General features: G+C 47.8%; 6 protein-coding genes across 8 annotated transcripts; 4 read left to right on the top strand and 2 right to left on the bottom strand.

Annotated features, from left to right (window-relative positions):
* Positions 1–9,323: 9,323 nt before the first annotated feature.
* LOC143833029 (transmembrane emp24 domain-containing protein 10-like) lies at positions 9,324–14,466 on the top strand. The gene is made up of 5 exons (XM_077328337.1): positions 9,324–9,890; positions 10,017–10,137; positions 10,657–10,730; positions 12,397–12,523; positions 13,954–14,466. The coding sequence occupies exons 1-5, from the start codon at positions 9,339–9,341 to the stop codon at positions 14,073–14,075; spliced, it is 996 nt and encodes a 331-aa protein (XP_077184452.1). The 5' UTR covers positions 9,324–9,338; the 3' UTR covers positions 14,076–14,466.
* A 3,180-nt stretch (positions 14,467–17,646) lies between these two features.
* LOC143833038 (uncharacterized) lies at positions 17,647–32,551 on the bottom strand. Its single transcript, XM_077328349.1, has 5 exons — positions 32,362–32,551; positions 26,676–26,839; positions 25,060–25,134; positions 19,878–20,044; positions 17,647–18,691 (listed from the first exon to the last, which is right to left on the bottom strand). The coding sequence occupies exons 1-5, from the start codon at positions 32,487–32,489 to the stop codon at positions 18,578–18,580; spliced, it is 648 nt and encodes a 215-aa protein (XP_077184464.1). The 5' UTR covers positions 32,490–32,551; the 3' UTR covers positions 17,647–18,577.
* Positions 32,552–34,799: 2,248 nt separating this feature from the next.
* On the top strand, positions 34,800–62,672 carry CTSW (cathepsin W). 3 transcript variants are annotated; one of them, XM_077328298.1, is made up of 11 exons: positions 34,800–34,858; positions 43,717–43,783; positions 44,619–44,732; positions 47,115–47,254; positions 50,428–50,524; positions 50,737–50,817; positions 55,258–55,377; positions 58,748–58,812; positions 59,154–59,241; positions 62,074–62,150; positions 62,460–62,672. In XM_077328298.1, the coding sequence occupies exons 1-11, from the start codon at positions 34,808–34,810 to the stop codon at positions 62,568–62,570; spliced, it is 1,011 nt and encodes a 336-aa protein (XP_077184413.1). In that variant the 5' UTR covers positions 34,800–34,807; the 3' UTR covers positions 62,571–62,672. The 3 variants fall into 3 exon arrangements, with proteins under 3 accessions (XP_077184413.1, XP_077184406.1, XP_077184422.1); XM_077328291.1 differs by lacking the exon at positions 34,800–34,858 and adding an exon at positions 42,904–43,322; XM_077328307.1 differs by lacking the exon at positions 34,800–34,858 and adding an exon at positions 43,477–43,565.
* A 704-nt stretch (positions 62,673–63,376) lies between these two features.
* BBS1 (Bardet-Biedl syndrome 1) lies at positions 63,377–85,949 on the bottom strand. Its single transcript, XM_077328278.1, has 17 exons — positions 85,801–85,949; positions 84,315–84,391; positions 83,113–83,147; positions 82,092–82,364; positions 79,161–79,207; positions 77,398–77,436; positions 77,189–77,261; positions 75,861–75,992; positions 74,758–74,864; positions 71,920–72,040; positions 70,606–70,764; positions 69,847–69,916; positions 68,973–69,131; positions 67,575–67,708; positions 66,456–66,590; positions 66,081–66,167; positions 63,377–65,797 (listed from the first exon to the last, which is right to left on the bottom strand). Exons 1-17 carry the CDS (start codon positions 85,836–85,838, stop codon positions 65,711–65,713), a joined length of 1,773 nt encoding a protein of 590 aa, XP_077184393.1. The 5' UTR covers positions 85,839–85,949; the 3' UTR covers positions 63,377–65,710.
* Positions 85,950–89,358: 3,409 nt separating this feature from the next.
* Positions 89,359–92,778, top strand: ZNRD2 (zinc ribbon domain containing 2). Its single transcript, XM_077328322.1, has 4 exons — positions 89,359–89,506; positions 89,730–89,881; positions 91,683–91,767; positions 92,254–92,778. The coding sequence occupies exons 1-4, from the start codon at positions 89,377–89,379 to the stop codon at positions 92,640–92,642; spliced, it is 756 nt and encodes a 251-aa protein (XP_077184437.1). The 5' UTR covers positions 89,359–89,376; the 3' UTR covers positions 92,643–92,778.
* A 4,088-nt stretch (positions 92,779–96,866) lies between these two features.
* On the top strand, positions 96,867–110,061 carry FAM89B (family with sequence similarity 89 member B). The gene is made up of 2 exons (XM_077328266.1): positions 96,867–97,635; positions 108,342–110,061. Exons 1-2 carry the CDS (start codon positions 97,378–97,380, stop codon positions 108,624–108,626), a joined length of 543 nt encoding a protein of 180 aa, XP_077184381.1. The 5' UTR covers positions 96,867–97,377; the 3' UTR covers positions 108,627–110,061.
* Positions 110,062–116,842: the final 6,781 nt, after the last annotated feature.

The raw sequence follows: 116,842 nt of genomic DNA, 5'->3' as shown, positions 1-116,842 counted from the left end.
CCCTTCAAAGCAGTTGTTTGCTTCAGGGGAATTGATCTCTGTCGCCTGGAGATGAGCTGTACAACCAGGGGATTCCCTGATCCTACCTGAGGACTGGCATTCCAAAGAACGAAGTCTGAATTCAGTAGAAGAAGCAGTGTTGGTCCTTATATGCCTCTTTACTCAACCAGAAGGAGTCTCAAAGTGGCTTACAATTGCCTTCCCTTTCCTCTCCCCACAACAGACACCCTGTGAGGGAGGTGAGGCTGAGAGCCCTGGTATTACTGCTCAGTCAGAACAGCACTATCAGAGCTGTGACTAGCTCAAGGTCACCCAGCTGGCTGCATGTGGAGGAGCAGGGAATCTAACCCCGTTCGGCACTCCTAACCACTACACCAAGCTGGCACTTCAAAGCCCAACAATGTCTTAAGAGTTGGTCTAAAGGTGCCTCTGGGCTCCAACTTTGTCCTATTACCAGATCTATTAGCAACAGAGTAACTGGTCATCCATAATTAATAGAACATGTGCAATGAAATATCCAGAATTATACATAACAGATGATTCACATTTAACAGGAACAGGATCGTTTGGTGAGAGTTTAAAAAGTTCATTAAAAGCATTGTATTGTCAACTCACAGGGCCTTTTCGCACGGGGATCTTTGTTGCAAATTGTTTGCGGAATGAAAAATCACCATTTAAAATAGTGGAATTCGTCGTTATGCATACCTGCCTTTGTAGTGGAATCAGTTGTGTTTTTTAGCGTTTCCCACAGGCTTCCGGTCTCGGCAGAAATCGCTAGAAAGGAAGCGCTATTGCCAAGCTCGTCCCGCCCCTGGCCGTCAAGCAGCCAATGGGCAGCCGTTAGCATGCTCCCAAACAGCCCCTTTCCCTTTAAGAAAGGTTTTAAAAAAAAAAAACAGACCCATAGCAACGAATCTAGGTAGATTCGTTGCAACGGAGAGACCCATCCAGCTGCCTAATGTGAGCTGTCGTTTGATTGTATGATCGTTGGCACGCTGCCCCGAGTGATAAAAAAAAAATCCCCCCCCCTCTCACGGGCCCGATTTTCGGCTGAATTAATGTGTAAAAAATAAAGGGACTTTATTTCAGCAAACGGGCTTTTATGTGGTTTGTGCTTAGTGACTAAAGGTGAAGGACTGAAGCCAGGGAAGCCTCTAAACAGAAAGAGGCTCGCTGGTGCGTTTATCCCCGCTCGCTCGGAGAAAAAAAAATGGCGATCGCTTCGCCGGAAGTTTGGAGGACAGGCTCAGGAGGAGGGACTTTGAAGAACCCGCAACAATGGTAACGCACAGGTCTTTAGCGCTAGTGTTGCAGATTGGTTGCAGGAGTGTATCGCTATCCGGAGGGTGAATCCACTTTTCTGGATTCCCCTGAAAGCGCTACAACGAAGCGCTTTTTGCGGGTCGGTTTCAGGATTGTTGCAGATTGTCTACGACGTCGTGGGTTATGGCAAATTAGTAGCGTTTCCAATTAGCAACCATTGTGCTATTTTGAAGCCGTGCGAAATGGCCCACAGCATTTCCTCTGAGTAAAAAGTGAAATCTGAATCTTGGATCCACTGCAAAAGCTTGCCACTTTCCCAAGCAAGGCTTACGTGCTCTTTGGAAGAAGTGTGCAAGTCATGACTTGGAGCACATGGGGCTTCTTTGCCCTGAGTCAGTTGCTTGGTCTGTCAAGGTGAGCATTGCCTGCTTTTGACTGGCAGCACTGTCCCAGACCAAGGCCTTTCAAGTCATACCTGATCTTTTGAAGTTGCTGGGGACTGAACCTAGGACCTTCTGCATGCCAAGGAGAGCCTCTACCACTGAACTATGGCCCCATAAAATAAATACGGTATAATGCAGACTTCTGCCAGAGATTCTTCCCAAGTAATTAGCTTTGTAGAAGCTTGAAACTCAGTAAACTTGTGGCACCTGAAAGACTAACAAATATTTACTCTAGCATCAGTTTCCAGGAACTGGCTTGGTCAGATTCATGTAAGAGGCCCTCGCTCGGTAGATGCTGGTAACTATCTCCATCTCACCAAGTGGGCTCATGAAAACTTGTGCCAGAATGAAATCTTTAGGAGGCACAAAATTCCTGTTTATTTTGGCTGCAACCATCAGCCTGACTGCCTTTCTTGAAGATGTTCCCAAGAGACTCACCAAAGTCCTAGGCTGACCATCTTCCGACACCTTTTGTTCTAAAAATCCCCAATCTTTTTGACCCTGCATGTCATGGCATGATGGACACAGCAACAAAATGGCCGCCACAAAATGGTGGTTGCAGGAGGCGGAGCTAGCTGCAGCTTAACTTCAGTAACACAGTGTAGATCTTTGTGTGTGATGGCAAATGCCAAAGCAATATTTAAAAATTATCTGCACCACCAATCAGATCTCCAAGAGCCAATCAGAAGCCTTGCTAGCCCTGGCCCCACCCACTTCCTAAAAACATTTGGTGGGAGCTAGAAAAGGTGTCAGTAGGTGCCATGGTGCCCCTGATCTAACCATGCACAAATATTTTAAAACCTTCCTTTCATGAGAGCTGACGAAAAGCTATCTGGAATTTTCATGTACAGGTATATTACTTGGTAGAACTGGAAGCGCATGGGAGCACATGCACTTCAGCTGAAATATAACATTTTATGTTGACATCACCTTTAAGCCCTCAGCTTTGCCTTTGGATAGGCCTTTTGCTTTCTAGATTTTTGCCTTGTAAGAGTTGGCAAACCTATTCCAAATTGATCCCAGCAGAAAGGCGGGGGGAGGACATTAAAGGAGCATGTAGAAATGTTGAATGAATTAGACAGGAAAAGAACATGGAGCAGAACAATTCAGCAGAGAGAGAGAGAGACTCTGACTGATTGTCAGCCAGCTTGGTATAAGAAGTGCAGACTTCTAATCTGGCGAACCAGGTTTGATTCCCTACTCCTCCTCCACATGCGCCCAGCTGGGTGACCTTGGGCTCATTACAACACTGAAAAAGCTGTAGTAATATCAGGGCTCTCTCAGCCTCACCCACCTCAAAGGATGTCTGTTGTGGGGAGAGGAAAGGGAATGCAATTGTAAGCTGCTTTGAATCTCCTTCTGGTAGAGAAAAGTGGCATAGAAGAATCAACTCATCTTCTTCTTCAGTAATATCAGGGCTCTCTCAGCCTCACCCACCTCACGGGGTGTCTGTTGTGGGGAGAGGAAAGCTGCTTTGAGCCTCCTTCGGGTAGAGAAAAGCGGCATAGAAGAACCAACTCATCTTCTCCATACAGTTGTTTTTTAAAATAAATATATTATTTCCTTCCCTTTGGCTCCTTGAGATGGAGATGCACATAGCAGAGGGGGAGGGAACTGTCAAAAAAGAGCACTTTGAAGGGAGGCCGAGTCCTTGAGGGAAAAGCGGCAGGCCTCACTCACGGAGTTCATCCTCGCCCTCTGCCAGGCGTCAGGAGACACACGTGGAAACCAGCTGGCTTCCTATGGCTGCAGCCCGAGAGCCAAGTCTCTGAGAGGCACTGTCATGAGAAGTGAGGCCTCCCTATAGTTTTCAGGTTAGTCATCCTTCCTCTTCCTCCCAGAGTTTAACTCACGTTTCAAAGATGTCGCTTGGATCTCAGCCTGTTCCCTCAAGTGCATGTCTGTGGCGTGCTACAGCTGAAAGAGCAGGAAGAGAGATCTGGGTGGGGAAGTTACAGGGAGGGAAAGGCACTTGAAACAGAGGATCTTCAACAGAGCCTCAATTCCACACACACACACAGCCCCCCCCCCTTCTTCTGCACTGTGCAATGAAGACTAAGCCTTGCATCAAGAGGGATGGGGCACAGGCTAACCCTGCTCAGCTCAGGATATAAGCCCAATTGTTGGTCTTATACAGAGACAGCCCGTTTGGTGTAGTGGTTAGGAGTGCGGACTTCTAAACTGGCAAGCCGGGTTCGATTCTGCACTCCCCCTCATGCAGCCAGCTGGGTAACCTGATAAAGCTGTTCTGACCAAGCAGTAATCTCAGGGCTCTCTCAGCCTCACCCATCTCACAGGGGGTCTGTTGTGGGGAGAGGAAAGGAAAGGTGACTGCAAGGCGCTTTGAGCCTCCTTCGGGTAGAGAAAAGCGCCTATAAGAACCAACTCTTCTTCTTCTGGAAATAGCTTGCCCCATGCCCAGAACTATCTGAGTAAATCATCTAGCCTAGCATGGTGGCTACAGAAGAAATCAGCCAGATGGGCTTGGGAAGGTCAGCAGCAGGGCATGAAAATGATGGTCTTCCTCTTGGGTTCTCATTGTTAGTCCAAGATAGACTGTCTCTAAACATGGAAGTTTCACGTAACAACTGGCTTTTGGCAGACTCTTCTCCAGGAATGTGCACCATCCCCTTAAAAAAAAAGTTTCAGCTGCTGTCTATCACAGACTGAGATGGGTAGTCACACTGGTTTGACTATCCTGAACTCACCAGAGATTTAGTAGCATTGGGGGATTAACAATGCAAGCCCATTCATTCCAATGATTTTCGACTGGAGTAACTTTGACCAGGATTGTTCTAATGTTATGAGCAGGGAACAATTAAGCTCCTAAAAATGAGACAGGCTGAAATGGAAGTGATAAATGAAATTGTTTTTGTTTGAGGAAAAGCAACTCTGCATATGCTTAGAGGCACTTACACTTACTGGATCAGGGCTGAGCTTTAGGGAGAGAAAGAAAGAAAGTTTGAGAGCTAAAATCTTCTTTGAATTAAGAGAAAGACCAGACTCCTTGGTAGAAGAGTGTTCTGTCCTCCACCCACCTTGCCAACCGGTAGCTAACAAGAAATTTACCTGTCACTTTTCTGAAAATCATCCATGTACCAGTTCGGTGCCCCTCTTTTATTATTATTTTGGAATTAACCCTCGCAAGGACAGTCCTTGAGAATCCAAGCAAGCAAGTAACTTTGGGCTGGAGCAGTAGATGCAGCGCTGGGTGTGGGAAACACAGTTCTTAATCCTCCCCCACAGCTCACAGTTGTGGACACATTGCTTTCTAAACCGCGTCTACCTCTCCAGCTTCCTGTGAGGACACAAGGCCACTGCCTGTTTCCCAACTGAATCCCTGGCCTTTAGCAGCTGCCATGCAGCATCTCCCCATGCAGCATCTTGGCAGCATCTCCCCATGCAGTGGCAGAAATCGGGAATGCTGCACCTGTCAGGTCTCTGCCACCCAGGCAGCCAATAAAGGAGCCGGAGCCCTGCCAGGGTATCGGGACAATCCCCAAAGTTGCTTCACCGGCTTGATAATTCCCTCTTTCAACTGGTCCCTTGGGGGCCCTCAGGCTGCGGCTGCTATGAGTCACCCCCCAGTTGCCGCTCATCCTCTTGGCACCTGAGCCCCGTCATTCCCTTTAGGTGAGTCACTCTCTTGGTGTGAGGACAGTCAATTCCTTCATTTCTTCCTCCTCCCCCCTCCGCCCACCCACTACACCATTGGGGGGGGGAATGGGGCAAGGAGGACTGAGTCATAGAGCCCCACAGGCATGAAACGGTTCCCTTTTCTCTTTCCCTCCCACTTCCCCCCTCCCAGTTTCTTCTTCTTTTCCAAACCTTTCTTCTTCACCATTACCTTTATTCTAAACACGGCCTTTCCTGGACAGCTAGAGTAAACCAAAACTAAAGCCACTTTTTCAGGTGATTGATATGGTTGACAACTCTGGCCTGGGAAATTCCTGGAGATTTGGGAGTGGGTACTGTGGAGGGTTGAATGGGAGGAGGGATTTCACCTATAGATATGCAAGCTGTCATTTTCTCAAGGGGAAACTGAGGTCTGAAGCTGGGTTGTTATTCTGGTGAAACTCCGGGAGCCACCTGGAGGTTGGCAAGCCTAATTCTCAGCGAGATCCGGTCACCTTTTCCTCCCTTTCTCCTTACTTTAGCAAGAGAACCCCCCGCCCCAAAGAATAGGTGTATCTGTGCATCCACATAAAGGCACCTGGCCAGAAGAGAGAGCGGACCATGGTTCGTTGTTCCTGCCCGCTCAAAATCTGCATCCTTGCCTGCTCAGGACACAGGCTTAGCTGTCTCATAGCATGATGCACTGTTCCTCATACCCAGGGGGCGCTCAAGAGCTGTAGTAGAACTCAGGCAGGGAGCCGTGTGGCTCAGACTCATGAAGAACTCCTTTGTCCCCCCACCTCATCCTGGGTGTGTCCCGTGCCAACATTTCCCACGCCCACGTGCTTCTGCATGCAGTTGTGCTGTGCCTTAGGCTCAGGACTCAAGGCAGGTGCTTTCTCTTCCCAGTGTCCCAAATCGATCTTGCTTGCAAGCTCCCTCCCTCCATCACTTTGAGGGTCCAGGACTCCAGGGAGTCAAAGATCTACAACTGAACGCTGGTTTGCCAGCTGGTCACCAACACTGTCCTGAAAGGTAATGGTGACCTGGGAGGGACTTTTGGCAGGTGCAGCTTCTCAGGGATGAGATGAATTTGACTGGGGAAATCCCTTCCTTAGCACAGCTATTGAGATTTGTTTTTTAATTTAATCAGTCTCTAATTTTGCAATCCAGTGTTACTGCACTGTTTGTCCTATCTGCAGTGCTTGGCCTAGATGGCAGTTTTCAAGTTCTGTAATCAGGGCTGGATTTTCCTATAGGCTAACTAGGCTTCAGCCTAGGGCCTCAAGATCAAGAGAGGCCTATATTCAAATTGTTAGCAAAATTAAAATTACACTATTACACTATCCCCTGGGCCGGATGAAATGCACCCGAGAGTGCTTAAAGAACTTTCCAGAGAACTTGCACAGCCCTTGTCCATCATCTTCGGAACCTCTTTAAGGACTGGAGATGTCCTGGAGGACTGGAAGAGAGCAAATGTTATTCCGATCTTCAAAAAAGGGAGGAAGGATGACCCAGGAAACTACAGACCAGTGAGTCTGACCTCTGTTGTGGAGAAGATAATGGACTGACCCAGATACTGTTGCAGATACTTTGAGACAGATCCTGCAGCAGATTTGCATGTTCAGCCTAACCATATCTTAATTTTGTCCTTCCTCTTGGGTGTGGCATATGTGATTCAGCCCCCCACCCCATCTCTAAAACAAAGAGCCTCTTGTGACACAGAGTTGTAAGGCAGCAGACGTGCAGTCTGAAGCACTGCCCATGAGGCTGGGAGTTCGATCCCAGCAGCCGGCTCAAGGTTGACTCAGCCTTCCATCCTTCCGAGGTCGGTGAAATGAGGACCCAGCTTGCTGGGGGGTAAACGGTAATGACTGGGGAAGGCACTGGCAAACCACCCCGTATTGAGTCTGCCATGAAAACGCTAGAGGGCGTCACCCCAAGGGTCAGACATGACTCGGTGCTTGCACAGGGGATACCTTTACCTTTACCTTTTTAAAAGGTCACAGACTATAGTTTCATGACTGAGTGGGGATTTGAGCCCATGTCCTATTCTGGCATTTTTGCCACTATACCACGTGGGCACAGGATCCCAAATATGACACTTAACATGATTATCTCCAGTTGAAGGATATCAGGTAGGAGGAGCTGGAAAAGGCCTTTTTTTTGGGTGGGGGGGCTGAGATGCTGGACAGCTTTTGTCCATAAGAGTAGCAGACAATAACAAGCCAAGTTGGAACCATGAACTAATTCAGTTGAAGGCAAGTAATAGAGCCAGGGAACCAGTGTAGGAAACCTGGATTCAAACCCTTCTTCGTTATCTGGTTCAATTGATACCCTTCAGTTTCTTGTTTTCTTTTACACAAAACTATTTTATAGGATTATCTAATAAAGTTTGAGTCCAGTGGCACTTTTAAGACCAACAACGCTAATTTTGGATATAAGCAGAACAAATATGAAGAAATGTGCATGCACACAAAAGGTCATGCTTTGGGCTGATCCTGCATTGAGCAGGGGGTTGGACTAGATGGCCTGTATGGCCCCTTCCAACTCTATGATTCTATGATTCATACCTGGAATAAAAATGTGTTGGTTTTAAAGGTGCCACTGACCTCTAAATTTGTTCCGGACAGCTTTTATGTGCATATACACTTCTTCAGATATATCTCTGAATAAAAATATACATGCACATAAAAGCTTGTACCCAGAATAAAACTTTGTTGGTCTTAAAATTACCACTAGACTCAGACCAACACGGCTACCCACCTGAATCTAGGGTTATTGCAAGGGGGAAATAGAAGGAAAGTGTGCAAACACCGCTCTGAAATCCTTTGAAGGGCAAATAGGGTAAAATTGCACCAAATGAACGACTGTATGAAACTTTACGTTCATACAACTTAAGACCAGTCTGAATCCCCAAGCCTTTCCCATATCATGAACCCGTGGGTATACTTTCCTTCCGCCCTGGCAGCCAGGCAAGCAAGATGCTCGTGCTCCCATCTGCCACCTTACCGGAAGTCCTGACGATCGCGAAATATTTTTGAGTAGCTGAGCGTCTTCCCAAGGAATCCTGGGAATTGTAGTTTTGCTGCTTTGCTGGGGGAAAACCTGCTCCTCGTTTGTATTGATCTTTTTTCACTATTATCAGTCCCTCTCCGCTGCCCCTTAGGTTGGGTCGTCGGTGGCCAGCGCCGCCAGCGCCCAGTGTGAACAGCAGAATTAACCCCGGAGTAAGTGGCACACTCGCGACAGTAATGCGGACGAGAGAATCCTCCTGGTGCTTTCCCCCGCAACAATTTGCATCCTCATTTTCCTACTTTCACGTACAGATGTTAGTGGGTGTTCAAGGGGGAGGGAAATTTGGTACATATGGCCCTCTGGTACCTCGCTCCCCCTTCCCCCCAATCCAATGCAGCCCCCAAACACAGAATTCAGTAAAACTTTCTCCCTAAAAAGAGCGTGGTAGAAAATCCGTGGCAATTATTCCACCTCACTTCAACCGAATGGGGTAAGCACTCGGCATTAACCCGGAACCGTGCATCCCTTGCAAGGATCTCGTAAGATTCATGGGGGTAGCCGTGTTGGTCTGAAGCAGCAGGGATCTTGTGACAATATTACAACACTTCGAAGCGTGATTATACCAACGGGGAAGGGCTGCGGTCGAGGGGCAGAGCATCTGCGTGGCGCGCCGAAAGTCCCAGGTTCAGCCCTTGCCATCTCCCGTCCGGAGGATCAGGAGGCGAAAGATCCCCGCCTGAGACCCCGGGGAACCCCCGCCAGGGAACCCCCAGCAGGGAATGCTGATCTTGATGGACAGAGAGCCTGACTCAGGACAAGGCGGCTCCGCGTGCCTGGGTTGCAAGCATTGCTTACATGTCTACGAAGAAACCCCAAATTCCACAGCATAAATAACCTTCTTCGAATCCTAGAGTTGGAAGGGGTCGCGCAGGCCGCCTAATCCAGCCCCCTGCTCAATGCGGGACCAGCCTCAAGCACCCAGGAGAAGGATCTTCTTTGATGCGGCTTCCCCCAACCCCCCCTCCCCCTTCGAAGCAGACCCCTCTCGCCCCGCCAAGGCTTGGGGGCGTGGCTTCCTCCCCACCTGGCTCCGCCCCCGGCCGAGCGCCCGCGTCGGAGAGCGCCACGTCGGATGTGAACGAAGCGAGCGGGGCGGGCGGCAGGCGCCGGGGAGGAACCGCAGCAGGCAGCCCGGAGCTGGGCATCGTCCGCCGCCGCCGCTCTGCTCTGCTCTGCTCCGCGAGGGGTGCGGGGAGAGGATTGAAGGGGGAAAGGCGCGCTCTCGGTGGAAGCCGGCCGGGGTTCCCCTTCGGGCTCTGCCAGCACCAGGGACTCTTCCGACGGCCCCGGTCAGCCATGCGGCTCCCCGGACTGCTGGGTCCCCTGGCGCTGCTGCTGGCGCTGGCGGTCGGCGGCGGCCACGGGCTCTCTTTCCACCTGCCCCCGCAGAGCCGCAAGTGCCTGAAGGAGGAGCTCCACCGGGACGTGATGGTCACCGGAGAGTACGAGGTCTCGGAAGCCGCGGCCCCGGGGGTCAGGGCAGATCTCCGGGTGAGCGAGCCGGCCTCTTCTTTGCTGCTTGAAGCCCCTTCCCCGCCCGCCCCCCAATGTGGGCTTGTGCCAACCCTTGGCAGCCAACCAGTTAGTTCACGCTTCTGCCCCCTTGTCTTTCCACAGGTCACCGACTCCTCTGGACACACGCTGTACTCCAAGGACGATGCCAAAAAGGGGAAATTTGCCTTCACTACTGACAACTATGAAATCTATGAAATCTGCTTTGAGAGCCACGGACAGCCAGGTAAGGAGCTCCCAGGTGCTCTGGACGCTTCCAGACCACCCACCCCTCCCTGTCCAGGCCCTGGCCTGAGTCTTGAGAAACATGCCTAAGTGTTTCTTTGTAACCCTGGTCCCTAATCCCAGATGTGGGGGAGCTTGGTGGGAGAGGAAACACTCGGCGCATGCCTAGAGGCCCACGTTGTCTTTTGTTCAGGACAGACCCTGGATCTGAACAGGGGCTTCTCTCTTCTCCCAGTCTGCATGCAACTCCGCTTCCCTTTGCCATCCTGCAGAAATCCGAAGCCAGTTTTAATTGAATCTCACTGCCTTCTAATTTCATGGTTGGCCGTGGCCACTTAGCGATAAGAGAAAAGGCTTTTCCCTGCGGTGTTTGTTATGGCTACAAAACCCAAGAGCCCTGTGTCTCAATCAACTATTATTTTATATAATCTTGTGTGCAGTTCCCGCTCTTTCTATCCCTTCCAGCTCTTTCTCGCCTCGAAGCTCACTCTCTCTTTCTCTTTGTCTCTCTGTCTCCTAGGGAACTTCCGGATTCCAGACCAGTTGGTCTCCCTTAATATAAAGCATGGTGTGGAGGCACGGAATTACGACGATGTAAGCAAAGCATCTAGTTGTCTAAGGCAGTGGTCCCCAACCCCAGGGCTACAGCCCGGTGCTGGGCCGCAAAGGCATCGGTGCCGGGCCACGGCTCCCTCTTCCCGCCCGCCCCCCCCCCCCCCGCAGCAAGAAGCTCGCCAGGCCGCGAGCAAACCGGTCGATTAGCTTGCAGCCCGGCAAGCTTCTTACTTCGGGGGGGGGGGGGAAGAGAAGCTTGCCGGGCCGCAAACTAATCGGCCGCTTTGGCGGCCATTTGCTGGTGGCCTGGAGGGGTGGGGAGAGGGAGCCGTGGCCGCCTATATCTGGGGAAATATATCTGTATTTATTAATTAAAACACTTATACCCTGCTTTTCCTTATGGTTCAAGGCAGCTTACAATGCTAGTTAAGAAACATTTTCAGCTAAATAAATTGACCCTGATCGAGGTCCATTTCACTGCTTTTGTGCCGGGGGTCCTAAGCAGATCTTGTTTTGATTGATTGATTGATTATATTTATATGCCACCCTCCCCGGGGGCTCAGGTGATTTTAATGTCCTCTGGAGCAGGGGGAGTCAACCTGTGGTCCTCCAGATGTCCATGGACTACAATTCCCATGAGCCCCTGCCAGCATTTGCTGGACATCTGGAGGACCACAGGTTGACTACTCCTGGGGGATATAAGGGAAAAGGTGGCTCTGTAGATACACCGATCTTGGACCATTTAGGGATTTGGAGGGTCACACAAAAAGCTTGAATCTGATCCAGTCTCTAATCTGGAGCCAATGCAGCTGGGAGAGCACTGGGGTCACATGTGCCCTCCATTGAGTGCCTGTAAGGACCCACACTGCTGAACCAGTTGGAGTTTCTGGAGCAGTCTAAAGGGAAGCTCTGTGTAGTCTGAGTTGCAGATGTCTAATCTAGAGGTGACTGTCTCAGGGATCACCCTGGCTAGGTCTGACGCCAAGAGATAGATTGCAAGCTGCCGTGCCTGGCACAGGTAGAAAAACATGATTTGGGCCTCCAAAATAAAACATATTCTCTCCAGATGCCTGCCATTCAAATCCCTTCAAAAACCCTGGTGAACAGGGCTCCCTCACCCCTTCCAGAGCCAGTTCCACAGAGCTGGAGCCACCAGCAGAAAGTCCTGAGCCAGACAGGCCCCACGAAGTAGCAGGATAGCCAGTAGATGGCTGCCAGTGGGCACTCAGGGATGCATGGAAAGAGGCTGTTCTTCAGATCTGTGGGTCCCAGGCATTAGTGCTCGTATCAGGAACGGGGGCAGTTTATGCCAATCATCCTCAGTGAGAAAGAAGAATGGAGTGGTTCTAGCAGGAACATTTATGGCACTCCACCCCAGAGGCAGTTGTATTTTGGGAGGAAGAGGTTGTGAGTTTCCAAAGATAGGGTGGAATAGGAATCCCTAAATAAATACATATTAAAGTCACACACACCCCCAAAGCGATTGCATTGGCCCCTCGCAGAAGTAACCTCTGTTGATTCAGCCCTAGTTAGGATGTGAGCAACTTGTATTCCCCCAGTCCTCAACCCTGGGAAGGCTCAAGGGGGTGGCAGGTTACAGTGGATGAGCGATAGGGTTATGAGTGTCCTGTGCAGAGCAGGGGGTTGGACTAGATGACCCAGGAGGTCCCTTCTAACTCTGTGATTCTATGAACCCACCTTGCAGATTGCTAAGGCAGAAAAACTCAAGCCCTTAGAGGTGGACCTGCGTCGACTTGAAGACCTTTCCGAATCCATTGTGAAGGATTTCGCCTTCATGAAGCAGCGTGAGGAAGAGATGCGAGACACTAATGGTGAGTGGTGGCCAAGCACTGAGGGTGAAGGTAGAACTGCTGTGAGAACAGTTCTAACAGGACTGTGACTACCCCAGGGTCACCCAGCTAGCTGTGTATGGAGGAGGAGTGGGGAATCAAACCTGGTTCTTCAGAGAATAGGCTGCTGTTCTGAGACTCATCTTGGTGCAGTAGTTAAGAGCAGTGGCTTCTAATCTGGTGAGCCAGATTTGATTCCCCACTTCTCCACATGCAGCCAGCTGGGTGACCTTGGGCCAGTCACAGCCCTGATAGTACTGTTTTCACAGAGCTGTATTATTAGGGCTCTCTCAGCCCCACCTACCTCACAGGGTGTCTGTAGTGGGGAGAGGAGGGGTAAGTGATAGTAAGCCGCTTTGAGACTCCTTAGGGTAATGAAAAGTGGGGTATAAAACCAAACTCTGTTTCTTTTTCTTAACCACTGCACCACACTGGCCCCATGGTGAGAAGATGCTTTCGGTCCCCATTGGGTAGAAAAGCAGGATATAAATATAAATAAATAAATTATCCAAGTTAAAAATATATTCTTGCGCCAGAGCTCTGGTTACAGTGAAGCCCATTTCTTTTCCTTGGTTGAACTGAATTCAGCTCTCCACTTTCTTGGGTTGTTTCCAAATGGGAGAGGAGGCAGGCTGAGCTAAATATATTTATGTATTTATTTTATGTTTCTATTTATATACCGCCACTCATGACTACATTCAGTCGGCACTCTTATCTCGTGTGGGGAATGCTGGATGTAAGCAGGGAGTTCCTGAGGGCCTTCTTCAAAATCAGCTGTTGAGCATCACCGTCCCATGAGAGAGGAGGTCGGGGAGTTTTCCAGGGGGGCCAGTTAGGTGCTTCCAAGAATCCCATACGTTTCCTCCCCTTCCTCTTTTCTAATGATCTAGTTAAGTACCATGGCTGAAAGATCTGTCCTCCTTCACTTTCCCTCTAGTAACCAAGTCTTGTGCTACACCACACTGGCACACAATTCCAGGGCCAAGGACGCAGCTCTGAGCAGGAGCAAAGAGCATCTCTTTACCATTGACTAAACTCCACCACCCCCCACCCCAGTCTCAGACAGTCAGCGAGTTGTAGTGGTTAAGAGCAGCGGCTTCTAATCTGGCGAGCCGGGTTTGATTTCCTGCTCCTCCACATGCACCCAGCTGGGTGATGTTGGGCTAGTCACAGTCCTGATAAGGGCTGTTCTCACAGAGCAGTTCCAATAGCTCTCGTTCTCAGTCTCACCTACCTCGTAGGAGAGGTAGGAAGAGGAAGGGAATTGTAAGCCGCTTTGAGAGTTATTCAGGCAGCGAAAAGTGGAGTATAAAAACCAATTTTTCTTCAGATTCACTGAAAGTAGTTTTTGGGCAAGAGCTGTGATTTCTAAGTCCTGACGCTTCACTGCTGTTTATCTTTGCTCTTTGCAGAGTCCACCAGTGCTCGTGTCTTCTGCTTCAGCATCTTCTCCATGTTATGTCTCGTGGGTCTGGCCACCTGGCAGGTCTTCTACCTCCGGCGTTTCTTCAAAGCCAAGAAACTTATTGAGTGAAGGCGCTGCAGCCTGGGAGGCTGACCAGTGGGGGATGCAAAGAACAGATGCCCCACTTGGTTTCTTGCTGGCCTGTGAACCACAACTCATCAGAGCTCTTCCATCCACCAATTTTGACCAGCTCCCGAGCCGACTGGATTCTTTTATACAGGATTTTCCCCAGCTAGGGCTTTTGGTGGGACATCATGACCCCTGGATTGGATCTCTGCTGGCTGGGAAGGGAATCTGTCATCAGAAAGGCATAGAAAAACAATTTGCCCCCTTTTTCTGGTTTGGACTGTGCCATTCTTATTCCCATGGGGGTGAGGGACCTCTAATAAGAATGTAATTTAAGTCCTGATGGCTGAATGCACGAAGGACATTTTGGAAATAATAAATTTTGGTTCCTAGATTTCTCTGCTGTTTGGCGAGCACAACACAGGATGCTTGGTCTTCCTCTTGGGACAGGATCATAGTGATCTACCGCTGCAGTCCTAAGCACTCTTGCTGAACTCAGTGGGACTTGCTTCTGAGTATACATATTTAGGGGCCTAGGACAGGTGGAGTCAATATGGTGTTGGGGTTAGGACATTCCACTAGGATCTGGGAGGCTCAGATTCCCACTCTTGCTGGGTGACCGTGGGCCCCTCACTCAGGCTGGCCTACCTCACAGGGTTGTTGTGAGGATAAAACGGAGTGGTGGGAGAATGGGACACAGTGCTCTGAACTCCTTGGAGGAAAGATAGGATGAGATGTACTAAATAAATGAGAAAAGAGCCACAGTTCTGGCTGCTGAATCCCATCAACTTTCTGCCTTGAAGAGTGCCAGCATGCCTAGAACAATATCCTGCCCCTTCATTTCAGAGGGTTGCTGTGTGAAAATGGAGTTTTTCGTGGCAGGGAGGAAAGTCACATCCCATTAAACATCTGTGAAAGGGACAGGATGTTTCTCCATACTGGTTGGTGATGCGATAGGCATTTAATGAAGATCCTTTGGGATACTATGCAATGTTAATTTGGGAGGTAAGGAATGGGAGTGATCAAATCTGTTAGGGCTGCCAACATTTGGGGGGTCCTCTCTTGCTGTGCTTCTAAGCAGTCTTCTTTTTTAAAAAGCACAGTAATTTCCAAAATTTTGTTGGAAAATTCCTGCTTTTGCAGGAAAGAAAAATGCAAACACATGAAACAGTCTTCAGCCATGCAGGAAGAACTTGTTGGAGGGGAATATGATCCTTTTGGGTAATTTCTCTGTGTCTGGTTGCTATGGAAGACAAAGCAGTAGGGGCATTTAAAAAAAATGTTAGCAGCTATTGCATTTCCTGGCTTTCCCTGGCAACTGCAGCATTCAAGGTAATGCTAAAATTCTCTTTCAAAAGAAGGGGTTGGAGTTCAGACTTCTTAAAATAATCTCTTCCTGCTTATACCACCTTGGTGTCGTGATTAAGAGCACCGAGCCCAGGTTCATCCCCCCAGGTTCATCCCCCGCTCCTCCACATGCAGCCAGCCGGGTGACCTTGGGCTAGCTACAGTCTTCTCAGAGCTGTTCTCACAGAGCTGTTCTGTCAGTGCTTTCTCAACCCCACCTACCACACAGGGTGTCTGTTTTGGGGAGAGGAAGAGAAAGTGCTTTGAGACTCCTTTAGGTAGTGAAAAGTGGTATAAAAATAAATTCTTCTTAGAGGAGCTGAACTCTAACCCTGAGTAAAAACTCCTTGTGGATCCTCAGCTCTGGGTTGGAAAATACCTGGATATTTTGGGTGTGGAGCCCAAAGTGGTGTTTGGGAGGGAAGAACTTCAACAGGGTGTAATGCCAGAGATCAACTTCCAGAGCCGCTGCTTTTCCCAGTTGAACTGATCTTTGTTGCCTCAGATCAGTTCTAAGAGGCCAAGATTTCCACTTGGAAGTTGACAGACATACTCAGTAGTGAGAAAAATAAACCAACCTGGAGGCACCTCCTGTTCCTTCAACCATTTCAGGTCATGCTACACCCTGCAAATGCCCTGTGCAAACACAGCATGAGGGATATTGGATGTCGGCCACACAAGGTCAGTGCAAGCCATTATCTCTTTAGATTACTTACGTATAAATGCTCATGTGCATGCTTAATTGGTGCATGCTTAACGTCTAAACCAAGAGGGATTTGCTACAGCAGATGCCTGCCTTGAAGCTTTGCCCTGTAATCCTAGCTGGCTGAGCTTTTTGAAGGGGGTGGGGGCAGGGCAAAGGGAGAGAGGTCTTCAGGATTTCTTTTGAGTGTTATAGGAAAAGAACTCCCTCATCTCATGAGATTTGAGATCACTCCATGAAGTTGGTTTGCTTCAAGTTCAGGAATGAGGGACAGAAATACTTTATACAATGGAGTGCTGCTGCTAGGTGGGAGGACTCTGTGTGTCAGATCGCAGCTGACCTATGGTGACCCCACTTGGTTTTCAAGCCCAGTGCTTAAGCAGGGGTGGTTTTGCCAGTCTGCTTCTACAAAGCCTTCCTTAGTGGTCTTCCATTCTCCTGCTTAGCTTCTGAGATCTGATGAGATCGAGCTAAATTAGACCATTCCACAGCCCCTTGAGCTGACTCGTTTTTTTTAAAGCCATTGGTCTTCTTCAAAGTATCTGTCAGCCATGATAGTTAAATAGAACTTCTATATTCAAAGGACTGTGCCCTTAAGTGTGCCCTGTGTGTGCCCTTAAGATCAGTGGTTCTCAACCTGGGGGTTGGGACCCCTTTGGGGGTCAAACAACCCTTTCACAGGGGTTGCGGCAGGGCAAGCAGCTTGGCTGGGGGGGGGGCATCCACAAAACAGTCTTGCAGGGTAGACTGAGAGAGCGTTAATCTGTCTGGACCAGTGGAAAAGTGGGAGATCGGCATGTTGGGACAAGAGGCAGAAGTGAACTGAGAAATCCTGGATGAAACCCAATGTATATACAATCATGAACAATGGATCTTCACGCCATTGGTCAGTTTTGGTTTAATTTCTGTGAATACTTGCTTAATTTTATGGTTGGGGGTCACTTCAACATGAGGAACTGTATTAAAGGGTCGTGGCATTAGGAAGGTTGAGAACCACTGGTCTAGATGCTTGGGAGATACAGCAGGGAAGAGCTGTTTCTTTCACATACTGCTCTCTCAGACGCGTACAACCAGCTATTGTTTAGAAGAGAACAATGGAATAGGGGGACTTTTGGTCTGACCCAGCAACGCGACTAGGTCAGGATCTGACCAAAGCTAAGCACTTTTGAGTCCCATTGGTTTAACAGAGTATTTTAAGCATGCGAAAAGGGGACATGTAACATGCTCAAAAGCATGTCCTATTGTGTTCAGTAGAGATTATTCCCATGTTGTGTATGCATCACACCGCAGTCTTAAAATCTTTTGACTGGGTTGCAATTGAAGAAAAGTACTTTGCACATGCTCAGACCACCTCAATTGTACGACCCAGGGCTGAGGAGTACTTGCCCAACTATTCATCTTTCAATGCGAAGAACAAAATCCATCTCTTTCTCCTTCTCACCCCCACCTCTCACCCCTGCCATATGCAATTTCCCCATGTTTATAAAAGACCAAACTGCTGGAACAAAAGGACAAACATCTCCAGTTGTATTAAAATAGTTGGTGTGTTTTAATGTAAATCTGGGTGTGTTTCTTCATGGTGATAGCATTTATAAAAAGTGTCCTTCGGCAGCCTGCTCTTCTGACATGCTTGGGATGGGGGGGGGAATGAGAGGGAGGGATATTGTGGGGAGGCCTACACTGGAACCAGTCACTATATATGAGACACCAGTGACCTTTTATCTGATGTGCACCAAGAATACAGAACAAGGTTGCCAACTGATGAGGAAAAACAACCTCAAATACTCCTGCGCCTTTAACAACAGCTTGATCGACAGAAACCAGGTGGTGAAGCTTTTCAAGGTAGGGTGCTAAGCATAATTTCTTGCTGTTTGTAGTGGATCAAACCATGAAAGGAGCAGTGATTATTATTGTTGTTTTTGAAATATCGGCATTCTGGAATTATCCCTTCTCAAATCTTATCTCATAATTTACAAGCAAATTACTGAGGCCTGCAGTCCAGCGATAGGGTGAAGGATCTCAGCTGAAAGCTACCCCACCTCCTTGGTAAGGCTGCAATTCCTAAGGTTCTTTGGGCAGCTTAATTAGTTTCAACCTGATTTAAATTTTCTTGGATGCTTTAGGATGCTTTGGGCTGATCCTGCGTTGAGCAGGGGGTTGGTCTAGATGGCCTGTATGGCCCCTTCCAACTCTATGATTCTATGATTCTATAAATGCTCTGTCAGACAGCTGGGCCTTTCTTCAAAGCACTGACTGCAGCAGAGGGCTCATAGGTGCCCCTACGTGTTCCTTAGTGTGTGTATATGTGGGGGTGGGGCAGCGGTGGAGCAGGTTTCCCCGTGGCTGATCTCCAGGATCAGAAAATGCCAGTTCGGGGGCATTCCTCCCAGGAGAAGATCTGTGATGGTCGCCCATCCTCTGCGTGTGGCTTCTTCTGTGCCAAGGGCAGTGTTTCTCAGGGTTGGCAGTGGCAGTCACGATCTAAGCGAGGCGCCCGTACAACTATTGCGCCGTCTTCTTGGAGGAACACAAAAGAGAGCGGAGTCCGGCGGGGCCGACAGCAGCGTGCCTGGAGAAAAGCAAGGGGTTGCAATCGAGGAGAGGGGCGTAGAAGATGTACGGTTTCTGCATGACATTCTCAAGCCAACAGTCACAACTGTGTATAGAGCTATTGTATTCATGTATTTTAACCGAACACAACGCCTAAAACTTGGAATAGGCACCTGAGTCCCCCAATACCCTTGTAGCTTGAGGGCTTGCACACACCCCTGGCTGGTAGCTTGTATGTGTCCAGGAGGGTGAAGATGATTGGTGTAAACATTTCCAGTCTGTGTTCTATGCTGTGGCTCAGCAAAGGAGCCTCTCCTTGGCTTGCAGAAGATTTGAGGTTCAATCCCTGGCATCTCCAGTTAAAAAAGACCAGGCAGGAGGAGAAGTGGAAAACTTCAGCCTCAGACCCTGGAGAGCAGCTGAGGGGACAGTTATGGCCTTGCTGGGCTGAAACTCCTGAAACATACTTCAGGTTTCAAGAAACCCAGAAGTGGTGCAATCATGCAGAATATGATTGGGAAGCATAGCTGTGGACACGCCCATCCTGGGTCCCTCCCCTTTCTACCCCCTCCAGGCCCATCATTTTTCAGGGGGGCGGTGGGCAGGTTGACATGAATGTATATGGTCATATCACCCAATAAATGGGCAACAAATGTTTAAATTTTATTAAAAAATTAACTCCTATCAATTGGGGAAACCCTTCTAGAGCCATCAAGAAAACCCAGGGTTTCATGAATCCCTGGTTGAGAAAGCCTAAAATAGAAGAAAAGGCAACATTTCCTATTGACTTTAATGGCCACATAGGCTATAATGGAGCCAAAATGATTCAACCAAATCCGAATAAACTACATCCGTATACCGAACCTGGGATTTGGATATACCTGAATAAATTTGGGCCGAATCCCCAAAATACCAAATTCCTGTGTGTGCACATCCCTAGACTGCGTTCTGGTGCATAGCTCAGGATAGAGCTGCTAATAACTTTTTACAGTTATTGCTCCTGTCTAACCTGGAAGGGAAGCCAGGAAAATGTCACCTGCCTTCATGGCTCTGTGTCAGGTTGCACAAGGGCAGCAAAAGAAGTTGGCACCCCTAACCCAAGGAGCGGGCCCCGGGCCCCTGGGACTCCTCCCATCCCCTCAAAAGTGCAGGAAGCTCCAAGTGAACTGGTCCGGGGAGGGTCTGAGGAGGACCACAGCCTGTACCTGCTTTGAGTCGACTATTGGCTGATGGCTCGGCTGCCCAAGGAGTCCACACTCTTGCATCCAAACAGGGGTCGTCTGCCCCTCTTCCTTTTTGTGGCATCGGCAGCCCAAGCATTCCGTGAAGATGAAGGAAGCAGGGTGCAGCATCCAGGTTTGCCAGCTGAGATCTAAGGGAGCGGGGAGCATAGAGAGAAAGGCAAAAGGTGGTGGGCGGAAGACTCTTTTTGCAAGCCATGCCTAGAATCAGTGTTTGCTTTTCCTTTAAAATGGTGAGACTGGAAGTTCCCATGTAGAAACAAGTAGAATGCACCAAAAAAGGGACCCTTATGTAACTATCCACAAAGAAGGTTGCACAATGCATCTCTGTATGATCGATTGCTCTACTATTGCTGCCTTCCCATCAGCCTGTGATGATGCACCTTTGCACATGTGTGATTGGGGAGAGGAAAGGGAAGGGGATTGTAAGCCACATTGAGACTCCTTCTGGTAGAGAAAAGCAGCATATAAGAACCAGCTCTTCCTCTTCAGATTAGAGACAACTGCCCATGAACACTACATACAAGAAAACTCTTTCAACATCCAATATATAATAAAGGCCAGGCTGGTAGTGTTTGAGTCATAAAAGGTGAAGCCCCAAACTATCTGTTCCACATAATATATTTCTGGTAAGGCCTTGGAGGAGGAGCATGCCTCATGGCTTAAGTGCCACTCAGTGCTTAACACCCACTCAGGGCAGCTGTCCCACCCCTGAGTGACTCCTCCTCCAAACCACCTTGCCTGTCTGTCCAGCAGCTAGCCAATTGCCTTCCATCCCCCACCCCTGACCAGCCCCTCCTCCTTCCATTTCCCTCTGAGGCTCAGAGGCTGCAGAACGCCGCTGCGTGAGAGGTGCTCCTGCCAGTGAGTTCCCTGTCCAGGGGCCTGTAGCCTTTCCAGGACCTGGGGGGAGGGGGAGGCCATCTACAGAGTTCTTCCACCCCCCCAATCTAGTGCCCTTGTACTCCTGAATGCAACGGGCTTGGCCACTAGTCCTTACCATAGTTCTCCCTAATATTTGGGAAAGCACCCTGTGGGTGGAGCACTGTCCAGACAGATCCAGAGTCCGGACTGCACTTCTGGGCCAATCCAGATTTGGCCTGCCCCTGGAGTGCCCGCCTCCAGAAGCCAGCTGTGAGTGGTGCGGTCACCCTCACCAACAGACGCTGCCTGGCCGCCACTGCTGCTCCACTCCTCCACTTCACTCACTTCACCGCTGGCACGACTCGCCGTGCCTGCCTGCCCAGCACTGTGCGGCTTCACCCGGGCCCTATGGAGCCTGCCCCCTCAAGACGAATGCAAGGTGCGCTTGCTGCCTTGCGCCCACATGCTCCCTGCCCTCTGAGGGCAGAAGATGCGGTGGAGAACCACTGACACAAGCCCAGCTGCAGCCTCGGCCGCAGCCGCAAACCCTGCTCCACAGCCAGAGTGCCCAGCCACCTACGCACAAGCCGCAACGCTGCCAGCCAGCCACCGCTGGAGCCCCGCTGATGCTGAGGGCCGGGGAAGCCAGGAGCACTGAGTTGAGTGATGTGGCCGCATCTTTCCCCCGCCGTGGACCGTGCCTCCGACCCCGCCAGCCGCTGACTGCTCGCCCCACCGCCTTCCCTGGGGAGACGTTCGCTGCAGCCTGGTAAGTCCACCACGTGCCTCTCCTGCCCTGCCACTGCGCCCACACACCAACTACCCACCCCACCATGCTACCTTGCTTGCGCCTGCTGTATTTCTAACTGCATCGGGCTTATTTGCTAGTTTATATATAATTTCAATTCTCAGAGAATACGGAGCTCCGAATCAGAAATCTTAGTGGCCAAGAACCACCATTCTTTCCCAGGCCAAAGTTATATTTTCAGTGTGTGTTTTCATGTGTCTCTTTTGGGGCTCCACCTTTCATGACTCAAACACTTGAATGCTACTGGCCTGCCCTTAGCGTTTATTGGATGTTGAAAGAGTTTGGTCACTGGTCAAAACAAGTTATTCTTGGGAATCGCACGTGCAACATTTCACAGGCTGTTGTAAATGGTGATTTCTTTTTTTAAGGATGTTTTTGTTGGTAGTTTTTAATGTTATTTATATGCACTAGACCAGGGGTAGTCAACCTGTGGTCCTCCAGATGTTCATGGATTACAATTCCCACGAGCCCCTGCCAGCATTTTCTGGGAGGGGCTCATGGGAATTGTAGTCCATGAACATCTGGAGGACCACAGGTTGACTACCCCTGCACTAGACAATACAGCTCCCTGCCATGGCAGGGCCAGTTTGTCTCCCGGGATCTCTATAATGATAACAGGATGCTGACTGTGGAGGGGTTTGTCGGAACCATACCACTTCCATCCTAGCCCATCTGTACTGGGCACCAATATGTTTCTAGGGCACAATTCAGGGTGATGGTCTTTAACGCTCCAGCGGCCTTGAGAAGCCTGCTAACTCCCTACCTTTGGCCGACCCTCGCCACGCACTTCGCCACCCCCACCGCCACAGACTTCCTTCGGCCGGCGGCCTCACGCGGCGAGAGGCGTGAAGCGCCTCCCGCCGCGTCAGCCCGCCGCCAAGGGAGCCCCTGGCAGCCACGCGGAGCGCGGCTGCCGGGGGCTCCCTCTCCGGCGGCCTGATGCGGCCAGAGGCGCGAAGTGCCTCTTGCCGCGTCAGGCCGCTGCTCGAGGGAGCCCCCAGCAGTCGCGCACAGCGCAGCCGGGGGCTCCCTGCCGGGGGCTCCCTGCCCGGCGGCCTGATGCGCTGAGAGGCGCAAAGCGCCTCTCGCCGCGTCAGGCTGCCACCCGACGACAAAATGGCCCCACGCTGCCGGCTCCGGGAAAAAAAAACGCTGCACGATCCACTGCTCTCCTTCAAGCTGCCGCCGCCACCAACCAACACTTGCGAGGAGCCTTCACACGGTGAGTTTGCCCCCACTACGCTGCCCCACCAGCCCGGTCCGTCCCCGTCTTCTGCCTGCCTCCCCGCCCACACAGACAACCGCACAGGAGCCTTTGCGGGTTGGGGGGGGGGTCCCGATATGCCTGCTAGCGCCCATTTCATTTTAAGGTGAAATGGCTTTAAATCTAGTTAATGAATAAAACTAATAGAATTATGGAGCTGGAAGGGACCTCCATGATCATCTAGTCCAACCCCCTTCACAATGCAGGAAACTCACAACTACCTGGCCACCCACAGCGGCCTAAATTCCAGCGGCCCAGATGTTGACTCCCCAAAAAAATTCAGAATCCCTGGTTAGTGAGGCCTGGAAGAGATTTGCCTCCCCATCCCAAAGCGGAGATGGGCATTTCCCTGAGCATGTAATAAAGGGCCATAGAAACCAAGCATGGACACAGACCCTTCTGCCCACCCACTCGCTATCAGCCTAAATTCACAGAATCAGCCTCTCCATCAGATAGCTACCCAGCCTCTGTTTAAAAATGTCCAAAGGTGGAGAACCCACCACCTCCTGAGGAAGCCTGTTCCACTGAGAAACCCCTCTCACTATCAGGAACTTCTGGATGTTTAGCCAAAAAGTCTGTTGATTTTCTCTACTAGAAGGAGTCTCAAAGCATCTTACAATTTCCTCTTCCCACAACAGACACCCTGTGAGGTAAGAGAGCTCTGATATCACTGCTCAGTCAGAACAGCACTATCAGGGCTGTGACTAGCCCAAGGTCACCTAGCTGGCTGCATGTGGAGGAGCGGGGAATCAAACCCGGCTCGCCAGATTAGAAGCTGCCACTCAACCACTACACCACGTTGGCTCTCAACCAGCACAATAAGGCCCTGAGACCTGTATCTGTGCATAGCATGTACTGAATCCTGCTAGATGGCTATAGACTCTTGAGCCCAGCAACAAACCCTGGGGGAATCGTGGCAGAGCCCATGTTTCACAGCACATGCATGCCAGGATTTAATAGTGCAGCCTTATTCTTACTTATTTACTTTATTTACAGACGACCTGTCTCACTGAGACCCAAGGCAGATTATGTGACGTAAGTCGATGCAAGTAGTGGGATGAGGCATCTAAAGCAGGGGTTGTCAAACTGTGGCCCTCCAGATGTTCATGGACTACAATTCCCATGAGCCCCTGCCAGCAAATGCTGGTGGGGCTCATGGGAATTGTAGTTCATGAACATCTGGAGGGCCACAGGTTGACTACCCCTGATCTAAAGCAATGCTATAGGACTAGGATTATGAAAATTTGAAACAAAGCCAAAAAGTGTAGATGCTAAGTCTGCCAATGAAATTACAATAGAGATCCAATTCTCCTGGAGAAGATGGTTGCTTTGGCAGGTAGGCTGTATGGCATTATACCTGCTGAAGTCCCTCTCCTCAAGTTCCATTCCCAAATCTCTAGGAGTTTTTCCTCCCAGAGCTGACAACCCTAGTTGTTGATCCATTCAAAGACACAATAAATGGTATTACAGAAGTAGACACCAATCTAATAAGAGAAGGATAATACATACAACTGACAGATAATGCATACCATATACAGTGTACAGTCTTGTTCCCTTTGTAAAATGTCTCCCCGAATCAGTTATATTTCCTATTATCTTTATAAGAATTCCCACCCGAACAGTTTTGTCTTATATAGTTCACAGTCATTCCACTCCGTAATCAAGTTTAGAAGAAGAAGAAGAAGAGTTGGTTCTTATATACCACTTTTCTCTACCCAAAGAAAGCTCAAAGCGGCTTCCAATTGCCTTCCCTTCCTCTCCGCACAACAGACACCCTGTGAGGTGAGTGAAACTGAGAGAGCCCTGAGATTACTGAAGAAGATGAGTTGGTTCTTACATGCCGCTTTTCTCTACCAGAAGGAGGCTCAAAGCGGCTTACAGTCGCCCTCCCATTCCTCTCCCCACAACAGACACCCTGTGAGGTGGGTGAGGCTGAGAGAGCCCTGATATCACTGCTCGGTCAGAACAGTTTTATCATTGTTGTGGTGAGCCCAAGGTCACCCAGCTGGCTGCATGTGAGGGAGTGGGGAATCGAACCCGACGTGCCAGATTAGAAGTCCTCACTCCTAACCACTTCACCAAACTGGCTCTCTGTTTAGTATCAACTCACAGGACACGTATAACCACAGCAGGCTGGTCTGTGTCTGCCCATGTCTGTCAGCCTGGTGAGGCACCAGGGGTTTTAATTCAACCAGAATGGAAGCATTTACCATCCAACGTGATGCGATAGGAGACCTGAACACAGCTCCCTCGTTGGATCAGCAGCGTTTGATTGGAGAAGAGATCTGTTTAAGGAGGAAGGAACACTGATTAGTGTTTAGGTCCTTATGGCAGATACAAGGCCCCCCTGCATCTATAACAGTTAACCAGGAGGGAGAATTTCTGCAGTTTCTGATTCTCCCTGCAGCACAACATTACGATGGGAAAAGTTGGGGCTGCCAGATTTGACTCTTTTGTTGAGCAGGATCCTGACCGGCTGCTCCTAAAGGGTTCAGCACAACACAGACTGAAAGAAGGAAGAAACTGAAACCCGTTAATAGTCCTGTTTGTTTTACATAACATTGCTGATTATTTTCTGTGACTCTCTCCCTGACTGACCAAGGGCATTGGCTGTGCTGCTGTGATGTCATAGCAGGAGGCCTCTGGAGATTTGGAACTGGAACCTAGGGAGGACAGAGACCTCAGTGGGGTATAATGCCATAGTGTCCAGCCTCCAAAGCAGTAACTTTGTAATCTGAAGACCAACTGTAGCTCCAGGCCTACCTGGAGGTTGGCAACCACAGAGCAGAGACAGATGGGAACAGGAAAATGAAGCAAGCTGCGGTGAGGGAGGCATATTGATTTGATTCTAATAGCCCGGCAGGGCTACAAGTCTCAACAACCACCCTGTAGTTCTGGCTTTACGGATGGGAGAGCTGAGGCTGAGAATGGAGAACTTGTCAAGGCTGGACAGGGAATCCTCTCAGTTAGCATTGTCAACAAGCCTAGAAGGGGGAAATGCCTAGTTCTTTTCAACAGTCTTAATGTGATCTTATTTTAAGGTGACCAGATTGTCCCACCTTTGGAGGGACATCTGGGGGCACCTGGCAAATTATACTTATGTTGAAATTTATATATATATATATATATATATATATATATATATATATATATATAACAATACTATTTTTGCATTCTATGCATCCTATAAAACTTTTTGTTGCTCCATATAGACCAGATTTTTAGTCAAGAACCCCCCCCCCCTTCAATGGGGTCCTGCTTTACCAATGTTAAAATCTGGTCCCCTTGTGTTATTTACCTCCATGCCATGAAAACTTTCAAGTGTTTATTTCCACAAGTTAAACTTCTTAAAAAAGAAGACAGGACATTTCTCAGCAATCCTATTTTTAGTTTAGGTGGGATTTGGACCCCAGTTTTTCAGGTTCAAGGCCAACGAACTTAAAACTAGGGTCTGCTTGATGCTTACAAAAAACTGAAAAAGTGAAGTTTTCCTAATCATCCCGGAAAAAAAGCTTGTTAAACATAGGAGAGATAGGGTGGGGGGGGGGGCGGGGGGGAGGCTAGCCTTTATCTCAGCAATACCAAGGGGGGAGAACTGAAGAGAGGATCATGGTTAATTTCTAAAAAGAGAAGTGCTTTGCTAGAATCTGGTTCCAGAGACACTAAGCACCAAGCAGTGGTTCATGGTTCATGGTGAGGCAGGAGGTACTCTGCACATGCCTAGAGGTATTCCCATCACTTCACATTCTGCTACTGAGCCTTAAAATTAAAATCCTGCTGTACAAGTCTAGGGCAGATCCAGAGGTGGGGGATCAGGGGAACTCACCGAGGTGCTGCGCCTGACTGGATGGGGTCGGGAGCTCCCTCGCCACCGTTGCCCAGGCTTCGTGCGCTCGGTCTGCCACCTCGGCTGCAAGCCTAGGAGGCCGGTCCAACCGAAGCTGCCGGAGCATTGCCGAAGCTGTTCGCCAGAGGACTTGCGCCCGGCAGCTGTCAAGGGAGAGAGAACAAAGCAAGAAGCTGTGGGAGCCGAGAGCCAGGCTGCTTGGCAGCTCCCTGATGCTGCCGTGATTACAGTGGCTGTTCTGTTTGGGTTTCGAGGACAGTCGAGTAGCCAAAAAGGACAGCTGGGCTCCTGTGTCTCTGAGAGCGCGCTTGAAGGAGGCCTCTCAGCCTGGGCCTTGGCAGGAGATAGAATCATAGAATAATAGAGTTGGAAAGGACCTCATAGGTCATCTAGTGCAGCCCCCTGCACTATGCAGGACACTCACATCTCAATCGCTCATCCACTGTAACCTACCACCCCTTTGCCTTCACAGAAGCAGCCTTTCCATCAGATGGCTATCCAGCCTCTGTTTAAAAATTTCCAAAAATGGAGAATCCACCACCTCCCGAGGAAGCCTGTTCCACTGAGAAATAGCTCTAACTGTCAGGAACTTTTTCCGGATGTTTAGATGGAATTTCTTTTGAATTAATTTCATCCCTTTCATTCTGGTCTCTCCCTCTGGGACAAGAGAGAACAATTCTGCTCCAACCTCCATATGGCACCCTTTTAAATACTTGAAGATGGTTATCAGATCCCCTCTAAGTCGTCTCCTCTCCAGGCTAAGTAGACCAAGCTCCCCCAACCTTTCTTCATATGGGTCTCCAAACCCATCACCATCTTTGTTGCCCTCCTCTGGACACGTTCCAGTTTGTCAACATCCCTTTTCAACTGGGGTGCCCAAAACTAAACACAGTACTCCAAGTGAGGCTGAACCAGAGCAAAGTGGTGCCATCACCTCCTGTGATCTGGACACAATACTCGGTTTGATACAGCCCAAAATCCCATTTGCCTTTTTAGCCACTGAGTCACACTGCTGACTCATGTTCAACGTATGGTCTAAAAGACTCTTAAATCCTTTTCGCACATGCTACTGCCAAGACAAGTCTCCCCCATCTTATATTGTTGTATTTGGTTTTTCCTACCTAAATGCAGAACTTTACATTTGTCCCTATTGAACTTCATTTTATTCAGTTTAGCCCACTTCTCGAGCCTATCAAGATCATCCTGTATTCTGTTGCTTTCTTTCAGTTGTGTTTGTTACTCCTCCCAGTTTAGTATCATCTGCACATTTAATAAGTATCCCCTCTAATCCCTCATCCAAATCATTGATAAATATGTTGAACAACACAGGCCCCAGGACAGGCCTCAGATGCTTCCACCTGCACAAATTCCTCCCCCCTATCTGTTCAAACCACAAGAATACCACTGCCTCCTTTTCTCCTAAGCTGCCCACTGACCTCCTGCCAGCTCCTGATCTTTTCACAGCAGCTAGGAGCGGAGGAACCAGCAGGCGAAGCATTTTGCTGCCAGTTGGTCACCTGTGGAAAGCTCAGGAGCAGCGGGATGGCTGAGAAGATGGCTATTCTCTTCACAATGGGGCTGCCTTTTAATACGCTATGTTATTATGCTCTCGAGAAGTTTATCTGCCTCCCGTTCCCTGCCCACGCTGATTCTCCCTGTAGACACCTCTCCTGCAGATTAAATATTTCCCTGCTCAAAACAATGCCACCAAAATATTCACACTTCAACATCCTTGACCAGAGCATCCAGCAAAAACAACTTTTCGGTCCCCTCCAGAGAAGGGGGTCAGAGGCAACACTGGATCGTCTGATCTCATCAGAACTTGGAAACCAAGCAGAGCTGTCGATTGGAAGAGAAGATTCTGCAGAGGAAAAAGAGCTGTTTTTTTGTATCCTGCTTTTTACTACCCGAAGGAGTCTCAACGCCGCTCACAATCACCTTCCCTCTCCCCACAGCAGGCACCTTGTGAAGTAGGTGAGACTGAGAGAGCTCTGAGAGAACTCTGACTGGCCCAAGGCCACCCTGCTGGCTGTAAGTGGAGGAGGATTGGGGAATCAAACTGCTGCTCTTAAGCACAACACCAAAAGGCCACTGCTCTTAACCACATCCGCTTCTCCCTTGCCTTGAAAGTCCCTTACCGGGGTTTGCCAAGCGTTAGCTACAACCCAACAGGCCCCAAACCTAAAATGTGCCCCCCTGTTCTACCAAATACATCATACCCTAACAAACAAGTCCAATCCTCTTTCTAGACATGACACAGTACAAAATCACAGCTTTCATTTGACTGGGCCAGGCCCATTTAACAGGTGCACAATGGACAGCAATTCAACAGGCAAGATGTGTCAGAGGGACTCTGCACCAAGGGTTGTGCATTGCCATCAGTGATCAAAAAATAGGCCCAAAATATTCCCACACACGTATGAAAAAGACAGGAATCTTGACTTCCTAGATCACCTTACTCTAAGGTGATCAGATTGTCCCACTTTTGGAGGGACATCTGGGGGCACCTGGCAAATTGTACTTATGTTGAAATTAAAAAATGTATATATTTCAATACTATTTTTGCATTCTATGCATTCTATGAAATTTTTTGTTGCTTCATGTAGACCAAATTTTTAATCAACAACCCTCGCAGTCAATGGTGTCCCGATTTACCAATGTTAAAATCTGGTCCCCTTACTTTACTCGCCCTGCCCTGAAGCATCCTTTGCAAAAATGGCACAGGAAGTGCAACCCTTCTGTAACTCTTAAACCCCACCGCAGTTAAGGATCATAAATGTGCTAAGGAGTCATTCAGACAAAGCGATCTGTCAGATGCTGGTTTCAAATATGTAGAGGAAGTTAAAGCTCCTTTGCCCACCAGCCCTGCCCGGAACAACTTTCCTCACAGGCCGCAAGGCAAAGCTGCAGAAACAAAAGCCCATGCAAAAAGAAGAAGGCAGAGTTGCCAACTTCCTGGCTGAAGCCCCTCCCCAGCCTTTGCAGGCATCTTCCTCAGAAGGTGATCATGTTCATTATGAAGGCCTGGAAGCAATTCACTGGCAGGCCAACAGCGAGATGTAAAAAGGCCCCCAAAGCAGATGAAATAATCTTTTCAGGTCTGCTGGTCCTGTCCACAAAATTAACACCTGCAAGGGAGTGAAGCTGTAGGGAGCAGCCTGTGGCTTGGTGACAGCACATCTGCTTTACACCCAAAGGCCTTAAGGCTCAATCTTTGGCATCCCCAGTTAGACAGATGATATGAAAGATCCTGGGAAGCTGCTGCTGCTGCTGCCACCACCACCACCAATCTCAGTAGACAGGTTTGACCTCGACGGACCAAAGAGACTTAGTAGTATTGGGCAACTTTGCCTGTCTGTTCATTTGGTAGAAGAAAAGAAACGCCACCCACTCCCCAGAGTCGTTAGACAGATGCCTTGCAATCTAAACTACAACAGATACATTCTGAACAGCAGACAAACTCTCCCTGGAAGTCAGGTACAAAGGAACGCCTAATTCTGAATGTCGTTCTGCATCACCCATCCTGCATCTTCAGTTATCCCCAGCACCTTGGAGGATGGTCAGGCAACTCAGCTATCAGGTGGGGAAATAAAACCCATCTTGTCTTGGTTCTGATCTACTGCCTGAGATGCTGGAAAAGGAAAGTAAATGGATCTGTGTTGTAATTGTACAGAGGTTTATTGGGGGCCAATCCAGTTTTTTGTAATGATAAGTTTAAAATTATAAACTACTACTATTACTATTTATATTTCTTACCCACCATTCTTGGCATACCGGCTCGTGGGGGGTGCAATACAAAAAGTCCCATAATACCCCCCCATTAAAACCACAACAATAGTACGCAACCCCCCCCCCCCAATATGGCAGAAAAAATAATCCTATTCCCCAAGGGACGCTTGCCATCCACTCAGCAGGATGTGTCAAAAAAACATCACTCAAGATAGTCAAGGGTAGCATACATCTCAATGATATACTTTCTGGGGGGGGGGGGCAACCAGATCTTCCTCCTACACTGGCCTCAACCGTAAACCTGGCAGAAGAGCTCTATCTTACAGGCCCTGCCACCTAGGACAGTTAAATTCAAGCACAGTAACACCTTAGAGACCAATGAGAATTGGGGGGTTGATGCTTCTGAGAGTTAAAGCTCCCTTCATCAGATATGAATAGGAATGGAGATATGTCTTTATATCCCAGTCAAGAGATGGTGTGGGGTATTGTAAAGTAGCGATCCCTAACCTGTGGGCTGCTGACCACATGTGGTCCGTTGACTAATTGGAGGTGGGCCACTAAGGATGCCTCCCCCCCCCGGCCATTTATTTCATCCCTCCCGGCCCTTTACAACACACCTTGGGTGTCATTGTCTCCCATCACTCCCAGATGGGACTATCTCGTTGCAGAGAAACAAGCTCAGGGTTTCCATTGATTTGTCATTGTCATGAGTTAAAATTTTCATGAAAATAAAATGTTCCTTATGTTCATTGTTGTGGCGTATCTGTATCTTATTTTGAAGGGATGTTTAAACATTACCATAGTGACCAGAGTTAGTGCAGTGGTTGAGAGTAGAGGAGTAAATTACCCCCCCCACCGGGCCTTAGTAAAATTGTCAAGCGTTGAGTGGTCCCCGGTGATAAAAAGGTTGGGGACCATTGTTGTAAAGGACCTTTGTAAAACATGCAAACACATGTTATAGACAGCTTGGTTAGAATAGAGAGGAAATGAAGGTTTATATCCTGAAACTTTGTCTCTAAGATGCTACTGGAGCTGAATCTAACTGTTTTACTGCAGACCAATATGGTCACCCTCAGAAATCTCTGCCACTGAGAGGGCACAGAGATCAGGTGGAAATGTATGGCGATGGAGGACCTTGAAGACACAAAGGAGGCATTGCAGGAAAGAAAAAATGCGGATCATTTTCACAAATAAATATTTCCATTTCTATACTTGATTCCATTTTCCTAGATCAACTGGGAAACTATCATAGCTGTAGGGTGACCCCCACAAATTTGCATAACCCTTTTCCCCAATCACATCTAAGTTAATGGCTGGCATCACGTCTTTTGGCTTGAAATAACACATGTGAATTCTGCACTGTGGGATAAAGAACTTCCCTTTCTTTGTTCCTAATCAACTGTTCATCAGCCGCGTCTGGTGATCCCACGCTACAGATAATTCTTCTTCCCCAGGCCCATGCACAACTGTGTAAACTTTTCACGCCTCTCTGCAGTAGCCTTTTTCTAAAAAAACAAAACGGCCCAGATGTTCTAGCTTTTCCTACTAGGGAAGCTGCTCAAAATTTTTTGCAAGTTTGGGCTGCCCTTTTCCCACCCGTGCTCCAGTTGTACAATATCCTTTTTGAGAGGGACCGGCCAGAACTTGGCATGTCCCCACAGCCTTCTTGATCAACCCTTTTATTCTGTGGCTGGACAGAACACCTTTGTTCCTCAGCATTTCCACCTTTCAAGAGGATGACCAAATGCAAAAGAGGACAGCAGCTTTGGAGGAATTTCAAAAGGAGCACCTCTTCTCTCCCGTTCCAGAAATCCCTACTTCTGAGTCGCTATTAAAGGCAGGTGCCTTTTAAAAAGATCCTTCTTGGAGTCTGGCTACCCCAATCTGCAAACCACAACTGCCCAGGAGGAGCACAGGTATCTGTGCAGCTGCTTACCTGTCATTGAGAGTCACTACAGCAGATCCCAGTGGCCGCTCATCATCGGGGTTTGTCTCCCAGGGGGCACAGGTGCCCCAGCGTGACACCCCTGCCAGCAACCCACTCAGTAGCAGCATGTGCCACATGGCCAAGCCGAATGTATATGGGCAAAGGCGGAGGGGTGTGGGTTTTGCTGCCAGGTAGGCAGGATGGCGGGTGAAGCTGGGGGGGGGGGTAGACTGAGTCGAGATGTGAGCGGAGAGACTGTGGGAACCCACTTTTATCTGCCTCTCCTCCAGCCCTCTGGTGACCTTGGCATTCTTCACAGGCAGGCTTGTGTCTTCCCTACGAGAACTGGGGAAGGAGTATCAGATGCCAGCTTTCTGCCCTCTGGGGTATGGCCAGACACTCCCCCCCCCCATCAAACCCACCCCTTTTGAAAATCGCAAAAGCAAGATGAATGCAAAGAGGGACCCTGCTGGATCAAGCCAACGCATGCGTCCAGCATATGGATTTATGTCAGGGGCCAACAAATGGAGCATAGGAGTCAAGGCTTTCCTCCTAGCATTGATGTCTATAAGTTTGCTGCCTCTGGATATGGGGGCTCCTTTTGGCTGGTAGCCACTGATGGACTGATCCTTCCTGTCTCTGTCTAATCTCCTTTCAAAGCCATCTGTTCTCATGCCCATGTTTGCTGGTTCAATTCAGACTAAAGCCGAGAGTCTGTCCAAGGTGTAACTGTCTTCGACTTTGTATCAAGTTGAATAAAGAAGAGCAAGAGCCTCTGAGCATGAGCAGAGTGCATTTCAATAATCAGCACTGAGTAGGGTTGCCAAGCTCTGGTTTGGGAAATGCCTGGAGGCTTTGGGCGGGATTTAGGGCAGTGGAGTCTAATGCTATAGAGTCCACCCTCCAAAGTATGATAATATAAACAATGTAGGATCCTGTTTTGGGAAGACTATTCTGCAATATGGGTGGCACTTTGGATTGCCCACTGCCTGCAGGAATAATGGTCTGCTCTTTTAACCAAGGCTATTATTTACATTATTTGCATTGAAAAGCATCAGTGGCCCATTTCCTCGGGTTGCTAAATCCAGGCTGAGAAATTAGTGGAGATTTGGGGGTGAAGCCCGAGGAAGACAGGCACTTCAGTGGGTACAATGCAATAGAGTCTATCCTCCGGAGCAGTGGTCCCCAACCTTTTTATCACCGGGGACCACTCAACGCTTGACAATTTTACTGAGGCCCGTGGGGGAAGAGGTAGTTTACTCCTCTCCTCTCAACCACTGCCCTAACGCTCTCTGGTCGCTATGGTAATGTTTAAACATCCCTTCAAAATAAGATACAGACACGCCACAACAATGAACGTAAGGAATATTTTATTTTCATGGAAATTTTAACTCATGACAATGACAAATCAATGGGAACCCTGAGCTTGTTTCTCGGCAACCAGATAGTCCCATGTGCGCCTGCCGGATCGTGGATGAAGTAAAGGGCCGGGGAGGGGGGGGGAGAAGGCGTCCTTCGGGGCCCACCTCCAATTAGTCGACGGACCACATGTGGTCCACGGCCCACAGGTTGGGGATCGCTAATCCAGAGCATCCATTTTCCCCCCAGGGAACTGTCATCTGGAGATAAGCTGTAATTCCAGGGGATCCTCAGGTCCCACCTGGAGGCATTTCCATACATTATAGGACAGGACATTTTCTCCAGGCAGTTGGCAAGCCTAGCCCTGACCTGGGGAATGAAGCTGCCACGCAGTTAATGATTTTAAAAAAATCTTTCATTCTCTCAAAAAATATTCTGAAAGCCAACATAGATTTTGCAGATACAGGCCTAGTATGAGCAATGGGGCATATGCCTGTCAACAGCCTAGATGCAGAATGCTGGAACATCTGCTGATTCCAAGAGACGGTCCAGAGCTTATAGGATATGTTACAGCCGTCCCAATAAAACAAGAGGATAGATATAAACATTGATTCTGTTCCTCTCCATGACTGGGCACACCAGGCAGACAAGAGTCCTCATCATGAAGTCAATGTCCCCTAGCCCTTAGGAGATGGGGTGGAAAATAAATATAATTATAAATAAATAAAATAATTTGTGTATGATAGACCTTTCCACAGCAACCGGCCTGATAGCCAAACAGAGCCTCCAGAATTAAGGGGCAGTCTACCCATGAGAACCAGATGCTGTAGGCTACGTTTCCAGCCGGTGAGCACATCTGGAATTCTGACAGGGCAGGGCGGTTGCAGCAACAAAATGGCTGCCGCAGCTTAACTTCTGTAACTCGAATCTTTATGCTCTGGTGGCAGATGGTGCCAAGGCAACATTTTTAAAGATCTGCACAGCCAATCAGGTCTTCGACAGCCAATCAAAAACCTTGTTTGGTCAAAGTCCTACCTGTCCCTGACCATTACCTAAAAACACTTGATGAGCTCCAGAAAATATGTTGTTGAATGACATGGCACCCACAGGCGCCATGTTGGAGCCCTGCTGTAGACAAACAGCTGGGGTAGGTCCTCCTAAAAACCTCTGGCTGGCCCAATTAGAAGCTGGGCTAGATGGACCGTTAATCTCATCCAGTTAAAGGGAGCTCTACTAGTCTAACAAAAACACTGTCTCTTTCTATTGGACCCACAAGGAAGGGTTAGAGATCGGGGAGGAGGCTGGCGGGAGGAGGCGGAGGCCTCATTCCTTGTTTTCTATATTGCTCTTTCTTTGGGCGAGACATTCCAGGGGAACAGAGAACTGTTGTCTGGGCTGTAAATAGCTCCTCAGGTTGGCTGCCAGGGGTGCGTGCGGAAGGGGTGTGCGTGTGTGCAAAAACAGAAAGGCTAGAATCCGCTCGGAGTAGATTAGCCGTTTGCAAACATGGCTCTGCACCTGCTCTCAAGGCCTTAGCATCAAAGCACTGAGTGGGCAACAGGGTGGGGAGGCGAGGGGCTGGCTGGGGGGTAGGGGGCTGGGGGAGTCTGGCCCCTTCCAAAATGTTCCAGACCCTTTCTTTGAAAAGGGTCTGGAAAAAGTAATTATAGTAAAAATAGTTTAGAATTAAAAAAAAAAACCCAGTTCAGAGATAAAGGAAAAACAAAACGTGCAGGAAAATTTGTTCTTCTCAAATGTTTTCTAAAGCGGCAGAGTTCTCAAGGCCGTTGATTGCATCTCATTTATTCAGGTACAGGGGCACCAGTTGAGGTGTGTTTGTGCTGAACTAGGATGCCTGTGCTAAGCTGTGTGGCTGCTGGAGGTCTCCCGGAATTGTACTGGGCTTTTCTGCACGCCATAAACTTAGTGTCATGCTTAACCTCTGAAGACGCTATATTCCAGCCATTCCACACGACATTGCCAACCTCCCATGTCTGGCCAGAAAACTGCTTCACCATTTTAAAGCATGAGTTGGTGAATCCCCAAAAATGGATTCACCAACCAAAAAAGTGCTATCTTCCAGAGGACAGCCAGCAGGCCACTAGCAAAAGAAAAGTATGGAGGTGAAGAAGCAATACCTCTGCCTCCAATATCCCACCTTTGCACCTGCCTCCCTTTCCCTTCTTCCAGGGACAGGAATTTCTTTTTTTTTAAGGTGAACTGCCTGGAGCAACAAATAGGTGAACAAGTGAGCAGGCGATGCCTGAAATAATTTTTTCCCAATGTTGTAACACAAAGCATGCCGTTCTAAAGTCCCCCCCCCCACACCGCAAATCAGAAAGGAGATTAATTTTTAGAATTATCAAGACTCATGGGGTAGCATTCAAAAAGCACTATGCATCCATTATTAGATGCATAGGTGTTTAAACTGAAAAGTATGAATTAAAAAAAAATTAGCGGCCTCGCGGGACCTTTAAAACATGGAGAAAAGGGATTGGTTGTCTGGATTGATTGACAGGTGGATGAGAGTCATGTATAAAGCATGTTGCTCTCTTCCGCCATTTCAAGCAGCACTTGTAGAGGGTAAGAAGCATGAAAAGGCGGCAGATCAAAGGAAGACAGCAAAAAAGGTGTGGGGCTTGGAGGTGCAATAATCTTTAGTGCTATGCCCTTCAGCTGGCGTAACACTATTTTTACTGATGTGCGGAAATGCCCACAGTGCAAGGTGGCCTGTATGGCATTCTACCCCACTGAGGTTCCTACCCTCCCCAAACCCTGCCCTAACTAGTCCTATCACCAAAGCTACAGGAATTTTCCCACCCAGAAGTGGTAACCCTGCTGCTAAACAGGTGATTTAGATGAAGAAAGCCAAGAAAACAGGCTGCACTAGCAACCCATCAGCACTGCATCCTATGCTATGCTGTGCCACTCTGCAAACCAGGTTTATACACTCTGCTTCTGAAAATAAACATGACTGGGCCCACATCTGCTTACAAGGCCCAGTCCTGGGCCCAGGACAAAGCCGAAGACCAGGAGCAGAATCAGCTTTGACTCCCGAAAACGTATACTCTGGAAAATGTTGTTGGTCTTTAAGGTGCTCCAGGACTTGAAATTTGTTCTACGACTACTACAGACTAACACCACGACTCACCTGAAATCACCTTACATGTGTGCCTGAGGACATCCCAGGTTACCTGGAAGTGAGGAAACTCTGCATACGCTCAGAGACACTTTGGCTAAATTTACACTTTTGACTGAGCCCAGGTCTGGAGTTCTGCTTGTGTGGGAGACGAATTTCCCCCCCCGGGCATGGGGGCAGGATGGAATGCACAAGATACAATCTTTATTACTAAACATTTTTTTAAATGTGTGTGTCCATAGTATCACACATATGACGCAGCACCATGAAAGTAACAGCTGCAGAGGTCAGAATTCCCTATAACTTAGCCAGCCTATGGAAATAATTACTACTCGCTAGCAGTATTGCTGCTCGCTAGTACTTAAAAAAAATAAAATTTAAAAGCCCTTAATAGTGGCTGAATGGGATGTTATTTACTAGAGGTGATGTTATTTACTCCTTCAGCTACCCGGTTTCATGCATTAAGCCAGGGGTAGTCAAACTGCGGCCCTTCAGATGTCCATGGACTACAATTCCCAGAAGCCCCTGCCAGCATTCGCTGGCAGGGGCTTCTGGGAATTGTAGTCCATGGACATCTGGAGGGCCGCAGTTTGACTACCCCTGCGCCTCTGCTGCAGGGCCTGCAGCCTTATTGAAGTGAAGCACATCTGAGGCTGATTTCTTTGGACCCTTGTGCAAAGGAAGTGAATTATAAATGTAATGGATAAAGTAAATGTAACACATCTCAGGAGCAGACAATTCTGGGGACAGGAAGAACTTTAGAGCAGTTGGGCAGCACGGTTAAGAAGAGGTCTGGCTGCAGAAATGGCCTGAAGCATAAACAGAACATGTCCGGCCTACCTAGCAAGAAAGACTTGCTAACAGAGTGAAGAAAAAAAAAACTGTCCTTAATGCGCAGGAATGGGCAGCAGAAGCTTTTCAGGGCATGGGGGTAAACAACATCCCATTGAAGGGATGTTTTGTTCCCCTGGGTGGTTGGCAACTCTAAATTCATCCAAGCCATGAGGGGTGTGTGTGTGTGCTTGTTGACCATCCCCTATACCTTTTAGAGATATTTGGTATGCACAAATTATTGAGTTTATTATTTCTGTGTTGTGAAAAACCTGCTGATTATCTACAGCTCAAGCCGCAAGCCAACAGGCTATTTTGTCCTCTAATCAGTTGACAACCATAGAAACCACATCCTCTCTTGCAAGGTTGGGTCCCATTCCAGATGTTCACGTGCTCCTGTTTCAGGTCTCAGCTGGGGGAGGAGGTGCAAAGTCAGTTGATGAGCAGATGGAAACCCCCCCCCCCCCCCCGCTGTCAGGTACATCCAACACTAAAGTACAGAATCTATACACTGAATTTTTTTAAGTGCATTTGTTGCTATAATGTAGGGGACCCCAAAATGGTACCTAGGGGTGACAGGACACCCATCATGTGGTTGAAGAAGAAGAAGAAGAAGAAGAAGAAGAAGAAGAAGAAGAAGAAGAAGAAGAAGAAGAAGAAGAAGAAGAAGAAGAAGAAGAAGAAGAAGAAGAAGAAGAAGAAGAAGAAGAAGAGTTGGTTCTTATATGCCACTTTCCTCTACCCGAAGGAGGCTCAAAGCGGCTTACATTTGGCTTTCTCTTTCCTCTCCCCACAACAGACACCCTGTGAGGTAGGTGAGGCTGAGAGAGCCCTGATATCACAACTCGGTCAAAACAGCTTTATCAGTGCTGTGGTGAGCCCAAGCTGGCTGCATGTGGGGGAGTGCAAAATCGAACCTGGCATGCCAGAATAGAAGTCTGCACTCCTAACCACAACACCAAACTGGCTCTCTAGAAAGTGGGAGAGCCCAGAAGAGCTTCTGGTTGGCTATTGGGGATTTGATTGGCTGCACGGATTCATAAAAATGTTGCTTTGGCATCAGCTGCCACCATAGCACAAGGATCTAGACAGTGCTACTGGAGTGAAGCTGGGGCCATCCTTTTGTGGCAGATATTTTGTGGCACTGGTTTGGTTGCTGTGCCCACCATGCTGTGTCAGAATGGGCCCACGGACTCAAAAGGTTTGGGGACCTCTGCCTATGGTTGAGGCAAAAGGGAGCTCTTCCACCAGGCATTTGGTTGAGAGAGGTGACCAGCAACATCTACAGGGCCCCTGCTCCCTCCCTCCCAGAGATCCACCCATGCGTTCTGCTCTGGACCTGTTTGCAGCATTATATTCTGTTACCTCTGTTATAGTTTAATGCTAATGTTATTGATATGTGAAAAGCTGAGTTCCATGTACTGTTTTCTGCATTTTTATGTAAACCGCCCTGAGCCTCAGGGGAGGGCAGCGGATGGATGGATGGATGGATGGATGAATGGATGAATGAATGAATGAATGAATGAATGAATGAATGAATGAATGAATGAATGAATGAATGAATGGTGGTCTCCCTTCCTCACAAAACCAATACTGCTCCATCCTCACGCCAATTGCCCAGCAGAAATGCCTGTTGTTACCCACCCTGAGCCAACCGGGAAGGGCAGGCTATAAAAATAAAGTGGTGGTTGTTAACAGCTAAGCTGGGTTCAGGAGAGCGATATAGAAATTCAATTAATTAATGATAGTAATAAACAAACAAGTGAGCAGCTTTTCCTGCACTGTTTTTCCACGGACATCTGCAGAAGTCAGCACCATCACACTGAAAAGAACCAGTTCCCTTCTCGCCCAGTCCTGTGTGCACCTCTGACATTAATGGGATGGCTTTAGAATGGTCAAGGTTACAGGTAATTCCAGAGGGTTGGCTGCATTCAGTCTGTAGCTGCATAATAAAACAGGAGCCCAGTCATGCCTTCAAATACTAACAACAGGTATTGCAGCAGAAGCCTTTGTAAGTTAGAGCTCACTGCAACAGAGGCAGTGAAACATCCATCCATTAGGCTTGGACAAGTGGACTTAGTATTAAAATGTGGTGGGTGGGAGATGTCACAGATTTCAAAAAAGACCCAGTACTGAAAGCAAGTGATTCACTCAGAGCAAGTGGGGACCATCTGCAACGGCAGGCAGATAAACAAGGTAGGATTCAACATAAGACTTAGTGCAAGGTAAAGAAATGCACTAGGAAGTTACAGTGGTATAGCTGAACTAATTAACTTCTGCAGTGCCTGAGGAATCCCTGATTCCTGTGAAGGGTTTCGGGAGTTAACCCTGCTTAACTTCTGAGATCTGACAAGATCTGAGTAGGCTGGACCACCCAAGTTCCTGGACTTGTTAGTGAAGTCTACTTCAGAATCTTCCGTGTTGGATTCTCCCTTTGAATATTGGAGATGTGACCCTTTGGGGTCGCTACCCCCACCCCCATGGCCTGAATCCAAACAAATGTGCAACTAGTTTAATCTACTCTAGGGGTAGGGTCCTTTAGAGCAGGGGTAGTCAACCTGTGGTCCTCCAGATGTCCATGGACTACATGCTGGCAGGGGATCATGGGAATTGTAGTCAATGGACATCTGGAAGACCACAGGTTGACTACCCCTGCTTTAGAGTGTGGTCACCCAGCAGTCTCTACCTACAGTCACATGGCAAATGTCTTTTGAAGTGAGAAGGGGGATTTGAAAAGCAGTTTTAAAGGTGGCATTTGAGTAGCTGACAAGATGTGAGATTAAGGATGACAGCTCAGGGTTTAGAAATACCTGGGTATTGGGAGGTGGAGGAACCAAAAAAGGTTAACAAGAAAGGAAATGTCTGTAGGCCTAACGGAGGTGCACCATAAAGTTTCTCAAATATCACATAGTTATAAAACCAGCAGTATTTATTAATGATACAATTTAAATTTGAATTAAATATTATTATGATTATTATTATGATTATTATTATTTGAATTTCTAGCCTGCCACTCCCACAGAGGCTCGTGGCAGGTTACAGTACACATAAAACCCCCAATAAAAATTTAAACCCCAGTAAAAAATTAAATTTTATCTGAGGCTCTATGCATAGCCTCAGACAAAATCTGTTCTTATCAACATACTAATGTCCCAGCACCCCTGACCAAATGCTGCCAAGGCATATTTTCTGTGTATTTGGATCCCTGCTTGACTGGAGGACACTGACATGGTCTCAGAAAGATTCAATTGGGTAGCACAACAAAAATAGAGTAATAGCAACTTTAAGACCAGCAAAGATTTATTTAAGGCGTGAGCTTTCGAGTGAATTTAAATGTCTGAGGAAGAGTGTTTGCACTCAAAAGCTCACACCTTGAATAAATCTTTGTTGGTCTTAAAGGTGCTATTGGACTCTATTTTTTATAGACTCCCTGATTTGGCAATTTTATACTCTGAAATGTTTTTTCTCGCTATCTGTTTTATCTGGCCGCAGTGCTGTATTAAAAATATATTTGATTTGATTTGATAGACTCAGAAAGTGAAAGCTGTGACATGATTAATGCTCACCTTGACCAGAGCTTGTTTTTGAGAATTTAAAAACCTCCTTTCATTTTACCTGGTCCACGTATGTACTAAGGTGACCAGATTTTAACTTTGGTAAAGCAGGACACCATTGACCGGGGGGAGGGGGGGCGGTTCTTGATTAAAAATTTGGTCTATATGGAGCAACACAAATTTTCATAGAACACATAAAAGACAAAAATAGTATTGTAATATATATATATATATATTTAATTTCAATATAAGTACAATTTGCCAGGTCCCTCCAGATGTCCCTCCAAAAGTGGGACAATCTGGTCACCTTAGACTAACAGCCCACACAGTGTCCATTGTCTATATCTGTTAAGCTTCTGTCTATGTAAAGGAGCTATTTTTAATATTCTAATATATCTATCTAGTAATATTTTTCTTATTTTTGGTGATATTTTATCAATTATTACCTAGACAGGTCAAATTGGCTGAATAAATCTTTGGCTGACTGTATATTACAAAATTCATTGTACATGGACATTTCTTGTATGCTGTACTTATAGGTATGCCAGACCATTGATAAAGGTGGCAATATCAAAACGCATTTGATCAGTGACATTGAGACATTAGTATGTTAATAGGATTGGATTTTATCCGAGGCTATACAGAGAGCCTTTGGGTGTTTTTAATTTAAATCACATTAATTAATACTGGTATTTTTCTAACTACATTATATTTTAGAAACCTTACGATGCATCCCCATTAGGTCTACAGGCATTTCCCTTTTTGTTAATCTTTTCTGGTTCTTGGGCATGTACAAGTCCTTAAAGAATCCTAAAGGAGCTTTCTGGATCCCAGCTCGTATTTGTTATCAGAAAAGTACTTTGTATGTCTTCAGAAGCATTTGTGAATATGAAAGTGTCTTTGATATTTGATAGCTGGTAAAGTGGAGTGGCTAATCTGAGTGATCATGCTTATTTTCTTTATTCTATGGGGAAATGTTCATTTGGCATTTTCTAAAGAAAGCCTTTCTTAATGGTGCCAGGCCAACAATCAAAGTCTGATTCAAATCTTGCCTCCGCCACAATCTCCCTGCATAGCCTTATATAAGCCTTTCTCTCTCACATGCACAAACGCCACCCTACAATATGAGGAGAGTAATGCCGGCCTACTTCTCAGGGTTGTTGTACAGATAACAAGATAATGCACATGGAACATTCTGAAGTGCAAGGTAGAAGTGCTTGTTTTCCAAGTGGAGCCTGGTTCAATTTCTGGCCTGCTTAATTCCAGATGTTGAGGAGAGGGCAGGGAAGGAAGCCTTCTTTCCCTCCCTACTCAGAGCAGCAGTTTGCAAAAAGTGGGAGAGAGGGAGAAGATGGCTCTGAGTGGCGGGAGTGTCCTTTGAGACTCTTCCAACAGCCTGCTGCTTAAAGTCAGCCAAACGCGGCTCAAGGCCGACTAGAGAAGAACAAAGGAACATTGGCAAGGGGACTGTTCATTATGGGATAGGCCTGGGGTTGCAACCAGGCATGGGAGGGGGAGGGCAGGGAGAGAAGGGATGCCGATAGTGGAGAATCCAGGGCATGGCTGGCGTACAGCGGGCTTTGGCAAAAGCGATCCTGAAAGAGAAGATTACAAAAGTGTCAAATGGGCGCTATGTGCACAGGGCTTGATTTCGTAAGAAAGGGAGAGGTGAGGGGGTTAGTGCCTAAGGGGCCCTTCATTCCAAAGGCAAGGTGGTGGTTCCGGAAGGCATTCTGCACGTCCTCAGAGGCACGCTGCTATTGCAGCACAGATCCCAAAGCTCTGATGAAGCCCTGTCATCCCCACCCGCCCAACCTCGCACCTACTATTTGAAGATAACTTCCAAAATAACAGCCCTCCTCCTCTTCCTGCCTCAGTGGTTTCCTCACCGGATACCTCCCCCTTCCTTGCTCCTACTTGAAGCCCCTGAAAGTATTGCTCAGGGTGACAGGCTGCCAGTTCCACAGTGGGACAGAGATACACCTGCAATGTGGTCAGCCAGCCTGCATGCTTGCCTGATGGTCTGGGGGTTATGGGGCTCTGCTACCTATCCGGACAATTTCTTCCTACTGCTAGAGCCGAACCTGGTAAGGAGTCTGAAGGGCCAGGTGGGAAGGGGTGGGGTGCCAAGAAAACAGGCAGGCAGGTAGGTAGGTAAGGGACTTTTGCACATAAGACTGTTTGATATCATTCCTTTTTCCTATGCCTCCCCTGACTGTACAGCCATATCAGACAAAGCAACATCTGCTTGATTTCTGCCTTTTGCATGGCTGTAAAAAGACAGGCCCCCGGAGGAAAGTCAGCCGGCCTGCAAGGAGGTCATAGATAAGGTACTGAGGCCAGAATAGGGGTGGGTCGGCAAATAAGAATAAACAATGCATCGGAAATATTTTAAACAAACAATGGTTGAAGAGGGGGGATCTGCTCCTTTGGAGAATTAAGCCCTCTGCTCAACTGATTTCTTTTCCCTTTCTGTTTCAGACCCAGGCAGACCTGATTTTCCAGGATTTTATGATCCAGTTCAACAAAACCTACAGGAGCCAAGAAGGTAAGGGTTCCATGTTACGTTGCTATGCATGGCTTGGGAGGGGAAATGGCTCTGGTTGTCTTTTCTCACCAGGCTCTTTGGGAGGGGAGTGTCTGGCAGTTAGAAATTCAACAAGCGCAGTGTTGCCAAACAAAAGGGGGGACTATACCTGTTTTAGAGCCTCTTGTGGCGCAGAGTGGTAAGGCTTTGCCCATAAATTCAATCCCAGCAGCCGGCTCAAGGTTGACTCAGCCTGCCATCCTTCCGAGGTCGGTGAAATGAGTACCCAACTTGCTGGGGGGTAAACGGTCATGACTGGGGAAGGCACTGGCAAACCACCCCGTATTGAGTCTGCCATGAAAGCGCTAGAGGGCGTCACCCCAAGGGTCAGACATGACTCGGTGCTTGCACAGGGGATACCTTTACCTTTACCTTTATACCTGTTTGATTTCTGCCTCTCCTGAACCTATTGAACCAAAGGAAACCTGCCAGAGAACAGCCAGTATCTTTGCCCTCTCTCTCCATATTGCATTCAGTCCTGTAAGGACTTTCAAAGTTCTTCCCATTTTATGGATGTGGCATCTGAAGTTCAGGGACTGGACGATAGTTATCAAGCTTTAGGACAGGTTTTGTGTTCAGTTTTTCTCCCTGAGAATGGGGGAGGGCTCTGGAACGTGTCTTTCTTACCTTGAAATGGAGTCCCCAAAAAGCCAGCATCCAGGGTTGGTCTTCAAACACAGTTCTTGGGGTATGATTCTCTGACTCAAAATATATGGATCTGAATCTAGGATGAGTTTCTTCACGGTGGGGAGGAAGACCCCATCAGTGTTCTGAACTTCTCATTTTACCCCCCCAGAGAGAGCCCATCGCTTCAATGCCTTTGTGCAAAACCTGAAAGTCAGCTGTGCGTTACAGGCCTCAGAGGTGGGGACAGCCAAATATGGGGTCACTTTGTTCAGTGACCTGACAGGTAAGGAGGAGGGAGGAGCAGTCAGGCCCAAAGGGGGCCTTGGGATAAAGCCTGGAGCTGTCAAAGGTGGCAAGCAGGAATCACAGAATCATAGAATAAGAGTTAGAAGGGACCTCCTGGGTCATCTAGTCCAACCCCTGCACTATGCAGGATACTCACAACCCTATCGGTCATTCACTGTAACCTGCCACCCCCTTGAGCCTTCACAGAATCAACCTCTCCGTCAGATGGCTATCCAGCCTCTGTTTAAAAATTTCCAAAGATGGAGAACCCACCACCTCATGAGGAAGCCTGTTCCACTGAGAAACCACTCTGTCAGGAACTTCCTGGATGTTTAGACGAAATTTCCTTTGGATTAATTTCATTCCATTCGTCCTGGTCCGTCCCTCTGGAGCAAGAGAGAACAACTCTGCTCCATCCTCTATATGGCACCCTTTTAAATACTTGAAGATGGCTATCAAATCCCCTTTCAGTCGCCTCCTCTCCAGGCTAAACAGACCAAGATTCCCCAACATTTCCTCATACGTCTTGATCTCCAAACCCCTCACCATCTTTGTTGCCCTCCTCTGGACACGTTCCCATTTGTCAACATCCCTCTTCAACTGTGGTGCCCAAAACTGAACACACTACTCCAAGTGAGGCCGAACCAGAACAAAGTAAAGCGGTACCATCATCTCCCGTGATCTGGACACGATACTCCGTTTGATACAGCCCAAAATTCCATTTGCCACTGAGTCACACTGCTGACTCATGTTCAATGTATGGTCTGCTAAGACTCCTAGATCCTTTTCACACATGCTACTGCCAAGAGTGTGATTCGACCCAACGCTGAGACTCAGGACTTAGGAAGTTCTCTTTTCTCGGACTCAGGGAAATGTAGATGGGCTCCATATTGGTTGACAGCTCTCCTGTTGTAGAGCATCTTCCACTTATTGCAGGGGAGAAACTGGGGGCCTTTTCGCACAGGGATCTTTGTTGCAAATTGTTTGCGGAATGAAAAATCGCCATTTAAAATAGTGGAATTCGTCGTTATGCATACCTGCCTTTGTAGTGGAATCAGTTGCGTTTTTTAGCGTTTCCCACAGGCTTCCGGTCTCGGCAGAAATCGCTAGAAAGGAAGCGCTATTGCCAAGCTCGTCCCGCCCCTGGCCGTCAAGCAGCCAATGGGCAGCCGTTAGCATGCTCCCAAACAGCCCCTTTCCCTTTAAGAAAGGTTAAAAAAAAAAAAAAAAAACGACCCATAGCAACGAATCTAGGTAGATTCGTTGCTACGGAGAGACCCATCCAGCTGCCTAATGTGAGCTGTCGCTTGATTGTATGATCGTTTGCACGCTGCCTCGAGTGATAAAAAAAAAATCCCCCCCCCCCCCTCACGGGCCCGATTTTCGGCTGAATTTATTTGTAAAAAATAAAGGGACTTTATTTCAGCAAACGGGCTTTTCAGTGGTTTGTGCTTAGTGACTAAAGGTGAAGGACTGAAGCCAGGGAAGCCTCTAAACAGAAAGAGGCTCGCCGGTGCGTTTATCCCCGCTCGCTCGGAGAAAAAAAAAATGGCGATCGCTTCGCCGGAAGTTTGGAGGAGAGAGCCAGGGGGAGGGACTTTGAAGAACCAGCAACAATGGTAACGCACAGGTCTTTAGCGCTACTGTTGCAGATTGGTTGCAGGAGTGTATCGCTATCCGGAGGGTGAATCCACTTTTCTGGATTCCCCTGAAAGCGCCACAACGAAGCGCTTTTTGCTGATTGGTTTCAGGATTATTGCAGATTGTCTACGACGTCGTGGGTTATGGCAAATTAGTAGCGTTTCCAAATAGCAACCATTCTGCTACTTTGAAGCCGTGCGAAATGGCCCTGGGCCTTGCCCCTTGGCCAAACTGGCCATCACAGCAGTCATTTTTGACTATCCTCCCCGAGGCACGTCCTGTTAGCTCCTGGATCACCTAGGTGGCTGTTCTGAGGTAAAAAATCTTTGGTTCCTTCCCCTGTCCCATGACATGATCTCACCAAAACTAAAGACCAGCATGGTAGCTCTAAACATATCCAGACCAAAAAAATATTTAAAAAATTAAAAATCAGTGGATTGACTCTGAACCCTTGATAATGTTTCAGTTTCACAGCATTGCTGCTATAGCAACTAAGTAGGAAAACAGTCAATAGGTAAAGCTTTCCTCATCACTGTGTCTGAGGAAATTATACCTGTTGAATTTCTGCCTAACATGAAGTTATTAAAGTCCTCCCCCTCCAGTATGCAGCTTATCTCCCATTACCCTTCAAGCCAAGTCTCATTTAATCTCCACTGTCCAGAGAATTCTACCCAGCGTTTAAGGTAAATCTGCCTTCTAGTTTAAACTAAAGCTGCCAGACATTTTTCTTCTCCCCCAGAAACAGAGTTTGAGAAGATGTTTGGGATTCCTTACCCTTCTCACCCCCCTGGACTGAAGAAGTCAGTGAAACCCTTCAAGGAGGGTCAAAAATCCTGCGACTGGAGGAAATGTGGAGCCATCACAGAAGTAAAAAAACAGGTAAAGGGACTGAATGTTGTGAAGGAAACCGTTATGGGAAGCCAAATGAAGTGGGAAATCCCGTGTAATGAAAAATACACTTAGGGAAGCCTCCAGAAGCTTCCAGAGGCCTTTCTGAGAAATCTTCATTTACATGTTTATAGGGAAAGAAAGAAAACACTGGTTAGATGGCCAACCATGAACAAGATCCAAGGGGCAGGTTGCGGGTGAGGAAGTAGTCAAACTGCAGCCCTCCAGATGTCCATGGACTACAATTCCCATGAGCTCATGGGAATTGTAGTCCATGGACATCTGGAGGGCTGCAGTTTGACTACCCCTGATCTAAAGATGTAAGATCCAACATGTCCATGATTTATTCAAAACAAGAACGAGCCAAAACGGGGTTCCAGGCTTTTAACCTCCATATTCCATAGACTTCCTCTGTGGCTAGTTCCTTATCAGCAAGTAACTTCTTTTACTAGATGACCCATCGGTCTTTGTATATTACAAGAAAGAGAATGACTTTGATTGGAGACAAATACCATTGAAGTTGAGAGCATATCATTTCAAAAGAAACGAACCACTGAGGAAGCCTACGGAAACCAGAGGTTAAAAAGTCCAGAACCCCCTTTTGGTTCGTTCTTGTTTTGCATAAATCAAGGGCTTCTTGGATCTCACATCTCTGGACTTTTACTTCTTCGCCTGCAACCTGCCCCTTGGATCTCGTTTGTGGTTGGTTTGGGACAGATTCACCCTCTGTTTCACTGTAGATGCCAACTATGGCAGAATAAGAGTAGGCCCAGAATCCTACAACCGGAGGACCTGCATCCAGATGCTTTCTAGTGGGGCTGGCCCAGGATAATTTGGCTTTGTAGTGTCAGGTCTCTTGAATTCTACTCCAAAATTCCACCCACAACACCATACTGATTCTCCGAGGAAGGATGGTCAATGGTTGGTGCCATGCAGCATAAAAGCACTTATTTGGATTTTGAACAAACTACAACTCCCACCTTTTCTGCTTCTGGGCTATTAATAGCAACCTGGCAAAGTTTCTCCACCTCTTGTTTTCCATGCCTGTAGAATGCCTTTGACTGTTACTAAGACTGTAGCAGCTCCTACACTTTGAAATAGCCAGTCTGAAGAGGTGCATTTTCCAAAAAAGTGGAAAGCAGACATTTTTAAGAAGGTATTTTAAGAAAAAGGATTAGAAGTGCAATGTAATGGAATAGATCAGGAGGTCAATTGTATAAGGGAAGAAGATTGTAGTCTGTTGCCTTGTTTAATGTAATGAATTCCCTGCTGTTTTTATAACCAAATCTCACATTTTGGCATTAATAATACAGCTTGGTTTTGGGGTGCCATTGTTTTGACTAGCATGATTTGCTAATTCTGTAATCCTAGTTCGATTGCAAAATTTATTTGGCATCCTGTGCTGATTGATTTTAGGGGGTATCTCTCATAATTCCAAGGGATCTGAGAAAAGCGGGCTATGCATGAAGCACAGTTAAAATAAATGGAAGCATCAGGTGCTAAATCTCCTTCTGACAATCTGTTTCTCAAGGCCTCTGGTGGATTAAAAGGCTTGTTTCAATTGCCAGCCAATGAGGATCCATCTTGCCTGCTGCTGGCATAGTCTCCCCCACAGTGTGGCTAGACAGTTAGGATCACTGTTAGATATCCAAAGGTAACAGAACTGTAGAAGAATTTATCCCAGCTCAGTTACCCCTCAGGGGCCTGCTTGTGGGAGCAAAGATGGGGCCTTGGCTATCTTAAAGTGAAAAGAGGAAATCCATGAAATAAAAACACTTTTTTAAAGTCTTTGACATAGGAAAGTTTTGATCAAATAATTGCTTGAAATAATGTGATGATACTGAGGGGCTTTACGCACCGGGATCTTTGTAGCAAATTGGTCACTGAATGAAAAATCGCCATTTAAAATAGTGGAATTCGTCGTTATGCATACCTGCCTTTGTAGTGGAATCCAGTTGCGTTTTGTAGCGTTTCCCACAGGCTTCCGGTCTCGGCAGAAATCGCTAGAAAGGAAGCGCTATTGCCAAGCTCGTCCCGCCCCTGGCCGTCAAGCAGCCAATGGGCAGCCGTTAGCATGCTCCCAAACAGCCCCTTTCCCTTTAAGAAAGGTTTAAAAAAAAAAAAACAGACCCATTGTAACGAATCTGTGTAGATTCGTTGCAACGGAGAGACCCATCCAGCTGCCTAATGTGTTTGAGCTGTCGTTTGATCGTTTGATCGTTGCCACGCTTCCTCCGAGTGAAAAAAAAAAAATCCCCCCCCCCCCCATGGGCCCGATTTTCGGCTGAATGAATGTGTAAAAATTAAAGGGAAAATACATCAGCAAACGGGCTTTTCTGTGGTTTGTGCTTAGTGACTAAAGGGGAGGGACTGAAGCCAGGGAAGCCTCTAAACAGAAAGAGGCTCGCTGGTGCGTTTATCCCCGCTCGCTCGGAGAAATAAAATGGTGATCGCTTCGCCGGAAGATCAGAGAAGAGAGCCAGGGGGAGGGACTTTGTAGAAACCGCAACAATGTTAACGCACAGGTCTTTTTCGCTAGTGTTGCAGATTGGTTGCAGGAGTGTATCGCTTTCCGGAGGGTGAATCCACTTTTGGGGATTTCCCTGAAAGCGCTACAAGGAAGCGCTTTTTGCAGATTGGTTTCAGGTGTGTGGCAGATTGTCGACGACGTTGTGCAAAACAGCAAATCAGTAGCGTTTTCAATTGGCAACCATTGTGCTATTTTGAAGGCGTGCAAAAAGCCCCTCAGGATAGCAAACCAGCTAAATAAAGACCAAAGTCATGGTAAGAAAGGGAGTGAACATATTTCACTTTGCAAACCCACAAAAGAGAAGGTGAGGTACCCTAGAAGAAATGGCTGTAAAACGGCCATCTTTGTCATGCAAGATGGCCGTATCCAGGCTGGTGGAACTTTACAGGAGGCATCGAAACAGTGATGAATATTTCCATAATGTTTCCCTTTGCTCAGCTACTGAAGGTTATCCTTGGAAGATTCCTCAACTGCACTGACTTAATGCACTTACTGGCTTCATTCATTTATAAGTATGTAAGATGTGCTTCCATGAATGAATTACCAGTCTTTCACTCCCATTCATCAATGAAGAAAACAATTAATCTTGTGCATCCTTCCAGTGCTCTACATATTCCCCCCCCTTCCTTTTCAGGGTACCTGCAGGTCATGCTGGGCTTTTGCTGCTGTGTCCAACATTGAGGCCTTGTGGAACATCCATTGTCATTTGCCACGAAACCTATCTGTACAGGGTATGTATGATATCAAAAGAAAGCTTGACGGGTTGGCTAGCAATCATCTACAAAAGGACTCACATTTTTGGGCTAACTTGGATTGATCTGATTCAAAGCTTGGGGGGGGGAGGGGATGAAGGTGGAATACCACCCTCATTAAGCCTTATATTCCCCTGACTGAATTCAAGGCCTTTCCCTCCCCATGCTGATGTTGTTTTCTCCCATTCCAGAGATTGTTGATTGCACAAGATGTGGATCCGGCTGTGTTGGAGGTTATCCATGGGAAGCTTTCCAGACAGTTCTCAATCACAGTATGTCCTCTGACACTCTCCCTCACCTAACCTGTCCTGGCCACCACATGGAAATTCTGGTGTTAAGGAAGTATTTCCTCAAGCCAAATATTGTAGTGCATGTGCTAAACCTTGGGCGTTCAACCCTTACGGCGCCTTACTCCGCCTCATGACTAGCTCTTGTGCAGAAGAGCTGTAGAATCTTGCAGGGGGAGTCCCACAGGCCAGGAGAAGAGTGTTTCTGTGCCTGCAACCTCTGTTCAAACAGCTGGGCCTGCTGGTTGATTATCTGCTACCACAGTGGCACTGCGCCAAACCACACCCAGCAATCAGGAGGGTTTGTCTCATCAAGTCTTCCTTATGCTGGCTTGCCCGCATTCTCCACCACTATGTCTCCTCCAAGAGGCAATGGGACATCACAAATGACTTCCATCAGCAGCAGAGACTCAACAGATAAAACGGCATTCCTTAACTTTAACTTTATTTCTTAACCTTCACCCTCCCATTTCTGCCCTTGAAGCCTCAGGGGGACGAGCTTTTCCACTTTCTTGAGGCACTTACACCATGCCTGCCCCAGTATAGTAGCCTTATCTTGCTCCAGGCCCCAGCTCCTCCTTTAGGTTCCTCTTTCTTCCCTCTTCACACCTCTTCATCTTTGCTCAACCAGCTTGCATCCCTTGCCAGCATGGTGTAGTGGTGAAGAGCATGGCCTCTAATCTGGAGAACCAGGTTTGACTGATTCCTCCCTCACATGCAGCCAGCTGGGTGACTTTGAGCCAGTGACAGTTCTGTCAGAATTCTCTCAGCCCCACCTACCTCACAAGGTGACTCTTATAGGGAGAGAAATTTATTTTTGAATTTATACCCTGCCTCTTCCAACAAAGTCAACTCAAGGCGGCTTACAAGTAAAAACAATAACAATAGCCCATAGTAACATTTACAACTAATAGCAAGACAGCAGTGCAAATTCAGAGAAACCCCCCCTTTTGGTAGTGAAAAGTAGGGTACAAAAACCCAGCCCCTCTTCTTCACCTCTTCTCTTGTTGTTCTCTTAACCAGTGGTCCCCAACCTGCGGGCCGCGGCCCGGTGCCGGGCTGCGAAGGCCATGGCGCTGGGCCGCGGCTCCCTCTCCCCGCCCCCCCCCCGCAGTAAAAAACTTCCCAGGCCGCAAGCTTGCAGCCCGGGAAGCTTCTTACTGCGGGAGGGCGGGGAGAGGGAATCAGGGCCGGGCCGCGTGGCTGTGCGGGCGCAGCCCGCGGGTGCGGCCCGATGCGCGGGCATGGCCCGCGGGCGCGGCCCGATGCCCTGCCGGTCCCCAGCCTCAGAAAGGTTGGGGACCACTGCTCTTAACCACTTCCTTGTCTTGTCCCACTTGAACTGGGTTTGTATGGGGCTGCTACTGCTGCCTTGAGAGAAGCCCCACTCTGTCCTGGTGCATCTGTTGCCTTTTGCCTAGGAAGTGGAGCCTCCTCTGACTTCCACTGACACCTTTGTGGCACATCAGGGCTATAGAAAAGGAACCCTTTGCATGCGGTTCTTTTACAGGGTGGTAGAAAGAGTGCTGTCAAGTCACAGCTGACTTACGACCAGCTCCTAGGCAAGAGACAAACAGAGGTGGGTTTGTAGTTGCCTGCCTCTGAGCAGCACTCCTGTCCCTTGGTGATCTCCCATCCATACGCTTCCCAGGATAGACCCTGCTTAGCTTCTGAGATCAGTATAGCCAGGCCATCCAGGGGTTCTGTACCCTTCTGGAATCTGGTCCCCCATTTACTAAACCTCTTCCTTCTCTGGTGGTAGCCTGCCTCATGATTAGGGAGGTCTGGAGACAGACAGTTGATAAGCAGGGAAGCGGAGATGGCTAGCGTCCTGGGGAAGGGCAGGATATGAATAATAAATAAATAAATGATCCCAAGACTTTGCACGGCCTGCCAGTTGGAGTTGTCTAGTGTGCTTTTTCTAGCCCATCTGGCCATACCGTTTTATTTATTTATTTATTTATCATTACATTTCTATCCCGCCACTCCCACAAGGACTTGCGACGGCTCACAGTATAAAACCCCAATACATAAAATCCCAATACCTAAAAACTCCAGTAAAACTTATAAAAACCAATAATTAATCTAAGCATGGCGATAACCTCGGTATGGATGGGGGCAGAGAACCTCAGTCTGCCTAAAGGCCCCGCAAGATTTCAAGACCCAGCCAAGGGAGGCCCAGGTATTCTCTTGCGCGCTGACCTCAACTGTAGACCTGGCGGAAGAGCTCCGTCTTACAGGCCCTGCGGAATGCCGAAAGCTCCCGCAGGGCCCAAAGCTCTTCTGGGAGCTTGTTCCTGGCCAGGTGGGGGCCAGGACTGAAAAGGCCCTGGCCCTGGTCGAGGCCAGATGCGCTTCCCGGGGGCCGGGAATGACCAACAGGTTAGCCCCCGCAGAGCGTAAAGCCCTGCGTGGAACATAGGGTGAGAGGCAGCCCCTAAGGTATGTGGGTCCCAGACCGCAGAGGGCCTTGAAGGTAAGAACCAGCACCTTAAACCAGTGGTCCCCCCCACAGCGAGAAGCTCGCCAGGCTGCGAGCAAATCGGCCCCCGAAGCGGTCGATCAACTTGCGGCCCGGCAAGCTTCTTGCTTTGGGAGGGGGCGGGAAGAGAAGCTTGCCAGGCCGCAAGCTAATTGGCCGCTTTGGCAGCCGATTTCCTTGCGGCCTGGAGGGGCGGGAAGAGGGAGCCGCGGCCGCTGGCATGCAGGCGGCGCAAACGCGCACGAGCAGACTTGCCGCACGTGTGCGTTTGCATCCGGCGGGGGCGCAAACACGCATGCACGGCAAGTCCACGCATGTGCGTTTGCGCCGGGGCTGCTGCACAAGTGCGGGGCCCCGGGTCACCCTCTCCCCGCACCCCGGCGCAGCGGTCTGCAGCCTGACAAAGGTTGCAGACCACTGCCGTAAACCGTATCTGGGCAGCAACTGGCAACCAATGCAACTGCCTCAGCACTGGCTGGACGTGGGCACTCCAAGATGTCCCAGTGAGGACCCTAGCAGCTGCATTTTGCACCAGCTGTAACTTCCAGATCAAGCCCAAGGGGAGGTCCGCGTAGAGCGAATCACATAAATCTATTCTGGATGTTCAGAGGACAGGTAGGGCGTTAGTAGCTTTGCCTGGCGGAGGTGGAAAAACGCTTGGCTGGCTACCTTCTTGACCTGGGCTTCCAATGTCAGTGAGGCATCCAAGGTCACCCCCAAATTCCTAGCCTGGGGCGCAATGGTTAGTTGCATCCTCGCTAGGGTGGGTAAGCGCACTTCCAGCCCTGCCCCCCGACCACCGAACCACAGGACCTCCGTCTTGGAGGGGTTGAGTTTCAGGCGACTCTGCTCCAACCATCCAGCCATGGCTTCCAAACATCTGGCGAATGGTTCCGGGGGAGGGAGTCCAGGCGGCCGTCTATCAGGAGATACAGCTGGGTGTCATCCGCATTAATGTCTCCCTGCCCAGTCCTTGAGAACACTAGAGCAGGGGTAGTCTAACTGCGGCCCTCCAGATGTCCATGGACTACAATTCCCAGGAATTGTAGTCCATGGACATCTGGAGGGCCGCAATTTGACTACCCCTGCACTAGAGGCTTGTTACAGGGACGTCCCATTCCCAATCCTGGCTGTAACAATATATCAGGCCCACAAAGTGAGCAAAATTTGTGTTCTGTGTAAAACTGGGGTTGCCGGGTCCCTTATGGCCAGTGCTAGGGGATGGGAGGGAGTTAGAGTTGCCATATCCAGGTTAGGAAACTCCTGGAGATTTGACGATGGAGTTCAGTGGGGTACAATATGTAGAATCATGAAATCATAGAATTGGAAGGGGCCATACAAGTCTACTGTCCTCCTCGAAGTAGGATCAGCCTAACCCATCCATGAATTCACTTCCCAAAGTAACCATTTTCTCTAGGGGAACTGGTCTCTCTAGTCTGGAGATGAGGTATGATTCCAGGGGATTCCAAGTCACACCTGGAGGCTGGCATCTCTTGGTGTAGTGGTTAAGAGCGACAGCCTCTAATCTGGAATTTCTAATCTGGAGAACCGGGTTTGATTCCCTGCTCCTCCACATGCAGCCAACTGCATGATCTTGGCCTAATCATAGTCCTATTAGAGCTGTTCTCACAGGGCAGTTTTGTCAGAGCTCTCTCAGCCCCACCTACATCACAGGGTGTCTGTTGTGGAGAGAGGAATGGAAGGTGATTGTAAGCTGCTTCGAGTCTCTTTTGGGTAGTGAAAAGTGGAATATAGAAGCCAACTCTTCTTCCAAAACTGTTAACCTCCTTGAGGGTCTCATTAGTTTGACCTTGGACCAAGGAGACCCGGTTCATATCCTTGCTTGGTTGTAAAGGCTGCACAGCTCTTGCAGATACAGGCCCAAATGAATGGGATGGGGAAAGAACTGTTTCCTTACCTGATACCCATGTGTTGTATTCCAGGTGGACTGTCAGAATCTGGAAGCTACCCTTATGTGGACAAAGAGCAGCAGTGCAGAAAGAACCGAGAGAAACCAGTTGCCTGGATCCATGACTATGAATTCCTATCCAGGGATGAAAAGCGTAAGGATTTCTAGCGATGGTTGGCCTCTGAAAAGGGGCCGTGTCAGAGAACTGCATGCAGAGGGCCTCACATTCAATCTTCGGCATCCCCATTTCTGATGGGTGGAGTAGGAAGGACTTTCCTAGAATCATAGCATTGGAAGGCACCTCATGGGTCATCTAGTCCCACCCCCTGCACTATGCAGGACACTCACATCCATATCACTCATCCACTGTAACCTGCTACCCCCTTGAGCCTTCACAGAATCAGACTCTCTGTCAGATGGCTATCCAGCCTCTATTTAAAAATCTCCAAAGATGGAGAACCCACCACCTCCCAAGGAAGCCTGTTCCACTGAGAAACCGCTCTGTCAGGAACTTCTTCCGGATGTTTAGATGGAATTTCTTTTGAATTAATTTCATCTCATTGGTTCTGGTCCATCCCTCTGGGGCAAGAAAGAACAACCCTGCTCCATCCTCTATATCAGGGGTAGTCAACCTGTGGTCCTCCAGATGTCCATGAACTACAACTCCCATGAGCCCCTGCCAGAAAATGCTGGCAGGGGCTCATGGGAATTGTAGTCCATGGACATCTGGAGGACCACAGGTTGACTACCACTGCTCTATATCAGTGGTCCCCAACCGCCGGTCCGGGGACCAGTCTCAGTCCATGGATCAGTTGGTACTGGGCTGCGGCTTCTCCTCGTCCTCCTCCCCGGTTGCTGCCTTGGGGGCTGCCCTGCCACTCTTCTGCCAGCTCATCTTTGGTGCTCTCCAGCAGCTGCCATGGCTGGGGCTCCCCCTTGGCATGGCACTTTGCAGCTGCTGCTGGCAGCGCCCCCCAGTGGCCAGCAGGAAGTCAGGGGCACCGGCAGGAAAGCAAGTGGAGCAGAAGCTCAGGCGGCGGTAACGTCCCTTGGCAAAAGACTACCCCCCCCCCCCGGGCCTTAGTAAAATTGTCAAGCGTTGACCGGTCTCCAGTGATAAAAAGGTTGGGGACCACTGCTCTATATGGTAGCCTTTTAAATACTTGAAGATGGTTATCAGATCCCCTCTCAGCTGTCTCTTCTCTAGGCTAAACAGATCAAGCTCTTCCAACCTTTCTTCATACGTCTTGGTCTCCAAACCTATGACTATCTTTGTTGCCCTCCTCTGGACATGTTCCAGTTTATCACCCCTCTTCAACTGGGGTGCCCAAAACTGAACACAGTACTCCAAGTGAGGCTGAACCAGAGCAGAGTAAAGTGGTACCATCACCTCCCGTGATCTGGACACGATACTCCGTTTGATACAGCCCAAAATCCCATTTGCCTTCTTAGCCACCGAGTCACACTGCTAATTCATGTTCAATGTATGGTCTACTAAGACTCCTAGATCCTTTTCACACATGCTACTGCCAAGACAAGTCTCCCCCTTCTTATACTGGTGTATTTGGTTTTTCCTACCTAAATGCAGAACTTTACATTTGTCCCTACTGAACTTCATTTTATTCAGTTTAGCCCACTTCTCGAGCCTATCAAGATCATCCTGTATTCTGATTCTGTCTTCTGTTGTGTTTGCTACCCCTCCCAGTTTAGAATCATCTGCAGATTTAATATCTCCTCTAATCCCTCATCCAAATCATTTATTAATATGTTGAACTACACAGGCCCCAGGACAGATCCTTGGGGTACTCCACTTGTCACTCTTTTCCAAGAAGATGCTGAACCATTAACAAGTAATACCTTCTGGGTATGATCTGTCAACCAGTTATTGATCCACCTGACAGAATTAGGATCCATACCGCATTTTACCAATTTCCTCTGCCTAGAACCTTGGCTAGACAATATAAATAAGAAAAAACAAAGGGCTGACTTCAGTAGATGTCATTAGTTATTTGTGTTGATTTTTTTTAAAACCCAGAACAAATTATGGCCATTCTTGTCAAGGGTTTAGGTTGTACAGGGGAAGGTCTGAGTTTCAGCTTGGCTTTTGAGGAACTGACTGTCAAAGGCGAGCAATGAGAAGAATGAGCTCTGTGCATGTTCAGAGGAGTAGCCTTCTTTCACAGATACCACTGAAACATCCTTGCTTTAGGATGCTTTGGGCTGATCCTGCGTTGAGCAGGGGGTTGGACTAGATGGCCTGGATGGCCCCTTCCAACTCTATGATTCTATGATTCTATGATCTAACCCTGAAGCCTAGCTGCATGGGACGGTGTGTGCGTGTGTCTCTCTCTTTCCTAATGCCTGAGATTTTTTTTAACTGGAGTTGTCAGGGATTGATTCTGGGACCTTCTGCATGCAAAGTACACACTCTACAATTGAGCTCTGTCCTTAGATGTTATTTGGGTTGGATGAACCCACCCTTCAAGTGCTAGCTTAGATGAAATCTGGATGAGTAAACCCATAGACCTTCTGCATGAGTCTCTGGGGGGGGGGGAATAATTAAAAGCACCTGAGCAGAGCAAGGAGGAAGCAGGGATAACGGGAGGAACGGAGTAAGATCCCAGGGGATGTCTTCTGTTGCTTCCCTGGGCCAAATAACGCTCTGAATACTGAAGGTGATCTTCTTTATTATGCAGAACTCTTTGTAAAGTGTAACTATAAAAATTCTTTGTAAGGTATTACATACCCGGGCAATGCAGACGTGGTAAAGATGGCAGGTCTTAAAAAGAATGGAGCAAAGAATATTGGGTCCTAAAAAGAAAGCATCTTATGATTTCCATATTGGAAAATGTACCACTGCATAACTCCAAAAGTTAACTTCTGCCCCTTTGAATTTTGTCAGCCTGCATTGATTCCCCCTGAGGTCTAACGGTGCCTTGGCCACACACAGGCTGGCAGTCAGGAAAATATAGAGGAATTGTCTAGGCTATTCCAAATTAATTATGGATCTTTTCATTTCTTCTTTTTATAATAATTCAAAACTTTCGTAATTCATCCAAAATCATAACAGAAATAAATCACAACCAAAACAGGTTCCTAGGTAAATAATATCCCGTTTTCCCAAACTTCCTCAGTGAAGACAGGATATTATTTACCTAGGAACCCATTTTGGTTGTGATTTATTTCTGTTATGATTTTGGATGAATTACAAAAGTTTTGAATTATTATAAAAAGAAGAAACGAAAAGATCCATCATTCATTTGGAATAGCCTGGACAATTCCTATATATTTTGTTTGGATTGGAGTTACCGAAAGGAATTGACGGTTTTGTTTGGAGTTAGCAGTCAGGAAAAGCCATCTGGCCCATGCTCAGGCTACTAATAATCAGAATTTCACTTGGGGCAGGAATGGACTTTGACTGTAGAGATCACATCCTGGGGAGGGAACCAAGGATCAACCTTTTGGTCCCCCCCCTCTGTATACCAGTGCCCATCTCAGATCTCATTTTCTTTACTGTTCCCCAGACATAGCCCAAGTGGTTGCTTCCCGAGGTCCTGTAGCAGCTCTCATGAATGTCCAAGTGCTAAAGGTAGGTGTCTGATGGAAGCGGAGAGAAACCCATTCCCTTTCCCCCACTCTCCTTGGCCTGGACCACTGCCGGGACAGAAAGTGACCCCTCCCTCCAGAACTCCTCCTGTCTTTGACCGTTTATGCACTGGAGGTTTCATGCTGGTCTGCAGGCTGGAGTTTTAGTCATGGCAGGTTGCCCTACCTTTTCCTGCACTCATACGGGGGAGCATTTGGCCCGGTGCACCTCATCTGCCCCAGATTTGTGCATCTGTACGGGAGCTGGGGCAGTAAAGTTCCCAGTGCGTAAACAGTCTTTCTGAACAGTTGCTCACACTAGTTTGTTCTCTCTCCGCCTGCCAGCTCTACCAAAAAGGCATTATCCAGAGACCTGAGGATTGCAGCCCCCTGCATCTGACCCATGCTGTGCTCATTGTGGGTTATGGTGAAGGTGAGGCATTCGTTGATGGGGTTATAGGAAAGGCAGGGCAAATACCATCAGCAGGGGACAGCTGGGCCTAAGGCTCTAGCACTGAGTGGGAGGGGGGAGGGCAAAGGGCAGGAGCAATGAGCTAGGGCAGTGGTTCTCAACCTTCCTAATGCTGTGACCCTTTAATACAGTTCCTCCTGTTGTGGTGACCCCCAACCAGAAAATTATGCCAGTGTTCTTTCACAGAAATTAAACCCAAACTGACCAATGATGTGAAGAGCTATTGTTCATGAGTGTATATAATTTTTTTCCCCTGGGGTTTCTCCATTCAGTTCTGCCTCTTGTCCCACCATGCTGATCTCGCTCTTTTCCGCTGCTCCAGACAGACAAATGCTCTATCTCGATCTACCTCGCAAGGCTGTTGTGTGGATGGCGCTCCCCAGGCCAACCTGCTTGCCCTGCCGCAACCCCTGTGAAAGGGTCCTTCGACCCCCCATGGGGGTCCCGACCCCCAGGTTGAGAACCACTGAGCTAGGGGAAGTCAGTGGCTCATAGGCTTACAGTTGACCTCATCAAGAAGGTGGTGTGTTTTTAGATGGACAGATAATGAATGGGTGAAAATAGAGAACTATTCAATGTTAGCAGAAAAAAGCCCTCATGTTCAATGGGACCATGCCTCTTAATAGCAGTTGTGCAGGGACAATATTGGGGAGGCTGATGACTTGATACTCCGTACTTCCTGGAAGATCACTGCAGATGGGGACTGCAGCAAAGAAATTAAAGACGCTTGCTCCTGGGGAGGAAAGCTATGGCAAATCTAGACAGCATCCTAAAAAGCAGAGACATCACCCTGCCAACAAAAGTGCGTTTAGTCAAGGATATGGTATTCCCAATTGCAATGTATGGCTGTGAAAGTTGGACCATAAGGAAGGTTGAGCGTCAAAGAATTGAGGCTTTTGAACTCTGGTGCTGAAGAAGACTCTTGCGAGTACCTTGGACTGCAAGGCGAACAAACCGGTCAGTCCTAGAGATCAGCCCTGACTGCTCTTTAGAAGGCCAGATCCTGAAGATGAAACTCAAATGCTTTGGCCACCTCATGAGAAGGAAGGACTCCCTGGAGAAGAGCCTAATGCTGGGAGCGATTGAGGGAAAAAGAAGAATGGGACGACAGAGAATGAGGTGGCTGGATGGTGTCACTGAAGCAGTAGGTGCAAAATTAAATGGACTTTGGGAAATGGTAGAGGACAGGAAGGCCTGGAGGATCATTGTCCATGGGGTCGCGATGGGTCGGACATGACTTCGCACCTAACAACAACTTCCTGGAAGCAGGTATCTGACCAGTGCAGAAAATGGAATAGGGGATTCGACTGATTTAGTAAAGCTGCTATTTTTTATTTCAAGTATCCTTGCCCCGACTTCTTAGACTTGAAAGAACCCACCCCTTTCTCCACTGGTGATGATTTACAGTCATAGGACAAACTGTTAAAAGACACGCATAAAGAACTTAAATATTCTCCCCTTGCAGGGGGGGGGGGGGAGACATCATGTCCCATGGGTTGATCTTAACAGCTTTGTTATATAAAACAATTTAAATGAACCTCTGTAAGTCTGACAGTGCAGTGAGTTTTACAGTCTGAAGCTACTTTCAAATGAGTAGCCGTGTTGGTCTGAAGTAGCACAATAAAATCAGAGTCCAGTAGCACCTTTAAGACCAACAGATTTATTCAAGGCATGAGCTTTCGAGTGCAAGAACTGTTCTTAGTCTGACGAAGAGTGCTTGCACTCGAAAGCTCACGTCTTGAATAAATCCTTGTTGGTCTTAAAGGTGCTACTGGATTCTGATTTTAGTCTGAGGCTACTATGAACCAGCAGGACTGCTTCTCTGTAACAACCTGTACGATAGCCCTGCTCCTTTATTACCTGTGATGATGTTCAGGTGCGTCGCTGTGTTTGTTCTAAAGAAACAGAACCAAGTTTGAGTCCAGTGGCACCTTTTAAGACCAACAAAGTTTAATTCTAGGGATAAGTTTTTGTGTGCATGCATGCTTCAGATACATGCATGTGCACAATAGCTTATTCCCAGAATTAAAACATTTTTGGTCTTAAAGGTGCTTTTTTCTATTGTCTGCCAGGGTTAGGAGATCAGCCACTGCCAAACTGCCAACTTTTCTTCACTGGCTGTTCCTGCTCTACGGAATAGCTTTCTTGACATTGCCAGTGCACTGAGATTTTCTTAATGTATCTATGAATAAAATCAATATATTAGTGCAGGATCGTTCCCAGACCGAGGGAAGCGCACTTAGCCTTCTCGGTCCTGGCCCCTACCTGGTGGAATGAGCTCCCGGGTGAGCTGCGGAACCTGCAGGATTTACCAGCTTTATGCAGGGCCTGCAAGATGGAGCTCTTCCGCCAGGCTTTTGGTTGAGGCTGGGACTAGCGAATGAGAGCCAAGGGGTCCCAAGGGGGGGGGGGTATGGGACTAGCGAATGAGAGCTCATACCCCCCCCCCCCCGGACTAGAATGTTACATCTCTCCCCTCCACTCTTCCCGTCGCTCTGATAGTGAGGGTTGGGAATAAGATTATTTTTTCCGTCATGTTGGGATTTTTAAAATCTTTTAATGGTTATTTTAATGGGGTGAAGACTACTGTTACCCGCCACGAGCCTTATAGGGAGTGGTGGGAAATATAATAATAATAATCATTATAATTATTATTATAAAGGGATTGTTGGTGTTCAGAAGCAGCTGTTGCTATCAGTGGGAGCTTTTCTGGAGACATGTGGCTGGAACAGATAGACCTCTGCTCTGATCTAGCAAACACAAACTAACTTTACTGTTTACACTCCCGTGCAGTCAAATCAAGACGGAAATCCTGGTCTGGACCATACTGGCTGCTCCAGAACTCATGGGGAGACTGCTGGGGAGAAGAGGTATGCTGGCCTCCAATCATCAGAGGGCACGAGGAGAAAGAGTGGGGTGCTGGAGGAGCCGTCCAACATTCTGCTAAAGGAAGAAAATTGGCCCAATCCCTGGACTTCTGAAGGGCTCTTGGAGATATTGGAGAGCTGCCGCCTTCTTCCAAATGTGAAGCGGACAAGGGTGGGGAAGAGGAATGCACAAAGGGGGTTGGTTGCAGAGCAGAGTGTCTGCAAGGCAAGGGAATTTGGCCTGGAATTCAATTCGAAACCAGAGGCACTCCCCAAAGCACTTTAAAATCTGTGTTTTCTCTTCCCACTTAGGGGTATTTTCGGCTGCACCGAGGAACCAACACTTGTGGCATTGCCCAATTCCCAGTGACTGCAATTGTCAAGCAATCTGGGCACGTATTGCCTCTCTCATGCCCACCTTGATGGCAGAACTGTGTAAGAAAAAGAAACCTCCCAACTCTGAAGGCCAGAGATAGAGCTTCCCTACCAGCGGTAGGGCTGTACACAAACAAATAAACAAGAAAGCCAGAAAAAAATTGTATTCTTTGAGTTTGGTATTTCCCCAATATTCCTGCATCCTAATAATTGAATCATAGAGTTGAAAAGGACTTCCAAGGTCATCTAGTCCAATTCCCTGGGTGTGCAAGGAAGGGCCACAAGAGAAACACTGGCACATCCCTTCCTGCCCACCCACTCACAATCTGCCTAAATTAATAAAATCAGCATTTCTGTCAGATGACTATCTAGCCTCTGCTTTAAAACTTCCAAACAAGTAGAACTCACCACCTCCCAAGGAAACGTGTTCCACTGAGGAACTGCTCTAACTGTGAGGAACTTCTTCCGGATGTTTAGCTGAAAATTTTTTTGAATTAATTAATCAGGAATGCATTTAAAGGGACTTAGTGAACTGACTCTGAGACAGTTGAAGGGTCCGAGATCCCAATCCAAGTGACAATGGCCATGCATTTTCATTGGGCTTTCTTTATTGTTCTGCATTGATTTTCAGTGCAGTTTGCTTTCCAGTCACTGTTTCTCCAGATTTTCTGAGAGTGGTTTTGTGCCAATTTTTCCCTTGTTTAGCTACCGAGCCAAAGGTACTTCAAAAGCATACATATTCAGATCCTCCCTACCCATTTACTGCTTCTTGAAGGTCACTCTGTTGCCCACATTGAGGTTGTTCTGCCCACTCTGCACCTTCCAATGGTCACTCAGTGCACAAACTCCATCGATTACTTTTCCCCTCATTGTTTTATTTATTTATTTTTTACAAGTGGCACGAGTCTAGCAATATTAGACTATTGCTAGTCTTGGATTGCTCAGGGTGGGGAAGAAATGATAGGAGGAACTTATGCTCTCTGAGAAGCCTCTTTGCAAGTTCTGAAAAGGGTGGGAGGCAAGTTTCCTGAGTGCTTTGGCCATGAGCTTACTCTTTGTTCTCGCAGCAAACTGGATTTACAGAATTTGTCTCCAGCAAGTGGGGAAATGCCTCCAAGCTCCTTTTTCAAAATCTACTGCGATACTACGCTGGAGGATTTCTCTCTCCTGCCCGTCCCCAGGCATCTCCTCTCTCCTCCCCTCTTTCTCCAGTGTCCTGCCCATGAATGCATGAAGATCTGGTGCTTGTGTGAAAGTGACAAAGGGGATGGGCACAGGGTGATCATTCTTTCCCACTTTTTACAATGGCTGCTAACACAACAGAGAATCCACTACAGCTTGGCAAGAAGAAAAGGGAGCTTCACAGCTGCTCTAGTCCGTTTAAAATTGCTCACAATTTTGCTCATAGTTTGGTCAATTTCAGGATAATTTCAGGATTAAAAAAAAAACGTTTCCTGGTGTTTCCTTTCATTCAACCACCCGAATTTCAATGGAAGCCGCTTAGTTCAGGGGTAGTCAACCTGCTGTCCTCCAGATGTTAATGGATTACAATTCCCATGAGCCCCTGCCAGCAAATGCTGGCAGGGGCTCATGGGAATTGTAGTCCATTAACATCTGGAGGACCACAGGTTGACTACCCCATGCTACTGCACAGCTGTGATAGGATAATTGTGTCAATACATACACAACACAAGTGATGTTCTCCAACTGAAAAAAAAACCTGCATTTTTTAGTTGTAGCTACAAAATAAATATGCCAGTGAGAAAATAATGGTGCATACAGCAGGCACAGAATCTGAAGTCAAGCTCAAAGGTTTGACTGCTTGGATTCTCTGCACTAAGCTCTGTGTGCGTAACAGGCCATAGGACGTGGCCACTGTCTACCCCACCCCCTGTTGCTTGCCAAACAGACATATCTCCTCAAGCAAAAAGTTAGCACCCGCTCATGAGGAGTGGTTAAAACTGTGAGTGGGAAATAGGACTTGCTTATTCACACCTCTGTGTTCATCACAAGGTGTCAAAAAGAAACCACGCAGCTGTGGAAAAAGTAACTGATAGTCTGTCTTCTTCATCAACACCCCCTCTTGGAACAGCTGCTTCCCCTCCCTCAACAGAGGTGGAATGGAACCAGAGTGGTTCAAAGTGGCTAAGATCCCTAGGCTGCAGGGCAGTGTGCTGGGGGAGGATCTAAGCTGCAGGGCCAGTGAAAGCAGACCCTGAGGTAGAGCAGCTGCTGAGGCCTGTGCCTTCCTTAGTCCCAGCCTGCTCAGCTGCCCATCTGCTTGTTATGAGCCCTTCCACCACTGTCAGCTGCAGGCACTGCCCAGCACAGCATGAGAGTGTCAGTGGTGCTGGAAAAGGGCCAAATGAGTAAGGGGAAGGATGGATGGATGGACAGGCAGTGGGGGAGCCCAACGTGGGCAGGAAGAGCACTGTCAAGCACAGGAGAGGGGCTCAGGCACTCGCTGCCCAGTGCCCAGCCAAATCCTGGAACTGACCCTGCTAAGCTGTTTCCTGTATGATGAGAAGGCAAGCTGACACTGGGGCATAACCTGAGCTGGGACTCAGCTTTACTCCCCCTCCCGCAGGATTCACAAATCACCTGCCTCTACCTCTGGAATTAGAAGGGCTTCTGGGATAGATGCATTTTTGAGGGGTGATCAAAGAGCGGTTTGAAGTTGGCAGAGTGCCTTCTTTGCATGCACCAGACTGAGGTTTAAGCTCTGGCCTTCTTATTTAAAGGCCTCTGCCCCACTTTCTACTTGAGTGGCTGCCAGTCAGAGAAGACAAAGAAGGGTTGGAGAAGTCAACAAAGTGATGGCTTCACATGGGCCTGAGGGCTAGTCACTCGGCCTCAAGCCCCTCCACGGACTTCCTGCGGATACAGACAGCCGATTCAAAGGACAATATAATTCACTGGGATACTCAGAGCACTGGCCTCGCTGTCCAAGGGTCCTCCAAACCTGGGAAGGAAGCTGCCTAGTCCAGAGTTGGACCTCTCTTGTGGTTTCTTCCTTGGAGCAAGCAATTGCATTCACCACAAGACGTCCTCCTTGCCTAGGGATGAGAGATCCCTCTTAAAATGCCTCGTTCCAGGACAGAAGGAGGTAAAGGGTGTTCTACATCCACTCCAAAGAGGAGCCTACAGGCTAAAACTGCTCATTTCCCTTTCGCCATCATCCGAGCTGTTCACGCGGCTGCCAGGCCTTCACTGATGGGCATATTGATGTGTGCCATGAGCAAAGGAGTGCTCTCTCCCTCCCGCAGCACAAACACCTGCAAAGCAAAGGGAGACAGCATAGGTGAGGTGGTGCTTTTGCTTTTTCTTTAGGCCAGCCAGGATGTTTGGGATATGGCTACTTGGAGGGCAGGATGGCAACACTGCAGCCAGATGAAAAATAGTGGACGTAGTCCCCAGTCTGGGAACAAGGCTCTTCTTCTGGGATAAGAATTTTTTTTCTGAAAAGAGAAGCTGAGTGCGCCCCCAGGTATCAAGGCTTGGGGGAGAGGGAAGTAAAGAGGCAGAAGAAAAGCCAAGGCATGGGCACCAAGCACCAACCTTAATAATATCGGAGATCCCTTTGTCACTTAGGCTCTGCACAAAGGTTTCCAGGGGGTAATCCAGCCCAGGGACCAGCATAGGAACCTGAAGGGAGGAAGAAGATGAAGAGCTTCCCATGCAGCAGGCAGAAGTGGGGTGCTGGAGTAAAAAGTCGCCTGCAGAGGGCAGGACAGATGGTGGCACTAGGGAGAACATGCCCAAAGAGAAACCCTTCAGCACTGGAAGGGGACAATCCCCTACGGGCACAGACTTACAGGGTCACATTGGTTGCTCTACTCAAAGTTTATTGTCGATGCCACCGACATGCTGTAGTAGCAGTAGCATTTTGCCTGGGGCAGGGGGGAAAGAGGAGAGAGTTGAAGGCAGAGTTACCTTGAAGAAGGGGTGTGCCATGTGATAAAGGCCTTCGTCATACTGGAAGCTGATGAGGAGGTTGGTGGCCGGGTGGGTGGCTGACGTGGTCTGGAGGTGAAGGGTCAGCTTGAAGGTAGGGCCCATGCCCTGGACCTGTACAGGAGGAGTGGGTATTAGGTGGAAGTGCAGAAACTGGTCACGCTTGATGCAATGGCATCCTTCAGGTCACCATGAGGATGCACGCCACTGCTGTTTAAGAATGCCACTAGGACCCAATTTTTATTAAGAGGTGGTGTGTGTGGCCATTTTGGCACTTGATAAGGTGCTGGGGAGGGGGGGGAGAGAAGCAAGAGTACCCATCAGATCATGCCCCCACAACATTTGTAAATGACCGGGGGGGGGGGGATTGGCTGTGTCCTCAGGGCAGCCAAAAAGATGCCATCTTCTGTAGTTTGGCCCTGAGACCTCAGGAAGAGGAGCAGGGAACAGCCCTCTAGTAAAGCTTACATGAGTCTCTAAACCCTAAAACTGTATCCATAGTAAAATACGATCGAACCAGTCAGTGGAGTCATCCCCCTCCCCCCCAAATGCTGAAATTCTCTCTCTCTCTCTCTCTCTCTCTCTCTCTCTATCTTTGCAGAAATTACCTGATATTTATTTGCATGTTCCTAATTTCTTCCTCATTGGATTTGTTTTCTAGCATGTCTGATGACTTCAACAGACCATTTAGTTCCTACTGAATTAAACAGCTAAGCGACTCTCCATTCTAAGAAGCAACTTTGCCTTCCTCCCAACCATTCTTGGCCTATTGAACAAATATTCCAGGTTTCATCAAGCCTTACGGGACAGGCCTCCTCCTCCTACCACGCAGTACATCCAGTATTGCAGTTTGTGGTGATACGGAGAAGTCTCAGGAACGACCTTGCCCCCGCCCCCGGACACACAACCACCAGGGTTCCGTGGAAAGCATGACGACGGCTCGTTTTTTCAATGCAGTCTGAGAAGACCTCCCTTCCTCATTGTAACAGTAAACCCCGAACAACCTGCCACCCCACTGCATCTCCACAAGAGAGTGAATCCAGAGCAGGACCAACGTGGACCATGGCCTGTCTGCCTGTCTCCCCTCTTCCTGCTCACCACGGCATTCATCCTGAGCGGCTCCTGCAGTCTTTCCGAGATGGGCGTGAGGCTGGACTCCAGGGCCTGGGCGTAGGTGCGTGCTGCCAGGAGGTGGATGCGGTTCAGCTCCATCTGGAACACCTGATACATGGCTGGACAGGGAGGGAAAGAAGCAGGGACAAAGTTCTGTCTGCCCACTCCGTGTTTGCTTTATTTATTTTTTATAGCATACTTTGGTCTCCCAGGGGGACCAAAAATGGCTGCCAAGATTCTCCCCTCCTGCCATTTCCCCCCGCTACTACCACCCTGTGAGGTAGGCTGTGTCTAACTAGCCTGATGTCACTGAACGAGGTCAGCCGCCGAGTTTCCATAGCAGAGTGGGGAGTCAAACCTGCATTTTCAAGAGCTCAGTCCAACACTACGAAGTTTGAGTCCAGGGGCACCTTTAAGAACAGCAAAGTCTTATTCAAGATATAAGCTTTTGTGTGCACGCACTCTTCATGACCATTTACGCACTGGAGGTTTCATGCTGGGCTGCAGGCTGGAGTTTTAGTCACGGCAGGTTGCCCCATCTCTTCCTGCATTCACGTGGGGGAGCATTTGGCCTGGCGCACCTCATCTGCCCCTGATTTGTGTTCCTGCATGGGAGCTGGGGCAGTGAAGTTCCCAGTGCATAAACGGTCCATCAGATACACATGAAAGGTCATACCGTGAATGAAACTTGGTTGGTCTTCAAGGTGTCCCTGGACTCAAACATTGTTCTGCTGCTTCTGACCAACACGACGACCCACCAGGATCTACCAGTCCAACACTCTAACTCCTACGCCACCCTGGCTGTCGCATTCTCTGTGGAGGATGAGGAGCCAGGTGTTTTGACATCCAGACCCTGAGAATGGGCATCAGGACCACCCTTTGCAGGCTCTCTGGATTCAAGCCATACCCAGCTGGCAGCCACTAGGAATGCAGCCTCTGGGAAGGTGCCCACTTCAAGCCACCCTCACTGAGTTCAGAGTGCTGTCCATCATGTCTTGTTTTCAGGTGGCCATGCTGGCTTGGCAGAAGGGTCAAACCACTTGAGAGATACTTCATGCAAACAGCTTCCTACAGCGTCTGAATTCTTCAAACAAATCTTGCTTCTCCCTTTAGTGGGCTTTTTGCCTCTGTGTCCACACACTGACTATTTAAAAAGGTGCTCTCTCTTTTTTGTTTGTTTTTAGAGCAGCTGAAACTTCCAGGATCTTTTTGCAGATTGACTTTGATCTGGGAGCAAAGCATTAAGTGGGAGAGCTTCCCCTGATCCAGAGAGAGACGCAGGCGGCTGGGCCCCAGCATGGAGGCTGTGCACCTAAGCCCTGAGGTGGGCCAGCTGCCCCATCGAGGAGGCCAGGCAGAGAGAGCCACCCCACTTCTACTTACCCATGCTGCACTCCCGCTCTCTCAACGTCTGGTCCACATACAGTTTTGTCTTCTTGGGCACCGCGAGCTTGACACTCTGGGCAACGGGGGCTCCTACAGAAGTGTCTCCCCCATCGAACACAGCGGTCCGTTTCAAGATCTTGATGATCAAACTCCCACCTAGGAGAAGGGGTAAAAAACGGCAGTAAGGAGTTATGCAGAGTACAGAATCCCCCTCTAATGCCACATCATTTCATAGATGGGTTTTCAAGAAATGATTTCTAAAGTATTTCTAGCCTGCCTTTTCTTCAACGGGTGTTAGCTCTGTGGGGGTGGGGAATGATAAACCACAAGGGCAGTCAAAGTGCAAGGAATACAAGCAAGGATGAAATGGCTAGGAAGGAGTAGCTACCTTAAAAATTCATGGAAAAATGAATTAAACAGCAACCAGTTCATAAAACCGCACCCAATTTCCCAGTAAAGCAACCAACAAAGTCACAGCAGCCTAAAAACAATAGTCTATTTACAGCAGATGAGCACAGGCACAGAATCCCAAGGGTCAAAAAATAAAACATTCAGAGGTCTTCAGAGGATGCAGCAACTGCCAGAAAGCCATGCACGACTGACATATGACAAACTTTCTGGCATTGGTAAATTTTCTGATACTGTACTGTTCCTGCCTTTTCAAATGTACATCCACAAGGGAAAGAGATTTCCACCCTCTTTTTTAATTAAAAAAGGAAAAGACAATAGCCTTCGTCACTAGACATAAGCATAACTGTGAACAGAAGGTGCTGGAGACAAGCAACAGAGTGTAGACCAATGTCTGTCCACTTTGGAGACAGGATGCTGGGGCAGGTGGGCTGATCTAACAAGACCTGCTTTGTGGTCTTACCTTTGGTTGTCATGACAAGGGTGTTATCCTCCCTCCCATAGCGTCCAAAACAGATACTGGTGACCACATCCTGGCCGCAGGAAGCAGAAGAATAGAGAGAGGTTTGTGGGTGGAGGCAGAGACCATATTTCCTCCTCTCCTCCGATTCCTAGCTCCTCTGCTGAGATTCTCCTCTCCACCCCAGCCTTCTCTGACCCCTTCTTCTGATAGGTATACCACTTCCGTTGCCACCATGACACTTTCTCCTATGCTACTCCCCCCATTCTATTTTTCACTCTCTTTAACAAGGGCAAGCTCATCTCTTGCTGACTACTTTCTTCCCCCCTCCATTGTGCCCATTCCCTGCTAGGGTTCTGCCGTGCCATTCTCTGGCCTGCAAGAGCTTTCTCTCCTCAACCTGAGAACGAACAGGAGCCTCCTGTGGCTCTTGAACTGGCTGCCTACAGGGACGACAGGCAGCCATCAATCTCCTGGGAAAGAAAAGGTTTCAGGCAGATCAGCCTCACCATAGCTGGTCAGATGATACTCCACTTAGTTTCTGTGTCAAGCAAAAGATGCTAACTGAGGTCCACCCTCAGCTTTACAGGATGCACTTCTGATGTTCACAGACAGTAGGAGTCACGGCTCCCAAATTCTTCTGCTTTAAATCCCTAAGGAACACCCCTTCCCACAGCAAGAGGCAAAACACAGCAGCCCCAGATCTGAGAAACACACGCCCAAGCTTTAAGTCTTGCCTCCACATATTCTAGCATGTCCCACCTGTGTTTGGATGACGTTCACAAGGTTCTTGTCCTGGTACAGGTGTACTTCCATGTTAGCCAAAGCCACCAGCACTGCCTGGAAACCCCGGGATTTCTGGTCCATCAGACTCATGGTCATTGGTGCTGCCGGCAGTGAGATCATCCAGAGTTTCTTTCCCTGTCAGGAGAACATACTGCTAAGAATATGTCTGCACCACTGCTTTGACCTGATCCTCGATGGAATTCCCTTCTAGGGAAGAACCAACATTCCTTTGAACCTGTCTGGTCCCTTCCCTTTAACTGCAGAGCAGCAACAGCACCACCTGCAGGTGGAAAAAGCAATGCCACATGCAAAAGAAGGAAAGACTTTCAAGAGTCCAGAAGAGGGGAGGACAGACCAAAGCACAGTTCACACAATAAATTTTAAAAACCTTGTATTTAATATGACATCATAAACACTGGATTAAAGATAATGATGCCAACAATGTTAACATGCAATATACACACCACACGATTTCAGGTTAAAATCTTCATACAGAACCTTCCTCAGTTTATCAATTAAAGAGAGAGCCTCCAGGAAATTCTCCCATTGCAGCAACGTTTTTAATGAATAAATCAAGCTGAGCTGCCTGTGTGAAAGACTGGAAAACAAAACCGTGCTACCCATATTCAGTATGGAATTAATGTTTGGCTCTCTGGAAATTCTATTCTATGATTACAATGTAATTGCCTTCTTAAAGTGCTACTGGAATTTTGTTTTCTTGGAAGTGAAGACTTTACAATGAAATTGTTAACTGATTTCCCCAGACGGTACCAAGAAATCCATCATATACATATCTGGACATCTGGCAACATTGGGGTCAATATCCACCCATCCAAGAGAACAAAGTTTGGGTCCAGCAGTTTGTTCGCTAAACCAACAAGCTTTCCTAAAGAAGCGGGCTTGCACACAAGAGGTTACACCCCAAATTAAATTTGTTGTTCTTAAAGGTGCCACTGGACTCAAACTTTGTTCTGCTGCTTCAGACCAATACAGCCACCCACCTGAATCTATTACATACAAATTATTTTATTACTAATGGGTGAGGCAAATCGTACAGTGTGAACTGCAAGTTGGCCATGTTTCCTTCTGGAAAAAGAAGCTTCCACTGTGTGTCCTGCAGCCTCGTCTGATGGTCTCTAGTGCCCCTTGGAACAAGGCCTCTTGGTTCCAGTTCAACCCAAGCAGATCTACTCCTGGAAACTTGGGTGAAGCAAACTAACTAAGCCTCACATTCATCCCTCCAATCATTCATCCCTCCCTCTCCTCTTGCACACAACGGCCCCTTCCAACCTTCTGTGTATATCCTTGCAGCGTCTGGTCGGAACAGGCAGCCACGATGTTCTTTTGGACCCGAACCAAGCCCACAGGCTGAGAGCTCAGTTCAATGCTGTACTTGGGCTTCTTGGAGTCTCTGCATGAAAGACAAAGTGGATGGATCAGCACTGGCGCTCCTTGGCTTGCTGACCTGTGTCCCACTAAAAAGGAGATTCTGGAGGAAAGCTGGATGAAGATATCTTGCTACCTCCCCTGGAAGGTCCAAAATGGCTTCCCAATGAACACAGCACAAAATCCCTCAGGAGGCACTCTGGTATAAGCTTCTTATGAGACAGTTGGTGTAGTGGTCAGACTGGCAGGCCAGCATCTGGGAGACCCAGGTCTAAATCTCCTCTCTGCCACGGAAGCACAATCTCACCCATTCTGAGCCTAATTTACCTCACTGGGAGGTTGTTGTGAAGATAAAATGGAGGACAGGAGGATGTTGTAAACTGCTTTATGCCCCAATGGAGGAAAAAGTGGAGTATAAATAACTAGATCGTTTGAAAAGCAGGAACCATGCAACAGTGCTATTGCAAAGACGACTGTCCTGGTACATGATGACCTGTGTTGGCTTGGTTTGTCTTGTGCCTAAAAGCAGCTTCCTAAAATGGCTGCCTCACAGTGCCTCAGTAAGGTTGTCTGGGCTCTGAAGCCAGGCTTCAAGGGGTCCTTCAGGCCTTTGCTGTTCACTGATGGCTGCTTCACACAGCCTGCTTTTCCTACACAGGAAGCACTGCTGCCTTTTGAAAGGTGCACCATGGGAGACAGATTGTCAATGTGAACTGTGCGTTTTTTCCCTGCACCATCATTATACTCTGTGAGCATCCTTTGTGCTCGTCTCTGCCCTTCAGGCCTTGCAAACCTTGCCTTGGGCAGTATGCAGGATAACAGAAACAAACTGGTGGAAGAGTAAGTAAGAGCAGGGCATCCAGTCTATCTGAATTATAGCTAACCGACAGCCACACTGCGAGGAGCATGATACGCCCAGGGAAATGCTTCTCTGGCCCAACTGCTGTTCAGAGAGAAACCAACTCAGTCATGCATTACCAGTTCTTAGGCCATTGTTTGGGCTACTGAAAGTCACTCCAGCTGCTTTTAGGCACCCTGCTCAGTTGACTTGCCCCACTGCGTCCAAACAAAGAATCTTTATTGTGTTTAGTAGATTAAGTAATAAGCTACTTAGAAGGCTTCACGGCCGGAGACAACTGGCTGCTGTGGGTTTTCTGGGCTGTGTGGCTGGTAGTTTTAGTCCCTGAGGTTTCACCAGTAACTGCAGCTGGCGTCTTCAGAGGTAGGACACGGCAAGATGGGAATCTCTCCATGCCGAAGTATGCCATGTGTGAACAGCTGCTGGGCATTTATTTATTTCCAGGGGACGGGACACATCACATTCCTGTCTTATCTGGGAGTCTCCCCGGGACGGACTGGAACGAGGAAGCAGTTTTCCACTATCTGGATTGAATTCATTAGCAAGTCCATTAGGAAGTGTTTTTTTTCTATGTTTGGATGGAGTTCATTAGAAAGTCCATTAGTCTTGCCTACCACCTGGCGTAGTCACTAAGATATCCAATGTAACTCTGCCCTGCTCCAGTCTTCCCTTACTTTTCTTTCCTTGAAGAAATTCCTAGATCGCAGGTATACCTCCACACCAATCATCCCTTTCTCCTGGAAAAAACCTGCGAAAATCAAATATTTTCTCCACCTATTCTTACCTTGCTTCTCTATCAGAGTTACAATAATTCCCCCCCCTTACTTGGATGTACCCACTATCTGGATATCCTGGATCTGAGCTGTCTTGTGGTCCAGTTCTGCTGCCTGTGGCTGCTTGCCACTGGACCTCCCTTTTGGTTACTCCTGAGAGCTCTTAACTCAGCCCCCACACCCACCCCTGGCTCTCGCCAAGCCTCCACTCCTGCACAAAGCAAGCCATCTGGATTTCCAAGACTTAGTTCAGCTGGCTCATCAGATGCTTGGAATCCAGACATCACCCCAGACAGCTTCCCCGTGCAGAAATAGGCAGGTCATACAAAGGCAACCCTAAGGAGATTACACCCTTCTAAAGCCTTTAAGTCAGTGGGTTTAAAAGGGTGCAAACAGCGTTTAGGACTGCACTGATATCCATCTCCCTCTCTTCTCCACCTCCTCACCACACGCTTCTCTTGAACTGACATGTTGCAGTCAAGAGAGTGTTTGTGGGCATGGAGATATTCCACAATTCGTGTGGGCTCTGTGGTGCTGGATGTTATGTGCCCTTGATATGATGATGGCATATGTTGATTTTGGTATCTTGCTCAATAAAACTATCCCCACTTTTCTACTGTGCTCAATTAAAAAAAAATATTCAAGGTTGCTCTGGATCCCAATCATCTTGTTTCAGACCCCTAAAACACCCTGTGGCGGTCTGCGTTTACACCTGGACTGGGAACTGGGTGTTCAGATCTAAATGTGCAGCTCTTGCCTAAGACATGAGGGAGAAGCATTGGAAGAGAGGTTTCTTTCTTACTCTTGGTTGTTTGTGTGAACTCCAGGGCCCAGTTTGGGAGGTGGGCTCATTCACAGAGAACATGTATCTAAATATGCAGGCATACAGAACCACACAATAATAAACTATAGAAAGAGATTGGGTGGAAGAGGGAACTCGCTCCTAAAATGCCACCTGGGGCCAAGAAGAACCACAGAACAAAACAATACTGGCATGTACATAGCACATAGATACCACCATGTATTTGTTCTATGGTATGTCCTTCCCCCCCATTCTCCCCTCCCTGCCAGCTTCCCTTTGGCTGAGGGGTTGGCCTGACAGTCACCCACCTGCGGAAGATGTAAATGCACCCGTTACGGCAAGCTGCGGTCAGGCGGTATTCCACGTCAAACTGGCCCATGACATCCAAGAAGACCGGCACACTTGGCAGCATCATCTGCCATGGAAAATAAAGGAAGGCAGTGGTAAGGCCGGACATCCCAGCATAGCATGTGGGTCAGGAATGGGGTTCATCAGGCTATCTGAGGCTTCAATTGTCTGTAAGAGGAACTTTGAAGAAGAAGAAGAGTTGGTTCTTATATGCCGCTTTTCTCTACCCAAAGGAGGCACAAAGTGGCTTACAGTCGCCTTCCCTTTCCTCTCCCCACAACAGACACCCTGTGAGGTGGGTGAGGCTGAGAGAGCCCTGATATCACTGCTCGGTCAGAACAGTTTTATCAGCACCATGAAGAGCCCAAGGTCACCAAGCTGGCTGCATGTGGGGGAGTGCAGAATCAAACCTGGCATGCCAGATTAGAAGTCCGCACTCCTAACCATTACAAACTGGCTCTTTCGCTCTCCCATCCAAGGCACAAAGAAAGGGTTGTGCTCCTCTTCCCCATCAGACACTGTTTCAAAGACAATGGCCACAGGCTTCCAGGGAATCTTTGCAGTCAGAAGAGGGGGAGAGACTGTTTTTAAGAGACAATTTCTAGATGCTGCATTGGGTGTCTCATAGCTCACTCAGTGGCTGAACAGCACAACTGTGAAGAATGGAAGAAGAATTGGTTTTTATGCTTCACTTTTTGCTACCAGGGGTCCCAAAGTGGCTTACAATCCCCTTCCGTACCTCCCCCCCCCCCCCCCCGCCACAGAAACCCTGTGAGGTAGGTGGGGCTGAGAGAGCTCTGTGAGAATTACTCTAAGAGAACCATGACTAGCCCAAGGTTACCCCGCTGACTGCATGTAGAGGAGGAGTGGGGAATCGAACCTAGTTCTCCAGATTAGAGGCCGCCACTCTTAACCACTATGCCGTGCTGACTCTCGGATAAGTGACCATCATGCTAGTCCCAAACAATGACTGAAATTGCTCTTTCCCACTGGATGAAGCTGGGATTGGTAGAGGAACAATCTATCTTTCTCAGTGTCAAATAATACTTCTCCACAGCCTCACCCTTGTCAGGATGGTGAAGGCCTCAGGGTCCAAAACCAGGATTTCGTTGTTCTCTGTCCCAATCACCAAGCAGCTGATGGCGTCCTCATCAGCCATGTTCTTCTTCAGAGTAGACATGCAAGTGATCACTGTCTGAGAGAGGTAAGGGGCATCCTTTAGCACAAAAGGAATGAGGACGAGCACCGAAAAACTAGTATAAAGTATTCAGTTCCTCCCCCTCTACCAGCTGAAGGGGACTTTTTATTATTAGTAAATCACCAAATTGACTCTGAAGGAGTTCGACCAAGCATGCAATATCATAGAATCACAGTATTGGAAGGGACCTCCAAGGTCATTTAGTCCAACCCCTGCATCATTCAGGAACTCACAACTATCTGCCCACCCATGGTGACCCCAATTTCATGCCCCAGTGATCCCTACCACCACCACCAAACATCTCCAGAATCCAGCCTGGCCTGGAAGAAATTCACCTACCATCCCACAGTGGCAATCAGCATTTCCCTGGGTGTGCAAGGAAGGGCCACAAGACACAAACACTGGCACATCCCTTCCTGCCCACCCACTCACAATCTGCCTAAGGCCATAAAATCAGCATGTCTGTGAGGTGGCTACCTAGCCTCTGCTTAAATGTCTTAAGCAGGTAGATATTTTCTGGCAGCCCTCACTGAAGTCAAAAGATTGAACCAGCTAATTTCACCTCTGCAAGGAACTAGCAGCCCAGTGTAAACTGTTTATTCGTCGCCTGTGTCCAATGGAGGGCTAATCATATTGCCTTCCAGGGAGCTGGCGGATTTCATTTTTTAAAATTCTATTTCGCTTCACCGGAGCGCTCTGAAGCAGCTTGACAACACACCAGATAAAATTAGCATAAGAACACCGTTCACAATGAAAACATATTCAACTGAGACATTCCAGCTACCCTAAAGCAATGCCAATCAAATTCCCTTTGAAAAATAACAGTTTTATAGGCGCTCCAAAATTACGTCCCTGGCAGGTTGTTGGAGCCATGACGGAGAAGAAGCAAGCCTTCCATGAAACAATTCACCACTGGCAGATGGAAGGGGCCAGGAGAGATCCGTGGGTTGATCTGAATTGATGAATGGGTGCATATGCAGGGAGAGGTGGTCCCTCAACCAGTAGGCATTAGCCCTTTAGTTAATGTCAGTGAGTTGCTTTGGCCATCCTGCGAGCGCTACAGACAACAAGTGCCACTGCATTCTTTTTGGCCCTAAAGACAGCCTTTTGGCTCCTTTCACCCAGAAGCATTTGAGAGAAGCACCTGCAACTGAAAGCTCTGGGAACTCCCCCTTGACCGGAGAAATCCTTACCTGGCGCTTCATTGGTTGCATCTTATACTGGTTCACAAATGAGACCATCTCAGAGGGGTCGAGGGCCAGGAACCTACAGAAGCAAGAGGGCAAAGGGGTGAGGCAGGCCAGAGTAGGATCCCTGCCAGCAGAGAGAGCCACCCTCTAAGGGCCTGAAAACAAGTCCTTTGCCCCCTGCCCAGAGCAGAGCTCTGTGACAAAGAACTTACCTCAAGGACCGCACAGATAAGGGAATATCCGCTTTTTCTCTGCCAGAGAAATCATAAGACAGCAGGTAAATCACAAAAGAAGCACAACAGTGGCCCTGATGCCTCTCTCTCACTAGCCGTTAATATCATTTGCTGGGAGTCGAGTTAGACTGTTCTGTTTCAGTGACCCCTCCTCCCGGCTTTATGGTTTAATTGTGTTTATCGCCCCATAAAGCCTTTGGGCTCCCCCCTTGCCACTGAGGAAATCTTACTGAAAATGTGTAACTAATTGGCCCATGTTTTGGCTTTAACTTGACACTTTAGAAAATAAAGAAGAATTTTCAGCAGTACACTGAAGCCTAGCTGTACATTTCTTCTGACTTTCCCCATCAAATGTGCTAGGCCTTCCAAGAGACCTTGTGGCCCCCACTGAGATTGGCTGATGTCACAGAGAGGAGTCTCACATTAGCTCCTCCATGTCTCGTAGTCTGGAAGGGGACTGTCCCCATGCTTTTTATCCCATGTCTAAGATCACATTCTCACACTTGACATTAGTTCTTGTTCCAGCTTCACAATCCCTTTGAACACCAGTGAGTATATCCCTGAAAAGGGGGGGGGGGGGGCGTTAACCTTTTTGGCTACCTGGCCTGCAAGTATGAGAACGGTATTGAGAGTAACATGAGCTATGAACAAACAGGCTGGGGGAGAAGTATATATTCCAAGTCCCAGTATGGAAACAGATAGCAGTGGCCATTTCAGATTAACTCAAAGGGATGATTGTGTGTGGGTGTCATTAGTCTGGACATTCAGCCTTCACTAAGGTGACCAGATTGTCCCACTTTTGGAGGGGCATCTGGGGGCACCTGGCAAAATTGTACTTTATGTTGCAAGTAAAAAATATATATTACAATACTATTTTTGCATTCTATGCTTTCTATGAAAATTTTTGTTGCTCCATATAGACCAAATTTTTAATCAAGACCCTCCCCCCCCAGTCAATGGTGTCCCGCTTTACCAACGTTAAAATCCGGTCACCTTAGTCTTCACCCCCACCCAGCTGCTTTCTGAAATGCAGGCTAACTGGCCTCTTACACTGCAATCCTAAACAGAGTTACCCCTTTATAAGATCACGGAAGTCAATGCACTTGGAAGGATGTAACTCTACTTAGGACGGTACTGTTAATCACCACATGGGGATAATTCCCAGTTTTGCTTTCCTTGCCATGGAGAATATACAAGGTGATGGTGCTTCGAAACAATGGTGCTTATCCTTTACCCTTACCTGCCAAGGGCTGGCCTTTTGCTGGGTCCCCCGTCCTCCTTTAATTTATTGTTAGCAGGTATATTGCAGTATACCAATAATCATTTCCTTATTTAAATGGGTCTAGCCTGCCTTATATCCTCAAACAAGGTGGACATTTTTTAAAAACTAGCTGGTTAAGAGCAAGAGGGAACAACAGGCAGGCGAGGAAACAGGGTTGGCTATGCTGCCCAGGTGGGTGGCGAGGGGAAGAAATCTGCCCTTTCCCTTCCACATTAGCCCAACTCCACTTTGGGTATAAATTTCCAGGGAAGATCATACTGAAGCAGATTTGGAAACTAAAAATTAAATCAGCTGCAATGCAGAGGAGGCAGGAACCTGTAGCCAGGCATTCGTACGTAAGGAACCTTCATTACATATTTATTCACATCTCTCATTTGCTTCTTAGGATCCTGACGTTTCTGTGCTACAACTCCCTAGCATCAAACTCAGTTAAGAGACACCGCGATTCTGAGCTTCTCACCGGATCATCTCCAGCATCTCTTTCACTGTCAAAGGGTCAATCTTGTCCTAGAAGGAGAGAACAAGAACGTTGAGCTGCTTCCTACAGCAGGACAAGCACACACCAAAGAGAACTCTGAAAACTGGGGTGCAATGATTGCCGGGTTCCCACTGGCTAGAAGTGGGGAAGGTGGGGTAGTGTTGCCATATCCAGCTTGGGAAATTCCTAGAGATGCCAATCCTCATGTCCCTGGGGATCCCCTGGAATTATAGCTCATCTCCAGACCAAAGTGATCAGTCCCCCTGGAGAAAAATGGCTGCTTTGGAGGGTGGACTCCATAGCATTATACTCCCTTCCCACCCAAAATCCTACCCACCCGTCAACGTCTCCAGGTATTTCCCAACCTAGTACTGGCAATGCTAGAAACGCCTGAATATTTGGGGATGGAGCCTGGAAAGGGCAGTGGGTTACAATGCCGAAAAGCTTACCCTCCAAAGCATCCATTTTCTCCACAGGACTTGATCTCTGCAGACTGGAGATGAACTGTAATTCTGTGGATCCTCAGGTCCCACCTGGAGGCTGGCATCTCTACGGGGTGCCCAGGCTCTACTCACCATCTACCCCTCTAATTGCTGAAGGTGGAGACCATTGCAGGTTAACTTCAAGCTGGGTGGCTGGCCTTGGGACCCTGTCCTGAGCTGCCTTGCCCAAGCATGTGTTGTGAGCACTTGACACATGGTGCTCAGTTTAAGTCAATGTGGATCACTAAGAGTGCTGCATTATCTGTACTGAGCTCCTGAGGCATTGTTTTACAAGTTGTTCCACAGAGCCCTGAAGTTCCCCAGAAAACTATGCAGTCATCTTGATGGGAAGGTCAGAAATGGCTGACGAGGATCTTTCAAAGAAAGCCTGCATGCCACTGCCCATTCTTCCCCTGTAGAACATTAGGTAGCTGCTAGGTGTATTGTCATTCCATATGGGATGATGTTTAGACATGAGAAATCTGCACAGGACTCGGCTTGTGTGGGCCTGCCCAGAGCCCTCAGGAACACACAGTTTTATCCCACGGGTGGGGGAAGCACGTACAGGCATATGTACAATCTCTTTGTCTGTTCCGAAGCAACGCATAAACCAGGGGTAGTCAACCTGTGGTCCTCCAGATGTCCATGGACTACAATTCCCATGAGCCCCTGCCAGCATTTGCTGGCAGGGGCTCATGGGAATTGTAGTCCATGAACTTCTGGAGGACCACAGGTTGACTACCCCTGGCATAAACCACTACTCACAGGACTGTATTGAGGTGATTATTCTTTCTAATGGATAGTGTTAACAAGTAATCAGCTCTCTCCCTAAAATATGCCAGAAGTTTATTTATTCCAGGATTCCACAGAAATCCTAGCTAAAGATCACTCGGCATTACCTTTTAAGAGTTTAACTCAAAAGCAGTCTAATCACTCCTGAAGTAGTTAAATAAGGAAGGATCAGATCTACATGGATTGGGACTAGGGTATCTGAAGGATCATCTCCTTCCATATGCTCCTGCTGGGGAACTACAACCACAGGGAGAGGCCTTCTTGACTGTCTCTTTGAAGATCATCTGGTTGGTATATGAGAGAGGGCCTTTTTAGGAGCAGCCTCACAGTTATGGAGCAAGCTTCCCAGGGAGGTGTGCACTTAGCTGCCTCACTCTCAATCTTTAAGAGGCAGGTGAAGACAGTTTTCTTCATGATGGAGCATGATTTGCTCTTCTGCCTACTGGTGGTTTTAGATTACTGTTTTTAACTCATGGTGTTGATGTATTTCATTATTGCTATTTACAGGGTAATCTAGTTCGAAGTCCCACGAGACAGAAAGGTGGTTAATAAATGCTTTTAATGAATCAATTAAAACATTTATGAGCCATTTTTCTTCTGTAGAGTTCAAGGCGGTTTACCAAAACTGATAAAACACGTGGAATAAAACACATTAAAATTAAAAACATAAATAAAATATCAGTGGAATAATGTGACAATACAGAGAAGGCACTGTGGGAAGATTACGCTGAAGGTAGGAAGTTCGAAAGCTACGGTTCTAAAGGAACAGTGAGCAGTAGTATAATGAAGTTCAATTTCAGTGGGGAGAAAGTTTCACAATAGGAGCGTGCAACAGAACCCACCGGAGGAGTCCAAAGAACTCCACCTTCATCTTCCTTGTTCTTGATTTTATTTATTATTATCAGCTACACTCTTAGGAAAGGCAGTTAACAATACACAAAATAAGAATCCCCACGTTCAGGTCCAGCCCTGAGCCTTGTAGCTCCAAAGGGGAACCCAGTGATTACAGGAGCTGAGCTCCAAAAGCTAAATGAGCCTAGGACTAGGGATACCAGCCTCCAGGTGGGACCCAGGGATCCCCCTGAATTACAGCTCATCTCCAGACTACAGGGATCTATCAGTTCCCCTGGAGGAAATGAGTACTTTGGAGTGTGAACTCTATGGTATTGTACGTAACCCCAAATCTCCAGGAGTTGCTCAACTTGGATATGGAAGCCCTATCTCCCATCCCCCACCGGTGGCTGGGGGGAGCTGGCAAAGCTATCTAAGACTCAGAATTAAGGCAAGATGTAAAGACTAGCCAGGAAAATAATGGGGTGGAGTCAGAACACAGATAAACGGCAGCTTTGACAAGATGGGAGAAGGCTAGTGAGGACTTCTTGTTGCCCAGATAAGAGTGAGCTTCCTGCTCCCCAGGCCAACTATCACACAACACTGTGTCTAAGCCTCATTAGGAGGAGAGTGTACGAAGAGTCTGTGCTGAAAGATTATTTATTTATTATATGCTGCCACTCCTGGACCTGCCCTCTCACAACAGCTAACAACACATAAATACAGTAAAACATATAGTAAGGTCGGTCCCACCCCAAAGAGCTCCTAGCCTCTGGGTGGCCTCCAAGTCCACCATCCCTCTTCTTACCTCCTTAGCCTGTTCCCAAACATCCTTCTCCAAGGGGTTGATTTCCAGGGAAGGCAGTGTAAATTTGAAATATGGACGGAGATTCTTGTACACGTAGACAAATGGCCCAGAGGCCACAGCCACAGCAGGGGTGTGTGGCTCATGCAGTTCCATCAGGAAGGCAGCTACACTAGCAGGCAAGTCCGGCAGGGCATTCTCACTCAGCAGATCTGTGCCTCGGTACACCTTCAACTTCATGTCATGCCAGGAAGTGCCTAGGTCACCCACCACAAGCTGGTGAAGGGGAGAAAAGGAGAGGGGTGGAGAAAAAGAGGCAGAGACTTGTCTGAATTATCATGTACATTCAATGTATTGTACATTATAATGTACATTCAAAATCTCTAAATGCCCTGGGTCTATCAATGACAGTTTACATCAGAGATCTGTAATGAGTGACCCAATTACGGTAATTTCCTTAACCTCATATATCAACTATGCTTCCTGCAACTTGGATTGCAGGTATGAAAAGGAGAGTTAATAATTCTACTTTTTCCTTATTGGGGACAGTAGCAACAGCTGAAATGGGAGATTTCTATTTAGATGATGGTTCATGTAAAGGTGATTTAGGTTTGTATTCAGAAGATGGTTCAGGTAAATGGGCTCCCCTCTCCTCATACCACATCCCTAATTAAAACTGCCCCCTCAGGGGCTGGTTTCTAAGGATAAAATAGACCACAGGATTTGATCACAGCTCTCCCACATAAAGCTTTGTTCAGCTTCAAGCCAAGGTACATGGTCAATCTTAAAACAAACACATAAACCAGAGATGACTAGGAACATCCACTCAGAATCTACAGGGAAAATTGTCTGCATGAGTTAAAACAGATATAGTATGAACAGGCCTGACCATTAAGACCAATTAGAAATGTGAAGTTGGGATAGAGAAGTACCAGGCTGGCCACAGCTTTGGGGATGCACTGGAAAGGAAAACGTATAGGCAGCCAGGCTGAGAAGGGTTTGTGGGTCCAATCAGCTTTCTTACCTTATAATCTCCATCACCATGCAAATCGGCCAGATCTGGAATAGAAGACCTTGTTTCAGCCCATTCAAACCAGAAAGGAAACCAGTATCTTAACCCATTTATAATTTAATGCATTGTCTAGCAAGCCAGCTCTGGATCCCCCAAAAATCTGATGCTGTCTTTTAGGAATCTGCAATATTATTCTGAGCTCAAATTAGGGAATGCATTTATTTTGGAGGAAAGAACACTTCTGGAACACTTCATAAATTCCCAACTCCAGTGTAATCCCTCTAGAGAATATAGTTCTGTGCTAAAAATATTAATTTTTGCCATCCCTTGGCTGACAAAGATCCTAAGTGGCATTCTAGGGAAGTGGCATCAGAATCAGGAAAGCAGTTACACCCCATCTGGAAGGCAGCCAACTCTCCTCTTGTGACATCCTCAGCTGGGATTAGAGACCTAGGGCAACGGTATTCCACGGGCTGCTGTCATCCTGCTGCTTTCAGCCACCTACTTTGACAGGATTACGCACATGAATGTGTTACCAGTGGCAAGCCTAAGCTCTGAGACATGTGCAGCAACAATAAGAAGGCATCTCTGAACATGTGCAGAGAGTTTTCCCTTATCATTGAGCAGCTACATCTCATCCTTACACAACTGAGATTGACAGTAGGTTAATAACTGCCTGATCTTTGCCGTCCCAGTTGTAATAAAAGGCAGGATCTGCAGGTACATCCCTGACCATTTTGGCAGGGGGTTGGTGAGTCAATATGATTATATATTATCATATAGCTTGAAAAATATTTAACAAATTAAAAAATAGATTATAAATTAGTTAACTCCTACCCAGGAAACCCTTCCAGGGCCATCAAGAAACTCCAAAATTTCATGAAACCCTGGTTGAGAAAGCCTGATCCAGAGGGATGTAAAAATGCAATGAACAGTGTAGTGGATGCTACTCATTGAATGCCTTTGCCTTCAGCTCTCATTAGTTGGTCATGCCAGCAGATGCCACCAGATTTGCATTGTTCATACTTTTATAGAAAACAAAACACATATTTGACTCTTGCAAGCCTGGTTACGAGCCCAGAGAAGCCCAACATGTTTTCAAAATGCTACTGGCACCTGGGCTGCAACCATCAGAAGTTTTGACTTCTCCCCCTTCCCCTCCAAAGACTAGACACTCCTTGTTAGGAAGAGAATGAATAGAGTTTCAGACTTACTGACACAGGAGGAAAACGTGTACAGGTTGGCCACCGGGTCGTAGTGGGCATCCAGCCATTTGGAATTGACTTGGGTACTGGCAGATGGGGTAGTGGTGGCAAAAAAGATTAAAGAAAAAGTACACAGAAGTATATCTGAGACTGTGCAAGATCCTTCAGTCCAGAAGCAAATCCCTAGAGGCCTAAAGTCCAAACTCACCCATCACAACCAAAGAGCTCTTCTCAGTTTTTCTAGAATAGTAAATGCAATGACCCAAATCCCAAGCTGAAAGCACACCTAGCTCTCCAAGAACCCAGGCATCCTGACTCCAAGTGACTATATTCATTCTATTCTCTTTTTGAACACAGGAGTCTTAATATTAAGCAGCACTCTTCTCATCTTGGCATTTTACAAGTGAACTCAGAGCTCTTGAGTTCCATGGCCTTCTGTCACTGGGGAAGATGCACATTTCACTGTAAGGTGCCTACTGTGTGTTTGGAGCAGCATTATTCCTGCTATTAATTATTTATGAAACACCTAAAAGTTCTAGCCACTATCCCAAAATGTAAAAATATTTGTTTCCCATCTATGGGTTTATAATGTAAAGGTAAAAAATAAGACATAATGGAGAAAAGACAGATCAATGGAACACAAAAGTCTTCAATACTTTACATCTTCCCTGCAGAGAATCCTGGCATTAATATGCCAAACTGGCAAGTGATAGTTTTATTTTTGTATTTATTTTCAATTTTTTTGACCGCCACTCTTGGAACAACTGGCTCCTGGCGGTTTACATAAATCTAAAATCCCATAAAACAGTAAAATATCCCAGTAAACACCTTGAATGTAGAAGAGTCAAGAGCATTGCTACTATGCAGATGGATAACTTTACTAATCTAAAGCAGCAATGTAAAACAGGAGTTCCAAAGACTTTGGAGTGCCTCTGTATCCCTACTACTAAGGAGGGATAAGCCACTTTATAGACACTGTAAATTCCCCTCGAGCTAAAACAGAACTAAGAGTGCCAAATACCCAAAGGGGGAAAAAATGTGGTCTAACCCTTTAATACAAGGTTAACGGAATGTTATTAAGCAAGTGATATTATTGGCCATGCCACATAAAGCTTCTGCTGCCAATGTCTACACATTAAGCCTCTATTAAAGGGCAGGACATTTTCCTCCCGTCTGCTGGCAACTCCAAATGAAACGGATAGCGCTGGCAAATATCAAATCTACCGATGGCGAAGAAGCAACTTCGTCACAATACAGAATTTTAACAGTGCAAGCTTTGCGGAAGTAGGAATGAAGGTTCCAAAAGACGCCTCCATCCCTTTCCCCTTAACGGACCCGAGAAGCCCTAGCCCCAAGCTTCCCCCTCTAGTCACAAACCCTCTCCTCCGAGAGACCCAACCTCAACTTCGGAGAAACAGGACTCCCCCAGGGCTTCCAAGAGGAAAGTCATCAAAACCTTGTTCTCCTGGCCATGATAACCACTCATTTTTTTTACCTTTCGCTGGTGCCGCCAGAAGAAGCAGTGGTCGCCATCTCAAAGCCACGGCTAAGCTGAAAATCTGTTGCTATGGAAACTCCGTGGCTGCTAATGGGTGCACCAGGGAAATGAGTCCCCCTTGAGTGGTTGCGTGTTACGCTCTCAAACGCTCATGTAGGAAAAGGGCTAGCGTTCAGAAACGCGACTTCCCAGCATTTCCTACCCCAGACAGAAACTGGAACTGCAAAGCTGAGAAGGAAGCTTAATGGTAAACTGTGCTTGCCAATGGTGTATATAAAATCCTTATGAATTTGTACTTCCTTTAATAAGGTGACCAGATTGTCCCACTTTTGGAGGGACATCTGGGGGTACCTGGCAAATTGTACTTATGTTGAAATTAAAAATATATATATTACAATACTATTTTTGCATTCTATGAAACTTTTTCTTGCTCCGTATAGACCAATTTTTTAAACAAGACCCCCCCCCCCGGTCAATGGTGTCCCGCTTTAATCTGGTCACCTTATCCTTTAACCAAAGCTTTACATACCAGTGACCTTTTATTTATCACATTTATGCAGCGTCCTGTGACAATGAGTTTCAAAGCTTTATTAGTGGAAGTCTATGAATAGGTTTCCATTCCAAAACTTCTATTTGCCTATCTCATCAGGTGGCTGAAGGCTTACAGTCTGAAAGAAAAAAATAATTCCTGTCTAGTGGTGTCCCTTTCCCTGAAATCCAGCCTTAATTTTATAATTTTGCCCTGTTAACAGAAAACTGGGAAGCCAAACAAGCTACTTCTGCTTTAAGTGTTCAAGTGGGTGCTACTATTGTACATGGATGTATGCAAGTAAAGTTTTGTGTCAGGGTAGGTTGCCCTTTGTAGCACAGTATACAGGAGAACTGTGCAGGGAACTTGCACCCTTTTGCTAGTGATGTTCTTGAAACACTGTATGACACTAACTATACTTGTCCTACCTTGCTAAATATGTATGTGTGTGTGAGACAGATTTCTAGAAGCATGTTCACTCATTTTTTCCCCCTTGAATGCATTAATTCAAGTACACCCAAAGGAACGGATTACATAATTTCTTTTTCTTTCCCCTGATAAAGCTCAAACTTTCTAGCAATTATTGACATGATACGTGACATTCTAATTCTTTTAATCAGGCCAGTTACCAGCCCCCCCCCATAAACCATTTGGGCTCCCTTTCTAACATCTTTCAGTCTGTGCCCCCTTCAAAGGAGCCTGAATGGCCCCCATTGAGAATGGATGCTCTACATCATCAAACAGTGGTGAGGATGACAACTACCAGAGACTAAAAATATGCACAAACACCATAAACTCCCATGGGCCGTGGGTGCTGCCCTCCATTAGGGAACTATACCAATTGTGTTTAATTATTCAATCACCTTTGACAGCCAACTAATGAGTTTAACAGTCCAACTGGGAGCCCATGTCTCCAGTTATAATTTCTGCCAGCTTCAACTCAGGCTGTAGGCATGTCCTTCCATAAATTTAGCCACAGCTTCTAGCTGGTGCACATTTCCAGCAACAGACTGTCAATATCCCAGGAAATGCTTCTTGCTGTATTCCTAAGCAGGAATATCACCTCCCAAGTTCCTGTGAGATTCTAGTGAGTCCGGGCCTTACTCATTACTTTCCTTTGATGGTTCCTATCTGTTAACAGTTACCTATTTACTCCATTTGGGGCCCTTTATCATTCCCATTTCCCTTAGTTTATTCTTGAGGAGCTCTTTTCCCCCAAGGTCCGCTTCACCGGAGGAGGCCTTTCCACCATATGGCTGTCAGTCCTCCTGTCAGTTCCTTAGCTTTCCTTACAGATGCATCTTGTGCTTCCCTCGACCTTGCAGCGGTGCTGGTGCCTCCATGAGAAAAGTAACTCTGTTCTCCATACCCAATGTTTAGAATGCTCTGTCATAGGGTTGCCAATTCCTGATTGGGAAATGCCTGAAGATCTGGAGGTAGAGCTTTGGGACAGTAGGGCTGGAGGACCCTGATGGATCTCTTGATGGGACCTGGCCCTGCTGGTGAACCTCCTGATGGCGCCTGGATATTGGCCACTGTGTGACAGAGTGTTGGACAGGATAGCCTGATCCAACATGGCTTCTTTTTGTTGGCAGTTTAAATATTCAAGAGAATGAAGCACCAGCCTTCATAGTTTCATGAAGAGAAACAAACTTTGTATAGAAAGAGGAGAGAAATAGTCCCAAGAGTCTAACCAAGGCTTTCTCAACCAGAGTGTAGTCTGCACGGGGCTTTTTACCCAGTCCCAGTTTGAATGAATCCCTCCTGTCTAAACTGAATTCGATTTGCATTTTGAGTTTGGGTGCTTTAAACTTTCCCTCTGCAACAAGCATGATTGAGTTGTGATGACCCTACCTATCCCCCGCGATAACCTTGAGTGGATATAAGCCTCAATATTTTAAAAACCGCCATGAGTAAATGTGCAGCTCTCTGCTCTTTGCAAATTAGCTCTGCCTCTTGCCTCCTGCCTTCAACGCTGTAGCAAAACAGTCTTCCTTGATTGGCCAGAGCGTCAGTTCAAAGACTTCCTGGTTCCTAGTTGCAAGACTTCTCTTAAAGTGACTGCGCTCCAGAAGCCCTAACTTCTCTCAGCAGATATGCCTCTTCGTTTTTCCCCCTCCTCTTCAGTCTTCAGTCCTCTCCCCCCTCCCTCGTTCAAGAAAAGAAAGAGGCTCCTGTTGGGCTTGGGATCCACAACGGAATAAAAAAAGCAAGTGCAGAATCAGCCCAGGATTTCATGAAAGTCCTTTCTGTGGATATGAGGTAACACTAGGGTTGCCAAGACCAAGTTAATTCATGCTATAGTATTCCCCATTACTATGTAAGGGTGTGAAAGTTGGACAATTAAGAAAGTGGATTCTTTTGAAAAGGGGTGTTTAAGGAGAGTTTTATGGATACCATGGTCTGCCAAAAAAGGTCAAATAAGTTCTAGACCAAATCAAACCTGAATTCTAGAATCTAAAATAGCTAAACTAAAGCTATTGTACTTTGGCCACATTACAAGAAGAGTCACTGGAAACAACAATAATGCTAGGAAAAGTTGAAGGCAGCAGGAAAAGAGTAAGACCCAGGAAGAGGAGGCTTGATGCAATAAAAATGCCAGGATACTCAGTTTATGGATGTTTTGAAGAACATTAAATCTTATGATCACTGTAAGTCGGAAGCTACGTGATAACACTTCACACACACACACAGAGTTGGGAAATACCTAGAGACTTTTGGGGTAGAGGGTGGAGTTTGGAAAGGGAGAGATCTCAGCAAAGTATAATGCTGTGGAATCCACCTTCCAAAACAGCCATTTTCTCCAGTGGAACTGAAGATCCAACTTAAGGTGCCACCTGAAGGTTTGTTTGTTCGTTTGCTTGCTTGGCGACCCTAGGCAATACAGCAGCCTTGAAATTTTCTTTTCTTTTCCGTAAACTTAATATCCAGCTTTCCCACCATTTCTCATCTAACGCCACCCTCCTCTTAGCGGAGAAAGCAGCCGCCCGCAAGCATCAAAAGCAACCAGGAAGTCCTGTCTATGGCGAGTCTAGTTCAACTCTATGGTTGAGGGCCATAGAGATCAAGACGGCCGGGGGCGGGGCCGCGTAAGAGACGGCCAGGGCGAGCGCGAAGGCATGGCCAAGGCCGGAAGCGGCGGCAGCGGGGGAAACATGGCTCTGAATGGAGCAGGTAGGTGAGGGAAGAGGCGTCACCATGGCAACCGTGGCTGTTGGGCCTGGCAAGCTTGGTACCTTGGCCGACTCCCGCAGGGGAACGGGGAGGGGAGGGGAGGGGAGGGGAGGGGAGGGGAGGGGAGGGCTGGGGGGAACGGGGAGGGGAGGGCTGGGGGGGACGGGGCCCTTCGCTTCTCCCCCTCACCGCCGCCCGCCCTTTCCTCCTTCTCCCGGCACAGGCAACGACGACACGGATTGGGAGCCTCCGTCCGAGGCGGAGCTGAAAGTGATCCAGGCCCGGCGCGAGAGACAGGACAAGATCAGCAAGCTCATGAGCGAGTACCTGCTCAAGGGCTACCGTATGCTGGGCGAGTGCTGCGAGGACTGCGGGGTGAGGCAGCGAGGGTGCCCCAGGGCATGTGCAGAGCCCGCGGAGGGTCTTCCAAGGGGCTGTGGAGAGGCGGGCTCTCCACCTCCTTTCCCCTCCCAGGCGATCAGGCCAGCCTACATAGCTGGGAGATCGCTTCCAGGTCTTCTCATTCAACCCCTGCAGCATCCCTGATGGATGGCTCTCCAGCCTCTGAGGGAAGGGGGTCACCTTGGCAAGCGGTGTTTTTCATTGCTGAATAACTCTCAGCCATGGACCTCCCATTTGCAGTGGGTTGGTCAGTTGTGTGACTGGTCTACAGTCATTGGCTCCATGGGGAGTGAATTCAGATTTTCCCCGTCACTCTGGCTCAAGTACTTTCCTAGTGTTTTTTGGGCAGGCGGTTTCATTCCGAACACACAAGCTTCCCACAGATTACACAAGGTCCTCTGACTTCCAGGCACCCGACCCTGTTGACTCAATGACAAGCATGTCTTGGCTTCAAAGGCACTGATAACCTGGAAGTTAGAGGACCTTGTGTGGTCTGTGGGAACATTATGGTGTGTATCACAGAGGGGTTGGGGACTGGAGACTGTTGGGAGATAAAGTGGGGAGGGGCTGTGACTCAGAGGCAGAACATCTGTCATTACGCAGGAGATCCCAGGTTCCATCCCCAACATCTCCAGTTAAGGCAATGTGGTAGTAGATGATGTGAAAGACCTTTGCCTAAGATAATTTACCCTCAAAGGTGATGTGAAATATCTTTATCTGAGAGCCTGGAGAGTTGTTGCTATTCTGAGTAGACAATACTGACCCTGATGGATCAAGGGTCTAGTTCAGTATAAGGCAGTTTGGCAGTTTTGTGTGGTCTGAGTTTTGGGATTCGACAGAACTGGTAGGAAACCGCTGATAAATCTATAAACTATGAAAGCTGCAGCTGTTCTCTGGGAGCACTGGGAAGAAGGGACCCCAAGGCACACTCCTGGAGGAGAGGGTCAACTTAGCCCCAGAGGTCCTTCTGGTAGGCAGAACAACTGGGTTGTTGCTTTCAGCCAGGGGTGCTGCTTTGTGAGCTGGGCAAGTATTTTGAAGCACAATCCTTACATTGTGCCATCAAGTAGCAGTTGACTTATGGTAACCCCTGCAAGGGACTTTCAAGGCAAGCGAGAAGCAGAGGTGGTCTGCCATTGCCTTCTTCTGTTGAGTCTTTGGTGGTCTCCCTTCCAAGGAGCTTAGCTTCAGTGATCTGATAAGATCTGGGTATACCATACTGCTTTCTCTTTCATTAAGAGTGAGACATTGCACTGAATCTTTTTCCTCGGTGTTTCTTTATGTAGGGGAGGCTAACGTGAGGTAGAGGAAGAATATGCTGGTCATTTTAAAGGATGTAAGAGTTCCTTCATCCCCTTTGTAATTTTCACATATGGTGAAAGTATACCACTTTTCCTCAAGGAAGGGTACCCTGAAAATAATGAGAATTGGAATTATTTTAGAAGAAGGGGTTACCAGTTGGTATCCAGTAAACACAAAAAGTTTATATTTCCCTAAGAATTGAAGATCATGTATATGACAGAATAGCCCCGAGGAGATAGTGTCAAAGGATTTCATGTGCAAGTTTCCCTTTATCCCTTAACATTCTTTGACAGCTTTTGTTTATTCAGCATGCAACCTGTTTATTTGGGTGTGCAATAACATGTTGTCTTTAAAGTTTGTAGCTGCATATGAGTTTGTTGTCCAGGGTGCATTTTCTGTTATTGTTACTTGCTAAATTTGTTTCACTTATGTTGTGTTTGGCAAATTCCAACAACCTGCTCTGTCCCTCCAGACCATTTTGCTGCAAGACAAGCAGAAGAAATTTTATTGTGTTGCCTGCCAAGAACTTAATTCTGATGTCGACAAAGACAATCCAGGTATGTCCAGGGGAACATAGAGAGCTTTTCGCTGTTCATGTTGAATGGCTACTTCAATTAATTGGGAAGGACTGGAGTCCTCTGTCAGAAAGTGGAATTTCGTTCCCTTACCTCCATTGGACTGGAAGAGGAACTACAGCATTGGACATTTGTTCACAATTGTGACACAATTTCTGGGATCTTGGTTGCATATTTATAGGCCATTGTTGCTACAGAAAGCAGCTTTTGTTCCCATAGTTGTGCTTGGCTGCTTTGTTAATTGCAGCTGAGCCTGTATTCATTGTTGCGTCCACTGGATATGCCCTTGCAAGCAAAAAAAAAACTTTGACTTGACAAAAGGCAGTTAAATTGTGGCTGAATCCTGCTTTACTACTGCCTTGCTGTTTTTCATTGGGGTGTTTGCAAGAGACAGGGTAGTAATACAAGTACAGGCTGGGGGAACAAGACCCTGAGGATCATACCTGTGCACTTTCTCTCCCATTCTAGCCCTGAATGCCCAAGCTGCTCTGTCACAGGTGCGCGAACGCCAGCTGGCCTCCAATCCTGAAGACGTCACTTTGCCAGAGTACTTTTCCTCCCTGCCGACTCCTCGCCATGTGCCACGGCCGGAACACTGTGAAGGGGCAGCCTCAGGACTCAGAGCATCTGCCCCCGCTCCACTGCTCCCAGTGCCTGCTGCAGTGCCTCCCGCAGTGCCTCCCTCGCCACCTCCCACCAGCACCCTGGCTGCAGTAGAGGAAGCCCTAATGCAGAAGATCTGCTGGGCCGGCCGGGAGCTCCAGCAGAGCACCTCCATCGAGATGAGCATACAGCTTTGCTCACTCATCCGCTCCTGTGCGGAATCCCTAAAGGGCATCAAGGAACTGCTGCAGTGAGACCGCTCTGTCTTCTTAGGGCAAGAGGAACAGAGGCTACACTAAGGTGGGGGGGTCCCTTTTAGAAACTAGAGTCTGGGCAGTTCAGATAAAACAGCACTTCTGACTCGGATTAAAACTCATGCTCTTTGCCTCATTCTGGTTGTCCTGCAGCTTTTGGTAGTTCATTGGGGATTTAAAATCATAGGGTTATTTAGAATCATAGGATTAAAAAGTTGGAAGGGTCCTTGAGACCATTCAGTCCAACCCCTTGCACAGTTCATGATAACCGAAAACATCCCAGCTGCATTTAGCTTGTGCAGACATAGCTATGCTGGAAGCTTCTCGAAAGCTGCTTCATTGTTCCTGTGCCGCGTAAGGCCCAATTTACTCAGAACTGTGTATAAGAAATGTAACTTTAGAACCTTTTGAGCTCAATGTATGACAAATTGGAGAATCCCAATATTAGTATTTTAAAAATACAATTGTGTTAACACTTGCACATACAGAAATATGAAGAGAGGGCTGTTACTCTAAAGCCTTACATGTAAAGAAACAGGTCCATTAGACAGACGAAGCTGCCTTACACAGACCTCCTGTCCATTCAGGTTAGAATTATCGACTCAGGCTGAGGTCTTTCACATCTCCTACCTGATCCTTACTGTAGAGGCCAAGGACTGAACCTGGAAACTTCAGCATGTCAAGCAGGTGTTCTGCCACTGAGCCACAGTTCCTTCCCAGTGTCCACTCCTACAATATTTTCTAGGTCTCACTTTTTGCAGTCCATTTCAGCATTTACTGAGTAGTTTGTACAATTCTCATTCCCATTTTAGTGATCAAATGTTACCTCTCTTCCCCCTTCCTTACCACATCTGGGCAAAACCAAAATGCCTTGAGGCAAGATCATCGGCATCCCATCAGCTAGTTGTGTAAGGTTTATGCCAGCTCACCAGAGGACAAGAGCACAATGATGGATCAGCAAGGCTTCATAGAGGTGACCTGTGGTGAGAATGGAAGCACCCCATTATACATAACACATGGGGGTACCTAAGCCTATTGAAGTCAGTGAACCTCAGCAGATCTCAGCAGGCAGAGGATCAGGCCTTACAAGCATGCTGGTGTGTAATAGGCTTATGTCAGTCAAAATGGCTGCAGCCTGCCAGGAGAGTGGGCTCCTGCCAGAGGGCTGGGCAATTTTGCAGCCAGGGATATCTACTGGATATCCTTGCACTTATGCCCTGGAGAAAGGGAACAGTTGGCAACATTTGATTTTGAGCCTTGTAGCCACATGGCAAGGGCAGGGTTGAAGAGCAGCCTGCCCCAAATGGCAGAATGCAGGGTGCCATAAATAAATAGCAATTTAGTTAAAGGATATATTGGAAAGAGCCAGGCATGTTCAGCTGAAGTTCCCTCAAAAGAGCTGATGAGTGAAAAGGTGTGTGGGACCTTTACCCACAGTGGGGAAGCCTGAGCACAGAGCTGCCTGCAAGGATGGGGAAAGAAAATGACGATTCTGGAGGGAAGGAGAGAGGTAAACAACTGCATTTATTTATTTAATTTGTATCCAGTACCCTTTTCCCACAGGGGACTTGGGGCAGCTTACAACATTTAAAATACAATAAATATAAGTAAAATGCAAATAAATACATAAAGTATAAAACAATAAAAACCTATGAAATATCAACTTGACAAGCCAATCTGAAGGATTAAAACAAGGATTAGTTTGTAATGCTAACCAAAGGCTATCTAAAACAAAGCAGCCTTGAATGCCCTAAGAAAGCTGGATGGTTCTGCAGGGCATGAACGTCGCTGGGAAGCCAAATCCGCAGTTGGGGCAGCCACCAGAAATGCCCTCCTCATCCTGCTGGTTGACAGGTGGGCAATTAATGGCTACGCATCTGCAGAAAGCCCTGCAATGATGCTCTAAGGAGGCAAGGGGGGTCATATTGGGAGATGCAGTCACACAGGTAAGAATCCCAAACCATTTCAGGCTTTATCGGTCAAAAACAGCATTTTGAGTTTGTACCAGAAGCTGACTAGAAGCCAGTGCAGGTGCTGAAGTGCTGGTGTTACATGTGCAGACCAGGGAGACCCAGTCTGCAATCTAGCAACCATGTTCTATATCCCCTGAAGCGCCTGAAGCATCTTCAATGGCAGTGCTACATAGAGCTCACTACAGCAATTTGCTATGGAGGTGACTGATGCATGAATCCTAGAGGCAAGGCCAGAGCAGGACAGATAAGGGGCCAGCTGGCAGGTTATAGAATGCTACTTTTGCCAACTGACACGTGTTTCTTTTAGTTGGAGTAGAAACAGTCTAGGGGTGCTGTGGAGATTTTACACTGTTGAATCTGAAGAGGGGGAGGTGAGCAATTTGGCTGCTAGAGAGCAGCTTCCTTTTGCTGTGCTGGACCGGCCAAATTTCTCAGGAAAAGGGTCATTACAAAGAAGCCTACAGCATCATCCTGGTCTGCTCACCTTAGGCAAATGGGAAACAGAATGGTTAAAATGTTAGGACTAGGAATGGACAGGCCTGAGTTCAAATCCCCACACATACCCTGGGTGACCTTGGACCAATTCCTCTCCCAGCTTGACTTTCCTCACAGACTTGTAAGGATAAAACTGGAGTAGGGCAGAGCCGGATGTACTTTGTTCTGAGTTCCCTGAAGGGCAGGTGGAATTAAAATATAATAAGATGGTTAACCCTCTGTTTTTTCTGCCTCAAGCGTCACAATGTCTGGAGTCACTGCAGGGTACACATTTATTTATTTGTTTATGGTTGGATTTACACCCCGCCACTTCTCCAAGGCTTGTGGCAGCTTAAAATAAAAACACTGATGCTAATAAAATCCCAATAAAACTCCCAACAATCCTCCAAGAATGGCAGCCAAAAAACTCCCTCTAACATCCGAGCAGACCAACCCGGGTGGGGAGTAATGATGTGTGTGCTCTAGCCTGAGGGGGGGCGGGATGGATGCATTTTGATCTTACTCTGGCCTCAACCCAGGACCTGGTGAAAGAGCTCCATTTTACAGGCCCTGCAGAACTGTTAACAGCTCTATCAGGGCCCTCAGTTCTCCCAGGAGCTCATTCCACCAGGTCAGGGCCAGGACCGAAAAAGCCCTGGCTCTCATTGTGGCCAGGTGGACTTCACTGTGTCCAGGGACCACCAACAGATTAGTATCTATGGAGCGAAGGGCCCAAGCAGTTGATGGCCAAAGGAGCTTATTGCATGAGTTCATTGCTAGGAGTTGTCGGTGGGCTGGGTCCTGGGTGAAAGCCCTGTTACTCTTCTACGCTCTTTCTTGGCTCCGCATATGGCTAATTCTCCATATCTAACTACAACGTGTTTCAAGCCCACCCCACCCCCCATATTGCTGGCTCCTAGTATTTATTATATTTATTATATTTATATACCACCCTCTCCTGAGGCTCAAGGTGTCGGTATCATAATGAGGGCACCTGGACACTGGAAGTTAATCCTTCCCTCCCTGCATAACTGGGCTATCTTATTTCATCAATAGCCATAGTTATAATGTGACTAGTCATAGCAAAGCGAGCCTAGCGGAAAGGAACTGAACAGGCCAGCCCTGGTCTCTTTCCAAACTGGGAATACAATATGGCGTCAGTACAAAATGGCATCCCTTTGGCTTCCCACATTGGATGGAACAGAATTGTTCTCTCTTGCCCCAAAGGGACAGACCAGAATGAATGGGATGAAATTAATTCAAAAGAAATTCCATCTAAACATCCGGAAGAAGTTCCTGACACAGCGGTTTCTCAGTGGAATAGGCTTCCTCTGGAGGTGGTGGGTTCTCCATCTTTGGAAATTTGTAAACAGAGGCTGAATAGCCATCTGACGGAGAGGCTGATTCTGTGAAGGCTCAAGGGGGTGGCAGGTTACAGTGGATGAGCGATAGGGTTGTGAGTGTCCAGCATAGTGCAGGGGGTTGGACTAGATGACCTATGAGATCCCTTCGAACTCTATTATTCTATGATTCTACAATTGGCCAGTCCTTTGGCAGCAATGTCCTGCTCAGACCTAGAGGCCTTTACTTTCGCTTGTGCCAAGGCCAGGGGGTAGGGAGTCCCCCCTGCCCCTAAATCAGCCCAAGTAGCTCACCCCCCTCCCTCGGAATCCCTCCTTTCCCCAAACAGATCCCTCCGGGGGCTGATAATTTGGGGCGAAGGAATGTCACGCTCTGGCCTCAGAGCCGCTAGTCTGCCTGAAGCAGGCACGGCTCGCGCGAGTGATGAGTTAGTGGGGCAAAGCATTCTGCACATGCTCCGGGGGACGTCCTCCGCACGGCGCTGGCGGGGGCCAGGCTCCGGTGCCGGCTGCCGGCCCTTTAAGCGGCGTCCTGGTGCGCTCAGGGGAGGCGAAGGCAAGCAGGGGCGCTGCGGGTGTGGCCGCCGCGACTGCAGCAGCGCGAACAAAGGCGGGGGGCGGCCGGTGGCTCGGCTCGGCGGCGTCCGCCTCTCGGCCCCGCGCCGCTTCTCGCCCGGCTCCCGGCCTCCTCCCAACGGCAGCGTCAAGCCGGCCGCACGGCCCATGGGGAGCGCGCCGGGAGTGGCGGCGGCGGCGGCCTGGGAAGCCTAGGCAGGCGCTGGGACTGAGCCCCTCGGAGGAGGACGCGCCGCTGCTCCATATATGGCCGGGGCTGGCCGGCTGTGGCGGCGCCCGCTGCTGCCTTGAGCCGAGCGCCGCGGGCCGGGCCGGGCCCTGTGCTGCGCTGTCCGCCTCCGGGCCGCCGTCATGAACTGCCTGCAGAGCTCGCAGGACAGCCTGGGCGGCAACGTGTGCGCCATCGAGGGGCTCCCGCCGCTGCCCAAGGGGCTCAGCGGCATCCTCAACTCCAGCGGGGGCTCGTGGCGGGAGATCGAGAAAGTGTACAGCAAGAAGACGCGCATCCAGGACGACCTCAGCAAGTCCCAGGCCTCGTCGGAAAGGCTGCTGCTCCGCAGCAAACCGGCCAACCTCGACTCGGCCCTGGCCGTGCTGCGCAAGGAGATGGTAAGGAAGGAGGAAGCCCCGCGCCCGGCCCGCCTGCCCCCCCAGGCCGCCTCCCCCCACTAGCCCGCCCGGGAAACCGGGGAAATACCCGCAGGAGGAGCCACGTGTGTCTTTGGCCTGAAGGCCATCCAGAGATGGGGTGCTGCGGGCAGTTTCCCCAGGAATTGCCCCGGTTTTGAAGTCCGGCCTCCCCTTTCCAACAGAGTGTAGCCATGGGAACGTCAGGCTGGGAAGTCTAAAGCCCACTCTGCCAGGAAAACTTGCTGGGGGACCCTGAGCCAGTCATTCTCTCACCCCAGCCTACCTCGCAGGGTGGTTGTTTTGAAGATTAAATTGAGGGAGGAGAGAACGATGTTGTAAACTGTTTTGGGCTCTCTTTGAAAAGCAGGAGATAAATATCTAAGTATGCAATTGCACAACATAAACAGAATTTTTATTTTAGATGCAGAGTTCAACATCCTCTGAAGTTTGCAGGCGATAACCCTGCGTACCTAAGTGGAAGGAGTACATTTATGCAAATTAAGCTGCACAGATGTACCCACGTTTGCAAAGGTGCACAGGTCACTGTAAAGCTTTTCTCCTGCCAAAAATTAAACTTTGTACTTTTTAAAAAGCCCAGTGTATACCTCTCCTGGATAGTAAGCACAATTTTAGCCCATATCAACTATCTTGGAATTAGGGACATTAAAAGTGCTGTGAACAAAGAGAAGCTGTCTGGAGAGCCTGTCTGTCCCCTGGGATTATGGAGCCAAATCTGTAGGACAGGGACATTCTCCTACCCCCAGCGATCAAGAAGACAACAGGATGACTGACAGGCAGTGTCTGAAAGATTCACTTTGCCAACTACAAATTTAAATCTCTGAAAGGCTTTCTTAAATTCCAGCTATCTAACCCATTCAGGCCATGGCAACTTTATCAACATTTATTTGCAAAAATCCAGTTGTAGTAACTAGATAACAATAAGGTCTATTGTTGTACTCACACAAATTCACATAGTGTATATGTTTCTTCTTTTTTGCTGTCATACTAGCCAGCTAAAGGAACTCTGGGCACTGTAGTTCATTGAAGGGGGAAAGTGTTTGTTTGTTTTTAAATCCCTTCACAAAACCATATTTCTCAGAGGTGAAATGCATTTCTGAACACTTAAGCATTCCTTAGAACTATACCACACAAGATGCTGGGGATTCAGGATCGATTGCCAGATGTATGACTGATCTTACAACAGAGTGGGGAACCAAACGAACTACAAAGGGAAGAGAGACCATGCAGTGAGAAGACAAATGCCAAAAAGTCTGTAAACTCAGTTGAGAGCCAGTTTGGTGTAGTGGTTAGGAGTGCGGACTTCTAATCTGGCATGCCAGGTTCGATTCTGCGCTCCCCCACATGCAGCCAGCTGGGTGACCTTGGGCTCGCCACGGCACTGATAAAACTGTTCTGACCGAGCAGTGATATCAGGGCTCTCTCAGCCTCACTCACCCCACAGGGTGTCTGTTGTGGGGAGAGGAAAGGGAAGGCGACTGTAAGCCGCTTTGAGCCTCCTTCGGGTAGGGAAAAGCGGCATATAAGAACCAACTCTTCTTCTTCTTCTTCTTAACTAACTAAATACTTTAGACAGTGTATTTGTGGCCAAGAATTATAATTCATAATATCACAAAGCGGCTGTTACAAGGACAAGTTGTTACGAACTGTCAGCGTGGCTCACCCCAAATCAATACAATGAACTAAACAGATAATGCTAATATTTATTTATTATTTATTGCTTAGACTCTCAAAGAAATCGAGAGAGAGAGAAAAATTACAGGATGTTAACAGCAATGAAAGTTTGACAGCATTATACAAATACAACAATGTCTTTCTTATCTTATCATAATAAGATAGCATTCAAGGAAATTTCTTGGCCAACATGTGTTTTGCCCCCACATCAGGCTTCTTCAAGGGATAGACCTCAAAAAACAGAGCAATATTGTAAGAGCTAATATTACAAAAACAATGTTACAAAAACAATATTTTCAACATGCTGTGTTTAACATTACCACCTTAAAATATTGTAATGTGAATAACCCCAGGAGGTATTCTCTGCTGAGGTCCTTCCCTGCCCCAAATTCTGCCTTCCCCATAGGGATGCCAGCTCTGGGTTGAGAAATACCCAGCGACTTTAGGGGTGGAACTTGGAGAGCTGAGAATGGGTGGGATTTGGGATGAGGATGGGGATGAGGATGGACCTTGGTGGAGTAGAATGTTATGGAGTCCACCCTCCAACGCACCTATTTTCTCCAAGGGAATTAATGTATGTCTCCTGGAGAAGAGCCGAAATTCCAGGGGGTCCCCACGTCCCACCTGGGGACTGGCATCCTTACTTCCCCAAGCTCCACCCCCAAAATCTCCAGGAATTTCCCAACCTGGAGCTGGCAACCTAACTTACAACCATTCCAGAGCAAGTTGAGTCCTTGTGAGTGATCATATGGACATTTATAAGAGAACTGAACAGCCAGAATTAAGAGTGTTGGACCTCTGACTATTTTAAAACAAGAGACTAAAGCAGGTGCTTGCTTCTTCCCTTGAGACCAGGGAGACTCCAAACTATTTAATTTGGGCAGGAGCTATTTGATCAGCCTTGCGAGAGCCAATGTGGTGGGCAGCTTCTACCCTGGAGAACTGGGTTTGATTCCCCACGCCTCCTCCTTCGCATGCAGCCTACCTCACAGGGTGTCTGCTGTGGGGAGAGGAAGAGAAGATGATTATAAGCCTCTTTAAGACTTCATTGGGTAGTAAAAAGCGGGGTGCAAAACCCCAGCTCTTTTTCTGCCTGAGCTTTTCTACAGTACATGAGTGATTTTTTTTTAAATTGCTGTTTTGAAAACATTGTCAACTCTCAGAAAATACAGGTTTTAAAAACCCAGCAGTTCTGGGATGACAATTTTTTAAAAAATCGTAGAGGTTGTTTAAGGGATGCCAGCCTCCAAGTGGGATCTGGGGATCTCCTGGAATTACAACTCATCTCAGTCCCCCTGGAGAAAATAGCTGCTCTGGAGGCTGGTCTTGTGCCCTGTGAAGTCCCTGTCCTCTCCAGGGTCCACCTCCAAATCTCCAGGGGTTTCCCAACCAAGATCCGGCAACCTTGCCCCCATTCCTGGCTGGGATGCTTTGCTCTGCCTTGGGCTTGCATTACGCAGTGCTGTTTTTGAGAGCATCCACATGGCATTGACCTTTACTCCTCCTGCTTCTAGGGTTTTCCTTGCTTTGATGTTACTCAAAACTGGTTTGATGCAATCTTTTTGAAAAGATTGTAGTCAAAGTGCCTTTGGATGCCAGTTGGACAGGAACACGCATGCTTTTTGGACCCACCTACATTTAGGGTTGCCAATTTTAAAGTAGTCCCGCTGGCTGCCCCCTTGATAGAGGGTTAATAAGATGATGTTTACTGGGTATTTATTTCAGTGCTATTGAAATGCTTTCACACTTTAAGCCTCTCTTAAAGGGGCAGGACCGTTTGGCAACCCAACCTACGTCAGCACCCTTTTCCTTATGTAGTATCTGCAGTGGCCATTACCACCCTCGGACGGTTTAGCCATGCAATGATCACCTCCAGACTAGACTCCTGTAACTCACTCTTTGCAAACCTACCCTTGGCCTTAACCCTGAAATTGCAACTGGTGCAAAATGCTGCTGCTAGGGTCCTCACAGGAACATCTGGGAGGGCCTGTATCCAGCCTGTGCTGAGGCAGCTGCACTGGTTGCCAGTTGTGGCCTGCCTCAAGTTCAAGGTTTTGGTGTTAACCTTTAAGGCCATCTGTGGTCTGGGCTCCACATACCTGCAGGACTGCCTATCTCCTTATGCCCCCTGCAGGGCCTTATGCTCAGTGGGTATGAATTTGTTGGAGGTCCCTGACCTGAGGAAGGTCCACCTGGCCTCGACCAGGGTCAGGATTTTGTAGGTCCTGACCCCCACCTGGTGGAATGAGCTCCTGTCAGAGCTCTTCTGCCAGGTTTTTGGTTGAGGCCAGGGCAAGAAGGGTCAGGGGCCCCTCACCTGAGGTTCACTTCCAGTCGATCTGTGAGGTGGGAAGGGGGAGGAAGTTTTGCTATCAAGGGGGTTAATTGGAGATTTTAATCTGGTTTGGGGGGGATTATAAATAAAATTAAAATAAAATAAAAAATATCACCATGAGCCCCTGCCAGCATGGCCATGCTGGTAGGGTCTCATGGTAATTGCAGGTGCATGGATATTCGGAGAGCCACAATCTGGCCACCCCTGGTCTGTTGCAGCCACACTGACTATTTAGGGCTTTTCTACATGCTTGACTTAACTCCTGGTTTTCTTGGCGGCCAATCCACAAGCATTGGAATCGGTTTGGACACAATTCTTCCACTCATCTGCCCTCTCCTGGTATTTTTGCAGGAGTGGAGTTAGTTTATTTTCTTCCATAATCTTGAATTTTTGAAGGGAGGGTGCTGTAGTCATTGGTAGCACCTGGCACCTTTCCCCTTCTTTAAACAAGGCCCTAGAATATTAGTGTACTATTGTAATGATAGGTTAAGCAGATTCTCTGAATTCCTAGCTTTACTTTTTAAATATTTAGTCTAGATCCTTACTTCATGGAGATATAAGAAAAAAAGACATAACTCCACAAGGGGGTAGAGGCCTACTTTTTAAAAAAAAATGAAAACTGGAAATTCAGAGAACCTGCTCAACCTGTCATTACAGTGGCATGTTGACATGTTAGAGCCATTTTTAAAAATCAAAAACAAAGGGGAAAGAGAGAGAGTGGTTTGGTGAGGAGGACCAATGGACTGGAGTGGGTGGGACAAAGAATGACAGAAACATCATGCATAAGGGAAAAGGCAAAACCAGCCTCCAAAAAAGAGGAGAGTAAAAGGGATCTTGTGACAGGCCCACATAGGTAGGAGCCCAAACGTAACTCCATAGGATCTTTCACAACATTTTTATGCTTGAGATACCCCTGAAACATTCCTCAGGCTTCGAGAATCCGCAGAAGTGACATGATCGTGGAGAATATGGTTGGGGAGCATAGCTGTGTAAAAAGTAATTAACTCCCCCAGCCATTCAGGAAACCCTTCCAGGGCCATCATGAAACCCTGGTTGAGAAAGCCTGCCCTGTTGGAAGGGGGCACTCCTGAAGGAGAAGGGGGAGTGGCTTCAGGGGGTTCTAAGGGAGAGAATTCCAAAAGGGGAGTGGGGGTTAAGAAGTCAGAGAGGGAGACTTGGTGTTGGACAGGAGTCTGAGGTGATATAGGAGATCCTCTGGGCCAAACAAGGCTGTGTGTCTTAGAAAGACAGGGGAACCACGGCTGCCTCAGCACTCACGGGCTTAAGGAGAGCCCAGGTCTCCAAAAGAATAGACCATTGAAGCTGAACAATCATACATGGTTCTTAGTGAAACAGGCATACGTACCTGCAGTCTGGGCCCCTCGTATCTGCGGGACCATTTGTCTTCTTATGCCTCCTGCAGGGCTCTTTGCTCTGCGGATATAAATTGTTGGAGCTTTCCGGCCCAAAGGAGGTTCGCCTGGCCTCTACTAGGGCCAGGGCCCTTTTGATCCTGGCCCATCTTGGTGGAATGAGCTCCCAGGAGAGCTGAGGGCCCTGACGGAGGTTGAAAAATATATATTTCCCCAAAAGTGGAAACGTTACAGATCTGAACTAGGGGAGAGGGGCACAAGGAAGAAAGTGAAAATGAAAGACAGAAAAATGTGTGGAAATGAGGGGATAAACAGAAGCACTCCAGGGCCAGAACTGATGAAAAAAACAAGCTAACAAAACTCCACTTGCGGAAAAGCTCTTAATCTGAATGAATATTATTTGGTCACTCAGTATTTTCAAATTGAGGCAATCAGAGTCAACTTGTCACATTCCAGCATTTCCATCTTTGATTAAAACTGGTTTTCTGGAGATTATGGTGCCATATTTCCAAACTCATGCTTTTTAGGATTGTAATTGCCCTGACCCTGGATAGCCTGACCTCATCAGATCTCAGAAGCTGGACAGGGTCAGCCCTGGGTAGTACTTGGATGGGAGGCCACCCCCAAAGTCCAGGGTCACTACACAGACACAGCCAGTGGCAAACCACCTCGGTTTGTCTCTCGCCTTGAGAACCCTCTGGGGTTGCCATTACTTGACGGCCAAAAATGGTGCAGTCACAAAAATTAAAAGCAATTTAAGGAGCAATCACTGCAGCTTGCAAGGACAAAAGTAGTAGTTAATATATTTCTCCTCTCCCACAGAAAGGAACAGATTAAGGGTAATGCTTTAAGCTCAGAGCAGCTCCTGTCTTGCAAATGAAAGACGGAAGCACCATCTTAAAGGGACAGTTACAGAGAGAAATGGGACTGTTGCCGAATGAGACGTTCTTCCCAGGAATCATACAGCAGGGTAGTTACAAAGGGTGGCTCTGCTAGTCTGCTGTAGAACAACTGGATTTGAAACCAGTAGCATGTTAGAGACCAATGAGATTTTTGGGGTCAAAGAAACATCTGACCGAGGGAATTTTTACTCTTCAAAGCTTATTATACCCCCAAATCTTGTTAGTCACTAAGGTGCTATTGGACTTGAGTCTAGATATAGCAGAATCTTGACCGACCTAGCCCAGGAAATCCTGATCCCATCAGATCTTGGAAGCTAAGCAGAGTCAGCCCTGGCTAGCCCTTGGAAGGAGCAGTGGCCTCCAAATGTCATTCGCCAGGCAGCCAGATAATCTTAAGGTTGGATCTCATGGCTCTTTTACAGACATGCCATAAGATAAATCAATGAATAAACCATGGAGGTGGACATTGCTGGATTCTTCTGGGAATTAGAGCACCGTATGAAATGTGGCATGAAATCCTAGTTTCAGTTCTGGTTGCAGCTGTTTTATTTATTTATATTTATATTAATATACCTCCGCTCTTGAATGTCTCGCAGTGGTTTACAAGATCAATAAAATACAATAAAATCCCCTAAAACACCCCCTAAAACATAATAGAATAACATAACAAGATGGTGGACAGTAAAATATCAGGCCATTCCCCCATTCAGCATGGGTCAAACTCTCTACCTGGGAGCGAGGAATCTAGATTGGCCTCAACTTAGAGATGGCAACACCAAGTACCGCCCTGGCCTCAACTATATGTCTGGCGGAAGAGCTCTGTCTTGCAGGACCTGTGGAAAGCTGACAACTCCAACAGGGCCCTTAGCTCTTCCGGGAGCTCATTCCACCAGGTTGGGGCCAGGGCTGAAAAAGCCCTGGTTGAGGCCAGGCGTGTATCTCGGGAGCCCGGGACAATCAGTAAATTCATACCCACATTGCGAAGAACCCTGTAAGGGGAATAAACAGATATGATGGAGAAACAAAACTCCAGCGGCACAAAAGAATCATAAGCTGGAAGCAGCCGCAATCAGCATTCGTTTTTCATCTTTCCTTCTGACTTGCCATCAAAGCAGGAGGTGTTTCTTCCAAGGAGCAAAGCACAAGTGGTCTACAGGCAGAGACCTTATCGCCATTGACAAATTTCAGTGAAGTGTGAGAAAAACAGACAGTAGAGTCCCTTGCAGGAGTCTTCTGACACCAGAATGACAATTTGATCAAGGGCTGCAAGTCACCATTCAACTGGTTAGGTTCTGCTCCTAATCGCTAATAGCCAGAGCTGTAAAGTAATTTCCTGTGCTAAGGAAGCTGGGTAAATTTTTGTGCAAACAGGTGAAAACAATTCATGAAATATGAAGCAGGGACAGGCAGTCTTGGGATTGCATCTTGGACTTCAAGATACGAAGAGATTAGTCGTTTGACCTTGGGGAACTCTCTCTCTCTCTTGTTTTTCTTGCATGTAGAATTGGATGATTAGCCCCAGATGCTGGTTCTAAGAGCAAAACCAACAGATACAATAAACTCCGTTGGAAATCAAAAACGTCATATGATTCAATGGCTTCCTACTATTTGAGTGGGGCATCTTAAGCAGGTTTTTAAAGGATGTATGAAGCTCTTCTCCAGCAGGGGGCAGCAGAGGTGCACAGCATGGGGGCATTTGGTCAAACTCATTTCAAGCCTGGAAGCCCCAAATGACTGCATAGAGGGGAAACAACGCAATGTGTTTTGTGACACCTTAAAGACAGACACGTTCATTCTGGTCTGAACTGTCCAGAGCTATTTCAACAATTGAACACTTGGCCACTCCTGACAAATGCACACACATTAGGGTTGCCAGTTCCAAGTTGGGAAATACCTCCAGATTGGGGGGTGGAGGGGAGTGGAGCCTGAAGAGACATAGTTTGGAGAATAAATTCAATGAGCCATTTTCCCCAGGTTAACTGATCTCTAGAAATGAGTTGTAATCCCATGAGATCTCCAGCTATCACCTGGAGGTTGGCAGCCCTAACCCACACTGTGTCCAAAGAAGCCCAGAGAGCTTCACAAAGAAACCAAGGCCTGATACACAAAGATGGGAGAATGAAGTGGTGGAATGGATTGTACAGAAATGCAGAGGGAGGATTGCATTTCGGAACCTTTCATTATTTTTAAAAAGTTCCCTGTGAATTAAAAAAAAAGTACTGACAGTCTGACTCTCGGAGGGTATGTAGGATATGTACCTCTCTGGGGCTACTTGGTTAGGACCCCCTTCCTTGCAAACACACATATACACACACAGAGATTCCCCTTCCCCCCTCCCATTTCCCCCCTTACCTGTTGGTTTCCCAGCCTCCCTTGGTCCCAAGCAAACACACACACTCCCGTTTACCCCTTCCCCCCTCCTCCTTCCTCTTCCTGCTTACATTTTCCTCCAGCCTCTGCCACTGCTTTGGCCCCTGCTGGTAGTGCAGCAGCTGGCTTGGCCACTGGAGCCGGTACAGCCACTGGCTGGACCCTCTGCATCTTCTGGTGCACTCCGTGGACAGGACTACAGATGTCATGTCCATATTCATATCTGAGGAGGCGCCCCAGAAGATGTGTTCCACATCAAAAATCAGCACAGCAAGCAAAGACGGGGCAGCTAGAAACGTCTAGAACATGGCATGGAACTTCATTAAATTATTTGAGCATTCACAGATGGAATTCACCTTCTGCAGTTGAAATGGTGCAGTCTATTCTTCTGTTGACTGCCGCCTCATTTGCTGACACAAGTGAACCAAGTCTGGGATGTCCACATTAAAGTAGGCATTTCTGCACACACTTAAATGCAACCAGGATTTTATAGCGTGAAATGGCAAAATCTACTTGAAATGTTTGCTGAAGTAGATTGAATCTGCATTATTTAGCCTGTGATAAAGGCCCCAGGGTCTTAATTGTTCCTTCATCCTTGAAGAGGGTGTAAACTCTGCCATGTTTAACACAGTATATGGAGGTGGGGAGGGGGGTCACCTCCCAAGCTCCCTCACCTGGGCATCTATAGTTTAGCCCACCTTTAGCATGAAGGCCTGGGGTAGGGACATTGCGCTGTAGAAAATGGGCCAGATTGAAGCTTGGGGGGGGGGGGATGGGACTCCAGAGGAACTGTTACCCTCAGCTTGGCACTGCAGATGTTTGAGTACATGGCCTGTCAGCTGATCACAGATGACAGGCAACTGATTTGTGGATCAGGCCAAAGGTCCACCCAGCTCTTTACTTTCTCCCTGATATTCCTAACTGGGCAATCCACAAAGAAAGGACACAAAGTTGGGTGTTCCCTCCTTCTCAAGAGCTGGAGGAATACTTGGGGCAAAGGGCATCCTGAAATTCTCACTCAGAATTTGGCCTGGGGATTTGAGTTTTTATTCAAGCTAAGGGAATGTCCAGCTCTCATCAAGCTCAGAGCCAGGTTGCCTGTAACACACATTCCCAGTTCATGTGGAGTGACATTAAAGTCCAAACCAGTTGTCCTGGAAGCACCCAAAGATGCTCCCTGGGCATGTTCAGCCTGGAGAAGAGAAGGTTGAGAAGGGGTCATGATTGCTGTCTTTAAGTATTTGAAAGGTTGTCTCTTCAGGAAAGGTTCCTATTGACAGCTGTTACAAAGAAGAAGAAGAAGAGTTGGTTCTTATATGCTGCTTTTCCCTACCCGAAGGAGGCTCAAAGCGGCTTACAGTCGCCTTCCCTTTCCTCTCCCCACAACAGACACCCTGTGGGGTGGGTGAGGCTGAGAGAGCCCTGATATCACTGCCCGGTCAGAACAGTTTTATCAGTGCCGTGGTGAGCCCAAGGTCACCCAGCTGGTTGCATGTGGGGGAGCGCAGAATCGAACCTGGCATGCCAGATTAGAAGTCCACACTCCTAACCACTACACCAAACTGTCTGTGTAGAATGATGACAACTAGATAGCAGTGTCAGAGTAGTTTAGCAGTGGAATGGGCTGCCTAAGGAGGTGGGGAGCTCCCTCACACTGGCAGCCTTCAAGCAGTGGCTGGACAGACACTTATGGATGCTTTACCTTAATCCTGCATTGAGCAGGGGGTTGGGATAGATAGCTTGTATGGCCCCTTCCATCTCTGAGTCTATGCATCCTCTCTACTCAGTATCCCCAGAATCCTTTGCAACCCATTGGGGGCTTTGTAGCCCCCTGAGTCAGTGTGGAATCCATTCTCAGAAAACCCTTGTTGTGCTAACCCCTGTGAGGCTTCATCTGGCTAGAGCTGCAGCTGGTTTGGGGGACCCTTGGTGTAGTTGAGGGGTGCTGGCTTGGTCGAGCCTTGGGAGAAGCGGTGGCACATGACCCAGTCTTTGTTCTTTTGCCCTATGCAGGTGGGACTCCGGCAACTGGACATGTCCCTGCTGTGTCAGCTGTGGTCCTTGTACGAGTCGATTCAGGAGTACAAGGGGCTCTTTCAGGATATGTCCTCCTCGCTTCATTCGGAAGGCAGCCTGGCTGCCGAAAACGGCTTCTCTGACGAGGAGGAAGACTTCGAGGTGGATCCGTCGAGCCCAGATGGGCATAAGGAGAATGCCTTGGGTCAGCGGCTCCGTCTTCTCCAGCCCCAGAACTCTCGGGACCAGTGGCTGCAGGACTCCTTCCATATCACCATCTGAGGTGGCCCCTGCCACGAAATTGCCTTTTCCTGTGACATGGGACAAACTCTGACAATACATTAGGAATTTTTTTTTTAAGGGTTGGGTATGAGGCATGTCAACATGGGCAGTTTGTGGCTGGTTTGGGAACTGCCCCTGAACATGCTGTAGGGTTTGCACTTAGCCTGTAGTACATTAGCGTTTTATTACCACTGGATAGATCCAGTGGGATCTCATGGGTAATTCTTCCGAGACTTTTATGTGTGGACAGCTCAGGAGTCAAATGCGACCCTTTCTGTCCCCCAGGGCTTAGATAATTGTCTAGGGCAGGGCTCCCCAATGTGGTGCCTGTGGGAGTCATGGCAGTGTTTTTAGGTAGTGGGTGTGGCCAGGTAGGGCTTTTCTCAAGCAGAACTTCTGGTTGGCTGTGCAAATATTTTAAAACGTTGCTTTGGCGGGAGCTGTCCCCAGAGCACAAGGATCTGTGCTGGGTGACTGAAAGTAAGCTTCAGCAGCCATTTTGTGGCCGGTTCCACCTCCTGCCTCAGCCATTTTGCAGCAGCCATTTTGTTGCTGCACCCCATCCTTCCGTGTCAGAATTCCAAATGTGCACACAGGCTCAAAAGGTTCGGGGACCCTTGGCTTAAGTGTGTCAGTAGACAAGCTAGGGGCAAAGAAAACTGCACAGCCATAAAAGGAGTGCTGACTAACACGGCATTGCGAGAACACTACCAGACAGACATTCTTTGTCATATTATAAAATTTGTTTGGGAGGGGTGGGGGGAGGTGCAGCTGTTCCCTGGGTGTGCATGAACCTCTCCCAGTAATTGAGAAACTAATATATTTGAGGAAATGATTATGGCTTCTGTGGCCACGATGCTGGCTTTCTGCTTGTTTTTGAGGAAGAGATCTCATTTTGCTGGGCTCCACCTTCTCAAAGGTCACTCTGATTCCCGCAGGGCCTCCTGATGTGATTTGAGGCTGGGGCAGCTCAGGCTCCCTCTGCACCAATCCTCCCCAAGTGTCCCCCCAACTTGCTCCTTCCGCTTTGGAGGAGCGGAGCTCATTCCCCCTTTCCTTTTCTCCTGTCTTTTCCCGCTGGAAGCATCCAGGAACGATGTAGCTGGATAGGAACTTGCTGTGCACGAAGCTTATTTGCTAGATTTTTTCTAGGCAGAGTTGTGTTGGCTGGATTAATTATTAGTGCCTCGGCCATATTACCCCAAAGTGACCTCTTTTAAAATATTTAATTATATGTGAACTTTTTATTTTATTTTGTTTTTATCAAGCCTTGAAATATGAGGTTTGGGACCGGGAGAGGGAATCCCTTTCTTCCCCTCTCCCTCCCATTTGTAACTGGGTACAAACCTTAAATGGCTAATTTAATATATTGGTTGTTACGGGGCATTTTGCTAGTGGGAATCTAGGGAATAAAATGCCTCGGCCTCTTAACAAATCCAGGTCTGGTTGTATTTCCTTCCCGGGGGCAGAGGTAATGTCTTGAAGGAGGACTAAGTGTGTCTAATGGGAATTATGAGCAGGCAAACTGGAGACAGAGAGGCAAAGGTTTCAGTAGGACAAGAATATTCCCAGTGGCCATTCATTCATCTTGTTGCCAGTCCAGGATCATTTGATATCTCCACAATCTCCGGAACCTGAACAACCCTGGAGGAGAAAAAAAGAGCTGGTTCTTTTCATCCATCACAGATTGATTCTCTCCTCGCCCTCGTTGGCCCTCCCAATCCTTGGCAGATGGAGAACCCCTCCCAAGTCCCTTTCATGTTCTGCTAAGGCCTGTCTCATCAGCTCCCCCTTGCCCACTTCCTGCTCAAGGCGGAAATGGAAACTATCCACTCTGACCATTCTACCTCTCAGCCGTGTTTTCCCTTCTAGGTTTCCCTCTTCCCATACCCCTTTCTGTCTCCCCCACATACATACACCTGGGTGAGCTGGCAACCCGGTTTTCCACATCCAATTCTTCTCCGTTGTCTGGCTGCCACAAATCAGCTTGTTCCTCTCCAACAGCGCTCAACCTCACTTAGCCCTCCTTCCTCTCTAACTACCTTCCAACACACATACCATAAATGTAGAAAAGAGTAAAAGTCCAGTAGGGCCATAAAGGCTTACAAATCTTGTGGTGGGGGATGAGTTTTTGCAAGTTGCTGCTCACTTCTTCAGATAGTATCAATTTATCAATGACTTCAGGTAGTATCTTAGTTCGATGATACTTCACAGTTTTGGCCTTGGGTCACAGCATCATTGGCAAGAACTGGCTGGGGAAGGGGTTTGCCCCCCCCCTCCAGGCAGTATGAGGGCATCTGCCCAAACTGCACTGTTGACTCTACACTTGTGGGTTTTCCCTACCACCACCCCATTTCATTGGATCTTGCGGTGAGGACACACCAACATGGAGCTTCCACTGCTGTCCTTGATAACATTTGAATCTCTGGTACCCGGTCTGACATTTTATGGCCCAGCCCAACAAAATGACTTTTATGTCAGATCTGGCCCTTGTAACAAATGAGTTTGACACCTCTGCAATGCATAACCCTCAGTCTCACCACAGGGAAGGTTAGATGTGTGTTTTCACACTCCCTGCTCAGAACTCAGTTCCCAGGCCTGCAGGTTCCAATTTGGATCAGGACCATGGTGCATGAGGAGAAGCAGGTTTATCCTTCCATGCTGCACAGCATTTCCCTGCCCCAAAATGGCCTTTATGTACTGCATCAGTACACATGGTCCTCCCAGAAGAAGGCAAATATCAGGCCCTCCACAAGCTGTGTGAGGTTGGGGAAATGGCATGGGGGCGGGGAGGCTGAAGCCCTTTATCCTCAAGCATTGAGGTCCTCTACATCTACTTCACTTGGACCCCATCTTCCTCTGTAAGGGGGACCTAAGATGACTTATATTACATTTTCCTCTCCTCCATTTTAGCCCTGTTTTCTCTTTCATACAGAAACTAAGGGCTTCAGGATTATTTGAAACAACTTCATTATTTTGTTTCTTACTAATGTAGGTGCAGGATTGCTTTTTGAGGAGAACTGGCATTCCTGGGGAGGTCAGCCAGCATGGGGGTGAGCAGTTCCAGGTTGGAAAAGACCTGGAGATTTTAGGGGTGGAGCTTGAGGGAGGTGAGGTTTGGGGGTGGAGCTTGAGGGAGGCGGGGTTTGGGGAGGGGAGGGATTTCAATGGGGTATAGTGCCACATAATCCACCTTCCACGGCAGCCATTTTCTCCAGGTTTACTCTGTTGCCTGGAGATCAATTGTAATAGTGGGAAATCTCAAGCTATCACCTGGAGATTGGCAACCTAAGGGGGGAGACAGAAACTATACTCCTTCCCCACCCCCGTTTTCTTCCCTGCAACAAACCACCACAGGACTGCAGGAAGTCACCTCTTTTTCCCGGTGAGCATCAATACAGCTGTCAGGTGGGGGCATCTTCATAGTGAAAACCAGCAGAGGAAGAAATAAAAAATGGGAGCTCTCTTAAGCAGGACAGCCAAGCTTTGTTAGATATGGTTTTGTTATGAAGTAATACTTTAAAATAATATAAACGCAAGAGCACTGAATTAGAAGGGAGCGTCTTCACTTAGGAAGTTCCTTGTTCTGCGCACTTACTGCAAGGCGTAAGCTCTCTGGTAAAAGCTACATTTATTTTCTTAAGAATTATTCACAAATGGTATTTTATTTTTATTTTTATTTATATACCGCCCTCCCCGGAGGCTCAGGGCGCTTTACATGGAACATATGAATGATACATAAAACAACCTATTTTAATATTTAAATTGCCCGTGCCCAATCTGGAGGCTCCATCTGCAAAGGAAGAAAATTTAAAGGAAATACAATAGAAAATTAACTCTGCTGCTAAGCATTCAGGTGTCCTGGCCCCTCCCTCCCAGCCAATTGTTCTTCCACCACCCCTGGGTGACTAGGATTCCTCCTCCTCAAATTAGGTGGCCATTGTTCTTGGCTTCCTGGCTTCCTGCTTGTGAGGCTGCCAGATTCTGTCTGGTTTTCAGATTCCCCCCAACAATAGGGCTTCCCCAAGTTCCTGCTTCCTCCTATTCTTGATGCAGCCAAAACACCAGCCACTTCCTCTCTGCCACCACTCCCTGTCAGTTCTCTATACATACATACATACACACACCTCCCCAGCCAAGAAAGATGAAATCGCTTTCATCTGTTTATAACATGAAAGCTGATCGCAGAGGAAGGAGAGCTCAGAGTCCCAAACTGTCTAGACAAAACAACCCCCTGGAGTTAACCTCACTGGAGTTAACACAGAGCTCTTTGTCATGTTGCGATGAATGTGTGGCTCAAAAAACGTACCTGCACAAGTTTTTGGTGCATGTGTGCCAATTGTCTGGACATCAGCTACAGGTTTTTACAACACAGAAATATTTCCCTAGCTCTCAATCTGCCTATGCCACCACAAGACAGCTTGCACGTAGGAGAAGAGGTAATAATAACAACAACAATAATAATAATAATAATTCTTATCCTACCCTTCCCTAACGGTCAATGTGGATATCATCATATAAAACAATAAAATAATAATAACTGACACATTAAAACATGCTACAGTCAGATTAGTTCAAACCTGCCTCTAATTTCCCGGTAGGAAGCAGTACAAATGCCAGATAGGGTGTAAGCTTGGCTGGTGTCTTGAGCAGGGAGGCCAGAATTTGTGTGTCATTTCTGGCCTCAGGCGTAGGACTGGCGGAACTACCCTGTTTTACAGGTCCTGTCCGAAGTCATGCAGGGCCCTGATTTCTCCAGGGAGAGCATTCTACCAAGCTTGGTCCAGGAGCAAAAAGGCCCTGGCCCTGGTTGAAGCCAGTTTGACATCCTTGAGATTCTGCTCACTCAATCTTAAATCCTTTGAGACAGTCCCACAGGTATAACCCAGACCATTTAGGGCTTCATAAGTCACAGCCAGAACCTTGAACCTAACCCGGCCTTCAGTTTGGAGCCAGTGCAGCTGGAAGAGCACAGGTCAAATGTGTGCTCTCCACTGGGTCCCAGTAAGGACTCTCACTGCTGCATTCTGGACCAGTTGAAGTTTCTGGAGCAGCTTCAAAGGCAGCCCTGCCTAATGCAAGTTGCAGGAGTCCAGTCTGGAGGTGACCATTGCATGGATCACTGCGGCAAGGTTGGATGCTCACAGGTAAGGTGAGCATGGCAAAGAGCATGGCAAAGATGGTAAAATGCCTGGTGGGCAACCTTTGTGACACAGATAGGGATGACTCCAGGGTCACGCCCAGGCTCGTGGCATTAAAAGCTTCCACTTGACCAATTACAAATTTGGGGGCCTTATCTGATTTGTTTAGATCTGGTAACGGGCACAACCCTTTGGAAATGGAGTGGCAAAACAGCTACTTGAGTCCGAAGCAGCCAGGCTCCCAATCTCAGTCTGTCAGGCTTTCCCCATCACTGCACAGGGCAAGGCCCCACTTCAGGGAAATCCTGAAGGGTCATTTGGATTTCAGGATCTGGTTTGATTTAGTTTCCATTTAGTTTCTCATTGTCCCAAGTATATCATTTGCAGAAACAATCAGCAAACACATCTATACATACAGGGCGGGGGATTATGAAATGCAAGGATAAAGAGCCACAAAATACAAAAGATCACCTGTGACATTTCTATGCAAAACCACGAGGGCAGTCATTGGATGGTAATGCAGCCTGCCGGGCTCCTTTAAGCCATTTCACACTCCATTTGTCTGCTCCAGTTGGCAGAGCCCTCGACTGGGGAGCAAGACTTGGACCTGGGGCCATCCACATGCAAAGCGTGTGATAGAACTGCTAAACTAAAGCCCTTTGGGAGAGGGAAGGGGAAAAACAGCCAGACCAGAGGGAAGCACATGTGGCTTTTGTTCACTATGGCCCATCAGCAGCCCGTAAACAGGAAGAGATGGGTCCCTTTGTATATTCGAAAGGGACAAGAGGCTATTCTGGATAGCATCCCCCTCGCAGCATACGTGGCCTGCATTCTGCGCTCAGATTCTTTCTACTCAAATGACCCCTCCTGAAGAGTTGGCAGGAACCCATTTTGGATGGCTTCTGTTCATTGTTTCATTTGTCGTCAGGTCACAGCTGACTTACAGTGACCCTGAAGGGCTTCCAAGGTGAGAAACATTCAGAGGTGGTTTGCCATTGCCTGCCTCTACGTCATGACCTGGTCATCATAGAATCATAGAATCGTAGAGTTGGAAGGGACCTCCTGGGTCATCTAGTCCAACCCCCTGCACTATGCAGGACACTCACAACCCCATTGCTCATCCGCTGTAACCTGCCACCCCCTTGAGCCTTCACAGAATCAGCCTCTCCATCAGATGGCTATCCAGCCTCTGTTTAAAAATTTCCAGATGTAGAACCCACCACCTCCCAAAGATGCCTGTTCCTTGGAATTTTCTCATCCAAAACACTAGCCAGAGCCGACCCTGCGGAGCTTACAAGATCTGACAAGATGAGGCCAGCCTGAGCTAGTATTTGGATGGGAGGCCTACAAAGAATACCAGGGTTATGATGTGGAGGCAGGTAATGGCAAACCAGCTCCAAACATATTTTGCAAACATATTTTCCAAGCAATCCTAGGATCTCTTGGCTGTATTCCACACGAGTCATACGATGAACAAATCAAACAAATAAATAAATATTTGCCAGGGCTGACCCTTCTTAGCTTCCAAGATATGATGACACAAGGTTAGCCTGGGTTATCCAGCTCAGAATAATCAAGACATTCAGGTCAGAATAATCAAGACATTCATTTGCGCATAACAAGTCTAGCAGAGCTATCCTATGTAGGAGTTACACCCTTTCTAATGACTTCAAAGACATAGATGGTGCCTTGGAAGCTATAAAGCAGGGGTGCCAAACTATGGCGCTCCAGATGTCCATGGACTACAATTCCCATGAGCCCCTGCTGTCAGGGGCTCATGGGAATTGTAGTCCATGGACATCTGGAGAACCCCCACCGTATAAAGGCTTGGCCCTGATCAGTACTTGGACATGAAACTATCAATGAAGTCAAGAGTCAATATGCAGAGGAAGGCAATGGCAAACCATCCCTTCCCTCAAAAAAACAGACAGGGTCACTCTAAGTCAGGGGTAGTCAAACTGCGGCCCTCCAGATGTCCATGGACTACGTTTGCTGGCAGGGGCTCATGGCAATTGTAGTCCATGGACCTCTGGAGGGCCGCAGTTTGACTACCCCTGCATTAAGTCCACTGTGCCTTGACAACACTTTGCACACCTGCATAACCCTGTTTAGGATAATGGCTGGCAGAGCTAAATGCCTGTTAAGCTTCTGAGCAGCAATCTGCCAGTGGAAAGTGAACCTGGACAATTGCAAGGCTCATCTCAGGTACAGCACAATACTTTGCTTCCCTTTTATTAACTCACGTATATGTCCAACGTCAACATTAAAATGCCATTTGTGAATGTTTTCCCTCCAGGTCTTTGGTTGAGGCCAGGGCACAGGAGAGCAAGGGGACCCCTCCACAACTAAGAACGATTGGCACCCCTAGGATTTGGGCCCTGAGGCACTGATGGATGGGGGGGACATGGGAGGTAGAGGAGGGATCTTTATTTTCTCTTTGCTGGAGCAGGTTGTTATTTGGTTTTTAATGTTTTTATGTATTGGGCTTTTTTATTCTTGATCGTAACCCATTGTGAAAGCCTCTTGTGGCGCAGAGTGGTAAGGCAGCGGACATGCAGTCTGAAGCTCTGCCCATGAGGCTGGGAGTTCAATCCCAGCAGCCGGCTCAAGGTTGACTCAGCCTTCCATCCTTCTGAGGTCGGTAAAATGAGTACCCAGCTTGCTGGGGGGTAAACGGTAATGACTGGGGAAGGCACTGGCAAACCACCCCGTATTGAGTCTGCCATGAAAACGCTAGAGGGCGTCACCCCAAGGGTCAGACATGACCCGGTGCTTGCACAGGGGATACCTTTACCTTTACCCCACCGTGAGTCAACTCTGTGAGCTGCAGGTAAGAAATCCAAAATAAATAAATAAATAAATAAATAAATCTAGCTTTTGTCAGAGTCCAGTGTATCACTTGCCCCTTGCAGGAGGTGTGCAACGCAAGGCACTCTGCTAACAAAAATGCTCCCATCTAATTCAGAGCTCTCACGTTTATATTCTTTTAAGATATTACTTCATAACAAAATCATCTCTCACAATGCTGAGCTGTCCCACTTAACCAAGCTCACACTCTTTTAACTTATTACACAG

This window comes from Paroedura picta, chromosome 1, assembly GCF_049243985.1.
Source record: "Paroedura picta isolate Pp20150507F chromosome 1, Ppicta_v3.0, whole genome shotgun sequence".
Lineage (NCBI taxonomy): Eukaryota > Metazoa > Chordata > Lepidosauria > Squamata > Gekkonidae > Paroedura > Paroedura picta.
Note: the sequence above shows the minus strand (reverse complement) of the source record. Positions and strands in the feature narration are given on the sequence as shown.

What these genes read in the sequence shown, in the direction of transcription:
- LOC143833038 (XM_077328349.1), bottom strand. Translation starts at nt 32,489, where the DNA reads ATGTGGCACATGCTGCTACTGAGTGGGTTGCTGGCAGGGGTGTCACGC. An exon ending in CTATCGCATCACGTTGGATG is followed by an intron (nt 20,045 to 25,059) that starts GTAAATGCTTCC and finishes CCGCTCCCTTAG; the next exon opens with ATCTCAGCTGGCAAACCTGG. An exon ending in CAATAGTCGACTCAAAGCAG is followed by an intron (nt 18,692 to 19,877) that starts GTACAGGCTGTG and finishes GCTTTTCTCCAG; the next exon opens with GCACGCTGCTGTCGGCCCCG.
- FAM89B (XM_077328266.1), top strand. Translation starts at nt 97,378, where the DNA reads ATGAACTGCCTGCAGAGCTCGCAGGACAGCCTGGGCGGCAACGTGTGC. An exon ending in CCGTGCTGCGCAAGGAGATG is followed by an intron (nt 97,636 to 108,341) that starts GTAAGGAAGGAG and finishes TGCCCTATGCAG; the next exon opens with GTGGGACTCCGGCAACTGGA.
- ZNRD2 (XM_077328322.1), top strand. Translation starts at nt 89,377, where the DNA reads ATGGTTGAGGGCCATAGAGATCAAGACGGCCGGGGGCGGGGCCGCGTA. An exon ending in AGTGCTGCGAGGACTGCGGG is followed by an intron (nt 89,882 to 91,682) that starts GTGAGGCAGCGA and finishes CTGTCCCTCCAG; the next exon opens with ACCATTTTGCTGCAAGACAA. An exon ending in TGTCGACAAAGACAATCCAG is followed by an intron (nt 91,768 to 92,253) that starts GTATGTCCAGGG and finishes CTCCCATTCTAG; the next exon opens with CCCTGAATGCCCAAGCTGCT.
- LOC143833029 (XM_077328337.1), top strand. Translation starts at nt 9,339, where the DNA reads ATGCGGCTTCCCCCAACCCCCCCTCCCCCTTCGAAGCAGACCCCTCTC. An exon ending in GGGTCAGGGCAGATCTCCGG is followed by an intron (nt 9,891 to 10,016) that starts GTGAGCGAGCCG and finishes GTCTTTCCACAG; the next exon opens with GTCACCGACTCCTCTGGACA. An exon ending in AGAGATGCGAGACACTAATG is followed by an intron (nt 12,524 to 13,953) that starts GTGAGTGGTGGC and finishes TGCTCTTTGCAG; the next exon opens with AGTCCACCAGTGCTCGTGTC.
- BBS1 (XM_077328278.1), bottom strand. Translation starts at nt 85,838, where the DNA reads ATGGCGACCACTGCTTCTTCTGGCGGCACCAGCGAAAG. An exon ending in TTATCTGTGCGGTCCTTGAG is followed by an intron (nt 77,262 to 77,397) that starts GTAAGTTCTTTG and finishes TTGCTTCTGTAG; the next exon opens with GTTCCTGGCCCTCGACCCCT. An exon ending in TGCAAGGATATACACAGAAG is followed by an intron (nt 70,765 to 71,919) that starts GTTGGAAGGGGC and finishes TTCTCCTGACAG; the next exon opens with GGAAAGAAACTCTGGATGAT.
- CTSW (XM_077328291.1), top strand. Translation starts at nt 43,224, where the DNA reads ATGTGGTCAGCCAGCCTGCATGCTTGCCTGATGGTCTGGGGGTTATGG. An exon ending in TACTGCTAGAGCCGAACCTG is followed by an intron (nt 43,323 to 43,716) that starts GTAAGGAGTCTG and finishes TTTCTGTTTCAG; the next exon opens with ACCCAGGCAGACCTGATTTT. An exon ending in CCTATCCAGGGATGAAAAGC is followed by an intron (nt 55,378 to 58,747) that starts GTAAGGATTTCT and finishes ACTGTTCCCCAG; the next exon opens with ACATAGCCCAAGTGGTTGCT.